This window comes from Perca flavescens, chromosome 16, assembly GCF_004354835.1.
Source record: "Perca flavescens isolate YP-PL-M2 chromosome 16, PFLA_1.0, whole genome shotgun sequence".
NCBI classification, from domain to species: domain Eukaryota; kingdom Metazoa; phylum Chordata; class Actinopteri; order Perciformes; family Percidae; genus Perca; species Perca flavescens.
In genome coordinates, this window is record NC_041346.1 from 26,741,349 (window position 1) to 26,854,916 (window position 113,568).

At 40.7% G+C, this 113,568-nt stretch overlaps 2 protein-coding genes across 5 annotated transcripts; one reads left to right on the forward strand and one right to left on the reverse strand.

The window, feature by feature from the left end:
• Nucleotides 1–7,291: 7,291 nt before the first annotated feature.
• Nucleotides 7,292–89,892, reverse strand: LOC114571424 (synaptic vesicle glycoprotein 2C). The gene is made up of 14 exons (XM_028602353.1): nucleotides 89,788–89,892; nucleotides 47,104–47,293; nucleotides 38,152–39,078; nucleotides 28,062–28,242; nucleotides 24,648–24,799; nucleotides 17,473–17,606; nucleotides 16,048–16,137; nucleotides 15,845–15,955; nucleotides 15,645–15,733; nucleotides 14,748–14,912; nucleotides 12,446–12,579; nucleotides 10,056–10,259; nucleotides 9,761–9,920; nucleotides 7,292–8,177 (listed from the first exon to the last, which is right to left on the reverse strand). Exons 3-14 carry the CDS (start codon nucleotides 38,756–38,758, stop codon nucleotides 7,994–7,996), a joined length of 2,211 nt encoding a protein of 736 aa, XP_028458154.1. The 5' UTR covers nucleotides 38,759–39,078; nucleotides 47,104–47,293; nucleotides 89,788–89,892; the 3' UTR covers nucleotides 7,292–7,993.
• On the forward strand, nucleotides 83,499–110,696 carry LOC114571425 (collagen type IV alpha-3-binding protein). 4 transcript variants are annotated; one of them, XM_028602354.1, is made up of 19 exons: nucleotides 83,500–84,230; nucleotides 86,088–86,222; nucleotides 95,650–95,766; nucleotides 95,922–95,987; nucleotides 100,224–100,331; nucleotides 100,539–100,677; nucleotides 101,958–102,044; nucleotides 102,796–102,953; nucleotides 103,167–103,259; nucleotides 103,353–103,439; nucleotides 104,180–104,272; nucleotides 104,472–104,543; nucleotides 106,010–106,105; nucleotides 107,026–107,158; nucleotides 107,264–107,334; nucleotides 108,553–108,681; nucleotides 108,768–108,897; nucleotides 109,540–109,668; nucleotides 110,608–110,696. In XM_028602354.1, the coding sequence occupies exons 1-18, from the start codon at nucleotides 84,120–84,122 to the stop codon at nucleotides 109,665–109,667; spliced, it is 1,953 nt and encodes a 650-aa protein (XP_028458155.1). In that variant the 5' UTR covers nucleotides 83,500–84,119; the 3' UTR covers nucleotide 109,668; nucleotides 110,608–110,696. The 4 variants fall into 4 exon arrangements, with proteins under 4 accessions (XP_028458156.1, XP_028458155.1, XP_028458158.1 ...); XM_028602355.1 differs by lacking the exon at nucleotides 95,922–95,987 and having other exon boundaries at nucleotides 83,499–84,230; XM_028602356.1 differs by lacking the exon at nucleotides 104,472–104,543 and having other exon boundaries at nucleotides 83,501–84,230.
• Nucleotides 110,697–113,568: the final 2,872 nt, after the last annotated feature.

Genomic DNA, 113,568 nt, shown 5'->3' on the forward strand with positions numbered 1-113,568 from the left:
TTTTCCTTCTGTGACTGCTTACTGTAGTAAACCTAAATCTGGCAGATAATCCATTAAAAACCTTTATGGCAAAGATAAGACTGGTTCAAATCAAAAGGCAGAAAAAACAAGTTTTGAGGGTTTCATAAAAACCTTAAAGGAAAACCAATAAAAACCCTTTAATACACCAGTCCTGAAACCTGCTATGAACTGGACCTTACGTAAAAGATTACCTATCAGGGTCTTGGCAGGTCAGTTGGTAGAGGAACTGTTTCACTGTCAGAAGGTTGCAAGTTCAAATATCTTTATTTTGGCAGTTCATTTTCGTTTTCCTTCTGTCAAGCCTCAGATCCAGAAAGGTGATGAGCCTGTCTTGAATGACCCGAAGGAGTTTCAGCCCATTTGTGAAGACTTGTGAAGTGACTCATATCCCAGCTGAAATGTATCAGAGCTGCAGAGGAGTTAGGCCACATGTGTCAAACTCAAGGCCCGCGGGCCAAATCTGGCCCCTTGCAGATTCAGATACAGCCCGTATATCAATTTGGGTTCACAATACATTTTGGCCCGCCTAGTTGTGCGCCAAACCAAAAACACAGGAAAGTGTTTTTTAAACTGCAATTACTTGTCGTTCAAAGCAGAATATGGCAGATTTGCAGACTCTGAGACAAAAAAAAATAGTTTTTCTTGATTTGCTAAATTCTATGATGGCTAAGGAACTATTTGGATGACTTTTTTAGGGCTTCATGTCAACAAAAATGCGACAAAAGACGTGCAAAAATGTCGGAAAAAGCAAAAAAATAAACAAAAAGGTGACAAATTTCTGAGAAAGCCACAAAAACGTTGGAACAAAAACAACAAAAAATTATGGAAAAAAGCACCAAAATGTTTAAAAAAAAAGTGACATGCAGTAACAAAAGCACGTCTGGCCCTTGGTGTGATTCTCTTTTTCCAGTGTGGCCCCTAGTGAAAAGGAGTCTGACACCCCTGAGTTAGGCTAATCCATGAGAGGCTTTTCACAATAAGAGACATCTCTGTGGGCTGACAAATAAAAACACAAACAGCAACAGATTAGAACTCACAACCCTCAGATTGTGGATCTGTTTCTCTTCCTGCTGGGCTTTCTACCGTGTTGGGATATCTTCCTTTTTCGATTAAGGTGCAAATTTAAGGGGGTGATCCACATTTTATGAGGTTCACAACAGTTCTAGGGTTAATTAATGGATAGATAAATAAATGCAGTATGATATATATGAAAGGGTTTTAATTGGTGATCTCCTCCATTTAAATTTTCTTTATTTTTAAACCTAAAAAACTTCTAAATAGCTTACTTTTTTGTAGCTTTTTGAATTTGAGCCTATCCTACCTTTCCTATTCAAAATGCGGATTATCTGCATGGTTAAAGGGTTTTTAAGGGGTAACAGAAGGAATACACAAACTGTAAAAGGAGGATTTGAACCCTCAACCTTCAGACTTTGGAGGAATTTCTCTACTAGCTTAGCTCTCAGGACTGTGAAGTGAGCTAAGTCTCGCAGAAAAGAATTAAGACTGTCAGTGTTTCTCTGCATGTAGAGGGTTGACAAAAAGAAAACATAAAATGCACAAGAGGGATTGGAACTAACAACCTTCAGACAGTGAAAACATTTTTCTACCAGCTAAGCTCTTGGGATTCTGAGAAGTATTCAATGTGAACATGAGTCAATGTGAACATGAGTCAATGTGAACATGATTCAGCGTGAACATGATTCAGTGTGTGAACGTTTCTCTTCAGGTTGATGAAGGTGACGTTTCTGCAGCTTCAGTCTGATCTTCTTACTCTCTCTGGTTCTATGTGTTGATTGACGTCAAAGATGGTCCAGTGGAAAAGGACACCACGCCCCTCACGCTGAAACGTGGGTTCAAACCCCGCCTACGGTATGCCACACAGGAGTGTTTGTGATGAATGTATGTTTGTGGTTTCATTTGTGGGGTCCAACAACAAAAACTAATAACTTCAAACGCTGTGTCCACAAAAGCCGTTCGTCAAGATCTCGTGTTGCATCGATTTCAACTTGCGAATTTACATCATCAACACCGAGGAGGAAACAGAAAACACATAAGTCCAAGTGAGCCCAGTTGGTCGAGCTAGCTAACTAGCTTGACGGGCCTTTTAAAAATATTAAGGTATGTTGCAGTTTGGCAGTTGAGTTCAAATATCAACCATCTTTGTGCAGCATCATTTACTGCACCTTTATGTTGCTCCTTAAATGGCCTTCATTTTTCAAATAAGATGCAAATTAAATTATTATTATTGTATTATTTACCTTCCTAAACTCAGGTCAAAGGAGTTGCCGCTGGACGATTGTGTTGACGTATTTTTATCTTCATTATAATGATTTATACTTTTATGTAGGGGGATGGAAGGATAGCCGAATTGATGATTATGCTTGTTCATTGATGCAGTGCTGCTGCGTCGTTATTTCATGGTTGTTTAATGGTGCACTCCGTGCTGCAAAAGCCATTGCCCTTCAGGGACAAACAAAGCGGCAATTTAATGTTGAAAGTTGATGTTTATAAGAGGGATTTAAATTTAAATTATAATAAAAAGCTAAAAGTGAGACTTTTGAAAGTCAAAATAACCCAATCTTCCTCTCACTCATTAGATGTTGGATTCATGTGCAATAAAACTGTAGCTCTCCACTTGTAGCCACTGTTCAGTGAAAGTAAATTATTCTCAATTTAATTTAACTGGGCCCTCAGAAATACCAGCTGGCCCTAGTTTGGCCCCTGTGGTTTAAATGGTCCAAAACCACCATTGATGTCTAATAAATCTTAAATATTGGTGACATTTCCTCTCAAATGTTCAAATAAGGTAAAGTCTGCACGACAGTGAAATGCTGTGAAGAAATAATTAATGGTGCAGATTCAGGCACACAAAGTTTCGGCCCAAATTTTGGGCCGAAACGTTTTTTTGAACCAATATCTTCTCAGATGGCCTCAAAACAAACATGAACATTTAGGTGGGAGCAATCAGAAAGTTAATGTAAACTACAAAACAAGGCTCCATAACAGTCCCTGTGTAACTCAAAGGAGCCTCTCTTGGTTAATTTAGAATAAATGCTTCCCTCTGCTGGTGTAATTGAATTCAGCCATATTTGAACACAATGAAGAAAAGCCCCGCAGCTGTTCAAATCAAACTCTTTATTCAGTACGGAGACACCAGAGGAATCCACCTTCACACTGCATTCACTTGAGCCTTTTCTTATCAAAATAAACGATATCCATGACAGGTCATAGTTTTTACACATCCCTCCACGTATTGTTTGACAGCAGAAGTTTTCAAATCTGAAAAGTCACATCTCTGGCAACTCGTGCTACCCTGACTTCAAGATGATGAACTAACTGGAAACCTTGCTTCCCAAATGCAGATTTGACCACCCCTGCTGCATAACGTTGTGTAGTACATACCGTCATCTCAGCACTAGCATGCCCTTTCACAACGACCGAGAACTCAGTATAATGGACACCTGTTCACAACAAATATCTGACAACGCACGAGAATGATACATTCACCTTTGACCCGGGAATCTGTGTCCCCCTATGCAGAGGAACAGCGGAGACACCGAAATTGGAAAAGCACACACAACAGAAGGACTTCAACAAGCATGCAGGATTTCTTTTTTGGAAACAGTGAGTTTGTTCAGGGTGGAGGAGTGGGATGGTGGGGGGGGGCGGATGAGCAGATGGACGGAGATAAAGCATCAAACATCAGGAAACCAGATGCTGAAATGGTTGCATTTCGGTCAAAATATGTTATCTTAAAAAGGAAATAACAAAAAAAAAAATAGCTGCATGTAAGAGGTTGTTTACTGCACAAAGTTACTTTCCAGAGTAAGAAATATGACAACAGAACATCACGTTGACACTAAATATCATCATAAAACTGATTAAAAAAATAATGAAACCGTATACTGTATTTTTGTGTTATCTGATTTTTTTGTATGATTAAACAACCCACAAGTATGACATGTTACATGTTTACATTTTTCAAATTGCTTAATGCATTTTTACACCATAGCAGCAAGAGTTCCTTTGATTAAAGGTTTTAAAGGGTCTGTTCACCCAAATCACAGAAAACATATTTTCTTATTTAGCTCGAGTAGTATTCAGCCATGCAGGTAGTTTTATTTAACCCAGATAGCCGTCTCTAAGATGTCTGCCTCCACCTTATTTTAATAAAAGGTGAATGGAGTTTTGTTAACAACATGAATTCAATTCCAGCACCAAAGCGTCCTACCAGAAACAACTTCCCAGACCTCATTCTTAACTGTTTTAACTGGATCTACTTTCTACTGATGCGGTGGCGTAAGGTGATTACGACAACAGTGCACGCTACTATGCAGGGCCCGAGTGCAGTTTGGGATTTTAAAGTCAAATGAGTTACTATTGTTCAAAAGAGAAAAAAGGACCAAGGCACTCTCCTTGCAAATATATTTAAAACGGCCTTCTACACCCTGAATAAAGGCTTTAAAATGTTTGCTAGAAGAGTGCCTCGGACCTTTTTTCCCTTTTGAACATTTGTGTTCCCCTCCCAAAGAGCACCTTCATCACTTCTGAGCACTCCAGACTTATTTTCTTAATGAGTTACTATTTTACTGGGGAAAGCAGAGATGTCAAAGAGAAAGCTATCAGAACCATGGATAGCGCTCTAACCGTCAAAGGATTTTGGCATTTTTTTCTGTGCAATAACCTCACAAATGCACTTATTAAAAGGCAAAAGGAAGGCATATACTGTATAGCAAATGGCATAGTTTCTAATTTTACACAAGTTCTTTTTTAAACAATAAATCACTTGCAAGGGCCCATTCTGCACCCAACACATTGTTGGAGGGCCCGCCTTCTACAGGCCCCTGTGCAACCGCACTGCCTGCACTGTCTATATTTACGCCCCTGTGTACTGCAACACAATGGTTGTTTTTGTTTGTTTGTATATTGTGTATTTTAATCCTCAACCATTTTAAATATTTTATATGGTAAGCCATTTTGTTCAGACTGTCATGTAGGTTTAATATCTATCTATCTATCTATCTATCTATCTATCTATCTATCTATCTATCTATCTATCTATCTATAGGAAGTTGTGTTACAAAAATGACTCTCTGACACATCCATTCCTGAACAAATGAAAAGTGATCACAGTGTGTTCTGTGGATTATCCAGAGTGAACAGGAAACTGTTTCTAGAAAGACACGCCTTGTTCAATGTCGATTGGTCGGCCAACAACTATTGGATAAAATGCCAAGAATTTTTGTACAGACATTCATGTTCCCCAGAGGATGAATCCTAATGACTTTGATGATCCCCTGACTTTTCCTCTAGCGCCTTCATGAGGTTGACATTTCTGGTTTTGAGTGAAATATATCAAGAAATACTGGATGGATTGCCTGAAATGTTCTACAGGCATTGATGTTTTTTTTCCCAGAGGATGAGTCCTACTGACTGTGGTGTCCCCATGAGGTCCACATGTACAGTACAGTACAGTCTGCATGGCTAGTAATTATGTTTTTTTGGATTTTGGGTGAACTGATTCTTTAAGCATGGCTTTTAATTTCACTTTATCATGTGGTTCAAATCCTCCAAAAACACCAAACAATAAAAAAGAAAAAAGGTCATTTTCTACGTATGATATGGCCACTGCATCTTAAAAAAGGTTTGTCTGGACATACACACACTCATACACAGACATACACACAGCAGTATCAAGAGATGGGAGACCATAAAAAGCAGGACAGAGCAGCAAAGGCTTCCAAAGTTTGGAAGGAGCGACAGACTCAATGGAGAGAGAGAGGCACGACATTTGAGAAAGGCCTTTGAGTTTTGGAGGGAGCAGCAGCAAGGCAGGAGGAGATAACAGCAAAGGGGACAAGACCGGATGGGAGACACTATGAGGAAACCAAGACGGTGAGACAAAAAACCAAACAAGGAGAGGTGCAGATTATAACAGCAGAATATAAATTCTTCTTGACAAAATGGGCGTGCAACGGAGAGCAAAGCCCTTCGTGGTGAGCTCGGCGCCACGAGACGAACACGACACAGACACAAGAGAGGAAGAGAGGAAGCATTCAGACAAAAAAAGTTTCCAGTCTCAAAAGTCTCTTACTGTAAAAAGCAGAAAATGTAAACTTCTTTTCACGTTAGAAATGTAGCTGCTGAAGTTGCCGGTTTTGACTAAAACTACTATATCGTTATTGATTTTCTTTTTTACTTATGGCCTTGTCATTCTTGCAAATTGCAGCAAAAGGCTTGAACATCGCCAACCATTTGTGAACTACTGATCACAGGTTTAAGAAACAGAGCAGGTCAAGAAGCACCTTCGATTTCTGGCCCTCAAATGTAAAAAGCACACTTGTGGAGCAATAAATGACATACATAAATACTTATGACATAAATACATCTAGCATAGTCACATAAATGTACTTCAAGGAATAGTTCGACATTTTGTTAAACTTTACACACTTATTAGCTTTCTTGCTGAGAGTTGGATGAGAAGAGTTATACCACTCTCATGTATGTACTGTATGTACCAGTTAGCATAGCATAGCATACAGACTGGAAGCAGAGGTAAAAGAAGCAAGCCTGGCTCTGCACCAGACCAGGAAATAGTTGGGCTCCAAGCCCCCTTTAAAACCACATCTTGTTTTTACTTATTTCTTTTATCTTTGTAAAGGCTTAAACTAACAATATGAGCTTTAGAGGTGCTGGTAGGCAGTTTTGGACAGAGCCAGGCTAGCTGTTTGCTCCTGCGTTCAGTCTTTAAAGTTACAATCTCAAAGATCTCGGTGTTGTTCTCTTTGGTGGCAAAGAGTAAACAGTACACCGCTTCACACACAAGTGAGTTGAAGAGCGAGTCTGTTGAGTTAGCTCCGCCTACCTTCTCTGGTAGACCAACCACCGCTAGGTGATGAAAATCAGTTACTAACTGTGCGCCGCTTGTGATTTTTCTCGGGAATGTTGCCACAGACATTGTGTTAGCTCATTCGGCAAGAGATAGTGACTTAACATACTTTTATGTTGTCTTCCCGTCGACCATGCACCTGCTGGGTCAAAATTTAAAATGAAAACTTTTTGGTTGTCTTTTTCCACACTGTTGTCGCTTTCTTATTGAAGCTTTTGCCAATGTTTTTGTCACTTTTTGCCTACATTTTTTAAGCTTTTTTTCAACGGTCCTTTATCTTTTTTTTCTTTAAATGCTATAAAATTAAATAAAATACCCAAATTCAATAAAAGTAGTGAACTGATCATTTATTTTATTTGTGAAGAGCGTTGTGTATGGAACCATCCACGTTATTTTTTGCCAGTTTTGGAAAAAAACAACAACTTTTTGATATAGAAACTTTTTGAAAATGTGTCAGATTTAACCCGAGAACAACAGGAGGGTAAAATGAAAACCGTTGAGGTTATTTCTTTTAGCTAAGCAGCTGCTGGTGTTAGCTTTGAGTAAGCGTTGTTCCCAAAATGTCAAACTATTCCTTTAATCTGAACCAGATTGAGCAGGATACATAAGGGGAAGGTTGTCGGGAGTCCAGGCCTTTTGCGGCTTTGACACGAGCATTTGTGGATTGCATGTGTGAAACAGCCAATGAGCTGCTGATATACAGAGTTTCATCTCCACTCGTTTCTGAACAGTAGCCTTTGAATTTCTGAAAGAATGCCCAGGGCTTTGGCAACCAGCCACTGACACTTGGTAAAAGTCTAACCTTTGCCTCTTTATATCTACAGCTCATTGTTAAGTCCAACTGCATTTCATTAGGCTTTGTTATTTACCAGGTATTCTACTCAGACATTACAGAATAACAATCACGTGTCTTTTACATGTTTGAGAACACAGTCAACATTATTCGTCTAATAATAAATACAAGAAGGATGACAGCAATGCTCGTTTCAGTGTTAATCAAATAAATCCTGGTCCGTAAATGAATGGGTTATTCAGTAAACTGAGTGAAGACCTGGTAAACAGCACATTGTTCCGTGTCGAGGTTTACATGAGGACATTGGCCCGCGTGTCTGGCAGTCGGAGCCCCACCAGCCCGCCGCCAACCAACACAGTCGATGCCATCAGGATGGGGATGGCCTTGGTGATTCCCACCAGCGAGCCAAAGATCAGGTTGCCCAGCACCGCTGCCAGCTTACACATGGCGTTACAGAAGCCAAAGCCGGTGCCTCTGAAAACAAGGAGACAAGGAAGACACAGAGAGTCAGGGAGAGTCAGGACCTGAACAAGTTACTATGCTGCAGTGTTGTGGTTGGGACCACCTAAACCGAGACCAAGTCATCCCCAAGACTAGAGTGTATCGACACCGAGACTTTCAGGGTTTGAGACCAAGTCAAGACCAAGACCAGATTTGTGTTAGACAGCCAGTAGTCTATATCCACCACGTTCCACTTCCGGGATTGCTCCGGTGGCGCAAGAAAATTCGGCAGGATGCATGTCTTTTCACCGATGTCCGTTGCCTTTCACTTTTGTTGTGTTGAAATTTTAAATGATTAACTGCTCCAAGGACCTCTGCAGGGTAAATCCAGACAGCTAGCTAGACTATCTGTCCAATCTCAATTTTGTCTTGCATGACAGAAAGGACTTTTGAACATACACGTTCCACCAAAACAAGTTCCTTCCCGAGACTGTTTTGCAGTGGCTCTGTGCGGAACTTAGCGTCAACCAAGACGATTGCGATCGGTTTAAAGAAAGAAAAGGTTTATGGTAACACATTTAATTCCCTGCTTAGTTGTATTAATGATATTAAGTTGTGGCTTTCACAAAACTTTCTTAACTTGAACGAAGCTAAAACTGAGGGTATCATCTTCAGTACTTCATGCACGCCAAACGGTCTAGCTTTGAGTTTGGGATCTCTGGCTTCATACCTTAAGCCAGCTGTCAAAAATGTGGGGGTTACCTTTGATTGCAACATTAAATTTGACAGGCAGATCAGCAATGTTGTTAAAATGACGTTACATACATACATACATACATACATATATATATATATATATATATATATATATATATATATATATATATATATATATATATATATATATATATATATATATATATATATATATATATATATATATATATATATATATATATATATATATATATATATATATATATATATATATATATATATATACATATATATATATATATATATATATATATATATATATATATATATATATATACATATATATATATATATATATATATACATACATATATATATATATATATATATATATATATATATATATATATATATATATATATATATATATATATATATATATATATATATATATATATATATATATATATATATATATATATATATATATATATATATATATATATATATATATATATATATATATATATATATATATGATTTTTTATTTTTTTTTCATAATCAAGAACTGCAGCCCTAACATAACCAGACGTGTTTAGAAGCTGTAACTGTAGCACAATAGAGTCTTGGTTTCCTCCAGACAATCAGAGATCAAAGCACAAGTGCGTGGCATCAGAAAAGAGTTCAAATTTCTGCGCGGGAAAGTCGCCGGACGACACAATCTCATGAACATAGCCACGATGAGAAATACAGAGAGAGTTGTGTGGAGCTTAATTAGCTTTGTAGCAACTCATTTGGCAATGGCGTGAATTAAACAGACGTTCATCAATGTAAAAACGTTACGCACTGAAGCTTTAAGAGAAGTGTAAGTGTAATAATTCTATATATCTACGTCTCACCTCCTGTCTGTTGGGTACAGCTCAGCGGTGACCACATCCAGCGAGTTCCAGGCAGAGATACTGAGGCCGTTGTAGAGACAGAGCATGAAGATCATCATCGACTCGCTGGTGCCAAACCAGAGGAAGAAACAGCTGATGCCTGACAGCACCATGGAGCCTCCTGCGGGACAAAACCAGACACATCTTTTACATCTCAGGTACAAAATAACCTAAGTGACTTCAGATACACTGGCCAACATGAGAAGCCATTTTACAGGAGAAAAGGCTGTTATTTGTAGAGAATCTTATGTCATACCTAACATGCTAAGACGTCCTATTTTGTCCATGAGGAGGGCAGAGACGATGTTTCCGGGCAGCACAGCCAGCGTTCCCAGGAAGTTGACAAAATAGACCCAGTAGGCGCTGTAATCATCGTCAAATGTCATCTGACAGCCTGTCTTGTTGTGGTGGAAGGAGCTGTTGATCACTCTGGAATTTGTTAGTTTGGCGTCGTCAATATCTGTAAATGTGAGAGACAAGCGTCCAGTTTTCACACTGTGTTTAAATAATGCATTAGGGTTTTTATCTGCCTGCCACCTCCTGCAGTCAGCGATTTAAAATGAGAAAACCAAAACTGGTCTCTCTCTGTGTCGAAATCATTGCTGGAGAAACTAAACTGCTCTGTCTTCTGCGGCTATTTTAAAATCAGGATGTGTTTATCTCATTTATAATTTTCTGTTGGTGTTTAGTTTGGTTTCATTCATTCATTCATTCATTCAATCATTCATTCATTCGTTCTATTGATGGTATTAGACTGCTGTTAGGTTATCTTTAGTCTCACTTTGCCAGACCATCCACAGAGCTGCGGAGGAGGGTCTGGCTAGTCCACACAGCATTCCGGGATGGGAGAAAAAATGTGCTCTGGTTTATTGGCATTTCTTTAAACCAATCACAATCATCATGGGCGGCGCTAAGCGCCGGACGGAGCCATGGTGCCTCTGCAAAATAGCCTCGGGAAAGAACTAGTTTTGGTGGAACATGTGTACGTTCAAAAGTTGTTTTAGTCGTGCGACAGAAAACTCAGATTGGGCCGATAGTCTAGCTAGCTGTCTGGATTTACCCTGCAGAGATCTGAGGAGCAGTTAACCATAGTCCTCAGAAATCCACCGGAGGTTAGAACGCCAACACAAAGAAAGCAGAAGGTAACAGACATCCTGCGAAAAAGAGTGAAATCAGACGTAATTTCCGGCCTCAACGCAGCAATCCCGGAAGGGGAACGTCGTGGATATAGACTAGGTTCTCTTTGATGTGCAAAGCTGGATAACCAACTGCCCCGGGGCCACGGAGTCCCAGAGGGCCCAAATGTCCCAGGTTCACTGCATGTCAAATGATCTTGTAAACACTAAAGCCCAATATCAACTAAGCTAATTTCTGAATTATTAGCTGATCTTTTTGCCACGTTTTCCAGGGAGGCTCGGTGTCTAATATTTTAGCATATGTTGTGCTCACAAGGTGCACCACAAATTGACACGCAGAAAACCTGCTGCCTAGTCACAATTCCAGTATTCCAGAAACACTACCATCTAGGTGTCTATATCGTCCCAGGCGTATTTTCACAAAATGTCAAACTGTTCCTTTAATCTCAATTAGGCATTCTAGGTATTTATAGCTTAAATAAAACCTTGCACTAGTATATTTGCATTTTTAATTTAATTAATAAACCTAACCCTTCCCAACTGTATACATAGGATATAATGTCTGTGGGCTTCTATCTCTAAATATAAAAGGTGTATTAATAAACTTCAGCAGCTGCAGCGAAGAGAAAACATTTCCTGCTCTGCCCTCTGCTCTCATGATGCACTCCTCCCTCCCTTCCGCATTCTGTCTCTCCTCATTTCTCTTTATCCGCTGCTCTCTAGAGACACATTGCTGGGGGCAAAGAGACTTCATTTCCCATGGGGCATTACCAGCAACCTGACGCGCCCTCACTGTTTCCATATTCAGCACTTTTCCTGAGTGCTTGAGGGAACTATTTTTCCACCCTGTGCTCCCACAAGGTCTGATTCAGCTCCATGTTCTCTCATAACATTTGAAATGTCTACCTTGCCTTTTTCCTTTTCTTCCTGCTTATGTTTTTAGCCCGCCCGAAAATGATTGGATAACACTTTCAGAACACAGCCTGAATTTATTTAAGGTACAATTTGATGTTTTAAATGCCTTTTCTATTCTATTTTTTTTTCTAAAAAGCTCACATTTGGATTTTAAAATTCAGCTGCAGAGAGAATAATGTTGTGAGCTCCTTACTGTTTGAATTTTTGCAAGCATCTAAAGGATAAAATAGAAAGTATCCCTCCAGGAGTGTTTGTGTGGTTAGAAATTGCCATTTTCAGCGCTCTGCAGCCGAGCCCGGCTCAGTGTCTTTGTTAGCTACAGTCGCCTGAGTTCAGAAAGGCAATCTGTGCAGGGGCCGAGGGGTTAAGCAGTCATTTAGTGGCATAAAGCAAAGCCATTCATGCTCAAACCTATTCTTTCTTCCCCAGAAGCTTGGAAGTTAGACCCAAAATGAACTGTCAGAAAGACACAGAGAGACTGAGTGAGACTTATGTGTGAGCCACCTACAGTATAATAGGATTTTTCTGGGCTGGAAGGAAATACCTCAGTACAGAGAACTCTGAATGGGAGAAAGTTCTGCAGGTGCAGACTCACCCGTGTTGTAAAAGAAGGAGTCTACAAAGGTACAGTTTTTGAAGAAGGATCCTACGGAGGAGACATCCTCAAAATAGCAGTTGATGAAAGATGAGTCGATGAATGTGACCGCCTTGAACTTCATACTGATGAACCTGGGAGGAGAAGGAGTGAAGAGATGGAAATTAATATACGTAAAAAGGTTCAAAAGTGTTGATACTGAATTGTTTCCCTCATTATTAAATGCTAAATGGACAGTTTAACACAAAAAAAGCTAAAGATCGATACAGCCGCAACACTGTGGTTTTTAAAGATTATTTTTTGCGTCTTTTCCCTTTATTACATAGAGACATTGGATAGGCATGAAAGGGAGAGAGAGAAATGGGGAATGACACGCAGCAAAGGGCAGCAGGTCGGATTCAAACCCGCACCGCTGTAGGACTCCTCCTCCAACATGGGGCGAACGCCCTTACTGGGTGAGCTAGTGGCCGCCCCAACACTGTGTTTTTTTATCCATGCCTTCTTCATCCTCGTCAAAAGCTGGCGACAAATTTTCCCACAAAGCAACTCAACAGCCAACAGTAAGATCAAAGATTCGGTGTGTAATGCAAGCAGCGGCTAATGTAGCCTCCAGCTGCTAGCCTGCAGCAGAGATGAGCAGCAGGCTACTAAGGTCTGGTAAGCTCACTTCCGTCTACCTCCACAGACAAGTTTATTTAATTTTCAACCTTCTTGAGCCATAACATCGTTGCCTCAAGTGACATCACTTGAGGTAATGTACAACAATGTAAAAACCATGCCATAGTCTAGAATGGTATTTCATGTTTTTCTCACCAACCATCTGGCGACCCACAGAAATGATCTTGCGACCCCCTTGGGGGTCCCGACCCCCAGGTTGAGATCCACTGCTTCAGCATGTCCATCCTTTAGCATGTCGATAGCAATAGGGCTTACCAGTGTGTAATTGATCTATGTGATCAGCTGCATGCTGCTGTACACAGTATGGAGGTATCGGTCTTGATTTAATCTCTTAATAAACCACTTCCAGTGAGAATGGAAAAGGACAAAAACAGCGTATCGATGTGTCTTCTCTTTGGCTTAACCAGGAGGAAAGATGGGAGTGTGTGTGTGTGTGGTAGAGAGAGAGAGAGAGAGAGAGAGAGAGAGAGAGAGAGAGAGAGAGAGAGAGAGAGAGAGAGAGATAAGGCTTTTTATTTCCTGGTGTCGGAGGAGATAAAGGAGGCAGGATTAATATTACTGGCAGCGGTGTTTTGTTCGCGGAATGACTAATAGCACTGCTATCCCAGGACGGGACGAGAGGCTTTTAACCACAACACTGTGGTCAGGGAGGCTCACAGGTTTCGGATCACAATTTGTTACATTGCAGCTGGTTTTAAACATGTCTTAATCCTTAATACACGTGTCTGAGGGAGCTGGGGGTCACTGGAAAACATTGACCCTTGTGTTGTCTTACTGTCAACCAGGGGTGATTCTAGGATCAGACATTTAGGGGGGCTCAGCCCCTAATGAGAATGTAACGGAGCCTTGCAAAAGTGTTAACCCTCCCCCTCCTGCCAAATCAGTTATTTCACTGGATAACAATGAATATATGTATGTATTACTATAACTGAGGGTAATGCAAGATATTGAACATGTGAAAAAAACTAGGAAAGTCCCTTTATGGACTACCAGAATCAAAAGAAATTATAATGAGGTCTAAACAATAAATACATTTAAAAAAAAATTCCTTGACCGGGTTACAGGTGCATAGCCATAATTTGTTTTTACGTTTTACGTTTTTGTCGCTTTTTTCTATGGCATTATAACTAATTTTTTTTAATCACAGACTTACAAAGTTTAGTCCGGACAGTGTTTTAAAACCATTTAAACAAATCCTATGAAATTGAATAAAACAACCAAAATGCAATGGAAGTAAACATTCATTTGTACATGGCGAAGAATGTTGTATGGGTTAATACAACGTCCATCCATGCATTAAAGTTATTTTGGGGCAATTTGGTTGAAAGAAACAGACATAAGAAAACTTTAAAAACGGGTCAGATTTGCCCTGAGGACAACACAAGGGTTAGAATCCTAACAGAAGTGCCCACAAAAGGGTGCCCGGATTGCTCAGTTGGTAGAACAGGGTTCCCATATATAGAGGATTACTCCTCAGCGCAGCAGGCCCCGGTTTGATTCCACCCTGAAGCCCTTTGCTGCATGTCATTCCCCCTTTTATTTCTTCAACTGTCCTATAAATAATAGGCCTAAAAATGGCCAAAAAATAATCTTACAAATAAAAAAACATTTTTAGTTTGTTTACCTGTCATTTAGAAAGACTCCGTTTCTGTGGATCTGGTTCTCCAGGGTGAAGTTGAAGGTGAAGTCTTCAATGTGTTCGCTGTTGTGGAGCTTGACTCTGGAGGCGTACTCGTCGGCCTGAAGGTGCTTGATGACATCCGGGAACCACACAGAGAGCCCGTAGTACCTGGACACAGACAGACACAGCTTCTGTAGTAGTAGTAGTGTAGAGTGTGAGCACTGACATACAGTAAAGGCCACTCTAGATCAGCTGATCCTGGTATTATTCACCAGTGGTGGAAGAAGTATTCTCTTCAAAGTTCTTTTCAACTTTCCCTTAAGGTACTTGTCGACGCAGCTAAATGTACGTGCGTGCGTGCGTGCGTGCGTGCGTGCGTGCGTGGCTAGACAAGTGGGTGTCACAGGTGCAAATAGTTTATTGGTAGTTTTGAGCTGGGAGGTCAAATTAAAAAAAGAAAAGTAAAGAACTGACACAAAATTAAACCAGAATAGAACATAAAACATTATTTTGCTTTTAGTATAACAGCTTACTTGTCTCTTTTTAGTTTTAAAAGCCTGTCCTTAGGGCTAAAACCTTCCGACATGTACGTACTGTATAGTTCATTACTGCAGCCGGCAGAAAAAAAAAACCGAGTGACACCATCTCTCAAATGGCTTCTCTCTTTCCAGTCTAACCTGTCAACATTCATCAAGAGGAGATACGTGAGCGAACATCTGCCTCAGTGCTAAGTACTTCACTGAAACTCACTTGGCTGGAAAGCGCTTTAAGTATCACTGAGGGCAACGTATAGCTCATTAAACATGACGGAAGCTGCAATCATAAGAAGTGTAGAAGAAGTTGTGCTGGAGGTGTTGTAAAAAAATAAATAAAAATAACTGTGCGCATGAAATCTCTTACCCAAATGACAGGGTAAACCAGACGACAGCCAGCTTTATAGTGTTGTCTCTCACTGGGTAGTTGAAGCATTTCATAAACGTCAACCAGATCTGTTAGAAAGGGGAACATATTGGTATTTAACTTGAATCCAAACAACCATAAAAGATCCGAATGAAAAAACAAACCGGGACAAAACAAAGAAGAAGAGAAAAGGATCCTACTCCTCTGAGCTCAGTCTTGATCTTGAAGAGGACCTTGAGTACGGGGTTGGCTGACTCATTCTGCATCTCCACCAGCTCGTCCAGCTGTTTGGGGATTTTGATCCTGTTCACCTGCAGGGGGAGACACTGGTCTGTCACCTGCTGACACGGCACTGCTGCAGCAGGGAGCAGGATGTAAAGTGTGGAGGCCGGTGTGTACTCACAGTGAAGACTCTCTCGGGCTCTCCGCGGGCACGCATGTTGGTGTCGTGGATGTGTTTGAGCACCATCCAGGCCTCGTCGTGTTTACCTACCTAAGGGAAGATTGAGTAATGTTACGTCATGTACGCATACGCATCAGGAGCTCCCCTTTTCATCCTGAAGTTGCTGGAGCCAGTTAACCATACTGGCTTTTATCCCGGGGGAGTCTCTTGGACTTTAACTTCTGTTGCTACCATATTTCTAAGCAAATTAATACTCATTTATGTGCGATGTTCATGCACAACAAAACGAAACATTCACAAATTAAATCTTCTTCTTATTCTTTAGATTTATTGGTGGGCTACAAACCAACATTTAAGGTGCATGCCGCCACCTGTTACATTACATGTCATTTAGCTGACGCTTTTATCCAAAGCGACTTATAATTGCTATATATGTCAGAGGTTGCACGCCTCTGGAACAACTAGGGGTTAAATGTCTTGCTCAGGGACACATTGGTTGATGTATCGCAGTGGGAATCGAACCCGGATCTCTCACACCAAAGGTACGTGTCATATCCACTGCGGCATCACCACCCCCTATTGTACCAGAGTGTGTAAAATCATGACTTTAAACAGACATCAATAATACCCTTTTCATGAATTAAATCCCCCTTCCAATGCAATGGATCTAGTGCCACTCGGCCGGCCATGCCAAAACACTTATGCGCTTCAATATCCAATGGAAAATAATCTCAAAACTAAATAGCACAACGTGGTGTCATCAACATAAAACACAGCGCTGTCAAGCCGGAGAGCGGAGATCACTTCGTGGCAAAAACAAACAAAACGCTTGTTCATTCCTCGCGAGGGTTTTAATCCAAACTACCATATTTTTACTAAACTTAACTACATGTTTTGTTGCCTAAACTTAACTTTCATTGCAGCATGACGCTCCCTTTTTCTGGCTAAACTCAACCACCATGGTCCCTGAAAGGAGCGGCATCTGGCGGTGCCTGCAGCCGGCTCACAGTCACCTATTGGCGGCTAATCAACTGCCGCAGGTGCCTCAATAGCCACTGTAGCTTTAACAGCTGAGTGTGTTGGTGGGTGGGTCTAATCAGCAGCCAAATTACAATCACTAACTTTTCTCCACAGGCACCTTACCTCCCCTTAAACTCTCCCCCCCCCCGTTCCTCACAGTTACAAAAATAAACACTCTGCATTGACGCAGAGATGTGACGTGTGATACAGAAACATTCATTTATTTTACTACATTTATTTTCTTACTTAAAGAAATAAAAAAAAAAATCCTCTGGCGTCAAAATGCTACTCCACAAAAGGTTTCTGATATTCACTGATATCCATTTGAATGATTATCATTGTCATTAAGAGTAATAACTGGTGCTGGCAGCATCAAAACACATAGCGAGTCTCCCTCTCTCTTACCTCCAGGAAGAAGCGGGGGCTCTCAGGCATAAAGGTGAGAGCCACTACTGCAGAGACACACGGCAGCGCACACACCACCACAAACACTCTCCAGCTGTGGAACTGGTAGGCTGAACCCATGCTGAAACTCCAGCCTGCACAAGGAAGCATTCGCACAGAAACAATAACACATAGCTCAATTCGAATTCATTTAAAAAAAGGAGAATAGCACAAAATATGGAATTTCAGAAACATTTAAACATAAATGCATAAATATGTAAAGCTCTTTCCTTCGAGGTTGGATGTACTAGATTTGATGTGTCACTCATGTACAAACAGATGTGGTGTTTCTCTTCCACAAGCTAATGAAATGAATTAACCTGCAGGTCAACTACTTCCCCAGTGCCATGCACACTCTTTGGCATCTGCTGATGCATAGTCTTTTATCTCTCTCCTATTGTCTCTTTTAATTCGGCCCTGTCCCGTTCTCACCGGAAAAACCTTTTATTAATTTTATCAGAGATTAGAAAATGCCACATTTCTTCCAGCAAGTCAAATAAGCTTGGACCAGGTTATTACTGAGGTGTTGTTATATATTTGGGACAGCATATTACAGTTGCCAAGGTTTTGTTACTGTAAGTGAACACTAAAAAGGCTCCTAGGCTGTTGATAGATACTTTTGTTGTTTGGTGTTTGCTAGGTGGTTGTTCTGTTATTTCTGGTTCCTGAGGGGATCAGTGAAGTTTGAATGTTTCACCACCATTAACCCTTGTGTTGTCCTTGGGTCAAATTTGACCCGTTCTCAAAACTTCCATATCAGAAATATGTGTTTCTTTTTTAACCAAATTACCCATAACGTTAAGTACAATTGCAAGTACTTGATCACTACTTTCATGGAATATTCAATTTTATAGCATTTGAAAAAATTGAAATGGATTTAAAAGCTGACTAAACTTTGAGATACACATCTGTGATTATCCATCAACATAGGTTCCTCTAATGTTAGTCAAAATAATTCATAATTTCAAAGTTAGGTATAATTTCCTATAAAGGAAATGTATTGACCATGTATTCCACAAATAAGTGTAAAACTAGTGGTAATAAGTTGGTGTTAGTGAAAAATAGCATTGAAAACGTCGAAAAAAAAGTGACAAAAACATTGAAAAAAGTGCTTTAAAAAAGGGACAAAAACGTCAGAAAATGTGTTAAAAATATATCTAAAAAATTTTTTTTTAATTTTGACCCAGAAAGACAACAAGTGCATGGTCAACCGGAAGACAATACAAGAGTTAAGAGAGATAATACCCAAAAGATATTGGGTTGGAACTTTTCAGCACCATGGAGAGAGACACATAGAGCAGGGCCACGTTCAGCCCACGACAAAACGTAGAAACACGTGTTTTAAACTGAAACGATAGGGTTGCGTTGAACACACCATTGTGTGCACAAGCACAGTGGCTTTTTGTTGCCCGTTGCACACCGTTTCACGCCGTTCCGAGGAAACGTGTCGCTCAACCAGGAAACCGTAGCAAAACGGTACACAATGTTTGGAGATTGAACCTGTCCCAGGTGTTGTTTTCAGGGTTTAGAGCCGGAGAAGTCGGCATAACAAAATGTTTCTAATGTAATAGAGCTGACATTGTTGTGAGCTCTTGGGACGCAAAAATCCCAATTACAGTTTTGTAAAGACGCAAGCAGCGAGTAACAACATGTGACGAAGCGCTTCAAGCGTGTTCGGAGGACAGCCGGTCTAAATTTCAGACTGTATCTGAAAATCAGCATCAGGAAAGTATAGTAGTAGGGACCCTGAAACTGTGTGTATGTGTGTTTGTGTGTGTGTGTGTGTGTGTGTGTGTGTGTGTGTGTGTACCAGTACAAACCTCATTAGGGGGGGGATTATAGCTTTAATGTACTGGAGGGGATGGCTGACTGATTCAGCTGCTCAGCAAGATTTATGTTCCTATTCTACAGTAAGTGAGCGCGGCTAAGACACACATAGAGACACGTACACACTGTCCTTGGCCATCATTTAATGCTGTGACACACATTTTGAAGCAAACTGTACATGTGTCAATGAAAAGAAAGGTCCACGGACAAATCCACCTTATATCTCACACTGACACACACACACACACACACACACACACACACACACACACACACACACACACACACATAAAACACAGGCTGCAAGATTATCTTTTTACCAGTGCTTTTAGTGTATCACATTCTTAACACCTTAAAAAAAAAAAAAGTGACACACACACATACACACACAGGCCTTTGTCCACCAATCAATTCAAAGAGCACTGCGGCGGAACCTATTGCCCACACACTGCTGCATCTTGGAGAAAAAAAGTGTGTTGAAAACACTGGCATCTAATCAATTGGCCTCAATTATAAGCCTCACACTCACTCACATAAAAAAAAAAATACAGTTTGTGACAACAGACAGAGAGCCCTTACAAATTACAAATGCTTCATGTGTACAAACCCCATGTATTTCCTCAGCAATACCCTTTCAGTGTATTTCCATTCTATGGTTACCTCTCTATTAGATCATTTTAAATGTTAGTGGAGTCAACCATTCCTGTGCTGACTTCAAAGTGCCTTCAATGAATGGAGGCGGCATGGGATGCAGTGTTTCTGTTTGCAATTGTATGTCATTGATATCAGCCTCACCGTTTACTGCTTACTCTCCTGAACCACTCTATTAGAGCTGTGTTAGGTTACTGTTGATGCAAACTGTTTCCTATTGTTGCTAGTTTACATGCAGTAAAAATGTTCAACCGTCGAAACATTGCATGGCTTTTTATTGTGAAGTAATCAAAGTAAATGCTGCTTTTTGCCCTAGCTATTTAATGTTTTAATGTCTTTGTTCATCATCTGTGATGTGTATAGGGCTGGTTGAATTAATTGATTCTTCAATTAAAATCGATTTTTGTTTGAGTGATCCAATATTGATTAAAAAAATCCATAAATCGATGTTTTAATACATATATGCTACCCTTCTGGGCCGTTATGAGAGCTAATCAGCAGCTCTCTGCGTTAATCAACCACCAGAACCGGACCGTGTGTGTGTGTGTGTGTGTGTGTGTGTGTGTGCACACGCACAGAGAGAGAGAGAGAGAGAGAGAGAGAGACGTTGTCTCATGTCGTATGATCGTTAACTAATTTAACATTTCAGCAGAGGTGTTCATTTCCATACAGGTTTAGTGGCTTGATGGTTAACGGTGAAGTAGGGGATTTGTTTTGCGGGGGTATTTTGGCAACAGATAGTAATTAGTGTTGGAAGTAAGCAGTACACTTAATTAACCCAATCCAGGGTGAGTCTGATGAAAACTGATGTGTCTGCCCGGTTCAACTCTCACATTTTCTCGCATTGCACAGTGCTGTGAAGGAATAACCTCAGAGTTATGTTCTGCCAGCTCACAGCACACACAGAAAGACGTTCCTGCAATTTATAGATAGATAAGTTTTCTGAGAATCGCTTTTAATACAAGCTAAATTGGTATTGTAACAACAATTTCGCTAACCTCAACAACCCTAACAATCGGAACCTTGTGAATCGGAATCAAATCGATTCGGGAAATCATTGCCCATACCCATGCCCTAAATGTGAAGACAACACTTTTCAACCCAGTCAAGGAAATCAGTGTAGTTCAGTTATAAAATCCTAGCTCACCGCAGGCTGCTTACAGCGCTGTCAGCTGGAGAGTCATCACTCACACCGGACAGCAGCGTCGGTTTCAAAATGAGTTTTGATGACTTTGCTCACACTCGCCTCTGTAGCAGACAGCGTCAGGGCAGCGAACACAAACAAATCACGGTGTCGTCCGTTTCCATCACGTTTGTGTAAAAGTCTACAGCCTACCATGCTCTTATTCTGCAATGCTCTGTGTGCAATGACACAGCAAAAAAAATTATATTTGCGAGTCGATTTGGGGCTTCAAGATTCAAATTTTTGAAGTTGAAATCCTAGTTACAGTTACTGCTTATGGCAACATGATGGAAATGGACTCATTATTTACCGACATCTTTATGAAAAAAACACAAGTTTGTTTGGCTGCACTGTATGAATGTAAGTAGCTGTTCAACAAGTGTTTGCTGCCAACAGAATTCTGGGACGTGTAGTATTTATCCACATGTTTCTGTCAACATGGGTGTCACCAACACAAGCAGGCCACACCCCCACCCTCCACCTTGCCCCCCCCTCTCTCCTCCTCAATAGCTACAGACACAGAAATGGCACATCCTAAGGAAAGCTCATTGTGGGACTGGCTCTAGTGGCTGTAATTCAGCACCAAGCCTGAATTTCAGGAGAGACTTCAGATACAGTATTAGGGGACCACTAAGGTCTATATAAAAGAGACTTCAGATACAGTATTAGGGGACCACTAAGGTCTATATAAAAGAGACTTCAGATACAGTATTAGGGGACCACTAAGGTCTATATAAAAGCATCCAAAGAGCACCATGTCATGGAACCTTTAAGGATTATATTTTTAAAAAGATGGAGTTGGACTCAGACTTGTCTCGGACTCGGCCATTGGACTTGTCAAATAGATTCCCGTTGGTCTTGACTGAGTCCAGCACTGCATGCTTTTTTTTTACTAAAGTAACTTCCTCCCTCAAAACTGAATCATTGATGAAGCACAGTTGTTCAGTTTTTTTTCGGTCTTAACCCCTTAACTTTCTCTCATTTGGACTTGGCCTTGAATTGGACTCAAACCTATTTGGACTCGGTCTTGACTCAGTCTCAACTAGTCCTGGTCTTGGACTTGACAAAGGTGGACTTGACTACAGCCCTGATTGTCTGATGGCCAGGGTCTAAGAGCAAACTTCATCATCTTTGATCAACACGGCCCTGAAAATGGCCAACGGAGAAACGCTTCCTCCTCCGTCATCCTTTCCTTTGATACTTTTTCACTCAGTCCGCTTTGTTTTCTCTCGCCGCCTCCCTCTAGCCCTCTGCTGTATCCCTTCACCTTTCGATTATCTCTGACACAGGCCGCATAAATCAAGCACGCTCTCCACCTCTCCTTCGCGCTTGTCCTAATCTCTTTCTCTGCTCCTCTTTCGTCGCCCGTGCCCCTCCCTACACACCAGATTGATTTAATTTTGCTCGTTTTGTTCTTATCCTCTGACACACACCTCGTCCCTTCTTTGTTATCCTCCAGCTCTCCCGCGCTGTTTGTTATGAGATTTGTTACATCAGCTAACCTTTCTATTCTTTCCTCCTCGTACATTTAGTTTTAACTCCAACACTGTCACATAAAATTCCATGAAATGAACACCAAAAAAAAACCACAACATAGTTGTGGCTGAACCTTCCTTTGCGGTGTTAGCTGACAGCTTGCCTGCCACACCCCTGTTTGTCTTAGTACACCGGTACTGTGAGGAGATTTTAAAAGCCTTCATGCGGATATTTACTTTGTAGGCGGAAATATGCTGTGTCACTTTTTCTGCTGCTGCGATTGTCAGAGCCTCCACCTACACTGCCACCTGCTTTGTGTTTGTGCATACACCCCGGGGGGCCTTTCTAAATTAAGCCCCATGATTTGGGAAGTATTTGCAATGCAACCTGCATGTTATCCATTGTGTTGCGATGTACTGTATGCGTCACTCCGGCAGGGAGCATCATCAACAGAGGAAACATACCGTCGACTCAAACTTTATTGCCGTCTCTGTATTTGCAGTAATGTTTAAACTAGTGATGCGAGTGATGGCTGACAGTGGGAAACCTCTGCAGTGTGGAGCCTGGGTCGTGCGAGCTCAAAGTAGATGTACATCGAGTCATTTTGCCTGGTCACAAAGGCTGTATTCAGACGGACAACATTCTCAACCGTTTTCCGCAGCGAGGCACTGCCGTGGCCAACCAAATACATGCAGGAGCATGTAGTGTATTTGGTAGCGAATGGTCAGATAAAATAGGATGACAATACACCTCAAGCACTTTCCTGGAAGATGAGCTTGTAACGTTAACACCGCATTCCGTCTGTTTTGTGTGTATTATACATTGTGGTGCAGAGTTTTGGCATTTGTTAAAGCAACAAGGATAATTTGTTTGATTTTGAGGGTGCCTATGGACAAAAGCATTAAGTGTTTGTTTTTTTATTATTATTATTTTCTTTTTCTCTTTGCTGACCATGCCCCAGTATCCACCTTTTTTGCCTGTTTTTTCTATGATGGCTATGGAACTTTTTTGCCAACTTTTTTGGGTTTTATGAGGCCCAAACTATATAACTATATAAATATTTGAGAACATATTTGAGTTTTTCTCTTAAAAAAAAAGCATGTCAATTATCTATATATGTCCCTTGATGTGATTCTCATTTTCCAGTCTGGCTCTTTGTTTGACACCCCTGCTTTAAACGCATTCATGTGGGGGTTTGGGTTTGGTGCCTTATTCAAGAGAACCTGGGCAGTGCCCAGGAGATAAACTGGAACCTCTCCAGCTACCAGTCCACCACCATACTTTGGTCCATATGGGGACTTGAACCAGTGGCTTTCTGGTTCCCAACCCAACTACCTAGGCTGAGCTACTACCAACCCAATGGATTCAAATCTTCAACCGATTGTAACTGCTTCAACTTTCTCATTTTAGCTGTTACAATTTGAATTTCCTGTGATTATAGTGGTTTTCCTGAGGACTGACCGAGTTGAGTTACTGTAAAGACAGTTTTTTTTTTTTAAAGTGATACATAAATAAAGACATTATTATTGACAGCATTATCTCCAAGCCTCCAAACGTTAGGAGCATCTGATTAGATAAGAGGAATATCACAGTAATAAAAAAAGGTGCTGTTTGGCACTCACATCAGCGTGGTGTTATGCTGTGTGTTGATGCTTGCATGGCTTGTTATACTGAATGGGGGATACTGTTGATGTGTAACTGTGCTAATGTCTTGCTGCTTCCTGTAGCTCTGCATGGCTTATTGAGAAAGCTTATTTGTTGCTCTAGCTGTCTGTGTGGTGTCTTGTTGACGTCTGTCTGTATAGTTTAACCTGTACTAATGTCTTGCTGTTTCCTATTGCTCTGGTCTAAAATCATCTGGCCAAAGGACTACAATTGAACATTTGCCAGCTGACTAACACTGGCACATTTACAGAAATGTTAATTAATGTGTGTTGTCTTTAATAAAATAAAGAATAAGATATTATGACCGTTGCATGAGGTCGGAGGTGTCACTCACCATAGTGTGGGATGATGGCCCAGGCCATGGCTGAGGCGTAAATTCCTCCGATCATCCAGAACATGCACAGCCAGCTCAGATGCTCGCCTCTCTTCTCCCGAGCCAACACCTCCGCAAAGTACGAGAATACGATGGGTACTGCTCCACCAATCCTGCAAATACGGTGCGCCGTAATTTCAACATCTTAGATTTCAACTCTTTTTGATAATCAAGGGTGCCAGCGTGTCTCTGCATTGAACTTTATTTTATATTTGTTAGAATGTTGAAAATGAGAATGGCACAGACAGCAGCCGGCCGTGCGTAAACTCATATCAACAGAAGTCAAATCATGTCACAAGAATGATTCCTAAATGAAATACATTATTTTGGTTTATTTTGAAATCATTTCATCAGGCAGCAGCTACACTTCAGCTACTTGTATGTAGGCCTGTAACAGTAATTACATAATTGTCTAATCACAATTTTCTTCCACTGGAGCGATTGGGGGCATTACATTATCTGGGTCGCATTACAGTGATATAACAAAAAGATATTCATAGGATTCATTCAAAACTTGAATTTGTTTGCAAAAGTAATACATAAATAAAATATCTTTAAATTTGACTGAAAGAAATAATTATATTGTTAATCGCAATTATTTCTGAGACAATTAATTGTAAGGTAAAATTTGGGATTGTTACAGCTCTAGTTGTATGAGCTACTTCTCCATAGTCAGTGTCTTAGCTACAGAAGATGGCGGTCGGCACGCCTCCAATGCCGGATCATATTTTTCCCAGACTGAGGTTGTAAAAAAAGACAATATGCCCCTGCATACAGATTGAGAATTAAGTGATGACATAAAAGCTAAAGCTGCTAATTAAAAACTCAACGCAAAGCCATTTAGATAGAAGCTGGGTTTTTTTTAGACTCTGATAGATAGCCGGCGTAATGGTAAATAAACAACACGAGTGAGCCGAGTGCAAATCAGGTACCTCTGAACAAACTGTGTGTGCTGGCAACAGGCTGGGCCTGTGGGTTGTGATGGAAGAGATGGAGATATTTATATAATACACACTGAAATAGATGTTAGGATTCTCTGGAAGGCAGCCTGAAAATAATATGTTCATATTACATCTTGTTTTTGAAACAATCATAAGCATGGACGTATTATTATAACGATGGGCACAGACATGTAAAAGAGCCCCCACCCTGTCTCCATAGGAACAAGACACAGAAACTCTAAGAGTCTAGTTGTGGTCACTTTGCATCTTTTCGTGCTGAGAAGTTTTCGATGTTCAAATTGTTTGGCTAAGTCCTGGATCTTCACAATCCTACCTACAGCCCCTTTAAAGTGCCCATATTATGAAAAAAACACTTTTTCTGGGATTTGGGGTGTTCTTTTGTGTCTCTGGTGCTTCCACACACAAACTTTGAAATAAATCCATCCATGCTGTTTTGAGTGAGATAAGGTTTCTGAATGCGTCCTGCCTTCAGTCTCCTAGTGAGCTGTTCAAAATCTGTGACGTCACAGTCCGAAATGAGCTGGCTAACCACAACCGTTAGCTCGTAGCGTTACGCTAGCATGCTAGGTCGTTCTCAATAGCAAAGCACTGCTACAACACACACCAGTTCACCATAATCTACAAAAGAACTACTTACATGTGCGTCCTCATTTAGAAGTCTCCCAGCTAATCCTGCCTTGTAACTGACCAAAGTTGGAGAAACAGCCTTTCTTTTACTGTCTATGGAGCTAGCTAGCTGACATGATCTACATCTGAGCTACTGAGCATGTGCGAGTGCAATCAAAGATAGTACAGAAGAAGAAGAAGAAGAAAAGAGGTCTCACTCTGTAGCTAAAACAGAAACCAGGTGAAAAGAGGATCTGCAGCAGTGAGAGAGAGCTGTGCAGTACAACAAAAATATGGTGTTTTTTGAAAATTAAACTATGTAAACCTATTCTGGTACAACCTTAAAATACAGTTATGAACCTGAAAATGAGCATAATATGGGCGCTTTAAATTACATTTTGGTCTTATTAATTAAAGACCTCATATCATGCTTATTTTAAGGTTAATATTGTATTTACAGGGTGTAACAGAATAGGTTTACATGGTTTCATTTAAAAAAAAGAATTCGATATTTTAGTTGTACTGCACATTGCTGCAGCTCCTCTTTTCACCCTGTTTGTTGAGCTCTCTGTTTTAGCTACAGAGTGAGGCATCGCACTTCTGTTCCATCTTTGTTGGGAGTCGCACATGCGCAGTAGCTAGGTAAGGACTACTAGCCAGTCAGAAGCAGAGTATGAGGGCGTGCCCTGACAGTACCTAGGTAAGAACTACTAGCCAGTCAGAAGCAGAGTATGAGGGCGTGCCCTGACAGTACCTAGGTAAGGACTACTAGCCAGTCAGAAGCAGAGTAGGGCGGGTCCTGACAAGCAAGCTAGCGTGATCCAAAACAAACCCGCTTCAGCCAGGAACCATGGCTTCAGGCTCAGCCGTACATGTTCTAACCTGAGTCTGATCCCGAAACACAGACGGAACAACCCGAACCAGCTTCGCAATATAGACTGGAGAAAGCCGTTTCAGAGTGGTAAATTATTTAAATGTTAACAAATTAATCTTTCATATGTCTCCTGGACATGGTGATGCAGCTATCTGAACTCTTCAGGCCTCCGCCACGCCCTCAAACCAAGCTGGTTAAGCTTGGTTTGAGACTACAATAGAGCTGTTTGGAGCAGTTTGTTAACAGTGTTTTCTGTTGGAGATGGTAAGTCCCTCTGGGGTGGACTTTGTGCTTTTTCACTTTGTAAACCTAGAACGTGCACAAAAAAGATACATAACACAATAACAAAAAGGGAAAAAGCCAAAAAGCAATATTTGAGCACTTTAATGTAATCTGAGGCTCATTATAGACCTACATGATCATCACCATTGGTCCAACTAAAATGTAATGGCACATACTGTGTCCCATAACTATGCTTCTTTCATATTATTTGGCTTGCTCAGTAGCTTGACATTTGATATGGAGGTGACCTTTATAAGTCATATATGACTGGCGATGTCAGATCACTGTGATGGGAAGGTGTGTCGTTTATCAGAGCAGACCACACCAACACTGAAACGCACAGATGTTCATTTACGGTGCTCGGCTCATTTCTGCAAACGTTTTAGTTTTGCTTTGTTCCACACACACACACACACACACACACACACACACACACACACACACACACACACACAGGGGATGAAGATGGGCCGGTGCCAGGCTGCTAGAACAACCTTTTGTCGTGTGCTTTGACTTTGGAGGAACAGAGAGATCAGGCAGGAGAGGGAGAAGCCCTCAGAGAGGCTTCACTCTCTCGCGCACACATTGAGGACGACTGGTCATAAAAGTGGGAAAAATATTCAAAAGAAGAGAAGAGTGAACTCAACTCACCCAAAGCCAGACACCATGCGGCAGACGAGGAACATGCTGTAGCCCTGGACAAAGGAGGAGAGGAAGGCAAAGAAGCCATTGACAGACATGGATATCAGCAGACACTGTTTACGGCCCAGCTTGTCTGACAGGCCGCCCCAGAAGAAGGCCCCAAACATCATCCCCAGATACACAATGCTACCTGGAAACAGGGAGAGACAGAGTGGAACTGTTAATTGAATAGAACACATATTGCACGTTAGAAAATGGGAGAACGTTTGCACACATGCATTCCCCTGACACACATCGTGTAGCATTCAAATTAAAACAAATGTCAGACAAACAAACCTTTTTTTTACAGCAAGTACATATAGCAATATTTTAGATTAGCGGGACATTTGACAGTTTGCAGTGCTTTCTGGTGGAAAAATTATCTAATCGTGACACTGTTTCTAAGAATGTCATGACCAATATGATTTATCTTTGATTAGCTACAATCGATGTGCTAGACCGATATATTGGTCTGGATCTACCGTATTTACTGTATGTAGTTACTGTAAGTAAAACAAGTAGTTGAAAGAAAAGATGCTAAAACGCTGCGAAGAGATGAAGGGAACTGCAGAGTTTGGTGATACTAATCCGTGGGTTCGTCACCACAAGCTACGGTAAGTTTTAGCTTTACCTTTCATCTCATCATCATTCTATTGTTTCAATGCTGATGCTGAGGATCGTTTTCAAAGTACCAGTTTCCGCCAAACGTCTACATTTCTATAGCCTGGCTCCGCTCTCCTACGTACTTCCGCTAAATTTTCATTTCCCTTCAGTACACCGTCTGGGTTTGCGGTATATTCTTGGGTTTTCGCCGGCCAAATCAGCGAACAGAGAGAGTGGCTGAGAACGATGACGTTGAGGTCGTGCACTAGAAAAATGCAAGCGAAGCCATTCGGTCCGTTGTGGCAACTCTGCTGAATATCCAGAAGTTAAAGCCAGAGCTAGAACAATCTTTGCTGAGTTCTGTTGGCGGCCATGATGTTGTGGCCCTCCTCCCCACAGGGTTTGGAAAAAGTTTGATTTTCCAGCTCGCTCCGTTAGTGGTGAAGAAGTCGAACGCTAGTGATGCTAAACCGACATCACGACCAAACGTTAGCGATTGGTTACGGCAGATCCAGAGTGGATCTGGGCAGATCCAGTAGTTTTAAACTTCAACAGAGTACCCGTCAGTGGAGAATGGCCAGACTCTCTGTACAAATGAAATGGACCAGAGTCTGGTAGGACCAGGCTAACATTTCTACACAATAAAGCTTATGTAGCATAGCTGTAGCAATTTAATGTCCATTACACCTTAATGCAAGGCATGTTAGATTGGTCTGACACTTGGTGACATTAGTGGTCTAGGATTGCATAAGTCTTGGACACACACACACATAGAGTGGCACACAAATACACACACAGCTGCTAAACATCAGCTGAAGCATTAGGGGCATCAGTACCAGAGATCACACGGAAATTGGTTCTGTTATTTCCCAGCCATCGACAATACACAGAGGTCACACGAAATGTATAAATAGCAGAGCTGGGATCGATTTGTTGAGCTCAACAAACACTGTAGATCAACTCTATACTCTGTGTTTTGACAGGCCTGAAGGTAAAGTTTTCCATTTTCTAACAGCAAGCATTGCGAAACCACATTTTATGATCAAACCACAGTGTAAAAGGATTAAGTTATAACAGCTGCTCAATGTGCACGGGCAATAACATGCTTAATTTTGCATGGGAGGTGTGTTTGCATTTCATTTGTCTATTGACTAGTATCTCATATGGAAATTCAATATGTTTTTAGTAACCGCTGTCTGTAAAACAAGCGCTGCTCGCATTATAATGAAGATTTGACTCCCTGAAAGTGACTGGGGGGGAAACAGAGCAGTAGTTGACCTCAAAGCCGCTGCTTTTTTCCCGCAGAAAGCCGGGGTTGTTTCTCTTCCTGTTCCCGGCAAAATGCTGCATAAAGGACGGGGCTGGTGGAGAAGGGTAGGGGTTGTCAGGCCAGTAAATAATCCACTTTACTCTCTACGTGCTAATAAAAATGCTAATGCGTTTGGAGGAGGAGATGGGATTGTTTGACGAGGCAGCACCAGAAAGAACGCAGACAGAGGAAAGGAAGCCTTTCCTTTCTTTTTTTCCTTTACTTTTGCGTGTTTGTGGTGATGGGACAGATACGCTGAAAGTAGGTCTTATCAAGCTGCGCAGACATGATGCTGAGAGCTAGTGATTCATTACAGGTGACATCCACTGGGTCTATCTATGCACAGCTGCTGCAGAAAAGGCTCTCCTATAGGCGGCGGGGATATAAAGAGCAAGCTATACTAGCGCTAGCTCAGAAATATCAAAGTGAATATCAAGACGGCTGCATTCTGCACAAGCTGGTGACATCTTTTGACTGGTGTAGAGACACGCAAACAATGCATCTGAACGCATGTACTGGAGAAGATGTTATCTGCTAAAACCTGCTCATTTGTTTTATGGCTCCCCTAACCCTAGGTTTGTATGTGTAATAAAAGGGGAGGTTGATGGGGCATCTGAGACGCATCGTGAATCTTTCTGTGATTGGATTTTGATTTGCCACAGGGTTCAAACTCAGGTCAGACCTTAAAGCCTCCACAGGCCTCTAGATTGCTGGTCTTTTATGTAAATGAGAGAGGGTCCGTTAAAAGCAGTGGAGCACAGGGACAATAGCTGTGTTTAACTGTCTGACCCTGACAACTGAATATCTTATGTCCCATCACTAGAACTAAAAACACAGGGTTTGATCCTGAAAGAAGACACTTGCATCTTTATTTAATAAGCTCCAACAGAGGGACGTCCCTCACACCGGGTCTCCATCAGTGTCTACACAGGATGTGTTCAGCCACAGTACTTTGTTGTCACCCACATTCTAAAAGCTCTCAGAGTCCAACACACAATCACTGCATTTATGTGTGTAAGACAAAATAAATTATTATTAAGGTTAAAAAGATGCTCTGAGTCTTGGCAATGCACGTACAATAAAGTGCAAGTGGAAAGTGAGTCAGGAAAAGTCAGGAAACCAACAAAGTTACAAGGCTATATCCTCTGGGAGCCATGAATATCATGCATAATAATGTTGTGCCAACCCATCTGGTATTTGTTGAGATATTTCACAGGATAAGAGAAAACTTTGACCTGCTCGGGGCATTAGAATAGAGTCAGTAGGATACATCTTCTGGAGACCATGAATGTCTGCACAAAATGTCTGCATTGTACTTGTTGATTTATTTCAATCTGGATTGGAGACACGGTCATCCCTGATTAAAAAAAACACATTCCCACTTAGCCCTGGTGGTATCTGGGATGCTGAATGTTAAATTTGGTTAGGTTTTAGGATCTTTGCTGCAAAATATTTTTTTCAGTAAAAAGTAGTTCAAAAGAAAGTGGTTATATGTCCAGAGTGACGAGGACACTGTTTCTGCAAAGACACACCATAAGGGACTGTACTCCACATAACAAACATTTATATAGCGACAAACTACGACAATATTTTCTATGTAAAGAGTGGAGTAATGGCGTCCTGAGCTGAGAATGAAGTCACACTCCTTCTGTGTGTGTTGAACTCAAGCTTCTCTGTTCTTTGTTTAGATAGCCCGCGTACATGTTGGTGCATGTGGCTGTGAAAAAACATGGTATTTCACGTATTGGGGAATGGTTGGGAGAGCCATGTGCAGACCGCGGTATTTTTCTGTACTACAAGTACAGTCCCATTTAAATGATTGTGAGCATTACAAATTAAATTCCATTCACAGCCATTGTATTGCAATTGCTGCAGAAATCTCTGGGCAAATAATACCACAATAATCTCTTTATACTGTACATCTCGAGGTTAGTATGAAAATAAGAAAGTTTTTAGCAAAAACACTGTGGTTTGATGCCAGGACATCCGTAAGAACTCCCAGTAAAGTTGAAGTAAACCGCAGTGCTAATCTTTTTTCTTTTGAAGCAAGAGCTTGCAGCAGACGGTGCCTATGCTCTTTTTAACGGTACACTGTGCAGCTTCTCACTGCATCCACAAGGATTACTTCAGCTAACTCTCAAGTTGTCTCCAGCACTCTCCACGCATGCAACTGTAGTAATTAGCTCTTATGTGCAAGGGTAATTCTCTCTTGACACCTCTCGGCTCTGGTTTTTTTTTCCTTCTTTTTCTCCACACCGCCGTGCAGTGTCCAGGCATGGATGAGAGGAGACAGACAGTAGTCGGGAGAATCAAGCGCTCATTTCCTCAGTGGGGTACGTTTAGGACATTATGTAAAGAGCTTCGAGATTTCAACAGACGAGGGGATTCCCAGAGGGCCGAGTGTGAGTGACAGGTTGGTTACAGCGGGGAATGAGAGCAGAAAAGGGGGAGGCAGTGGGGGAGGGAGAGTAGACCCTCGGGGGCACAGCACATTCCTTGGGTTTTAATTACATCCAACACCTGCTGATTTGTTTTTGTAAAGGTGGACTTCACTCAAAATACTGCTGTCTCATTTAAGTTCATCTACTACAGTATGCATATAACATCTGCACCTGATCCACAGTCACACACATTTGGACCACACAGAGCTCTAGCCAGGCTAAATGCACTATCCACTATCATAGAGGCAAAATGGTTTATTGTTCATGCCAATCAGTGGCTCAGGATTGGTTCAGGATCAGTCAGGAATTGTGTGTTCAGCCGCAGAATGAAGACTGGAAACAATCCCTCCTTTTTTGAGACCTTTAGAGACAAATCACACATTTTTGAGGAATTCATTGAAGAGAATGGAAATCATCTTGTCTCACAGTAGATTGTAAACTGGAGGAATTTTAGTAGAAATTATTTTTTATGTTTTATTTTTGTTGTAAATGTTATCAAATCAATAGTAGCTGACAAAGCCTAAATTATTTAAACTCTGAATTGGGAGGGATTTTTAAAGGTCCTCTGACATGCTGCTTTTTGGATGCTTTTATATAGGCCTTAGTGGTCCTATAATACTGTATCTGAAGTCTCTTTTATATAGGCCTTAGCGGTCCCCTAATACTGTATCTGAAGTCTCTTTTATATAGACCTTAGTGGTCCCCTAATACTGTATCTGAAGTCTCTTTTATATAGACCTTAGTGGTCCCCTAATACTGTATCTGAAGTCTCTTTTATATAGACCTTAGTGGTCCTATAATACTGTATCTGAAGTCTCTTTTATATAGACCTTAGTGGTCCCCTAATACTGTATCTGAAGTCTCTTTTATATAGGCCTTAGTGGTCCCCTAATACTGTATCTGAAGTCTCTTTTATATAGACCTTAGTGGTCCCCTAATACTGTATCTGAAGTCTCTTTTATATAGGCCTTAGTGGTCTCCTAATACTGTATCTGAAGTCTCTTTTATATAGACCTTAGTGGTCCCCTAATACTGTATCTGAAGTCTCTTTTATATAGACCTTAGTGGTCCCCTAATACTGTATCTGAAGTCTCTTTTATATAGACCTTAGTGGTCCCCTAATACTGTATCTGAAGTCTCTTTCCCAAAATTCAGTTCTGGTGCAGGATTACAGCCACTAGAGCCAGTCCCACACTGAGTTTTACTTAGGATGTGCCATTTCTGTGTCCGTAGCTTTAAATGTGTATGATGTAATGCACACGTGTCAAACTCAAGGGCCACGGGCCAAATTCGGCCCCTCGCAGATTTTGATCCGGCCCGCATATCAATTTTGGTTTACAATACGTTTTGGCCCACCTAGTTTTTCTCGCTTTTTCTTCATTTTTGTCACTTTTTCGGGCACTTTCTTCTTTGATGGCTAAGAACACTTGTGCTAACTTTTTTTAGGACTTCTTGTCGACCAAACTGTGAGTGAGAAGACGATACGAGACATGCAATAATACAGTCAAAAATATTTAACTTTTTGGATTAAATAAAAGCATGTCAATAAACCCTACATGTCTGGCCCTTAATGTGATTCTCATTTTCCAGTGTGGCCCTTAGTGAAATTGACCCCTGATGTAATGTATTAGAATGGTTCTCTTGTTTCAATTAAGCAACCCGAGTCTGCCATGTCCTGTTTAAAACATTTGTTAGAAAAAAGTAATCAAAAAGTAATCATTATCAAAATGTACAGTGATAAGTTCCATTACTTTGATGAAGTAATTCAAATAGTTACATTACTTATAGCCTTTTCAACGGGGTAGCTAATCTATAACATATTAGATTTTAAAAGTAACCTTTCAAACACTGTCAGCATACTGACAGAGCCGTTGCAGGATTCATTCTGCTCCTTCGTTAAAGTCGCATGCAGACACTATTCGCTACTCCACCCTACAAGAAACGCACAACAACTCAATCACGTTGTACGGTAACTCCATAGTGAATTGTTCCTTTGCCCGGACACTGAATGAATAGATCCTCTGGTGCTGCTTTGTTGTGAAGAGAGAAAGAGGTCAGGGACTGAAAATGAGTTGACCTCAGACTCCAGCAGAGTCTATTTATTACAACTTCCCCTGTTGATGGTGTTTTGTGATTGCACATGTAAAGTGACTGAAACACACACAGCAAAAAAAAAGATTGCTATCAATTACACAAAGCTCCTAAAAAGTAGCCCGTTATGCAGATTTACTCCTCGAAGTTTTCACTCTGTGCTACACCTGCAGCACGGCTTCATCCTTTCAAACGCTAACTGTGGTGCAGGAAAACACCAGCAGACAAATGAAAAGCTATGTGTGGTGGAAGGTAGAAGAGATGGGAGGGCATTGATAGGAAGTGTACGAAAGCAGCGCTCTCCCTCTCTTTCTCTGGGGAGGTACGTGAGCCAGTCTACCATGGCTAAACTGCAGCGAAGCACAATGCTGCAGAGATTAACTCCAGCCCATATCTTCAGATCGCCGGCACGGCTATGAGACGGAGAACGTGTAAGAGAGGGATTACAGCAGGAGTGTGACAGAGAGGACAGACAAGAGCAGGGAGAGAGAAAAACCTGGAACATCCCACATCTGGATAGCATCTCACCTTTTGTATTATATCAAAAGGAACGCCATTTTCAGCAAAAGGCACCGTATTTGGAGTAGATTATAGGAAGAAATGCTACTGATGCATGCTAATGAAGGAATGAATGAGTCATTTAGGGGAGGGGGCGGGGGGACATGGAGAATAATGATGTACAGTAAAAAATATAAATGTAAAGGTATCATATTGCAGCATTTTAGTTCCTTGTTTAAAAGGTTGAGTAGGGAACTCTGGAGGATATTTGTCCTTTTTATTTTGTTTCATTTGTGACACGTTATGTTAAAGCAATCCTAAATTAACCAGTGAATCATGTGTGGTAGTAATAGGTATAGTGAATATGCTGCTTAGAAAATATATTGAAATAGTTCAAGCTTTGTAATATGGTCATTAAAAACAAAAACAAGTATAAAGTCTAATACTGGGGATTATGAGAGATGTTCAAGATGGCATTTGGAATATTAGATGAATCTAGACAAAACTGTTTGCTGTGCTTTTTATTATTTATATTTCCCGTTTGGATTTATTTTTGGAAATGATGTTAGTTGTTGATGCATTATAAAATATTCTCTTATGTTTGTCAAAAATAATTTCAGATTTAAGAGGTCAGTATGTGTCAAACAACTCCCCGGCCGTCGTCCTGACGTAACACTGGTTCACCGGCACACTGCTGGAAAAACAACTTTCTGCCAAATCAATATCTATTTTTGTGTAAGTTGTTGATGCAACACACAGAACATGATCCAAGCAAAATAAACCTCATCAACCATCAGTGTGCTACTGCAGCTGGTTGGGTTCCTATGCACATATACTGCACTTCATATACTGCACTTCAATTATTTGCAATAAGGAACCATTTAATGTGAATGAATTATAAATGTAATGGAAGCTTAATGCTCAAGCATTAGATCATGCCGTGTAATTTGAGCTAAAGATTGTGCTGTAACCAGATTTGCCTGTGCTGGATGATATGTGTATCATTTTCTCTATTTTATTATTTCTCCCATGATTCTTTTACCAGCCAGAGAGAAACTACCGGTATGCTAAAAACACCAATCAATTCTGTGTTGTAAGGTTTATTCCTCACAAGTGAGCATATACACACATCTTTTATTTATACGGTGTGTGTGTGTGTGTGTGTGTGTGTGTGTGTGTGTGTGTGTGTGTGTGTGTGTGTGTGTGTGTGTGTGTGTGTGTGTGAGTAAGTTGGTAAAATGACTCATTCTTTCTCTCCTCTCCACCCTGTCTCCCACTGAGAGATGAGTCACAATAGGGGTGAAATCTGGGTGAATAATAAACCATTCTTCTCCAAAAACAACAACAAGGTAGGCATTCTCTTTTGGGTTACAAAACCATACAATCATACTGTGAAAATACAAAAACAAATATATTTTCTTTTTATCTTTATATAGGAAAGATAAGTGACTAATGTTTTGATTTAACACGAAGCCTGGACACAAAAATATATAAAGAAAGCTGGCCGGTGCTGTGCAGACACATTTCTGATATTAGTGAAACAAATAATTTAGCCAAATCGCATACAGATACATTAGTGGCACACAAACACAACTTTTCCCGAGTGTGGGAGCTCTACAGTAGCATTACACACCTCCTACTCATACCCCAAATACCTGGTGCCATGACAACCTGCTGGCAAGCTCCTAAAGCAACGAGATTAGAGTTGCAAGTGTCACCCACCGCTATACTCTACATGCACAGCCCTGCAGGTCATAAACAGCACACATCATTAGCAGGTTGCTTGCAGGAAAACTGATTTCATCAACGCCCAAATATTCCTACCGATCTGGAACTTCATGTCATTTACTTTCATCCGACTGTATCACAATCCATCGCCATGCCCGCAAAGTTGACTTTCAGCTGGCTTCTGGCAGTGCCAGATGAACTTCAGATGGCTCACTATACATCAAATTCAGGATTTCCTTCTGTCACTCACCAATAACATCAACAGTCAGGATGTTGACTGTTTCTGACAGTCACACTGTTGTTGGCACCGAATCTAAATCTCACATTTACAGATTTAGCTTTAAGCTTTCACTCAGTAAATATCATACTGACCAGCTTCCTTTTTCCATCAATGTTTCCATTCATTCAATCACTGATTTCGATCACGTTGTGTTTTGGTTGTCACTTTAAAGCAACACTAAAGCACTTTTCCCACTTCAGTCCCCCTACAGATTAGAAGTGGAATTGTCCATTATATTACATTATGCAAGTTTGCCAGATCGGGTAGCTGATCTGTAGTTCAAATGAGACATAATGAGACATTACGACAGCGGTAATGTACAATTCCGCTTCCAACCTGTAGGGGGACCGAAGCGGGAAAAGTACTTTAGTGTTGCTTTAAGTATCCTGTTATCCATTTAAGAGGCATCTTTCACTGTAAATTTGAGGCTTTCAGGTCAGATGCCCCTGAAAACTTGATTAAAAGGTATTTCTCAACAACATTAAATATGTATGACTAAAGATTCTTAAGAGTTTAACTTTTTTTTTTATTCCGCTAATCTTCTTCATCAGACTGGAAAGGTGTGGTTTTATCACAAGTGGTGTAGTATATATCCTCAACGTTTTGGATTGCTCCGTTGCTGCCGGAAATTCCACCCGATGTCCCTCATTCGGCCAGATGTCCGTCACCTTCCACTTTCTTTGTGTTTGGAATTCTAAACTCCGGTGGATTTGTGAGGACTAAGGTTAACTGCTCCTCAGATCTCTGCAGGGTAAATCCAGACAGCTAGCTAGACTATCTGTCCAATCTGAGTTTTCTGTTGCGCGACTAAAACAACTTTTAAACTAACAGATGTTCCACCAAAACAAGTTCCTTCCCGAGGCTATTTTGCAGAGGCACCACTTTCACATAGACTTCTACAGAAACCGACCTCCTTTTCCAACCGCACGTGTCGCCCTCTGCTGGAATTCAGATAGAACGCAGGTTTAAGGCACTTCCGCATTTGCAGCCGAATCAGATGCATTGTCCATTAATATTTACAGTCAATGGTCACTACCAACAGGTGAGACATGTAATGTATCTGTGTACGAATGTAAACAACTCAGAAAAGTGTGGAATGCAAATGCTTACCAAGCCACCCGGCACCAGAGTTGGGGACACACATGTCTGTCTCGGCACTGGGCAGGACGAAGCCCACTACGAACACCTCCACGCCGTCTGACATGAGCGCCAGCCCGAGTACGAAGAACAGCTGCCACTGGAATCTCCCGTGGCCACACTCCTGCATGATCAGCTCGTACTGCTGGGCGAGCTCCTCCTCGTCGGCCTGTCTCTCGTTTTCCAGCTCCTTGCGGCTCTTTAGGCTGTCAGAAACCGGCCGGCCCAGAGCCACCTGCCCGTCCCGCTGCTTCCCATCGCTGTGGGCAGGCACGCCTTGGTACTCCCCCTCGTAGATCTCGTCTTCGTCGTCGTGGCCCTCCGTTGCGTCACTGGAGGCCTCCTCCTCATCGTTGCCTGCGTTGTCGCCGTAGAGACCGTCTCGCTGATCGTAAGTATTGTAGTTGTTGTCTTCTTCGTCCTCATTCTGGAAGCGGTTATAGCTGCGACGAGTGGAGTATTCATCTGAGGCACGATCAACAGCTTTGCTTAAATTTTTGGCAGTTTGCCTCTTGGCTTCTTTAGCGATGTCCTTGGCACCTTTAGCCAAGGAAGTCCTGCTGTTTTGCGTTTCATCCATATTGGCACAAAGAAATTTGGCACTAAAAGTATTTTAGTTCAAATCTAGTTAGCCTGAGATTTATTCCACCAGATGCTACGAATGTAAGGTGACTATTCTTTCTTTTCTTTCTTTCCTTCCTTCTATTCCCAGATAGAGCAGGACTTAAGGCAGTTTATTAGTGCTGAAAAAGCCAGTCAGCTGCCAGGACACTAATGATTAAGTAATGATGTCTAATTCCTTTGGATGGGAGAAGCCAGACACTGCTGAAATGGAGAAAGTTGATCTCAAATTGGAAAGATCCTCGGCCCTGTCAGAGCTCAGCAGAAGAGACCACCAGCCTGTGGGGACAGAAAGAGAAAAGCTAGTTTAGCATGATTAAAAGCTGTCTGTCACAAATACTTCACTGCAGTATTTCTTGGCGCACTGAAAAGAACTTCAAAAGAGCATTTTACACTGAGACAGCCAAACTGAAGCCGATGCATAGTGCAATCTACTAACGAAGTGGAAATGCATTCGTAAGAGGAGAATAGGGAGATAGAATGATTCGTTGGTATATAATTCAAATTCAATTGTATTGTGAAAAGAAAATTCTGTTTCCTATGAGAACCACAACTGTTTGCATCATATCCAATGAAAGGTAACTTCCCTATTTCTGCTCAGCAAACCCATCAACAGAAACAAGTGCAGATAAAATATTACAGACAGCTGAATGAATTGCCAACAAAAACAGTGTGTCTGTGGCTCCACTCTCACCCATACAGTACATTCACTGTCAAACAAGTTGTGACAGCAGGAAGCTCGCCACATCATCAGCGACTCTCACTGTTCCTGGTCATAATTCAGGAACGATTTTTACAATCAGACCACACACACACTTTCTGTTATACAAAAGTCCACCACAGTATTTTATGAATGTTTTCCTTTTAATTAGCGATAAAAACATTCTAAAAGCCATAGTGTGGGAAATATGCTCATTGGCTTTCTTGCAAAGAGTCAGATGAGAGAATTGCTACTCTCATGTGTGTTAAAGCTGCATTAATCAATATTTGTATATAACCAATGGTTTGCAAAACTCTTTATATGTGAAAGGGGTCGCTCGTAATGACAGAGCCACAGATATGGCCCGACTCTGCAGTTTCCGTCAGCTGCGATGCAGCTTTTGAGCGACACAGAGAGGCCAGGATTTTCTTTTTTTATTCAGTGCACATTTGGGTTGAGTCCAAGAACTGAATTAAGTAGAATTAGATCAAAATCATTCATACCCATTATCTTTTATTCATTTGTTTTAAGCATTCAGAAATGTTACATTCATGGAAATGTGGCTTTTGAGACCATGTTTTCTGTCAGAGCTTATTAATGTCTGTGTTTCTAAGCTGGGACTACATGTCAGCCTGTGTGACTGACTCCCCTTAGGGCTCTCTCCACTGTGGCATGGCCTCTCAGAAGACCTGTCAACACATCAGGACGGAAACCTCTGTCTGCCACACTGGAGCCCGCGGCCACCAGGCCAATCGGCTGCTGCAGGAGAAACACCAGCAAGCTTTGGACGCACACATTACACTCCAAAGCCCTCCAGCAACACTGTTGTTGACAGGGCAATTACAGAGTACAGAGAGATACACTGCACATGCAACAGGCATGTGAAGTAGCATTTTCATGGCCATTTGACTGCTCTAATACACTCTGCATATTCTGTTATTTAAGGGATAGTTTGGATATTTGCTGAAAAGACGACCACATTTATCCCGCGAGGGGAAATTTACTGTTGCGTTCTCTGTTGGTACAGTTGCAGTTACACACATGGCTCGAAATACACACACATGCACAAACAGGACCTATACATGCACTAATGGAGAGATGTCAGAGAGAGGGGGTTACACATGGATGAGCACCCCGAGTAGTTGGGGGTTCGGTGTCTTGCTCAAGGGCACCTTGGCAGCGCATCTCTCCAGCTACCAGTCCACGCTCCGTACTTGAACCCGGCCGTACTTGAACCGGGGATCCCAACCCAAAACCCTGCGGACTGAGCTACTACCACCCCCAAGTGACGTTGTATGAGGTCCTTCTCAATAGTCAGTGTGACAATAAAAATGGAAACCACACTTCAGCTTTTATCAACTTTCATGTCATTTCAAATCTCTCAGCCGTCTGCTGAACACAATTTGGGGAATATTTAAATGTACTTTTTATGTAACTTCTACTGTGAAATTTGAAAGCATAGCTTTAAAACCACGTTCATATTTGAGGCATTGTACTGTATGAATGATGCATAAAAGAGCAAGTCAACGTGTACACACCTGTATATTGTACTATTGTATGTTTATTGTGTGTTTGTGTGCGATGTGTCGCCATTTTTTGTTATCTCAGCTGCCCAAGACAAATTTCTCCTATAGGAGACAAGGTGTATCTTATCTTATCTAAAACAGAAATGATATCATCTGTGAAATGATTCATTTATGAATGGTTGACGTGTTCAGCCAGTTGTTCTGGTTTCAGTTATCCACGGAGGAAATATCTCTACATCGGTATTCTAGTAGCATTCAATAGCAGAGTGTCTCAATGTCAACAGTGGTAAGATGATACAATGCAGCCATAAATGATTGTGTCCATCATCAAATAGAAAGGAAAAGATCTTTTAGCCTTAACATGCTGCTCTCTTTGTACCTGCAGTCCCTGGAGTGGAAAGCATACACTGAGGTGTTGCGACTGGGTTACTGTAAGTGCCCAAACAGACCGTGGCAGGTTGATGTATGGTGTTTCTGCTCACCTTTGCTCTGCGGGATTAGATAAAACATCAGTGGGGATCTGTCATTTGAACAAAAGCGGCGGGGCTCCACAGCGACGCAAAGCAGCCCGAGAGAGTTTGGTGCAATGCAGCAATGAAATAAAGTAGGAAATGGGTTACTAACTAACTTTGTGCACGGCCAGATGATGAGACACTGATTCCCCCTGGCCACGGATGCAGCTAAACTCAAGGCCAACGAGAAAAATCTTCCCATCCTATGGCTTCAGGACAATGAAGAAAAAGATTCTTCACTGTCGGAACTTAGACTGCATCAACTCCCACAGCAGTTTAGTTTAAGCATGGAGGCAAAAGGGGGGAGTTATACCAGTCGGTATTTCAGTAAAAGGAGTGTGTTATGCTGTTTATATCGAACTTGGTTTCATCACCTCTCAGCTTTCATGTTCTAATATTCAAATACAGTAAGTGTACTGAAAGGGCAGTCAATGCTCAACATATGACACTGTCTCAAAAAAAGCACATTACAGGATTAGATGTCTTTTTCTGCCTACATTAAGCTTGGCCCTTTTTGCAAACTTCCCCAAACTCATTCCCAGCTACGCGGCTCCTCCAGCTGAGTGCTTAACATTTGAGACCTAAAGGTCCAACTCTGTGATAAACCTCATGATATGCTCGCTGCACTGCAACACTGAGAGCACTTTTTTATAATGGAGGGGTAATGAATAATGGTGCAACACAGGCAGCCAGGACTGTGTACAATCCCTGGTCTCATTCCCATCTCTCTTCACTCTCTCTTTCTTTCTTTCTTCCTGTTCTCAGTCTCTCCATCCTTCCGTCTCTCTAATCCGAGTGCGCCAAGAATTCCAAAGTCATCTTCTTGATGGCAATGCAGAATATGAAAGATGCTCCTCTTCCGATGACATTTCATTATTCATGATAAGCTAGGCGTTCTCCTCTTTATGCAAATGGTCATTAATGCTGACATTTAGAAGTCTTTTCATGCACTTTGAGCTACAGAGATAATTCTAATAATTCTTTAAAGTCCAAATGTCCAGTCCTCTTTTGAAGCAACCTACAGCCTACGGTGTTTTTATATAACGCATACTGCTGATGTAGGAGATACATTATGTTCACACAAGAAGCTACCACTTTTTAACCAAACAATCTTGGCCTTTAACCCCCACGAACAGGCAAGCTAACATCATCTATGACCACTTTCATTACATTTTTGATGGCCACTCTCCTCGCCATCTGCTGTGGTGCTGTGATTGGGGTTATTATAACAGCACCCTTATGATGTGATTTTAGCAATCAGCTAAAAATTCCTGCGAGCTCTGAATCAGCAGTCCACGGAGAGAGGAGAAATGATTTCCTCGCAGTCGTGCTGTCATGGCCCGCTGACGCCATCCAGCTACGTTCATTAATCACTCACACAAACGCAGATGCACACACACACACACACACACACACACACACACACATACACACTGCAGGTACATTCTCTGGGACACTGGGAGACATACTCACATTGTGCAGGAGGAAATGGAGAATTTTGTTTTCTGCAGGACATTGTTGTATTCCCAAAAGAAATTGTGTTTTTTGAAGCGGGGAATATTAACATGCAAGTTACACAGAGAAGATCCTGTATCTGCATGCAACACACTGATCGACGGTATGTAAATGCAAGCAGTGTGTGCAGAGCCCTACAGGCGTTCTGCGGTGCCCACAGATGGCTGCATTGGGCAGTTGCTAATGCACATTGTGTAAATAAAACTACACGCCAAGCTCAGCAGATGTTGCACAAGTCAGGTTTTGACAGAAAAAATAAACGCAGGACTTCAAAAACCATCATACATTACACGTTATATGCAATATCCTAAATTCCTGAGAATTGTGATCAGCTTTTGGGCTGCTAAACTTGTATTAATCATCTTTTTCTTTTTTTAAACTAGGAATAAGAATTTATTTCTTCAATGCTGACCGGAGTTTTTATTTGATTGATAGAAATTTGCTTGGAAATAGGGTCAAATACCAAAAAAAAAAAAAAAAACACAAAAGAGAATCAAGTTTGCAACAGCTGCAGCAGATCAACTTCTCCCTGTATTTCATTGATGTTTACTTACTTCCCTTGTTTTACAACTTCCCTGGTCTTTGAGAGCTTTAAAAAGTACACACTTTTTTGTTATGCAGATAAGATATGTCTACTGTAGCCCGGCAAATACCCATATTCATAATTCATGTATTACATCCTCTCACCAGTACCTGACAGCCCCTTGTATTTTTTTTAATGCAGAGCATTTTTCTGTCTAAATGCCTACTTAGACACACACACACACACACACACACACACCCACACACACACACACACACACACACACACACACACACACACACACACACACACACACACAATTGCTTGTATATAATGATGGATGCTGTGGGGGTCCCTGTGTGGATGCGAATTGATGGAAAGTGTGTCTGTCTGTCAAGTCTTTTCTTTGATATTCACTTTACTAAAACAAATACATTTGCATTTTTTTTTTTTTTTTTTTTGGGCAGAATTAAAAGAATAGTTAAATATTTGGGGAAATACACTTATTTGCTTTCTTGCCAATTAGTCAAGAGAGAAGATCATTCTCTATGTACAGTAAATATGAAACTGTAGTCAGCAGCCGTTAGCTTAGCATAAAGACTGTAAACAGGGAGAAACAGCTATAGCAAAAATCTGTCTGAGTCTAACAACCTACCAGCTCCTCTAAGGGTGTGTTCAGAACGAAAGCATAGCAAACTGTCATCCTAAATCAGGGGTCCTCAATGTTTTTTAAACCAAGGACCCCTTAACTGAAAGAGAGACGGAGCAGGGACCCCACTACATGCATTGTATCAAATTAAGTTGCATATTAAACTGGCCTAAAATAACGTATAGGGCGGCCTAAAGCCTTTATGCATACCTTTGTAGTGCATAAAATACTAAGCTATTAAAATAATAATTGTTAAACATCAAATCCTTAGGATTGACTGTGTTAGGCCAGTAAGCTTATCATTAATGGCGATTTATATTTTCTAATAATATGTTGGAATCATGTTAAGACATTTTTAATTTTGAAGAAAACTTTAAAAAATGAACAATAATTTGGAGGCCTAGGGGCCCCAGAGACCGTGTTGAAATCTCTATCTTAAATCATTCATGAAACTTGGCAGACTGATCTCATGTAGTGGCGTAGAGATAACACGCCACTTGGCGCTTGGAAAGTGGCGTGTATGTTTATGCAAAGTCATGATATGACGTTGAAATTGGACTGCTGGACTGTTTGTGTTTATTCGCCCAAAAACAGCCTATGTACAAACTGTATGATTTTGTATTTAGATTAAATTTAGGACTCATTTTTGTACTGAACATCTTTACCTTTGCTGGCATGTATAAACTGGATCCTAGTCGGCAGCTTGGGATTCATAAAGTGCAACATACAGACTATATCATCTACAACAGTGAGATTTTTGAGGGACACTCAACTGTGTTTCCATTAAGAATCCATATGTGCTTTTCGGGCGTCTTCTGTAACCATCTTTTTCAGTGTGGTTACACATTTAAATTGCTTGACAATGTTTTTCTCTCTCCTCTTTCCAGGCTACTGATTGGCTGACAGATTGCATCCTGGGTTTCTGCCTTGGCCCTCATCATGACATGTGGTGCAGACCCATGGAAGCCAAACCTCCTTTGTGTTTAGATGAAGCTGAGATAACAACCAATAATAACTGTTGAATAGATGCCTGCATTGTCATCTGCTGAGCTAAAGCAAATACTGAGGCATACAGGAGGCAAACATTCATTTACTGACTCGGGTGTTTGACAAATATCCATTCAAACTGAACCTTTATCCAGTCGGAGAACTGCCCTGCAGAAAACACCTGTTCGATTTCTACATGTTTGTTCTAATCGAACTTCCCATTCAGCCTGTTGTGGGCAGGGGCTAGAAGGGGGGTACGAGGGGGACCCCCCCCCCAAAAAAATATGATTGTCCCCCCATTGCTAGAATGCAGTGAATCTGACAATTGTGATTTCCATTGGATCAGAGTACTGTCACTTGGCTGCCCGTTCTGCCAATTTTCCCAGCCCTTGTCACATGACCAATTAATGTTTCCATGACGACTATCCAAAATTCTGATAGCGTCGTTTTTTTAAAGTGGCTGACTGAGCCTATAGAAAATTGTGTATTGTATTAGGAGTTACATATTGTTTAAAATGAAAACAAGGGTAACTAATAATGATGATGTTTTATTTAGCAGAATTGCATTGTGTTGTTCTATCCTATCCAGGGCCGGCCCTTGACTTTTGGGGGCCCTAAGCAGGATTTGGTTTGGGGACTCTCCACATTGTAACATGTTGCCACTGCACTTGGCACTAAACCAACTTGTGTATAGTAAATATTAGTTTAAGCACTCATAATGTACAAAATACGCATGTAAAGACTAATGTGAGACCTATTAGCAGAAACTATCTTTAAATAGACCGGCTCTGTTATGAGCTCTTTTGTGGGACATTTCAAGCGCTCTTGGGGGGCCCTCTGGTAGCCACGGGGCCCCAAGCAGCAGCCGGCTCTGATCCTATCCAATATTTCTTATATTTCTAAGAAGATTCGCTATGCTGTATTCTGATAAAATGGCCCCCACCCGGGACACCCCTGACCGATTATTGGTCCCCCCACACCCCTCTCTGTGCTGCCCAACTTTAAAAAAAAATCCTGGAATCGCCCCTGTCGGCTGGAACAGCTTTATGCAAAACTCATCTGTCACTTTCCTCCTCTTTGTTCCACTTGCACCGTGTAGCTCTAACTGCAGCCGACACAGCGGCTGAGCACGGCCCACAGACCACTGTACCGGAAGGGGCATCAATCACCGCGGAGGCTTTTGACGCAAGTCGCGTCCCATAATTAGATTTCGGGCTGTCCTGCTGCCTGGAAATCAATCCTCCCTCCCTGCGAGGCGGTGGTACAGTGCGCTGTACAGCGCATGCATGTGCGCGCTCCGCGGACGGGAAAGCTCGGGGGTTGCCTCCGCCGTGTCGTGCGTGTGTACCAATCTTTCCACGATCATTGACGCGTCAGGATGGTAACACCCCCGGCACCATCACTACTACGACCACCACACACACACACACATACACACACACACACACACACGTAACAAATGGAAAGTCGCTAAACTGCTGGTTAAATTGTGCGCAACATCCCTTTTTTGCTGCGTTTCATAAAACAAACTGAATAAGAACATATCAGGTGCGTGTTTTAGACTACCCTCTGAATAAAAACGCACAGGCTATTCTAATTTAATGTGATGCGATTTGTTTAAATAATGCTTTAGCTGGACTAAGTCTTAGAAAGTTCCCTAACTTTCCCCGTCAATAATGCGCACGGGGGCTTTATTCAATAAATGTATTGCCATTATTCAACGAGAGCATTTTAATCACCAAATGCAACATCTCCTCTTTCCATTTTGCATATTAAATGATCCCAAAAAAAAGGCGGATAAAGATGCCGTCTATGCTCCACTATATACAACGGAGGGCAGAGGGAGATGAAGTTATACTTTGGCACGTTTTTAAAAGAAAAGAAATTCTCACCGCCTGCAGAGGACCAGGTGCATCGTACCGAGCTCGATAAGTCGCCCGTTCCCTGGTTCCCCCGTCCCTACACAGTCACAGAGACAGAGATGGAGATAGAAAACATCGCGCCGAGATTTCTTGGTTCTTGTCTTCTCCGATGCAGCAGCGGTTTCTCTGCTGCAGTCCAAGGAAGACGAGAGGAGAGAGGCTGAGGGGGAGGTGGGAAGCGTGAGTGAGATGGGGGGGAGGAGGAGAGGATGGGAGGTAAATCAGAAAAGGTTTTATTGCCACAATATAGCCGATGTGGAATTTGCCTTGGTGAAAGGTGCATAAATGAACAAACATTAAACATTAAAACATTAATATGAAATAAATTATAATAATTATATATATATATATATATATATATATATATATATATATATATATATAGTATGTGCAATGGGCGATGTAAAGTCCAGGATGAAGGTTAGCGCAAAGTGCGTTGACTAGGGACTAGGGGGATGGGGGTGGGGGGGGTGTTGAGATAGTGTCAGTGGGGGTCTCCGGGGCCTCGTAAATGAGGCTGACTGCAGGAGGGGAAGAAACTGTTTTTTTATGGCGGGACGTTTTGGTCCTGATGGACCGCAGCCATCAAACCGTTCGTATCCGTGGTGAGAGGCAGACTGAAATCAATAGGAGGCAATCCTACGGATAATAATGAGTATTTTCCGTATAATAGTCTACAGTGGGCTTTATGTAGAGAAGGCTCAGTGATGCTGGATAGCTGGCACCATCGCAGAGTTCTAACGGAGGAGGAGAACAGAGGAGAGAAAGAGTCAGGGCTTATATGTGGCTCCTGGGAAGAAGTTTACTGAGGGATGACTGACTGTTGCTGCATCTGCAACGTCAACTTAAAACCAATGGAGTACTAGGCCTACACTGCCAAAAGTCCAATTTAATGAAATTAAATAATCTGCTATCAATTTAATTAGCTAATATATGTGTATGTGTGTGCTTTTTTTTTTTTTTTTTTTTTTTTTGCAAATCTGCACCCAGCGTCTTTGTATGTGCACCTTCTGAAGGATGCCAGTCGGCGCCAAAAGTTTGAGGCTTAAAAGAGTTCAATGAGGACGTCTGGGCACAGAGAGTAGCCTGAGCAATCCCCAAAAAGCCATCCTATTCTGCACGGCTAGAGAAGGGTCATTATGACCGCCAGTGAATGAGCACTCCTCTCCTCCGCTCTGCAGAAATAACCATTACAGGAGGAGAAATCTCAAGGAGCGAGGAAGGAAGCCGGGGAGGACGTCCCTCATACTCACTCAAATCAAAACGCAGATACATTTGCATTTCTATCCAGCAGCTGTTGTTTAATTTGAGGGTTGAAATGAATAAATCCAAACACACACGCTTATTTTATTCATATGAAGACATGCACGCGCGCGCACACACACAGGTTTGTGGCACTATCTTTGTGGGGACCCGTCATTGACATAATGCATTGCCTAGCCCCTTACCCTAACCATCACAACTAAATGCCTAACCTTAACCCTTACCCTAACCTTAACCATCACAACTAAATGCCTAACCTTAACCCTTACCCTAACCTTAACCATCACAACTAAATGCCTAACCCTAACCCTAACCATAACCTAATTCTAGCCCTAATCCTAAAAGTCTTAACCCCTTAAACAGCCCTTTAAACTTGTGGGGTCCAGCATTTTGGCCTCACAAAGCTGTCAGGACCCCACAAATATAGTTAAACACGCCAACACACACACACACACACACACACACACACACACACACACACACACTGGCACTAATCTGCTCCTGCATTAACATGAGCTTGTGTTCTTGATGACTGAAAGTATCATCTGGGTATGGAAACTGATACATTTTCACATAAAAGACTCATCTCTGTCTTTTATCTTCTCTTTTTCTTCTTTTCATGGACCTTCATTCAATTACTTTGATCAAACAAAGTATATGCTCCTATGATTTAACAGGCTGTGAAACCCACAATTAACAAGATCCCAACAACGTGGGCGTTTAACGAGTACGGACTGCCTGAAAGACAATTTAAGTTTTTGTCGAAATTTTTTTTCCTTTCCAAAACATCTGCACATGGCTTCTACAGTACACAGCAAAATCACCAGTGTTAAATTAACTCTGAGAGTATTAAATATGCGTCTATATGCGAAGTTGGACGTCTATATGGGTTTCATTTGTACTTTAATTCTCTCACAAATGCTGAAAGAGTTTATCTCATTTCCCACATGTAGATTTTGATTCTAACTTTGTGAGACATTCAGTCTGGAACATGATGTGAGCTCTGTTTGTCTGAACAGATAGATACAAGGTCACCCTAAAACTATCTCTAGTTTTCCCATGCCAGTTAAGATGTAACTGGGGGGGTGAAAGTCGTACGGGGAGGAGGAGGTGAGATGGCTCCAAGATGTCTCTTGTGTTTTTTGATTGTCTTCATGTGTATCAGATTGCATGTAAAAACTTTAGCGTCATACTAAGCCAAGTGCGTGTGTGCTGTCACTCTGAAGATATAATCATATAAGCCTAGTGTTCTTGTTCACTCATTTGCGAGACTGACTCCACACAGGGCTGCGGCCTTTTGTGAAATTATGTTGCTCCTATTTGCAAATATTTATGTTTTTAATAAAATACAAAAACCTAAACTTGGTTTAGTTCTGACTGTCTTATTTGTTTCACTTTACTAAACTCTAAAAACTCTATCCCTGCTGCAAAGGAAACTTCCACTACATTACTCTACACTAGTGTCAGTGTTACAAATTCTACCAGACTACACTGGACTGCAATTTAGTGCCACTCATGTCAAATGTTGTGAAAGGTCCAATATGTAATATTTGTACTGTAATAAATCCAAAAATGACACCAATGCCTCATCAGATATTAAGGAAACATGTTAAACTGAGATACTATCTTTTCTGACAACAATGCTAATGTCAGTATTTTTTCTTTTTGAAATTTACATTCCGTGACGGAAATTATGTTTATGTTTTGATCTGTGTGTTGTTATCAACGGCCCAGTTTGACAGGCAGGCCGGGTTGCCAGATATACCTGTAAAAACGTAAACCCAGCACGCTACAGCTGTAACGGTAGTACAGCCATGAAAGCAGCAAACAAACGAACAGGATCAACGGAGATAGATTCTACATGACATAAAAAAAAGAAAACTGCATGTTTCTAACAGTTGCGTGACCAGAGACGTAACAACCCCCTGGTAAATATTGGAGATGTATTTGAAAGATGGAGACAGCTTAGAGCCCAAAAGGACGCAGAGTTGGCTTATTTTCTCCTGAACCGGTAAGCATTAGCTTCAGGCTAATTTATCACAGCTACTAGGGACGGGCATTTTTTGTCATTTCAACATTTGTGTACTCACATTGAATTATATAGCTAGAGTACCCAAGTTGGTTACTCGCAAAAACAATTGAGACATAGCCAGTAAAGTGATCCCGACTGGTCCTGGCTAATGATGCCATGCTAATCCTGCTAACTGCTAACGTTACCGGGAGGACCAGGCATGCAACCCATGGCTGTTTACAACGTGTAGTTCAGCAGCTGGAGTGGACAACGGTGAGTTATTTTAAGCCACGAGAGGGGGGCTGTAAATCGGAAAGAGAGGACTGTGAGTTTGCAGTGTGTTTAGCGATTGTTGCCGTAATTCTAAGCCAATGAAGTGTGTTCCGTCGGCAAGGTGGTGGTATTTTTAGCGTTTCGTATTGTAATTCTAAGCCGAGGAAGTGTGCCTGACTGGCGTGTGGAGAGGACAGTGAGGTTGTTGTGTTTTTAGCGGTTCATACTGTAATTTTAAGCCGAAAAAGTGTGTCTGTCAGTTGGTTACAGAGCTCCGCGTGAGCACGGGCTTTTATGACTGCCAATATAGCCAGCATCTACCGTTAGCTACTCAGCTGTGCTGTGGAGTAATGTCTGGCTATGTGAGACTAGCATTTACCGTTAGCTACTCCGCTGTGCTGTGGAGTAATGTCTGGCTATGTGAGACTAGCATCTACCGTTAGCTACTCCGCTGTGCTGTGGAGTAATGTCTTGCTATGTGAGACTAGCATCTACCGTTAGCTACTCGGCTGTGCTGTGGAGTAATGTCTGGCTATGTGAGACTAGCATCTACCGTTAGCTACTCCGCTGTGCTGTGGAGTAATGTCTGGCTATGTGAGACTAGCATCTACCGTTAGCTACTCCGCTGTGCTATGGAGTAATGTCTGGCTATGTGAGACTAGCATCTACCGTTAGCTACTCCGCTGTGCTGTGGAGTAATGTCTGGCTATGTGAGACTAGCATCTACCATTAGCTACTCTGCTGTGCTGTGGAGTAATGTCTGGCTATGTGAGACTAGCATCTACCGTTAGCTACTCCGCTGTGCTGTGGAGTAATGTCTGGCTATGTGAGAAAAGCATCTAGCGACATTGTTGTGAATGCTGCGGTCTCAGCCTGGCAACCCCCGTGAACTTCGAGTCTGAGCAGGAGGGGGCGTGGGAAACGACTCTCCAGTATTTTGAATTGGTAGTGCAGTAACTATTTTAACCGCTAGCTGCCAGTATTACATACAATATTACATATTGCACCTTTAAAATCATCGAAGTAGGGCTGTATCTGCAGAGCATTTTCTTGTTGGGAGAATAAACTGTGGTTCCTAAAGAAGGAGCCATCATTTACATATCTGTAAAAACCTTCCTGGTGTGGTTTCGCCTTTTGGAAACCATTACAAAGTTCCCGGTTCCTAAACATAGATGAAAGAGACCCCATGATGGGTACATACATGAACTTATCATTGACAGGAACTTGTATGTTCCTGTTGTTTTATCTCTGCGCATATCAAAACGCACACCAAGAATATGCTCTACAGGTTCCACTATTTTCCATTTTCCCCCAAAATGCCTCATCCGTTTAGATTCTGTGGTAAGAAATGAAAATGGATATCCAAGCAGATGAAAACAATCCTCAACTTATTCCAAGGTTTGTCTAGATGCATCAGATGACAAACATTCAAGAACAGCTTCTTTTGCTTGAGCATGTATGTCATTAACCAGTTCCTCGTTCCTAGCTAAACATTGCACAGTACTTTCAGGTACTCCTGAGGCCTGCACTTGAGTAATAACAGAGCTTTCCCTTTTTTCCATTGGAATGTGTGTAGCGAGAGTCTCGGGAGAATCCACATTAACTGGTTGTGAAACAAAAGCTCCAACATTAGCTGCAGGCTCAAACTCAACATTGCTGAGGAAACCTGAATCAACACAGTCATCGTATGTGCTCCAGATAAGTGCCGCTTGTAACCGGAGTCCGTGCGAAAAACAAATGAACATCCAGCCTCTCCACAGTGCAAACGCAAAGGCCTTCCTGGGTACAATCCATGCTGAAACTTCAAATGTCTAAACAGTGAACAATTTATGTGGTGCACCTTGCAAATGTAACAAGTAAACATTTGAAGTCAGAAATTAGTTCCTCTTCAAACTGAACTGCGAAGAAGTCTTGATCTAATTTCCTTCACCCGAGGACTCTCCTTCACACTGCCAACATCAATGCCGTACACGGTCGTCTGAATGAATGTGTCGAAGTTGCACAGCGCGTCATCATAGGACACAGCAAAAGGGCGGTTAGCCCCCTCGTTTTGGCTAGTGACGTAGAAAGCCCTGCAGATTTTGAACAGCTCACCCGGAGACTGAAGGCAGGATACATTCAGAAACCTGTATCTCACTCATAACAGCATGGATGTTGTTGTTTTTCAAGTTTGTATGTGTGTGGAAGCACCAGAGACACAAAATAACACCCCCAATCCCAGAAAAAAGTGTTTTTTTTTTTCATAATATGGGCAATTTAAGATTGCTGAATATAAAATGTATTGGCAATTTTTAGGCAGCCTTTGTTTTCTATTCATTTTAATATGGTATGGAAATCACATAAGGAAGAAGGCTGAGGTGGTGGATTGGTCCCTCAAACACAGGACTTTCACCCAGGAGACTGGAGTTTGTGTGCCCTTTTATTAAACTTAGCACAAAAAGTAAGGAAATTTGTGTTTGGTAGATTATTTCTCTGTGGTAACAATGCTTTTTGGCAATAAATCTTATACCGTTGGAAAGCCTGTTGAGGTCCTGACCTTAACTCCATTGAACACTTGTGGAATCAGCTTGGGCGTGCTGTTCGTGCCAGAGTGACCAACACAACCACGTTGGCTGACTTGCGACAAACGCTGGTTGAAGAATGGGATGCCATCCCACAGCAGTGTGTGACCAGGCTGGTGACCAGCATGAGGAGGAGGTGCCAGGCTGTCGTGGCTGTGTCTGGTTCTTCCACACGCTACTGAGGCTCCTGTGTGAAATGAATAAATTGTTCAATTGCCAATAGGTCTTGTTTCTTCAAACTTCAATCATCCAATCCAAAGAGTCAATAAGCTGTTTGGTATTGGCAGAGAAGATTTGGCAAATTTTTCATGGGCGCAACCCACATACTCAGCGCTGCTGCTCATCCCACAAATGCATGTTCCTTACAAATGGGGCGCCATTTGAAAGGGAACTAAACAGGCTTTCCAATAGTATAAGAGTTATTGCCAAATAGCATTGTTACCACAGAGAAATAATCTACCAAACACACATTTCCTTACTTTTTGTGCTAAGTTTAAATAAAAATAAAAGTTAAAATTTTAGTTTAGAATTGATACTATAAATAAATTTTTTTATTGAAAATAAAAAGTTTTACTTTACGGAACTAACAGAACTACATCACGATCTGTATCACATGTGTGAAGTAACGTAACAGATGTACTAATATAAACCAAAACCACAATCTTTTTATAAACTTAACTAAGTAGTTTTGGTGCCTAAACCTGCGACCGTACATATTTAGGGTTGTATTTCCTGCCTTTAATTTTTAATTTTTTTTGGCCGCGCCGGCCCATAAAGAACGGACAGCGGCCCATTGGTTAATTGTCTTTATTGGCACTGGCTAGTGATTGCATTTTTTTTTTTTTTTTTTTTTTTTTTTTAAATGGTAATTCAAAATAATATTGACTCTCTGCCATCTGCCAACCAGTGGTGGAATATAGCTAAGTAGATTTACTCAAGAACTGTACTTAAGTACAAATTTAAGGGAACTTGTACTTTATTTGAGTCTTTTCTTTTCTTGACACTTTCTACTTCTACTCCATTACATTTTGCAGGGAAATATTGTGCTTTTTACTCATTGTACATTTTTGCACACAGAGCGCATGTAGTTTATAAAATACCATGTTTTATTATAAATTAAACTACCCAACAAGATACAGTCCTACAAGTACAGTCCTCACATCCTTTCCAATACAGTTTCGTTGGATGTGTGATATGGAGTTTAATTGATTTCTAATTATACGTCCTAGTGGGCGCATAATTTCATGCGGGGGAAAAAACAAAGTGGCTTGTTGGCAAGGTCTGCTTTAGGATGCATCAGGATGCACAGCTTTGTTTCCCCCTGTAATTACACACTCTGCTCATCTCCCTGCTCATAATTCTAAAACACACACACCTTTGGAAAAATGTATTTTGAGATGTGGGTAATTACTAGTTGTTGCTGTTACTTACAAACCACTGAGTAAGTACTTTGAAACAAGACGTTTGTATGTGATTCATACAAACTAATGGACAATCTATATTCTAGGGATTAACATTGTGGTGGAATTTCCAGAAACATGTTGTGGTATGATGACTAAGGGAAAGCTTAGACAACATCAGGTCATAGGTCAGGGGAAGAGAATATTTGGCCAGTCTCTAATAACCAATCCTGTTCATGTATAATTATGTTTGTCTCTGTTGCAACACATTCTCACTCCCATCGCGTAAAACACGGACGCTTGGTCAGGTGCCTTTGGCGTTGTTATTGACGATAAAAGTCTCCTTTAGCGTCTTATCTAAAACGCGCTTGGTCGGAACTATTGGCGTAGACTTTTGAGGCAGTTAGGTTAAGGAAAAGATCGTGGGTGGGCTTATTAAAGGTACGTTTCCCAAGAACCGGACACCATTGTCGCTCAATACTATGTCATCTTCAAGTGCCGCGTAGCTGCTGCCCTGCCCGGTGCGTTCTACACACACGCTGAAGGGAGCTTTTTCTATCTGAAGTATTTGACGCTGACAACCATTGCCTAAGCGTCCGTATTTTACAAGAACGGAGTGAGGACGGGTTGTCTCTCTACAGATTAGGGAAGGGAATAAGGGACAAGGGAATGGTTTGTCTCAGGACCGTCTCCTTTTAAAGGTCGCAGGGCCAACCACTCTTTAGCATACTTCCCAGAGAGAGAGAGATAGGCTGAACTAGGCTTTAGCATCTGTGTTTAGGCGCCTGCAATAGCTTTGTTTTACTTAAAGGTTCAGCTAAACGTAACGCCTTCACCATGATTTTAAATACTCCTTCAGGAGGACAGGAACTTCAGATAGTTGGGACGCCACTGCACAATAGCACATCGTGGTTAAACTTTACTGCCTACTTAATTGTCTCCTCAATTCTGTGTAAGTCGTCAAAATCTCCAGAACATTCCTCACATATGTGAAATGAGTTGTGCTGCCCCTGAGTTTTTCCTTAACAACATTACCGAAATCATTCCCAACACTCACAAAACACTAGGGGTGGGGAAAAAATTGTTTTGCATTCTTTTTAGGCAACAACTATAGTTTTTAGAAATGTCTCATGATATATATTGTCTCTAAAGGTGTATTATTGAACTTTTTTTTGGTTAAGGAAGGGGAAAAAAAATTGCAATACTCAATACTATCAAATCGCAATGCTTCTAGAATCACGATAAATGAAAATTGCATTACAAAGCAAAATCGGCGCCCGTGTGTCGTGAAGGAATCGAAACAGGACGAAAGGATATGGTCCCAGCCCCTAGAAAACACTCACTCATTTTAACCCCTCACACACATTAAAAAAAGATGCAGAATGTAAGTGCTCACTCAGCCTGACACACTACAGTGGACTCATCTCTGGCCTCTGTGTCCACCCTCTCACGAAGCTACATAAAGGAGCTGGTGAGGGTTGAGATGCTGTTGAGTGGTGTAGAGTAACGAGAGAAAAGGCCTCCGGAAGAGCCCATCTATAAAGGTTAATTACATTTCCTAACACACCGGGGTGAAGGGTTGCAGAAGAGGAGGACATTGCAGGAGGATGAGAGGAAGGGGATCAGTGCTGGCAATATTTAAAGACAGAAAGAAGGAGGCAAAATTCTAATTATTTTTTCATATTGTTGGAAACCACCAGGATTTATTTAGTGTGTGAAAAGTAATTTTCAGCCTTGTGCTAATAAAAGCAGTCCTCCGTGGCTATACTTGTCTTGATGCATCAGTCGTGTCACTGTGATCTTTATAATAGCAGCCTCAATGTGGTTCTGTATAACACCCTGTAAACCAGGGGCACACGTAGGGGCGCCCCGTAATATTAAGCATCGACCCCACTACGGCCCCCCTAACTGTGGCAAATATTTTCATACATTTTAAACCCCACCTTTATCCCCAAAAAGGGAACATTATTCCTATGCAGTGATAAATAAACTGTAGGTTACCACTTACTGAGTATTCTTGTGTTTATTGTAATATTGTTAGTCTGTTGTAGAACCAAATCTATGGAGGGTTGGTGGATTGTAACACTTGTGCTCTATGGTGTAATATATACTGGGGAACCTGACCCCCACACACACTAACACACACACACACACACACACACACACTTCAAATTGCGTTTGTGTCCACCCCACAACATTTTTGACTATTTAAAATGATTCTCTTAAGTCTTGGCTATCGGCCAATAATAAAGAAAGTAAGACATCTTTTTCTCATACATAGTTTAGTACTATACTTTCTGGCAGATTTTATCATTATGATGATTATGATATAATTACTTAATTATTTCCTGGATTTTGTATCATCATAGGACCCAAATATGCAGAAATGCATAAAATGGGATTCAAATAGAAAACATTTTTAATTCTCAAACCACAGTTACACCCTGGCCTTGCTTGTGCTTAATATATTTGGTACCCCTAAAATCGCATGTGCCACTGCTTAAAATTACAGTTTCTGTGTGCGAACGAAACGCCATAATGTATGCTTTCAATCAGCGCTCACACCTGAGCTGCACCGATCATAATGGGGAATAAAAAAAAAATACAGTCAATGTGCCAGTGGAAATGCTATTTTTGACGTCTATTCATTGTTTCTAGCTTGGAAAGTTCCATGACAATAGCCTGATGTGCCGTCGCCCTGTGATCTTTTACGCGCCACGTCTCCAAACCCCATGGAGAGCAGATACTTTTGTCTACAAACCCGCAAATGCCAAAGTGTCAAGTCATTCAACGGTTATTTAAAGGTGCCAGGGTTTTGACTACTTTGGATCTGTTTAATACCTGAAGCTTTTGTGCAAAACCTTTTAAGCTACATCACAATATTTATGGATTATGACTCAGGGCTGTTTAACTATTTGGGTTTGATTGCATAGATAACAAAGCAATCAGACAAACATTGTGTGAGTATAAGATAATCTTTTTATTGCACTGCTCAACATAATCATACTATATGTCTTCTTATTAGCATTCTTCTCAGAAATCGTCTCTGTTCAGGTCCAAATACAGAAAGAAACTGTCTATTTTCTGAGCATTAAACTACCCGGTATGAAACTCATGATGCTGGGAAATGCTTGAGGGCTATAACCTTCCTGTGTTCTTTCACTTTCTTTTCCATTCACAGGAACAAATGGAATTAACAAAGAGGGAAATTACCATTTTTGAAGCTTTCTCTTACATAACACACTGCCAATGACATACGTGGGACATCTGTGTGTTGCTCTGAAAAGTCTGTAAAACAGACAAAAATCTGAAGTATGCATAAGTCCAGGCAATAACATGGCCCACCATCCTCTCTTCAGTTCATTGGCCTTGAAAAAGTACGTCTCATTAGAGGAGGTGGTTCTTATCCAAAGACAGATGTTTTGGATTTCCCAACAGGCCTTAAAGGGATAGCACAGCTTTTGTTTTGTGTGGGGGTTGTGTAAAGTACTTCTCCATCAAACCCTGAACTTTGGTGATTTTAAGGGTTAGTTCAGATTTACTTAAATCACACAATAACGCAAACACACTAGTCTATGTCCACGACGTTCCACTTCCTCCTCAGATCTCTGCAGGGTAAATCCAGACAGCTAGCTGGACTATCTGTCCAATCTGAGTTTTCTGTTGCACGACTAAAACAACTTTTGAACGTACACACGTTCCACCAAAACAAGTTCCTTCCCGAGGCTATTTTGCGGAGGCACCGTGGCTCCGCTCGGCGCTTAGCACCGCCCAAGACGATTGTGATTGGTTTAAAGATATGCCAATAAACCAGAGCACGTTCTTCTCCCATCCCAGAATGCTCTGTGGACTAGCCAGACCCTCCTCGGCAGCTCTGTGGAGGAAGGTCTGGCAATGCAAGACTACTACAAACAAACTAACCGATCAAGGCAGCAGTAGACCATCAACTCCTGTGTTCTGCGAGGTAAAATGACAGTTTTTGTCAAAGGAGTCTGGAGGCTTTGAAGAGAGCGGAGATGGATAAAACGTAAAGGGCTGCCTAAAAGCAAGGTAAAGCAGTGAAAATATTCTAAATATAGCGTATATTTTTTTTTAAGTGTATTAAATCTGTTTATCTGCTGACCCCGTCCACAGCAGTACATGGCTTAGCTTCCGTGCCGGTACTCCTGTCTGCCTCTCCAAATTGGGGGCGTGCCGACCGCCATCTACTGTTTGTCAGCATCAGGAAAGTATGGTAGCATGGACGCAGAACTGTGTGTGTGTGTGGGTGTATAGATGCTGTCAAGGCCGTGTGTAAGTAAGGGTTGTCATGTGATGTAATGCAATGAGGCAAGTGTGGGCGGCAGTGTAGCCAGGGCACATTCGTCAGAGCAACATGTAATCACGCTCAGGTTATTGAGTTGACCTATGGACTAGTATGTGTGAGAACAAACAAGAGCTAAATTGACATACAAACGGTCATATAGGCATAGATTTCAGGGGGGGGCAGCAGGGATTTGTCCCCCCCGATATTTAGAAGAGGTAGATTTGTCCCCCTGTGTCTACTTTGCAACATTGGAGGGTTAAAGAATACATCGACAGCAATGAAAACTAAAGATAGATATTAGTAGATTTAAACTTTGGAGCCTATGGCTTTAACAAGGTCTCATTCTCTAACAGATTCATTGTTGAGATGTTCATGATTCCAAAAAAATTGTTTTCAACAATGCAGGAGAATAATTATTTCCTTTACATAAAAAAAAAAAACATTTGCACCATAAATTGTAAGTAAAATTCACCAGAATTCAGGAAATTAAGTGTTTACATTTTATTTTAACCACCCGCCGTTATTATGGGTCCCATCCCAATGTTGAAACAAGACCTACGCCAACTTGCAAAAGGTAATCAATATAAGTTGGGGGAAAGGAGTGCTTGTGCAACATCAGCTGGAATAAAAAGTCCACACTCCATGTGGAACCAAAGACATTCTGTGTATATTAAAGAAGGAGAAAGAGGCGGAGAGAGTAGAGCAGTCAGGGGGGAGAAGGGGGTGGAGGCCTGGAGGTTGATGGTCCCTAAGATGAGAAAAAACATGTGTGGTCTGCACCAAGAACCACAGTGTGCCTAAGGTAAAGTAGACCTTTTCTATTAGAAGAGAAATGAAAAAATAAACATTGACTCAGTTTATCCCTAAGGTACTAAACCATCCACTCGTATATCAGTATATGAGGAGATAAATAACCCAACGGTGGTGACCAGAAACTGCTACTTGGTGGGGGTTCAGCAGAACTTTATGTTCCGTTGGAAGTGACTGAGTGAGTGAGATTTTAAAAAAGAATGGTAGGCTTTCTTTTTTTAAATACGCTTATTTGCTTTCTTGCAGAGTGCCATGAGAAGATCGACACTTTAATGTGTTGTGCATGGAAGCTAGAGCCAGGAGTCTATTCTCTTAGCATAGCTCAGCTTGACATAGAGACTGGAAGCTATAGGGGTGGGGGAAAAAGTCGATACAGCATAGTATCGCGATATTTTCTGTGGCAATACTGTATCTAAACAGACGCCAAGTATCAATCTATTATATATATATATATATATATATATATATATATATATATATATATATATATATATATATATATATATATACATACACACACATATATATATATACATATACATACACACATACACATATATATATATACATACATATATATATATATATATATATATATATATATATATACACACACACATATATATATATATATATATATATATATATATATATATACACACATATATATATATACATATATATATATATATATATATATATATATATATTTTTTTTTTTTTTTTTTTTTTTTTTTTTTTTTTGGTGGTGAAACAGAAACCTCAGATTGGACAGATAGTCTAGCTAGCTGTCTGGATTTACCCTGCAGAGATCTGAGGAGCAGTTAACCTTAGTCCTCAGAAATCCACCAGAGTTTAAAATTAAGAAAGCAGAAGGTAACGGACATCAAGCTGAAAAGAGTGTGATCCGGCAGAATTTGCGGCGGCACCGGCGCAATCTTGGAAGTGGAACGTCGTGGATATAGACTAGTTTTTTGTGTTATTGTGTGATTTAAGTAAATCTGAACCAACCCTTTAAAAACACCAAAGTTCAGGGGTTCGATGGAGAAGTACCCACAAAGAAAGCGGAAGGTAACGGGACATCCGAAAACGGACATCCGAACAGAGTGACGTCCGGCGAAATTTCTGGCAGAACGAGAGCAATCCCAGCAGTGGAACGCCGTGGCTATAGACTATGTTAGGACTGTTATTGTGAGCACATTAGCATGCTAACATTAAAGCCACTAGTGTTGCTGTAGACTCCTTGTTCTGTTAGATTAATCTGTCCCTGAGATTTCACAGAGGTGAATGGTGTTTTGTTTGTGGTACTCACAGCTTTTGAAACCTCAAACTCTCTTTCCAGAAACAATATCTCTGTAGTTTAGGATCATCTTCTGGGTAAACCAAACCTTTAAATAGGGTGTATTATCAGTGCTTATGGCTCAAATGGTTGAACATATAATAGCAGCAAAGGATGTACTGAAGCTCTCGTGAAGACCTCACAGTATACATCACTCCAGCTGTCATTTATGACATTTATTCCCCGTCAAGCTCATGTCCAAGGTAATTGTAAAGGATTCTGATGACATTTTATGTCACGTGAACACTGAAGTGAAAGCTGATGTTCTCTATTCCTTAGGATTCATTTTCGTAACAACAGCGACAAAAAGTGTACAAGCCTAGTTTGAGTAATAGAATCACTTTCAGGGTGAATGAAGGAAACTACTTTACCCAAATCTTTCCATCTCTCTCTCTCTCTCTCTGTGTCCAACACCTCACACACACACACACACACACACACATGAGGGTGTAGGAAGTGGGCCACAGCATCCCATCTTGCACTCCATAATTTGTCATCTTCCATTAGGATGGAGGATAATAGATGGATAGTGACAGTGATGTTAATTGCTTTCCCCCGCTTTGTCAGCCAGAGGTTGGGCAAAGAGACAGCAGAAGAGGTAGAAGGAAGGAAAAAAGAAAGAAAGAAAGAACTTCCATACTCTCACAGTCTTACAGTACTTAACATTTTCCACGTATTTTGTCCCAGATTACGTTTGTTTGGACGTATCGCAAATGCAATTCTAATCAAAGTCTGCATTCCAAGTCTGGTAGATGGATGGGTCAAAGAGAGCGCTGTCAGTATCCCGTGTAACCAAAAATCAACGTTGACTTATTTTAACTTACATATATGTAAGGTACTTACGTAACATACTTAATTTACATCATGTAGCCTACGTAACATAGGGGAGACCGGGATAGTACATTTTTGAGATTTCTGTCTTTATCTTGAAGCTCTTTTAAGCCAGTGCGTTCAAAATGTGATACAAATGTGGAAAATGTGGAACAAACTAATTCCATGTGTCTGCACTTAAAGCTTCAGTGCGTAACTTTTTGATATTAATAAACGTCCGTTACATTCAAGCCGTCGCCAAATGAGTTGCTACAAAGCTAATTAAGACTATCAGCTCCACACAACTCTCTCTGGATTTCTCAGTATGACTATTACTATTTCGCACACAGAAACTCGAGTAAAGATAATTACCTCTTATAAAGAGTCCATGTCCTCCTTGGCTACTAGCAACTGTGTGGGGGAGGGCTGGGGGCTGCGCGCGATCACGGAAGGCTTGTATCATGTGGACATGCTGACAGTGTTATTGTCATTACTTAGAATTCCTCATGGGGGCGACAGAGTCTACGCACTATAGCTTTAAATGATGTACCTTGCCCTGTAACATTATAATATACACTGGGGTGAAATGTAACATTATGAAATTAGGATTATTATTTTAAAAAATACTTTCCTACCTAAAAATGAGTTTTTTACAGTCTGTTACAGGGTGCTGCTTCTTAACATGTGTAATAATGACTAAACAGAGCATGTTTAGAGTGAATCATGTGATTTGAAACTTGTTCCTGATTGGAGAATATGGATGTGTTACACCTGACCCGTTTAACAACTATCCCCGGTCTCCCCTAGTTAACTTACATACGTAAAGTACTTATTCGAACCCAAACCATGATGTTTTTCTAAACCTAACCAAGTAGTTTTGTTTCAATTCACAACGTTAACCGTGTGTTTTAAACACAACGCGCACCTGCACAAGGACGTGATGAAAAAAATAGCCTAACCCATGGAAAAAAAAAAAACATTTCCCTCGAAACATATCTGAGAATTACAAATGTTTGTATGGGAACATAATTCTCTTTCTGTTTCAGCCTCTCAGCCTGTTGAGTTGTGTCTGGACGGCCAAACCCATCTACACCAGTGCTGTTCCTTTGTTTTTAATCACATTGTGTCATTTCTGATCATGTGCATGATTGTCTGTATTTCTACAGAGCATATTGTCTGTGCACATCCGATGGACACTAACTGCATAGAGAGCAGAAGTCCTGACGTCATGTCCGGGCTAGCCTCGGTTCAACCAGCTCCTGTAACTCAATCTCTCATTCAGCAAATTGGAATCCATCTAGAGGCTTGAAGTGTAGATACTGTTCCCACAAGTCTGTCTAAAAATAGCTGCAGTATAATTAAAATGTCTATTTTCTTACAAAAAAACACAAAGAGAATTTAAATTTAAGTTTGACATTAAAATACCGTTCCCTCACATTCATTACACTTTAATCTGTGAACTGATCATTCTCACGTCACAAACACACGTGCATCAGTTGACAGGGTTACTGAATATCAATGATAAATGAATAGACTAAATTTTACGGCCAGATATTATTCAGGAACGTCAGGAAAGGAAAGGCCGCACACCTCAGGGTGAATAATGGAGCGCGGAGTGACAGCAGCACTATTGACCACTCCTCGCAGGGATTCACATTAAGATTTATTGTCCAAGGGTGACAAAAGGTGATAGAAGAGAACCTAAGGTAAGGGTTAAAGAAGGGACTACAGATATTGATCAATGGTAGGGTGGTAAACAAAGTGGGGACAGAAGAAAGAGCAATATATAACATCAGGCGTGGAAGCCAGTGGGGAGGGAAGGCACAAAAGAGCTTGTTATGCATATTCAACTGTATACTGTATGTATATGTATGATTCAACTATATACTGTATGTATATAGTTGAATCAATGCACTAAAGCTGGAACGATATGCTGATTTGTATTCAGATTTTCATTTATTGCGATTCTAGAAGTATTGCGTTTCGGTAGTACTGAGTATTGAGATTTTCTATTCCTTCTTTAACAAAATCAAAAGTTGATTGACACACTTCAAGGGTTTTTCCTGCATAGAGGAATTTTTGGCGCCAGAGGAAAATCACCAGCACCAAATTGAGAAGAATTGAGACAATTGAAATCCTCTCTAAATGTGTTTAAGAGCAATTTACCAAACAACCGTTGAACCTAAACTTGTATATGAGAGCTAATCTCACTTTTATCTCCAGAGACGGGCTGTACCGGACTCTGCCGGTGATTTCTTTAAATATAATTTTTTTTAACCAGTTTTGATAATTAATTGGGATTTCATTTACTCAAGCAAAATATACATTTTTGTTTATTAAATTGCCAGAAATAACAGGAAAATGCACTGGGTTTCTGTCAAATAAGGAAACACAGACTCATTACTCATTGACTTTACGCGGACCGGTCATGCTTACTGCCATGCACAGTACCCATCCCCCCCCCCCTCTAAGGCCCATTCTAAGCCTTTAAAAGCCCTGCACTTCTAGAATCAATATATCATGAATAATTTCTAAAAACTAATTGTTTTCTAAGAAGAATGCACATCACATGTCAGTCAGGAAAATATTAAACGTCAATCATTGGTAAAATAAATAAATAATATCAATTCTAGGGAAAAGAAGTCATTACATATGTTTTTTGATTTTTTTCTCCCCGCCCCTACAATGCACAAGAGCCAGTATTACAGTGCAGAGCTCCTCCAGAAATAACTGTATATGACAGGGCTAATCCTATTACGGTGGCATTCAGCCCCTCTTGTACAACCTCACGGTCTGACGGTGTCGTGTAACACCGGCTTAGAGGAACAAGAGGTGAAAAGCAATCTGCAGTCCCATTTTGCTGGGTGAACAATTTCCTGGTGAGTGTTGAAGACATTTTACTTCATCTTCTGTCACTGTGACTCAGCAAGGTGTAAAAAAACAAACAGGCAGAGTCATCTTTGAAGAAGACAGTGCAGCTATACAGATAATATGATCACTAGAGTCATTATCACTCAGCAATCCACGTCGCCACTGCAGAGATGAAGCATGGTGAAGGTGATCGGAGAGACACCTCGTGAAGGGAAATTGCCCGCCTGTCAAGCTTTCCATTCTCACACAATTTTAACAGTGGCATTCACTGAATTCATTTTTAAATAAATAGTTCCTTGGGTTCAGACAGAGCTAGACTAAAGCACTGACTCCCAACCAGGGGTAATTGTACCCCAGGAGGGAACATGCAAAGATTGTGGAGAAAATGGGAAAGAGTAGAAATTATGATTTGATTTATCTAAGTTCACAGTGACATAAATAAGGTAAGATTTCAGGACATTTTAGATTAGATTACAAGACTTTTCAAGGAGGGAAGTAAAAGTTTTTGGTCAGTGTAACACTTATCAGTTCAATTTTCTAAGCACAAACGGACATTTGGAAAAACAGAAAAATGGGTTCCAATAGCCAACTTTTCATTGTTTTTCTGCCTTGACAAATCAAAGAATTGGATCTTTAAACTGTTTTTCCAATTTTCTATGTTTATTCAGAGGATCAGAAATTTAGAAAATCACAAAATTGCGTCTGGGCTCCAATTATTCAATACTGCAATGGTTCTCCCTCGTTCCGCCTAGCTACGCCCCGCCCCCCACTCGAAACCATCTGACCCCAAAGTCAAATCAGTTTTTGTTTTTTTTTGTTCCATATGCAGTTAATGACCTGCATATTCCGCAAAGTAGAGGAAGAGAATACCATTGCAGTATTGAATAATTGGAGCTCAGACGCAATTTTGTAATTTTCTCAATTTCTGATCCTCTGAATAAAAAAACAGAAAATTGGAAAAAGAGGTTAAAGATCAAATGTTTTAATTTGTCAAGGTGGAAAAAAATGAAAAATTGGATATTTGAACCTTTTTTCCAAATGTCCGTTTGTGCTTAGAAAATTGAACTGATAAGCGTTACACTGACTGTTTTTTCCCTTTATCTTCATAAGCCCAACATGTTGCTCACACTCATTTAGTGAACCTCATCCCAAACAGCTGATTTTTAAACCGATATTTCATCGGAACAAAGCATTTATCAGTTTACTAGTCTACGGCCATGTTGAGCTTGGACAAAAACACATTTCTCTATGTCGTTTGTACTCCTGCCAACGTCTATTTTTTCACCAAATGCAGACTATAGTATGATCTCTTAAACATTCCTGCAGATCAGGAACACTCTTTTCATTTATTACAGACCATATGGCAGCAACAATGTTGGCAGTGAAGACAGGAAGTGGGCCAAATCTCTGCAGTGATTCTCAAATCATGGAAAGAATTGCTCAGCTTATAAAAACACATTCATTGTGCAGTGTTCTCTGCTCCTTTTTGTATTTCATCCTGTTCTCAAGATGCCAGGCCATTATTTCGACTAAAATACAGTGTTAGCAGAGGTCACTGGGGTAGTTAGAAAGTTCCCCAAAGGCAACAAGCAGAGGGTGTCCTGAAGGGTGTGTTCAGGCCAGAAATTGAATGGATACGTGATCTATGTGCACAAGTAGCAGCTGGGCTATTCAGACCAGAAGTGCATTTCCTACATGGTCCACTAGTCAATGCACATTACCCCCAAGAAGGCTGCATTTACAATGTCCTCCAGCAGCTGAGGCAACATCATCCTGTCTCTCGTCTTTTCTAAGATTGTCTTTAATTTGAAAATACTATTCATGAATATTAAAACTATGTCAGGCGGTGTGAGGGTGCGCCTCATTCCGTTCCAAGATTAAGCATCGCTTCTATTGGACTCTATCTAGATTGTTTAGAATTGGTCTGAAAGACACACCAAATTGTTGGAAATGTAAGACAGAGGGCGGCCAATTACTTCATGTCCTATGGTCCAACACATTCTCACTCCTATCGCGTAAAATACGGACTCTTGGTCAGGTGCCTGTGGCGTTGTTATTTGACGCTAGAAGTCTCCTGTAGGATTTGTGAATGTAGTGAGTTGTTTTGTATTTGTTAAAAAATGAAAAATAAAAGAACTGTTAATCACAACAAAAAAATACTATTCATATTATTAAAAAACTAGTCATATTAATAATTGGATGCATCAATTTGACATTTGCACGATTATAGACGTACACCATAACCTTTAATGTAAATTTACAGCTAAAATCTCACACTGTTTTAATGTTATACAGGATCAAACTGTAAATGGCAATGCATTCTGGGAGAAATTATTACAACACCATCTGCAAATGTTACAGACTACAGGTATTTACTGTTACGCATTTTGAGAAAATAACGAAAAAAAATTAGGGAATTACACTGCGGCCAGTATATTACACTAAATTCATATAATACAGTAAGAAACTGTCGGTCTATTTACAGTAAAATACCTTAAACTTTAAAAACAGTTTGCGTACTGTAAATAAACAGTAGTATACTGGCGAAGCTGCTGCCAGTATATTATAATATAAATTTATGGTGAAAAGTTTTACAGTGCTCTTTTTTAAATCTAACCTAAACACATATTCTTTTAGGCTTTTACTGTAATACATAGTAGCCTAGCGCTGCAACATTTTCCTTTCTTCCTCCTGCTTTCATGTATCCCTTTCTGATTTTATTGTATGTTTATTCTTGTCCTTGATATAAAGCGCTTTGGATACCTGCTAGTTGCTGTATAGGGCTTTATAAATAAATGTGGATTGATTGTTGAATTCTTTGAGCGAAGATTTAAGAAAGGAGGCACTATTTACTGCACTTGTAGATGCAAATGCAGTCCTCAAGTTACAATTTCAATTCAATTTCGCATATATTATTTCTTTACAACTGCATTTATTAAGATGACTTAGGTTTTGACACCTGTTAGGTTATGATTATTGTCTGATAAATGTAAAATAGAACATTAGGAAATGTTGGCCGTTCAGTCCTTTAGTACCAACGTTAGCATGAACCTTTCAGAGATTTTTAAGTGCTGCGGAGAATTGCAGAGGGAGCCAGTTGTGCCTACACTTGCAAACAAGAAAAGAGCAAAGGCACAAAACAAAATCAGAGCATATGGTTGGGAAAATGTGTGGAAGACGGGAGAGAGATGAATGAAACAAATATTGTGAGCAGTCTTTCATGTCTTCACTGACATTGATCAGAGCTGATTTGCGTTACACTGAGGATTCGTCCTTCAAAAAAGGAAAAAAAATGAGGCGGATGATCAGTGAAGGGCATCAAACATTTCTGGGTGGCGGCTTTCCCTCCCACACCCGCACGTCTCACACATCAATAAACCATCCGATGACTCACAGCTGGGAATTCCTCGGCTGGTGAATCCGACTGCTAGAGTATATCCTCGGCTCAGCACTTTCATCTGGATTGAGCTGACAGGTTAAAGCCATAAAAGAATCCCTCTCTTAATCACCTCCTTAACAAGCAGCCATTAGCTTGTGCTATAGGAGAGGGACACTGCTTTGTCCTATTAGTTTACACACTGTGTCATATCAATCAGGGCTCCTTTTGCTGTAGCCGGTGTACAGATAATGTGCATCCAGACCCACTGCAGCCATTACTGGCCCAGCACAATCAACCAGATCCCCACTTACTGCCAACCTGTTCTCACTCCGAACTCGTAAAATACGTACGCTTGGGCAGGGGCCGTCAGCGTCAGATACGACACAAAAAGCACCCTTCAGCAGCTTGTGTGTAGAACACACCGGGCAGAGCAGCAGCTACGCGGCACTTGAAGATGACGTAGTCTGAAAAGGACAATTCCGGCGCAAAATGAACCTAGGGGTTAACGCATAGGTACCGATTCCACAGTTCTCTGGGATATGTTTTCATGCTAATCGAGTGTGACCAGTTTTAGCGCAAACTGCTAATTAGCTTATAAAGCTAATCGTCGTCGGGGCCACGCGAAAGTAAAAAGAAAACGTTATTTCTACATGACTAACAAGGCTCGAAATAGCACCACACTTCCAAAGTAGCATAATGAGGGTCCCGCAGTGTAACCAGTAACCAGTAACATAGCTCTAGCACGGCGTTCGTGGTTTCGACTGGTTGTGACTGTTTTCACAAGATGGCGCCTGCCTGTATACCCAACGGTACGGCATTTATGAACTATCTTTTTAATAAACTGTCTGTACATTTACAAAGTTCTCAATGCTTCGGTTTACATGTAGGGACCCTCATTATGCTACCGTGGAAGTGTGGTGCTATTTTGAGCCTTGTTAGTGGTGTAGAAATAGTGGATTTCTTTTTACTTTTGCGTGCCCCAACGACTAGCTTTATAAGCTAATTAGCGGGTTGCGATAAAACTGGTCACATTCGATTACCATGGAAACATATCCCGGAGAACGGTCGACTCGGTACAGGTGTTATTAACCCCTAGGTTCATTTTGTGCCGGAATTGTCCTTTAAGAACGACAACGGTAGTGAGAAGTATGAAAGCCCAAAATTCCTCGTAGGGAGATTGGTTGGGTCACTCTGTTCAGCCCGTAAATTGGCCTATTTGTGAAGAAAAAAAACATTAATGATCCATTTACTGGCCTATAGGTAACGTAGTCACTGAGGTAGTCACCCCCAGATACAGTTAATCCTGAGGATTCGCTGTGCCACATGTATGTTTAACATTAAAACATGATTTATAAAATCATGACAACAATTATTATTTGAATAGCTTCGTATTCTATGCAGTAAAAAGGTACGTGTCAAGGCTTTAGGCCGTCCACACGTTATTGTAGGCCCAGTTTAATACGCAATTTAATTTTATACAATATATAGTAGGGGGTCCCTGATCTGCCTCTCTCAGTTAAGGGGTCTTTGGCTTAAAAAAACCTGAGTTATAGTATTTCCTATAGGCTGTACTGAGTGAACCGGCACACATGTATGTGAGAAATGTATGCTTTGGCTCTTATTTCCTTTTTCTTGTACGACTGCATATGACCTGTGGGTCTGTAAATGCAGACATCTTTTCCAGAAGCTCCTCCTCTCCTCTTATAAACTGTCAGGGGTCCTCTGAAGGTTAAGAGGCTTCTCCAGCACGCACTCCTGTTTCTGATTCGGAGAGAATGACGATGGCAGAGAATCAGGAGGCAAGTCATTTTGGGGATTGATGAGAGGAGTCAAAACTAAGATCATTGCTACAATAAATGTCAGACAGAGTTCTTTTCTCAGTTAGTCAGCATTTAGCCACGTTTCCTCAAGACCAGTGTGCGTGTCGAGGATTTGTACAGACATGCAAAAAGGCTTATTTTGTGACTGTTATGTTCGCAGCCTGTATCATCCACAAAGACAGCGAGAGAGGAGGTAAGAACAAAAGGTTTTTCTGAGAAAATCTATAGTTAGTCTTCTACCAGAATATACAACGAGCAGCACTCGTCCTGTGAATTTCAGAAAGTTTACATCCGACAGAGCCGACGAACAACTTATTCTTGGAATAGTTTGACATTTTTGAAACACGCTTGGGCTATTCACTTTCTTGCTGAGAGTTGGATGAGCAGATCGATACAACTCTTACTGATAAAAAAGAAAGCTATAAATCTTTTTATCTGAGATCTTCACACACTGTGTGATACATGATCTGATGATCTGATCTCAACAGACTAAACAAACTCATTAAAAAGGCTGAGTAGGAACAACACTAGACGTTCTAAAGAGCACCTTCAGCAACAGACTCATTCCACCCCTCTGTTTAAAAGGACCGCTACAGGAAATCATTCCTGCCTGCTGCCAGCAAACTTTATAACTCATCTGCCCCTATTAGATGACCACTATTAGTCTCCATCTACTCATCACTCACTTATTTATGTACTATTGATAATATTTATTTGCAATCATATCAATATATTTGCCTTATGTCCTCTCTGCACCTTATCTATTCACACATCACATGTGCAATGCATTCCCACTGTTGTTGTATTTGTATCCCTCCTTTTAAAGTGCATTTGTATTATACTACAGTACAGGCCAAAAGTTTGGACACACCTTCTCATTCAATGTGTTTCTTTATTTTCATGACTATTTACATTGTAGATTCTCACTGAAGGCATCACAACTATGAATGAACACATATGGAATTATGTACTTAACAAAAAAGTGTGAAATAACTGAAAACATGTCTTATATTTTAGATTCCTCAAAGTAGCCACCCTTTGCTTTTTTGATAACTCTGCAAACCCTTGGTGTTCTCTCAATGAGCTTCATGAGGTAGTCACCTGAAATGGTTTTCACTTCACAGGTGTGCTTTGTCAGGGTTAATTAGTGGAATTATTTCCCTTATTAATAAAAAAGCAAAGGGTGGCTGCTTTGAAGAATCTAAAATATAAGACATGTGTTCATTCATAGTTTTGATGCCTTCAGTGAGAATCTACAATGTAAATAGTCATGAAAATTAAAAAAGGAAACGCATTGAATGAGAAGGTGTGTCCAAACTTTTGGCCTGTACTGTATATTAAATAGTAGTGTTTTATGCTGTACTTGTATTTAAGGTACCTGGCTGCGAAGACACCTTAATTTCCCCCTAGGGATTAATAAAGTCATCTATCTATCTATATATTCATCTAACTCTCTGCAAGAAGGTGAATGAGCATATTTCAAAGTGTCTTGACTCTTCCTTTGATATTCATGCCACAGTATAGATTGCCACATATTGTTACAGAGCGTTGTTCTTCTGGCTGACTGCGCTAGTTTTCGTCGATAGTTCTTTCTCAGACTAGATATTGTGACATGATATAGCAGAAAAAAGAACCAGTGTAATGAATTGATTTTGGCCCAGCAGGGTCTGTTATTGTCATGCATGGCTTCTCAAAATACTTCAAATGGAACAGAGCAGCTGTTGTTGTTTACTAACCTAGCTGTGCTTGGCTACAATAATCTTAACAATCTATTCAAAATATGAGGCAGGGTAGGACTGGAATTCTTTAATTAGAAGAATATTTTTTGAAAGAGTTCAGCAGCATGGAGAGAGACAGAGAGAGGCTAAGGGGTCTGTCCCGATATACCTCTCTCAGGAAAGACATTTTGACCTGTCAAAAACAGGTGTAATCATTAACCTTTAAAAGGTGATCACGCCGCCTCACTGGGACATTTTTGTGGAGCAGAACCATCATGAATGTTGTAAGTAATGTGCTTTTATTGCAATGACAAGGGAAATTATTTATAGTATAAAGATCCACTGTAGACCTTTGGTAGTGTTTAAATACATTAAAATGCTTAAATGTTGTCTCTGTGTATTTCTTTTTTGGTTTGTGCATTTCTTGCACAGTTAAGTTTCTTGTTTGTTTTGTTTTTTCTCAGTATTCACTAAAAAGTGTGTAGCATGCATAATAGCAATAATAAAGTCAAATAGATGTTTAGTGCATTTGCATCAGCAAGCACTTGGCTCTATAGTGTTGTTAGCAGGGGAACTAAACAAACCATGGAAAGTAACAGAGACACAAAAACAGGAACAGCATATCTGAGGACAGTGCAGCAGTGTAGCCTACTGGCTGTTTACTCGTAGTTCTGTATAATCTTTTTTTTTTTTTTTAATAGAGATTAACAGTTAACTGTTATTTATGCAACCCTGGCTCTCAGTAAGCAAACTACTCTAAATAAGTAAAACTATTTATATAGGACGTTTTTAACTCAAAGTTAAAAAGTGCAAGGTTACAAAGTGTGCAACCAGCTATAGTTTGCACATGTGTGCCAGTACTGTTACTACAACACAAACAGCATGTCAAAACACAGTGTGTGATATATATATAAAACTACCAAGTACCGACAAAAGTGACAGTATGTCATATCAAGTCGTAAACCCCTAAAATCCCATTTTCTTCTTGGAGAGCTGAACAATCTGTCCTTGGACTCTCGACTCAGATAAGAATTTCACACAAAAAAGCTTTGACGGGAAACCATCTGAAACATGTTCGTGATGCATTTCAAAATGACAAGTTATCCATCCCAATGTCTTCAAAGGCAGCAAAGTGATAAACACCATTAAGCTATTATTGGTATGTTCAGGAGCAGGGTTCAAAATTAGCACCATCCACCAGCTAAATGTAAAATATGCAAGTGGATTTGCTTCATTCACCAGCCAAAAACCAATGGTAAACCACTGAGTGGCTGGTAAAATTTGAACATTCACTAGCCATTTTGGATGGTGGACGAAACACTGTTCTGGAGGCTCGATAGAAAAACAAGCTTCCAGAAGGTGTTCCTGCTCTTTATTTAAGGCATCCTGAACACCCTCTATACAGGATTTCGCCTGTAAAACTGCCCTGTTTTTGGGGGGAGTGTACAGTAAGTGAACAGCGATATCCATAGAATTACTCTTCCCAGACCTCCTGCTTTGCCTCAGCTTATGTTTGTTAAACTGCTTGTTGTGTATGAGAGAAGCCATTCTCACTCATGCGGATGACGACTGTAATTCGGCTAGAAAGAGAAACCGCTGAGTCGGCAAAGCCTGCCTGTCTTGGGAAGGTCAAAGCAATCCCGTGTCACTGACAAATGAGCTGTATTTCAGGCGGCGTTCTGCTCTGTTGTCTTTAACACACACACACACACACACACAAACACACACACACACAATCCTGAGTAAACGGCATTCAGAGGCCTAAATTGTCTTTAAAGTTAAGTTTTAGTATGTAGAAACTGCTTTTGCTGAGTTATGTTTGCATGGAAAAGGCTTCTTTTCCATAAATAAAAAAATTAGTTAAGTTTTAGTATGTAGAAACTGCTTTTGCTGAGTTATGTTTGCATGGAAAAGGCTTCTTTTCCATAAATAAAAAAATTAATAAAAATAAAAACTCTTGAACCTGCACTTTCATGTCTCTTTGTAGCTTTGCTTATTTAAAGCTAATGCATTTGCACTTACTACTTGTTGTCTCGAGTTTGTACCTTCAAAGTTGAAAGCACTTGATTGTAAGTCGCTTTGGATAAAAGCGTCAGCTAAATGACATGTAAGGTAATGTAATGTAATGTCTTTTGATTGGAATAATCTTCCTGTGTCTCTATCATCACTTACTGCTGATTCAGGAAATCTTTATTGTCTCATCTTAGAAACAGCTGGGGGTGTGGGTGAGGGAAAAAAAGTAAATATGAACTTCTACCATCTTTAGTTACACTGTATCCTAGATTGAATTAGAAGAAAGCTTTACTTATTGATGTTGTTTCCTGCTGGTGCACTAGCTCAACATGTCTAACATGGGGAAGAAAACCTGAGAAAGGATCCTTCGGTCTACTTATCCATAACACCACACTGCCCCCCACTGGTCCTACTGGATACAGAGGAGTTCTGGAGTTTTCCTCCCTGTGATATGAGCTTAGCCTGGTTGAAACCAGACCCATGTCGTCATGTTGAACGTAAACAAAAAGCTGCTTGCCGTCGCTGCGCTATCGTCATCGTGTAAAGCCCGCCTCAACGCTTGTGATTGGTGCCTCGATTTGGAAAAATTGGCAAAGAGCTTGAATGGGCTCTTGTCTGACTTGCAGAGAAAATCTCAAATTTGCCAGAAGTTTGTCAGGGTTTACCCAGGCTATGAGCTTAGGCCTCTAGAGCAGAGATCTTCAACAGGGGGTCCAGGACCCCTAGGGGGTCCTCAAAGTCACTGCAGGGGGGCCTCCAAGTTATTGTCAAATAAAAAAGAAATTCACAACTTAAATGTTTTAACTTAATTCTAACATATCATTAGCAAATATAAATCCCCACTGATGATAGGCTTACTAGCCTATAGGTAACGTAGTCCCTAAAATAGCCACCCACAGACACAGTTAATCCTAAGGATTCGCTGTGCGTAACATATGTGTAACATTAAAATCATGCCAACAATTATTTTAATAGCTTAGTTTTCTATGCAAAAGAAGGCATGTATAAAGGCTTTAGGCCACCCTATACGTTATTGTAGGCCCAGTTTAATATGCAACTTAATTTTATACAGTACATGTAGTGGGGGTCCCTGATCTGTCTCTTTCAGTTAAGAGGTCCTTGGTTTAAAAAATGTTGAAGACCCCTGCTCTAGAGTATGAAGTTGCCCACTATGTCTGGTTTACATCATCAATAGCACACTGACAGTATGGCACGCGGATCCAACAGACAACTCTTTCTAGTTTTCTATAAACAAGTTTTTATTTTTATAGACACAAAACCACTATTTTCACTGAGGTTGCCGGTTCATAAACATAATTTGCAAAAAAAATTACCATGCCTTACTGGAGGTGAAAGTCCATGTAATTAACATCTAACACTATTAAAGATAGTGGCAAAGATGTAGAATTTATTGTTTTTCAGTTTGCAGCACTGCAGTCAACAAGAAAAAAAAAGTCTGCATTTGTGTGACAAATATAACCTCCGAGTACTTCATGTGGGGGGAAAGAAAGCCAGGAAGACCCAGGAACAGCTTGAAAAGGTCTGTGGAGGCAGAACTCAAGGAAACCTCATCCTGAAAGGAAGCAGAGCTCAAGGAGATCATCCTGAGAGGAAGCAGAGGAGACTGCCTAACACCGAACCAGCCGGAGAAAGTTCATGCTCCCCAAAGAGCAAAATACAGTAGGTTCAATGATTAAATGACTTCATGTGGGCTGAATTATTCTCCAAAGGGAATCTTATATCGGTTATCGATCTGTATATGTTCAGTGAGGCCACTTGATTTGTAAGTCGTTTCATAGACTTCTTTATACACTTGAAGTAATGTTGATGTTCATGAACAATGATAATAGGATTATAATAGGATGATAATAGGATAATAGGATGAAAATGATAAAGTGCAAAAATTTAAATCTTAGTGTAGTTTAAAGGTACTCCAAGCGATGTCACGCGTTTTTTAGGCTACAACATTTTTTGTCACATACAGAAAACATCTCATCACTATCCGTGAGCTGTCGGTCCCCTGAACACACTGTAAAAAGAAAGTAGTCTCTGTAGACAGCCTAGGGTCCACACACGCCAACAAAAACAAAGTGGTCCAACTTGGACCATGCAAACATACACAAACCGTGTTTCAGTGTTCAGCCAATAACAGACAAGAAGGATTTGGGGGAGGCGGGGGGGTTAGTGCCCACAGAAGGGAGGGAACGGGATGAGGAGGAGGGAGGAGCGAGCTAGTCTTCGTTTTCTTTGAAAATACTTTGAACGTCAACAACAAGAAACGTCACCTAACATCGTTTAGAGCACCTACATGCAGGCCTACTCAAATCTTTAAAGTTCATGCCATCACATATCATATATTATATAAGATAAATGTGATAAATATAAATGAGATACAAATATGTGGTAAATGAAGAAATAATAATAATAATTATTATTATTATTATTATTATTATTTACTGCGTTATGGAAAAGGGGTAGGATTAAATAGGTGTATACTTCTTCCTGCTCCTTTTCAGACATGTCTAAGTTGGCCAATGTTACTTGTTTATTGAATGTTTTGCTTATTTGACTTATTAGCATATTTCTTTGATACTTTGGTTTATTTTTTATATGTCGGAAATAAATTTCTTCATTCATTTCAACAACATTTAGAGACTGGATCACTGTAATGACGTACTGTATTGTGTGTGTGTGTGTGTGTGTGTGTGTGTGTGTGTGCCTGCGCGCGAATTGAGAAGGTTGGACAATTTAAAATTAAATTCAACAGTGTTTTCTTTCTGTTGCAGAGGAGGAAGTTGGAGCCACCCAAGGCAAATATTTGTCATCCGCCTGGACAGCAGAGCAGCGAGGACAGAAACTGGTTAGACAGCATCCATAAATGCATGAGTCCACACTAATCTGTGTGGCTGGACACACATTGAAATGTCTAAGTGTGAAACTGCTCCTTTCTTTATACACTTTCTCTCTCCATTCTCACCTCACAGTGCTTCATGGACAGTCAAAGATAAACTATAAATATGCCTTTGGGGCTTACGTACACAGTACAATATGTAATATGTTTGCTTTAAAATGTCTAAAATGGACTATACCTATGTCATATATTTGGTTGTGTTGTTTCTTACATTATCCCAAATGTTTCCAACTATGTTCAAACCCCCCCAAAAAAAATCAGATTTTACTTCAATGACACCGGAAGTCGCCTGTCAGTGGCATCATATAACCTTTGACCCCTCTAGTTACTCTAACTTCCGGCAAAACATGGGAACCAAGATGATTTGTTCGAGAGTAATAGTAGATCATACAATGTCACAGAATTGTATACAATAACCGTAATCGTTTTTTGTCTGCCACTCAGCATAATTCTTTCATTGATTTTCAACACAGGAATACAGCGAAGACCTGATTTATTGATGGGTGGTTTCAAAATCGATCGATCCAGCTTTACTGTTACTACAAGGTGCTACACTGTGAGACTTTCAAATGTTGGGATTTTTATTTTTTTATTGCAGCAGCATAAAGGTTCAAACTGTACAGCATGTGCTGGGCTCGGCCAACAGATGGCGGTGCTTCCTCATTCTTCTGTCTGTTTTGTTTTTACTGTAAAAGATTTCTAAATTTGTTGTTCAAAAAGGTGCTATATACATAAAGTTATTATAAAGGAATATACTGCAGACAAAATACACTCTAAATTTAGGTTACAGCAAGAGTAAAAATCTTTGTCCTACTTCAGGGATCTTCAACATAATTTTTTGAAAATTGAAGTCTTAACGTGATTCCAACATATTATTAGCAAATATAAATCCCCACTGATGATAGGCTTACTGGCCAATAGGTAACGTAGTCACTAAGGTAGTCATCCACAGATACAGTTCATCCCAAAGGAGTGACTGTTCCACATGTATGTTTAACATTAAAACATGATTTATAAAATCATTTCAATAAGTATTAGGCTATTTGAGTAGCTTAGTATTCTATGCAAAATCATGTATCTATAAATGCTTTAGGCTTCCCTAAAAGTGATCAGATTAATATGCAACTTTATTTTATACACTATATGTAGTAGGGGGTCCCTGGTCTGTCTCTCATTCAGTTAAGGGGTCCTTGGTTCAAAAAATGTTGAAGACCCCTGCTCTAGAGTATGAAGTTGCCCACTATGTCTGGTTTACATCATCAATAGCATAAACCACACTGCTGCACATAATGCAGACGCAGCCTGTAAACATTTTAATAACTTCCTCCTGGTTTCCGAGTTGTCTAGTAAAGGATGTTATGGTGTCAGGATTAGTGTCACCATGGTGACACACACACACACACACACACACACACACACACACACACACACAATTACTGTCTGCAGTATGTTTATGACAGCACGGGCCACCGGCAGAGGGCACAGCAAGCCTATGAGGCAGGTCACATGCACTCTGGTCCAACCTTTCCCAAGGTTTCTTATGCAAGACATTCCCTGGGACTGTCCTCCCTCACACTACTGCTCTGCAGTCACGTCCACATGCAGCTGGTGTAAAATAGCCTCATAAATGTCTTCGGAAAACCTCACCACTCTGTGAACTGGAAAAACTACAATCAGTGCAGTCAAACGACTTGAAGGAGTGGCTGAGAGCATATGACTTAAGTTGACAAAAAAATACACTTTCCCTGATGTTTTATTCCTGTCCATTAGGAAGTGTTTGACACCAATATGAAGTTAAAAATAATCCATCCTGGTGAGCCAGCTGCTTCCTTCCCTCTTGGAGCTGCTGAGCCGTGTGGAATATGCAGCTCGAAAGAGGATGTGATTTAATCACATTACTGCTTGATCAGCCCTGCCTGAGTCATGGTCCTTAACTCCTGGCCTCTAAATGAATCACAGAGCCACTAAGTCAGGGACAATTTGTATGTCACCATGTTCAAATCAGCTGCCTTAATGCAATCCAGTCAAACAGTCAAACAACAGGTTGTGTCCGCACCCTACCCCAGGCAGCACCGCATGCTGCAGGGTGACTGTCAGGATTTTCAGAGATTTAATGGGAAATTAAGGGATTGGCCGCGAGCAGAGGTGGAATGTGACTATGTACATTTACTCAAGAACTGTACTTAACTGCACCTCAGAAGTGTACTTAAGTCTTTTCATGCCACTTTATACTTCTATTTGAGAGAGAAATATTGTACTTTTTACTGCACTACATTTATCTGACTTAGTGTTACTTTACAAATTAAGATTTTTGCACAAAAAAATGTTTTCATCAGAGTTTATCATTTTTCATTGAAAAAAAAACATTTCATGGTTCAAACTTCTTTGTACACTCTTCTCAAACACTTCAATGTTGAGGTTTTTCTATTCCATTGAAATCAGCAGATTAATCCAAGATGAAAACAATTAGTTGCAAAAATTGTCCCTTGGGACATTTTCCTGATTATACTTACATAAACTTTAACTTTTTTTCAGTGCAGGACCTTTACTTGTATTTTTACTAAAGCAACAGATCTGAATACTCGTTGAATGATTTCCCCCGTAAAGTGTGAGATAAGGGCCTCGTCTTGTTTTCCACTTTTACTACACAGTACTTCCCTCTTGTAGTGAGTTTATCCCATCTGATTACTGTCAAGAGTCTAAAAAAAATAAAAGCTCTGATGAAGAAAACAATCAACTAATATTTCCAGAAACCATTAATACAACATTTTCTATCTAGATTAGTATAGTGAGTTCATACCACAGTGGCTACAGCTTTCAAAAACCTGTTAACTGAAATCTGGCAAGCTTCCTGCCACTCACACGTTTCCTTGTAATGGAAGAGAAGCATTGGATTGTGCAGCTAATAGAAGTCTTGTGGTTTCTCCAGGTCCAGGTCTCATGATTTCATGGAAAGGCATCAGACTCACTAAACCCATGACATGGCTAAAAGGGCACCCCTCTCCTGTAACTCACTGAAAGAAAATCAGGAGACTGTGTGTGTGTGTGTGTGTGTGTGTGTGTGTATCACGCAAGGATTATCACATGAGTCATGGTTCACATAAGTAAACAGGCTTGGCACAGGCTTATGTCAAGGGAGGAAAGGAGACAAAGAGAGGGAACATTCTTTCATATTAAGTGACATAAACTAAACTAGAGTATTATTAGTCAGTGCTTTCACCCCCCCCCTATCAAGAAGCCACTTTACTTATTTTATCATGTATGTATATTTATGGGCTGTTTATTTTACGAAATCATGGAAACCTCTAACTGTAGTGTATTATTATGTTAAACCCTGACTGAAATGATGAGAGAAAAAGGAAGGATGCTGGACTTAATTTCTAGACATTACTCAGGTGGATCCATTGAAATTGAAACATAAAAACAAAACAAAAAATGTCGAACAAAAATATATTTAGGACATAAGACACACTTTATTGTCATTGAAGGCATACAACACAATTACATTTGTTAACTTTTTAGTGACCCGCAGCAATACAGAACAAGATATCAAAAGGTAATTAAAAAAGGTTAAAAAATAAATAAATAAAGTATTGCAAAACGCCAGGTGTGTATAATTAAGTGTTGGGAGTAGATTTATCAGCAGTTGGGCATGGGTGGTAATATTTACAGTCAGTCCTCAACAGCTATGGAAGGGTGGGTGAGGGTGGGTGGGTGGGTGGGGGGGTGATAGAGGTTACAGCTCTGGGGGGAAAAGCTGTTCTTCAATCTGTTTGTTCAGGCTTTGATGGCTCTGTAACTCTTCCCTGATGGCATGGGACAAACAAGACCGTGGCCTGGGTGTCCCAAGTTTGGGAGCGTAGTTCCCACAATCCTCTGTGCCGTTTCTTTAATAAGTCTTTCTGGCTCTCGCCGGTGCAACTGGCATACCACCGTGGCTCAGTCGCTGCTAAATTCTCTCTACGTTGCTTCTGTGGAAGTTGATCGGGAGCCGTTTGTTCCGGGTTTTAGCATTAAAGCAAAGTGGTCATGCATTGTGATTTATGAGCAGATAAAAGCTTGAGATTGTAGCCATCAACAAATGCATGAACGTATAAATAGATTTTTCAGTGGATAATATCTCTAGCTTTGCCCTGCCAATGAACCCTTGGGCCTCTCATATATCTGCTAATGGTCCTGAGGCCAGGCATCGTAAATATCTACAAGTACTGATCATGACTGCAGTATTTTGCTGGTTGGTAAAGTGACTCTGGAGACTCTCTCAGGAGGTGATGCTGGGGCTCTGGTGGCCATGGGCTATTTTATACCCTTTTTAGGGGGGGGGGCTCAAGACCCCCTACATTTCATCTCATCTCAGCCCCCCCTTTTTAAATCAATTTTGGTACTTCAAGTTAGACTCTGTGAACTTTGTTAGTGACACAGGACAAACAATTACAGGTTCAAAGCGTTTGGAACAGGTTTAATATCCTGTGTCACTGTTACAGATACTACACACCTGTAACCCATGTCAAGTACAGGGTTAACAGAAACTTACTGTTGGCCAATCAGAGGTGGTTGTGCCAGACTCCCGCCTTTGGCGGAGTCAATAGGCTCGTTCGAGATGAGCCAGATCTGCGCAGAATCGATCACCGGCGATCGCCGCCCAATGCATGCCGGTTAGATTTGTGTCCGACTTGCTCGGACGTCATGCATACGTGGGCAACGATAACCTCAGCCGCAGTTCAGTTGCTCTCCAGCGACTGCAAGACCCAGGCGGACCTAGGGCATGCTGGGAAACGCCGGCCTCTCAGCTGATCCAACAGTTGATTGGTTCAGAATCAACTCAAGATGACATTTTATGTACACTTTTTATTGATTTTGATTTAGAGGGATTTTAACTGCCATTTGTCTGATTTAAAGGCTTATTCTGTACAAATCACATGTTGTGTGGCTGATAGTTAGGCTATGTTTAGAAGTCAGAGAGACTAAATCTGTTCAGATTATGGATCATCTACAGTGTGTTAATTAAAATCAGCAACAGATCGCATGTCATAATAAAAAGTGGAGACTGTGTAGGAGCTGATATATGGGTCTGATAACATTTTATTAAATCAGACCACAGTGTTTCTGTCACTTCCTGTTCAGCCTGAAGGCTGCTGGAAACTGTCCGACTTGAGAGCGGATTTTTGAAGAAGTTGGTCATTTCATGGTGCAGATTAGAACCCAAATTGAAACGTAACCAACTACAATTGCTGACTGTGAGAACATTGGGTTACTGTGACTTATAAAGTGTCAGGTTTAGTTGAAAACGTTAGCTGACGTTGTTGTTCAGTAGCTAACTCAGAGATGATCTGCTAATGATATTAATAATTTAGCAGGGGGGTGGGGGGGGGGGGTAAACACTTTTGCAAGGCACTGTATCTGTGTCACATTCACATTAGGGGCTGAGCCCCCCTAAAGGTCTGATCCTAGAATCACCCCTGCTGGAGGCCCTCATTATAAAGTTGATGTGCTTAATTTCACCATCATTAAATTATTGTCTATTTATTTTGAATTAAAACACTTTCCCTCCCCCCGGATGAAAACGGGTAATATTGGGACAAATTATCAAACTAAGGCGCAAACTACTGAAAAGTCTCTCCTAGAACAAATATGCAGCTTATAAAAAAGGCCTTAAAAATTTTTTCTCATTAAGTTATTAGTAGAAATAGGGTACTACCTAAAGACAAAACATTCTGCCAAATTTGAAGAGTTTTTGTGGTTTTGAGGAATATTTCACATAAGAGATTAGGCTATTGTTTCTTACCGATATCCAGTGAGCTGGACTTAGCTGGTCAAAGTGATGTCATACACTTCCACGTGTTCAGTTTAACAACATTTGAATCAATCACAAATCAATGTGTGATGACACTGACAGGTCAGTAAAATGTACTTAAACCAGACAGACACTATCTTGACGAAGCAAATTAGCTGACGTTATGAGTGTTAAACTCTTGATAGTGATAATGTAGAGGTTCAGAGGGTTTAAGGCCAACAAGAATCATTACTGTATGTAATGAGGAAATGTGTATCACAATAGGATCTAATTTACAAAAACAAGCCAGTTTTATTTATTTTTTTGTTAATTTGATTAATTGCCAATTTGTTTGAATACACAATAACCGCTCCAATAATGCTTAGGACAGGGCCTTGACCATCTGCCACTTTTCTCGTTTGAAAGCCATGACGTCTCTCTCTCATGGGTGGGCCAAATTCCCCGGGGCGGGCAAAGCAGAGAAAGGGGAGGTAACCTTGCTCCTTATGACCTCATAAGGAGAAGATTCCAGATCGGCCCATCTGAGCTTTCATTTTCTCAAAGGCAGAGCAGGATACCCAGGGCTCGGTTTACACCTATCACCATTTCTAGCCACTGGGGGACCAAAGGCTGGCTGGAGGAATGCATATTAATGTTAAAAAAAAAAACTCATAAAGTGACATTTTCATGCCATGGGACCTTTAAAGCGCAATTAGATCAATAGTTGCATCTTACTTAATCAGAATCAGCTTTATTGGCCAAGTTTGCGTAAACAAACAAGGAATTTGACTCCAGTTAATCTTTGCTCTCAATGTAGGCCTACAACACTCACTTAACATAAAGAATAAAAACAGAAAGGACAGTAAGAAATATTTAAAAATAAATAAATACTGTTAAGTATACAGTATAACAATACAATTTACAAATTTACAAGAAATATACAACAATTAAAGAGAGGGAAGGAATAGTGAATTTGGAGCATCACACTGTTGTACTCCTCAGTCTATTTCCTCGTACTCCCCAGTCTATTTTCAGAGCTATAAACAGGGGGCGGAGCCTGCTTTCAGAAGGAGTGGATTTGGTGACGTCACCCGAGCCAGCGCCCCTGCGCACCACACAAGTTGGAACACGCGCTCACGGCTCAGGGGCTCACCCACCGAGAAGAAGCTCCAGACGTCAGTTGAAAACATGGCGTTGAGCAGGAGAGCTGTCACCAGTGTACAGAGGGGAACAGAAACCGCCGCCACGGCCACTGAGTTTCTCTAAAAAGAGTCAGCGACGGATTACATTCTGACTGCTGAAGCTAGCCGGAACACGTTTATCTGCAATTCATCCTTTTTTGTTGTTGCTACTTCTGGGGACTGAACGTAACGTTAAAGCCAGTAACGTTACAGGATTAGAACGTTTACCTGGACAATTTGACCACAGAATGTCTGCCGATTTATTTAGCTAGCTAGCTAGCTAACCAACGTTTATTTTCGCGGTAGGAGCTATAACGCTTAGTAGCTAACGTTATCGATCCTGTCAAGCCTTCAGCTATTTGGGTTATAACTCCTTGTGCACTCAGAGCTTAACGTTACTAGTCAGTAATAACAACATGATTCGGTGAACTGTTGCTGCTTAAATTGCTTATCACTCAAGTCCCGTGAGCGTAAATGTAATTCACCTGAGCGTCATATACCAAGTTGATATCATTTTTATACTTTAAAAGCCAAATAGCGTTGAGGAAATGTCAGACAATCAGAGCTGGAACTCGTCCGGTTCCGAGGAAGATGTAGAGCCCAGAGATGAGTCTGGACATCTTGTTGGCGTCGTCGATCTGAGCGGAGTCCTTAGTAAGGTAAGTCATGTTTTTGGCCAAACTTGATTTCCTCCGAGTTAGCTCGGTTAATGTCAGTCCTAATTCAGGAAAAAAAAGAGCCAAACAGCCAGGTGTTGTGGCGTTAATGCATTTGGGTTGCAGACACATAAACCCAGTGGGTATATTTCCACCACAACAAATAATGCGCAGCATTGCTTATGAATGGAATAGAAGTGACTGAGGGATGAGCCGTACTAAAAAGGGATAAATTAGCTGTAATGTGGAGGGGCTGATTCGTGTAATCAGACTCAATTATTTTGCTATTCAGGAGTTGACAGCTTTATTTTAACAGCAATTTGGGGAAATAAGACCAAATCTACTTAAGAATAACTAACTGATCATCAGCTGATGAACTCACAGGTTAATCTTTAATGATTGCCAGTGCCAAAACAAACTCTTATATCTGCCTATTTTTGTAGACACCGATGCTTGGGCAGTTTTTGTTGTTGGTAATGAGGGGATCAAAAGGGAGACGAAGGCTGGAAAAACAAGAAAAAGAAGAACTGTGCAATCAACTTGTGTTTGTTTTGGACCGAAAGATTAGCTCTGTCTTGCACGGCAAATACACCACTGTATAAAATTCACCGCTCAGGAATATGAGACCGGTAATCCCCACTGAAGCAAAAGGAAAGCTCCCCCCATTGAAAATGGGCAGCGGGGTATGTAATGCACCAGCCAGCTACATTAGCTCATAGATCCCTCTATTCATTTGCTGTGGTAATGAGTGGAGCTAAAAGTGCATAGCTCATTCCAGGTTTATACATGTGATATTACCTGTATATTAATGTTAAACCTGTAGTATTAGGTGTTCAGTTGCATAGACATGTTTGCACAATTCTGTTACCAGTATAATTAATTAGTGCAGCTATTATTTGGCCTAGTGTAACGATACATGTGCAGACATTACCGTTTCCCTATCAAAAAGATTAAAAGTCTCTTTGCTGATTTTGTAATCAAACGGCTCATTTCAAAAGGTTGAAGCAGGCCCTCTGCATAGTCCGTTGCCATGTCTACTATGATAATGCAGATACAGCAAAGGGTGTTAGTGTTATGGAAAAAATGATCAGTGATCCTGTAAATATTGCTTTAACAGTATGCAAGGTGCATGACTGGGATGTTGCTGGGATGCTGGTACAAGTGAACTGTTTGCACTGTGTGCACTGTGTAAAAAATAAATAAATAAATAAAAAAAGCTATTGTTGATCTGTTCTGTTTTCTTCAGTAAACAGACAGTTAAGTCTCCGGCTAGACGAAGTCTTGGTAACCTCTTTGGCCAAATGCTTCTGCTCACTTTGTTTTGGCCCAATTGAACACAGTTTTAATTAGTTAAGCTGTCACAAGCTAATGTGGCATTAATGCCACTGTCTCTAAACAGATGGCATGCTGACCCGCTAGCCTAGCATATTGTGAGATTAAGCCGATCTGCATTCAGAAAAGCTCACCTCTTCAATCATACTAAGCCCTTTACACGTCATAAAACTTATGAGGATTAATGAGGACATAAAATCCCACATGTGAGCCAGCTCACATCAGTGCAAACATACACATACTGTAGTTTTTAAGTTTGTAATGTACACTGAGTTGCCAGTGAAATGGAAACTACTCTCAAATAAACTGGAGACTGGAAACCTTTTCAATACAACATCCCCACAAAGTGCAGCCTCTAAACCATTTGAATAAACGTCCAAAGAACCAAAGTAGTAGTCTCATCAACAACAACTGGAAAGTGGTATTTATTACAATGACAAAATATTCCATTACATTGTAGAAATGTTTTTATTTCTCTTGATCCTCAGCATGCAAAAGATATTAAATAAAAAGTGCTTTATTTTTCAGTGGACAAATTACATCCATGGATGGCAGGACCGTTGGGTGGTCCTGAAAAACAACACGCTGAGCTACTACAAGTCTCAGGATGAGACGGAGTATGGCTGTCGCGGTTCCCTCTGGCTTAGCAAAGCCGTCATTACTGTGAGTACTAATGACTCTTTACTACAAAGCAGCGCTCCTCCTTTCTGTTGACTGTGCTTCAATATGACACAATCCTTTTACTGCAAGCAATGGAGCATATTTGACGAAAGCTCTGTGCTCTTGATTGCAGTTTTCGTTTTGCAATATTGGCCCTTTGAAATGTCTTACAAGAATGTACGCCGTTTGTGCAAGAGGGCTACATTTTCCAAGAAATAGGAACCATCACTCTCGCTATTAAGCCACCAAACAGCCACATTTACTGTGACACACATCCGCTGCTAATCGAGACCTTTGAGGATACTCTGTTATTTAAATTGCAAAGGTAGCCACAAACCATCCTTCATCACTTCACCCTCAGCTTCAGCTGATATTCTGAAGACTGTTCTAGTCAGACCTTCCATTCAGTAAAAAAGACAAACAACCAGGTGTTTGTGGAGTCTTGACCTTCTCCTTCTATTGGCTGACTGGCTGTAATATGGAGGGGCACATTTTTGTAATCTGACTCAGTTATTTTGCTATTCAAAGTTGACATAGCTTTGTAAACCTTTAAATAATCAGGTCAGCAATTTGGGGAACTAAGATTCATTACATATAAACTAAAGAGTATATTTTGCCATCGGCTGATGAACTCACTGGTTATTCTCTTTATTGGCAGTGCCTACGCAGACTATTTTACCTGCCTAAATGCTTGGACAGTTTTTGTTGTTGGTAATGATGTAAAGAACTGCAACTGTATAAAATTCATGAAATTTTACCTTTGGCCACACTTTTTTCCCCACATTGCATGCTTTGTTTAAATGTCAAGCAATGGCAACGGTGTGTCGCAATGTGATACAACAAAAATCATTTGCTGCTAATAAAAAAAATAAGTGTAAGTTGTGTGATGCTCATTGCGTTTGGTTTGGCTTGCTTGTGGAAACAACTCAGAAGAACTTTTAGCTGGAGCAAGAAATAGAAAATGCTGCTTCACTTTTATCCAACTAAAATATGTTTTTCAGTTTCCATTTTATGAACACAAAGTCAGGGTATTCTAACGCCGTAATATACCATCCAAATCAACATGAATGGGATAAGCTGATCACATGAGGCGCACACACCGATTCTGCTTCTTTGGGTGTTCTACCCGCCTCCCTCTCCTTCTCCCTTAGCCTCTCATATAGTTTAGAGAAGTTTGGTACATATTATACAAGATGTGATTCAGATGTTAGGCATCCACCATATGTTTCTATTAAATCCATGAAGGGATCCATGTGCAGGCCTAAGGCTTGACTTATTGTCGGCAATTCTAAATCAGATTAAGAACTTTACCCTGGATGTCTCAAAAACTTGTTCTTCAACTCAATGTGAAATTATTGTATTAAATAACTCCTGATTATGTCCAAAGTTATGTTTGAGCAAAACTGGCCTGTCAGGGGACAGTTCTAGTTTCACAACAACATGCTATGGTAACCCTTTACTGTAAACTCCATCAGGATTAGTAATGCTGTGTCACTCACTGCGTAGGATAGGCCAAGAAATTGGAGCAGCGGTAACCGTATCTTACAGTATATTGAAGCAGAGACTTCCAAAACTATCAAGACTTCTAATAATATACTGTCTCAGAGATCCAAAAGGGGCTACCACCATGCTAAACGCCGAGAAAATGAATCCCAATGCGTCAACAGTGATTGTGTTCACACTGTTGAACCTTGCATTATGTTTGAGTGGGAACTCAGGGTCACTCATTGACTGTAGCTCTGTATGAGTCTCTCTCTAAACAGTAACAAGGGAAATGAATAAGTTGCTGTTCCCAGGCAGCATAAAGCAGGCGTTGCTGCTATTTGTTCAGCTTCATCCATTCCCAGCTTACGTAAATAATAACCTCCATGTGGCACTCTACTGTAGTCATTTCTCATTCCAGTGGAAAATGCCTAAAAACTCTGGGGTGCCAGTATTTATCGGGTTTTTTTCCCCCCTTTATTTCTTTATTTCATATTAACTCTCAGACACAGATGCACCATGGTACAGAATGTTATCAGACATAGTTAAGAGTAAGGAATATCTACCTTCACATCTATCGTGGCCATAGACAATCTTTTCATTGACACCATCCTTCATTTTCACAGTTTTGAGGCTTCATACTTTGTGGTTTCAATTTGGCCCAGAGTCAGGAGCTTGGATCAGAGGCTGCTGATGCCGTGGGAAAAAAAAAGAAAAAAAGAATTCTGAATAAAGAATAAAAGCTTCCACAGAAGACTTATCATACTGTATGCATTAGGGCTAAAATTAATTCTTATTTCCATTATAGAGTAAATCTTCTGATATTTTTTTCCATAAAATGTCAGAAAATAGTGAATACTTATTTTCGGACATGCTGTCCTCCTACTTCAATGCCAAACGAATCTCTCTCTCTCTCCCTGACCCTGTCTTTCACTGGTTGAAGCCTGAAAATATTGTAATCAAATTAATAACATAACTAATTACACTGGTGGGACTGTTGAGCTCTGTTTCAGACCAGTACCTCCGGTTCAGGCTGGTCCTCATCCTCAACACGAGCCTTTTTCACGGAAAATACTTTTCAATACTCATCTGGATTGAAACAGCAAACATTCAGTGTAAGAGTAAAAAAATGACATAACATTATTTAAAATACGTTTATTTGATTCACAGCTGCTACATATACAAAATGCATGCATGCAAAATGTCGAGGACCTCGACAACCCAACTGCATTTTACCACAAACTTGCTTAACTTACTAGTGATCTTTCTGAAGCAGGCGCAATTGTTTTTTTGCTAAGAGTCGGGGCGGTGATTGTGTAAAAGGGGTTGAGATATATATACCAACCTTTTTGTTAACTTGTGAATTTTGCCAGCAGTCTTCTCTCCTTTATGAAGACAGACGCTGTGTGCACGGTGGGCTCGATGGCATTTTAAGCCTCCAACGTCGCCTTACAGGTAGCTTACCCTCACCTTAACCCTAACTATAACCATTGCCACGCTGCCTGGAAGAAGACTTTGGGGGCTAAAAACACCAAACACCGCACGGTGGGAGGAGCTGTGTGTGTGTGTGTGTGTCTGTGTGAGCGAGACACAAGTGACAGAGAGGCAGAGGAGAGCAGGGAAAGGAAATGCAGAAAAACGGGTTTTAAATAGCGTTTAAATAGCGATAGTGAGGCGCACTGCTACACATTAGGTGCGGGGAAACACTGAAAGAGAAGTCTGTCCTTGAAGTTGCATTGAGTCATTCACAGATTTCAGTTAGGGAACTAAATGTTGAGAAACCTGGGCAGACCTGAATGCGTGATATGTTCATTGCAGAACAACCACAGAAAATGTCCGGAGGCATTTCTCAAATGAACAAATTGACAGTATTAAAAACCCAAGATTGGTGCTATGGTTGCTAAACCAACCTAGGCTCGTACGACCAAGGACACACATACTAAAGGCTAGCTTAGCAGATAACATGAATCAACTCTCCTATCCCTGCATGCTGCATTTAACCTTGAGCATGAGACCTAAGCTTGCCTGAGTGTGAGTGTGTCTCTTCCCTACGTCTAATAGGGGTTGTACCGTGTTTGGGACTCACCCAGCCGCTTTTCGTCTGCCCTCCCGAACCGGCCTGCTCGCTCCAGTGTAGTTGTTCAGTTTTAAAAAATGAACATAGTTGTGGCGCGTGGGGAAACAAGAGCACCTTCTGTCTTCATCAGGTTTCTTAGTGTGTCAGCCTGCAGCTTGCTGGGTTTAATTGATTCCAAGCCAACAAGCTGCAGGTGCAGCTTGTTGGCTGTTTAATTGAGTCAAAGACCATACCCCGCATATTTGCATATGTCAATCTGATCCTGTCAATCAGGTTAAAACCACACCTACTCCCTACCATCCCCGGTTCCTCCACTTCGTTCCTTCCACGCGTCTTAGTACGTCCCACCTAGGAAGCATGGGAGAGACGGAGGAAATCATAGGAGGAGAGAGGAAACCAGGAAATGTGTTTATAGTGGGACGAGACGTCCTTTCCTCTGAAGCGTCATGTGAATTTGTCAGCTGTATGGACGGAGTTAGCAACAGCTTTCCGCTGCACGGCTTCCGGAAAGGCTACTCTCTTGTATCCTCGCTCACGGCTCCTCAGAGATCCCTCCTCAATCCTTGATCCTCTGTCCTCGGGGCCGGAATAAGAGCTTTGAGATGGCCTTCACGGAGGAGTGCCAGAACAACTTCCGGTTCAACCAACAAGAAGCAAGGAGCTATTAAATGAGGGATGTGAGATGCACTATAGACTGAACACAATAAATTAGCCATAAAAACAGCTTACAATAAAATGCAATCAAATATACTTTAAACTACTGCCTCAAGTTTCATCAGACCTGAAATAACATCTGTTTGACACAGGCTTGACTAAAAGGAAGGATATATTAAAGCGCTGCATTAATAGGTAGGTCACAACAAGCACTGTCTGTTTGTGTTCACACCCACCTTTGTTACTCGGAAACTTAAGGACACTGAATTAGATACCATTCAGTGTAACTTACAACCAGCATATCTGTTATCCAGTTAGTCTATGTTATCCTGGACTGGATTAAATAGAAATTTTAACTAGCTCACTTTAAAATACTGTTGCATCGACTGTTGCTAATAGTTCATCACCCTATGTTCCGTACATTCAATGACAAACATGAAAACCATTCAACTCTTGTGTTGACATGGACTATCTCGTCATGCTCTTCCAAGTTGCAGGTACATGTGAATGTAAGGTTGTTTGTTGGCGCCAATGTGTCTCTTCACACCACTTCCTTCAAAGGCTGCTAACCACCATTTCCATTTTTAGATTCATGGTCAGTTATTAAGAGCACACTGGCCTACTTGTAGTTCCCTCTCTCACTGGAATAGTGAGTAGTGCAGACTGATTGTATAGTAGCTTAGTGCTGGATTGTTTTTAGTTCTTCAAGGCAGGGGCTCTGGATGCAACAGTTGGGCTTTTTTTTCCCTCTCCATATCTGTCACAAAGGGATATGGAAAGCAGATGACTTAAGGTCAGTTGGAGATTGAATAGATCGTTGGGAATGACGTCAGGCGTGGTGGAAATTGCAAAGTTTCTTCAACTAGGAAATGAGACTTCCTCATGACTTGTGACTTCCTCTACATAAAGGGTCATGATGAGGGTCAAGAACCACGTGTGTGTGTGTGTGTGTGTGTGTGTGTGTGTGTGTGTGTGTGTGTGTGTGTGTGTGTGTGTGTGCGCGCGTGTGTGCGCACGTGTCGTTATCAACCTTGTTTTTTTAGCCTTGCCTTTCACTCTGACCACTTGGTGAGTCAGTGTTTCCTGCACAAGGGGGGCCATTGGGATCCCGTTTTGATGTCCTAAGTCCACAGAACGATGTTCCTGGCAACAGGCCTCAGTAATAATGATGAAAGAACAACATACTATATTAGTCTGAATCTCCTCTGAAGACAGCATAATTATGATTTAAATTTGCACAAATGAGTAAAGAAATCCAGTTAGGTCTGGTGTAGCCACGGTTTCTCAGTGTTTGCATTGGTTTCAATCCCACCTATGTTTTTTTTTTTAGGTATTGAAAATCACAAGCTTTTTTTTTTTTGTTGTTGTATGAAAGGAGCTCCCATCCTTCAGTTCTGGAGACTGTGACTGCAAACACGTACACACCAGCCCAAAATGGTTTGAAAGGGAGAGGACAGAAGGGCAGTCTTTTTGAAGCTGAGTTGGAAGTTTGCGTTTGAAGAAAATAGAGACAGAATGTCTCATGTCTCATCATTCGGTTTTGGCATGTCTAGTACTTGTTACACTGCGGTACAGGCGGAAAAAACAACTTGATATCTTTAGCTGTAAATTATTTCATAGTATTAGTTTCTCCCCTTCTTTTACGGTTTTCCCTTCATCATGCTCTCCCTTATAAAACCATAAAATTGAAAACTATCCAAAACAAATAAGACACAGAAAGATGAGTCCCTAGTATCAAAGACGTTGACACTGACTATCTGAATGTGTGATATATTTAGGGTTGCGCTACTGCTGGGCCCCACAAAAAGGGAGATATTTGGCCGCTCTTAGAAATAGTTGCTGGCAGGGGCTCCTCGCCATCAACAATAAACAAGGATGATCACACAATCCTCTGAATTAACAAAAACGGCTCAGTTGTGTGTCTGCTTTGGTATCTTAGCGGGCAAGACTTTCACTTTTGTGTTGTGGTTATTTTGTTACACACACACACTGGGCTTCTTCACGGTCTACCTGTTGTCCTGGATAGTTTTAAAAATGTATTAAGTAACATTATACAAAAGCTTTCAAGGTATGGCAAAGATGTATTTCCTTTTTGATTTATTTCTCATTTGACTTTGTCCTTTTTAACCGGGCAAGATAATTGAAATATGGATTTGTCCTGGGCTCCAAAGTGCTTTGCTGCAAAACGCTGCAATACTCATCCATCCATTTCTTTATACCTGCTTGTCTGGCTTGTTGGAAGGCATTCCAGCATGCACCGACTAGGCAACCGAAATTCTCCAGCTCTTCACATTGTTGTCACGTTGTTCTTCTACACCATCACCCTGTGGTTTCTCGAGTTGTTCATTCATCAATCACACGCATGCACAAGCAGACAGACTCACAAACCAAACACTGCAGGGTTTTTTTTTGTCCACTTTCCTTTGACATAGGGCCCAGGCTGAGATCAACGTCAGCATTTCGTGTCATCTGGTAATGTGCAATGCTGCTAAAATAACCTTCCAGTGATGGATTGTTATTTACTGTAGCCTTGGATCCCAGTAACCTTCTCTGACCCAGTGCAGGATTTCATTCCCCAACCCTGGCTTCCAGTCGGTATACCCATGACCCCGTAGTCCAGAGGGGATCGAGAGGAATCCATTTTCTCATTTTCCTAGCAACCAAATGACACTAAAATCCCATCCACTAACCAACCAAACACTTGCAAATTGTGTGGAACACTCCAGCGCTCTCTGTAATTCCACATGGGTTTAGTGTAGTATAGTCATAGGAGTTACTTATTTTGTGGTCAGTTCTTTTATTTTCCTTTCTGCTTGTAATATTTTTGTTCTTTTTGGGGGGGTTTTTTCAGCAGAAAAAAATCTTTGTGTTTTAGAAGAGAAGGAGGCCGTTGAAGTTGTCTGTTGATCTTTTTGACTTGCTAATAACAAATGGAAGGGTTAAGGAGGCAACACATTTGTTTCCTTCCTCCCTTGGTGCTTCCTCTTTTTGTCGGTTTATGCCACTGATGTTGATCGTGTGTGCCCATGCTGCTGGTAACTTTTGAAATGAGCATCTGCTCTGGCAAGCTTCCAGCGTTCAGCCTCATGGTGTGCATTATTGACATGGAGCATCTGGTCTTGGCCTCAGTTGCCGTCCAGGTGTCGGGCAACACAGCCAAGTCGCACTCCTCCAATGAAATCTCTTTAAAGACACCATAGTGGGCCATTTAATACTCTGCCAACTCACTGAAGTAATACAATCTTCGGTAATGGTTTTTGGGCTCAGGCTGTCTCTGGGAACTTGCATTCTCTGGTTCTTTTTTTGAAGATAATTTTTTGGGGGCTTTTCCCTTTTATTATATAGTGACAGTGGATAGACATGAAAGGGTGAGAGAGATGGGGGATGACACACAGCCAAGGGCAGCAGGTCGGATTCCAACCCACCCGCTGCAGGACTCAGCCAACGTGGGGCGAACACTCTTACTGGGTGAGCTATAGGCCGTCCCAGTTTAGTTTTATTATAGCTTGTCTACGTGAAAATAAATGTTTTAAGCTGCGTTAATTTTGTATAGGTTAAATAGAGTTGGTAGACAGGATTAATCCATAAAGTATAATTATATAAAATAAACTTATAATAACCTATTGATTCGCTAACCCAAATAATCGATAAATGCATTAATTTAACAAACACTACAGTTGTTAATTTCAATCACTAATTGTTTCTCTCTGAAAGTGCTTATTGGTGCAATCAGCGGCTGTAGTTGTCCTTGCAACGTTGCAGACTCGTGGCCCTCCACAGATTAATCATTGCATTTATTGCGCATTTCAGATTCACTAAAACATCCCAGATGTGTTTATTGACTTGTGGTCAACAGAGGAATGCAGAAGTCTCTTCTCCGATGCGGTTTCTTTCTTTTGCTTACAGTCTAAATTGCAGTCTCTGGCATTCCTGCTCATTCAGTGTTTTCCAGTTCTTTGTTTTTCTCAAGCGGTGTCACCAGCCAGGCTCGAACAAGCCGGAATCTCAATCATATATCAGCCTCTTCTTTTATTGGGATTAGACCTTGAGAGTGATTTAGCATCGGGACTCACTGTAGAGGAGGTGTCCTTTCAGAAGGCCCGATGCATTTCGTAAATACTACACAGGTACCATTGCTGTCACCATCATTCTGTCCACCGCCACCCTCCCCCAACACACACACACACATACAGTCCTTGGTTGCTCGCCGTGCCGGCGCAGCAGATTCACAGCGCTGACAGCACATTGAAGAATATGCTCCATCCTGCAAGTTGCCTTAAAAGGCCAGTTGTCTGCCTCTTCTCCTACAGGACGGTGTCTGAAAATGGAGGCTGCTGTGCCTCTAGTACACCCCTCATCTTCTATCTCTGTGAGATATATAGATATTTACTCCCATCCCTGTGACTGGTGGATTGCCAATGTTTCTAGTTGTTAAAGCCATCTCAGGAACAGATTGTCGCCCACCATACATGTAGCGCACAGGAGAGGGTTAAACTGTTTGCTATTTCAGTGTCAATTTAATAGCAATTTACATGGATGGCCATCTCTCACATATGCCTCTCTCTCTGCTCTTGCTGAGCAGGAAAGAGATTTATGTTTCCTTTTGCTATGAAAAGAACGTGACAGCATTATCACAGATATCAAGCCAGCTGGGTTCCTATAACTGGCCTCATTTCACAGAGTCCTTCAGTATCTGATCCTCTCTCTGCTTCTATCAGATGTCGGAGAGAGGATTTGATAATGATATTAAAATGGATCAGCAGCGGTATACTTTCAGTGTATACTGACTAGGGACGTAACGATGCATCGTGAATCGGTTGAAAATCAATGTCTAAATGTGTAAAGATTACAACCAGTTGAGATTTTAAAAAATGAATTGCGACGCAATCTTTAAACAGCCTGTTTTTTTTTCTTCTATTTATTTATTTATTTTGAAGTGGGATTTGTTTTAAAACTCTCTTTTTTAAGATTAAACCCAATTTCAGTTGCACTTTTGATAAGAGAACACATCTGTTGTTTAGCACAGTTTATATAAATAAAGGAATATGTTTCAATCATTTTTGTGCAGCTGACATTCTTCAAAAAGAACAGTGTGAGAAAATCGTGTTGTGAACTCAAAAATCGTGAATCGTATTGAATTAGGAGTCGAGTGTATCGTTACATCCCTAAACGCTGTCTAATCTGACTTTTTGTTCTGTGTCCTTCTTCCTTTTTTAGCCTCACGAGTTCGACGAGTGCCGGCTGGACATAAGCGTAAACGACAGCGTGTGGTACTTAAGAGCACAAGACCCAGAGCACAGACACCAGTGGATCGACTCCATTGAGCTGCACAGGGTAAGTCACGCAACACGCTAACACAGCAGACAACAGACTGCTGGCATCAAAAGAAACCAAAATCCTTGTCACATTTGCAACAAATAAGAGTCATTTAATACAAGGTTGGATTTGTGAATGTGTGCTTATTGGATGCGTGTGTGTGTTTCTATCAGAGTATCAGAGAGGGAAGGAGAGAGAAGGGAGGAATCCAGGGAGCAATATTCATCCCCTCACCACTGGTGCGTTTGTTGGCAAGTCTGTAGGACTGAGTGCTTCATTTGTCTTTAGCACCGTACTCTGTAGTGTTTGTGTTAACTTGTGTTTATTTAGCCCATCAAATTCTTACTGTGTGAAATAGTTTTATCCTAGATGCTTAACGATTGGTGCGTGACTCATGTAAAGGCGTATAACAAAAGGCCCGCTTAGCTAAAAGTTATCTTCACCTTAGACAAACATTTGGCTCAGAGTTAAGATAATCCCTTTATATACACAGACATTTAACATATGGGTAACCCTGAAAAGGGTTAAAAGACTTACTGAGAAAGCTGTGTGAAACACACATGCAACAGATAACCTGTTTTTAAAGATTTTCTGGGGACAACGCTGAAAAGTTTAGGTTAAAGTGCCCTGGAGGAGAGTCCATTAGCCCCGGACTCATAGTCGCGGCTTTCTGGCTTTTTTGTTTGCCTAAAATATCATTTGTTCATTCATTCATTCATTCATTCAATCATAATTTATACTCAAAAGATCATTGAGGGGCAGCCCTCATTTGCAATGACATTGAGTCAGAAAACAAAGACAACAACACCATCATAAGAACAGAGAAAGACACTGACATTTTGGAACTATTGACTATTGTGATAAACAGATCAGGACAACCAGGATGCAAAAGAAATACAACTACGTAAAGCAATTACACGTAGAAGTTTAGAGTTCCAAAATCAGTTTCCTAAAAGGTCCAAAAAGGCACAAGTGAGTTGATTTAAAGAACGTGTTGTATTTTGTTCCACGAGTCAGGTGCACTAAATCTAAAAGCAGTTTTTCCAAGTTCAGAGCGAGCTCGTGGAACATGAAGTAAAAGCCAAAAAAAAAAAAAAGTATAGACACGATACCAGTGAGTATCGTGTCTTTCTTGGAGAGAAGACCATCCAACCCTGTCATATAAAATACAATGTGTATAGACATAGACATTACTGGTTATAAATCTCAAGTCGGAGCAATAGACTGAGTCTAGGGATTTAAGAGTTGATGTCAGTACAATGTGAATTTACACAGGGCTGAAATGCAAGTTCAGCCTTTTAAGTGCTTTGTGAAAAGCCTTGTATTGCAAGCAGAGCAAAAGTACCAGTGCCCATTTAATTCAGTCAATGTGAAGGACAAAAAAGCAGATTGCAATCCCCTACTGTTGACTGAAGACGACAGGAGCACCTACAATCTGTTTATGGTCGTATAGACACAGCAACCAACCATCAAATATGTAAATTATGTTTTGCATTGTTGATGTAAAGTATCCCATGAGTGTTTATGGTAATTTTATTTTTCATCCTAGCCATAGAGGAAAGAGAAAAAAGACAGCACAACGTCAACAAAAAAGTTTTGTTATACCAATGTGTATGTTTGAAAGTCTTAATCTAAGGCAGACATAATCCAGAGTGGAGCAATAGTTGCAAATCTGTCTGACATAGATGAGTAGTAGGCACTCACCACACCTTCAGCCCGTCTGCCAAAACACATGCATGCTCAGTCATAGTCCTTAGTTTGGGAAATCCCCCCACCCCCCCACCCCCCAAACCCCCCTGTTCCCTCATCACTCACTCATCCCAGTACCGTAGAACCACTGTGACTCATGCACACACACACACACACACACACACACACACACACACACACACACACACACACCATCCCACCCATTATGAGTCACCGCTGAAAACTCTTCTTCTAGAAGCCCCCGCTTCATTATTCAACCCAGCACTCAGCAGCCCAGCGTCTCCAAGGAGACGCAACACATAAACAGCAAACAGCTCAGGCTTCTTAGTTAGAGAGTGAAATCTAAAAGCAACACTTGTTTCTAGGATACTTTCTGTTAAAGTAAACTGTGCTTGTTTATTTTCAGTGTGCACTGACAGCCATATGGCATAAATTCCCAGTAATGTAAGGTCTTCTTCTACGCTAATTTTATTGTTTTTATTTTTATCACTGAAACCGCTTTGGGACTTGGATAAGTCTGTTTCTGCTCAGGGCAGCTTTTCATAAGCACCAGGCTTTATGTCACTAGTTAGGAGTGGGAACGCACTCGAGCTATAATCACCCGACACATAAACACTCATACACCTACTCAGTGTTTGCCATGCTGCGTGCATCTTAAGAACGTGCGTGCGCGTGTGTGAGAATTACCATACGTACAGCTGAGATTGTTGACAGGAGACCCAGCTGCTGATAAATGTTACTTTTTACTCCATTTTTTATTTCTGATTTTCTGATTTTATCGAATGATGTAGCTGTAACAAAAAACTTCTGCTTGCTTGTCTTTTTTTTCTTTTGCGTTGTATTCATTTATTCATTTTTCATTCATGTAACATTCGATATAAAAAAAGACAACAGCAGCTGTTGAAAACCCATCGAACAAAACAGAAAAAAGGGTTAAAAAAAAGAGAAAGGGATAACATAATTAATTTCATTAGCCCATTTCCTTAATTTACATGCACGAAAAGAAATACGTTGAAGTTCAAACCTATTTCATCCTACCCCTTAGTAATTAAATAATTTACAAAGACTCAATACAATCATAAAGCTTGGCATACATGTCACATATCACGCCCAAAGTTACATAATAACAGTTAAATACTGTACATATTTTAAACAAAGAATCTTAATCTTAATGTTCTTATCAAACTAATGGTTAAACAGCCCTAATGCAAACAGTTAAGATGTGCTGATGAAGTCAGCAGGGCGGCAGTATATCGGCTAAAGGGCAAACAGGACTGACTGAAATCTTATGTGAATACAGACGGAGTTACTTCTGGCCAATGGCCGACAGTAACCCCAGCCTCTTACAACTGCCAGTCACGTGCGTTGACATTTCCTGCCCCCTGGTGGTTGTAATTGGAAGTGTCTCTTAAAGGGAAACCCATCTCCGTTCCTCCTTTCCGCCAGTATCTCTCTGTGCCGTTGAACTCTCTCTCTCCCGCCTCTCTGCTGTCACCGGCCATCTTTTCTTAGGGCCAGGATGTTATGTAAGAGGTGAGGGGGGGGAACCAGTCAGGCTTCCAGGAAGTCAGTTGATGTTTCAGTTGTGTTGCCATGGTCACTGAATCTGTGTCATGCTGTGCTTCTGTTAAGGTCCCTTACCATATCCTGTTTACCGGTTCATTACAACATTAAGGATATTAGTAAGGCTTTCTGGAAAGCTATTTTTGTAGTTTCTAATAGGATTTCAACCTTGTGTACATCTTTGGATGTAACACAAAAGTAACTTAAAATAGAAACATAAGTCATTACCTATTACCATTACCATAGGTTACTTGAAGGTATCTACATAAGAGTGACATGACACTGTCATGAACACATGAACCCTAACCCTAACTTGTCATGACAAAAACCGAATGATACTTAATAAAAGAAGCGTTATGTCATGAACGTTTATGACTTGTTTATAATATTTATGACACGTTCATGACAGTGTCATGTCACTCTTATGTAGATACATTCAAGTAAAGTGTAACCGACTGTTGTACTTTAAGGGAAGAGAACAGCATTGTTAATGTTTTAATTAAACATTGGTGTGATGTTTAACTGACCAGAACAAATGGGACACGATGAGAATAGATGGAACACTTCAGATCAGACGGACAGCTAGAACAGAGATTACTTAGCTCAGTTTCAGTGAAGGATTAGTGGTGGTTAGAGCTTTGGTTTTGGGTCACTGGGTTTCCTCTAGAAGTCCCTGCTGGCTTGCGGCAGCTAAATGAATAACTATGATGTAAGTTAAATGGGCGTGAATCACACATTTTATCACGGTATGATATTATATTAATTCTTTGGACAACGATACGATATTTACTGATATCACAAAGTCTGACATATACATATACAATTTTGATTCAATTCAGGGGCCTGAGCCTGATACGAGACAATACATAAGCCCATTAACACAAGCATTTATATTCTATGTTTACAATAAGCAACTAAAATATAATTTGACAATTTACTTACTAAGCTCTTCCAGACATTTAAATTAAAAACAAACTACGCTTTTTAAGAAAAAGAATAAATATAAAGTGGGAATTTCAAAATCAAGGCGCAGCTTAAAGATGACGATATCAATCAATATTTTCACTTTGTATCATTTGATATTGGACCGTTGAGGTTTGAATCGATATATCGATATATTGTTACACCCCTAGTATGTTATTGAGTTAGGTTGCTTTGTGACAAGATTACTAACTTGTCTCTGTGTCTGTCCCCCCATCTAGGCTGACTCTGGATATGGCTCTGAGTCCAGTCTGCGGAGACATGGCTCCATGCTGTCTCTCACATCAGCCACCAGCGGCTTCTCTGCCACCTCCACATCCTCCTTCAAGGTCAGTTTTCTGGGTAATGTTTACTCTGGCTGAGGAAGTCATTGGCTTCCATTTTGTATCTGCAAACACAAGGAATTGTCTGTTATTTGTAGGCAAACACACATGCTGTTCATTTTTTCCAAATGTACTGGAATGGTTGATTTGTGGTTCGTAGAAATATAAACCAAGGCCTGACAACTCTGATGCTTTATTGTTGTTTTTTTTTAGAAGGGTCACAGCCTGAAAGAGAAGCTGGCAGAGATGGAGACCTTCAGAGATATCTTGTGCAGGCAGGTGGACACGCTTCAGAAATACTTTGACAGCTGTTCAGACGCCGTGTCTAAGGATGAGCTCCAGAGGGATAAAAGTAAGACCCACAGGCACCTACACTTCTTTTAACCACTATTTGTTTTATATTTTTGAACATACAGAACAGATAAACACAATTGAACAAGAACAACAACCCTCTCCCACCCCCCACCCTCTGCGGTCTCGAGGAAAGAAAAGCAAATAAACCAAAAATTAACCAATTATTTTGTTACACTGTAGGGGATCTGATTTTTGTGCTTTTAGATGAGAAGTGAAGATTATTTTATTGTGAAAATACCACTTTCCTGCACCTTTCCAATATCATTCCAGTTTTATTTGGGAGCTGAAACCATTAGTCGACTAATTGATTAGTCGATTGATTGAAAATGAATAAGCGACCTTTGATCATTTTGGATAAGTGCTCAGGTCTTCAGTTTTTTAAGCTAAAATGACAAACAGTGAAGATTTAATGCTTTTTTGTCATATATGAGAGTAAACTAAATGGTTTTCTTTCAATAAAACTATTTGAAGATGGCACATGCAAGAAATTATAATCATTTTTTTCAATACTTTTAAGCATTTTACAGACAAAACAATTATTATAATTATTATTATTAACCAATAGATAAATAGATTTAAGAAAATAATTAGTTTGTTGAAGCCTAGTTTATTTAATCACGTAGCTGTTGCATTAGGTGTAGCAATGTGCGGACATATTGAAATGGTACAATGTGACACAAAGCTATGTTAAAAGTAAAAAAGGTGAATTCTGGGAACCAAAAAAGAGAATTGATTACAAAAGATAAGGCTAACTTGTTTGTTGCAAGACACTGATATGGCAAAGAAAATCTTTGGCTTGCATATTACATGTATAGATTGTGAAGAAAAAAAATATTTGGAGTGCAGAAGGAACTTGCAGTGAATCATGTATACACTGGTCTTTGTGTTGTGACTCAGGCAGCAGTTATTCTACAAGCCCCCTCACCCTAACCCCATCTCGGCTGGCTGAACATTTGCTCATGGCAGCCTGCACTGGGCGCCTGTGGATGACCACATTGAATGAAGCCCTGCTTTTGTTCTCCTCACCTCTCTCTCTCCGCTCTCTCTCTGTCTCTCTCTCTCCATTCTAAAGATGAAACCAGACCATTGTCGTATTCTCCAGCACAGCAGATTTCTGTCAGTCTGATGGTGCGCTGTGCTGTAGCTTCAGTTGTGAATGGGCCACAGGGCGCCACCCTGCCCTGGAACACTGGTTGGCTCTCAGTAGGTTTCCAGCGAGAAAGGGCAGCTACCTGTCTCTGCCTCTCCTCTCTGAAACTTAAATTTCTCTTTTTCCAGTCGTGGAGGATGATGAAGATGACTTCCCTAACACCCGGACAGATGGAGACTTTCTGCACAATAACAACAACGGCAGCAAAGAAAAATGTGCGTGATGCAGACTTCAAGTATTTTTCTATTTCAACCCTAAATATGCATCGACTATCAAACTTAAAGTTTGGAAAAACAGCATTAGATATTGTTTATTAAGACGGCACTAGGGCTTCAACCGACGATTACTTTCATTGTCGATTAATCTGTCGATCATTTTCTCGAATAACCGATTCGTTGTTCCGTCTCTAAAATGTCAGAAAATGGGGATCAGTGTTCCCCAGAAGCCCAAGACGACATCCTCAAATGTCTATTTTTGTCCACAACTCAAAAGATATTTAGTTTGCTGTCACAGAGGAGAGAACTAGAAAATATTCACATTTAACCATCTGGAAGTAGAGAATTTCTACTTTGTGTGACAAGAGAATCACTCGAACAGATTAATCAATCATCGAAATAGTCCACAATAAATGTAATAGTTGACAACTAATCAATCTTTGCAGCTCTAGACAGCACAGATAAAAACACAAAATGTCTCAATTGCAATAACAGTTACTTGTTCTAACTTTGGCCTAACAAGAAATGTTTTGTCATAGAATGGAGATTGAGAAAATGTATGGTTTTTTTTTTTTAAAACTGATGTGTTCCTCCATATTAAATATATTTTCTTAAGTTTGTAAGGAATGGTCTTAACTGAAATGACAATAAAAAGACAATATTAGGTTAGGTACTTACCCAACACTGCGTACAGATATGGTGTTTGTTAGAACTAGCATTTGTTTAAGTCCCATGCTCCTCTTTTGTGCAGTGTTCCAGTCCTTGAGCCCCAAGGGAATCAATGGCATAGACTTTAAGGGTGAGGCCATCACATTCAAGGCTACCACGGCGGGGATCCTGGCCACTCTGTCCCACTGCATCGACCTCATGGTGAAGAGAGAAGACAGCTGGCAAAAGAGGGTCGATAAGGTTTGTAACATTTGGATCTAATTAGCCATGTTTCATCTACTTACCTGGAAGAAAGCCTGTGTTACTTTTAGTTTTTGTCAGACAGTGGTGATTGTTTTTCTTCGTTTATCTCCAGTAGAGAAGCATTCATCTACAACAACAACAACAACAAAGATGCAGGAGAGAAAGTTATTGTAGGATCTGTTTAATGATTCTGTATTTTTGTTCGTGTAGGAGATGGAGAAGCGGCGAAGAATAGAGGATGGCTATAAATCAGCCCTCAACGAGTTGAAGAAAAAGTCTCACTTTGGAGGGCCAGATTACGAGGTGAAGTATAAAAGTCATCCGTAATGCAGCATTAAGTTTGTGTTGTGATAGAACTTCTGAAGTAACGTTCCCTCTCCCCTTTTTTATTGGCAGGAGGGTCCAAACAGCCTCATCAATGAGGATGAGTTTTTCGATGCCGTTGAAGCCGCTCTCGATAGACACGACAAAATAGAAGAACAGGTAAGCAAAAGATCAGATGCAGTGTTTTTACCACTAAGGTGATGTTAGATAAAAGCAATGAGATACTTTGAAGGTAGTAGTATATTTAAAAAAATAGTAGGGCCGTCAATCCATTCAAATATTTATTCCAATTAATAGCATAATTGGTGAACTCGCAATTGATCACAAATTAATCTTTTTTTTCTTTTTTTCATCTGTCCTGAATGTACTTTAAAGGGGATATCTTTAACGTTTATAATGCTTTTATCAACATGAATGCTCTTGATGGGAAATATAAGAAGCTTCGGCTTCATCCCGCTCCTTTTCAGACAGTTTGAAAATATTATTGGTAACACTCTATAAGATATTGTTTTTTCTCTTTGGTGTTTTTTTTATATTTTATTTTATTGTTATTTTTTATTCGAAATCAATTAAAGAAAGAGAGGTGAAGGTCCTGAGGGAGTTTTTTGTAAATAAAGGGTAATGCTTTAGCAAGAGCAGAGTGTGGGATTTTTTTCCTTTGCTCCAAGTTTATAACGCACCTGCACAGAAGAATTTTTGGATGTGCCAGTCGTTTCTTTAAACAACGTGCGTGCGTTAATCGCAGGTCAAAGAAATTTGTGGCGTTGAAAGGAGTTTGCCTTCACTCATTGTTATCGCGTTCATTTTGACAGCCCTAAAATAAAAATAAAAAAACAGAGAATTAATTATTTCTGGACACATTTTTTAATTTCAAAATGTTGTGATTTGTTTGTGCCCAGTCTCACACTGACAAAACGAGGATACAGAGATCCAGCCCAGTCCCTCCCGGAGACGTCTATTCCAGCACCGGCACGCACAGATTCGCTGACAAGGTAGTCCAGCCCTTTACTCCCTAAAACTGTACACAACCTACAAGATACTTTCATCAGTCCACCTGTCCCTCCTCCGCTTCTTCACGGTCCTTATTTTTCTCATTTTCTTTGAATTTTACATCTCATCCTTTTGTGTAACTTTGTCTCTTCCTCTCCCCCATTTTTGTCTCTCCATCATCCCCTCTATTCGTCCCTGTAGCCTCATAGTCAGTCCTCCCCTGTTGTGATAGTCAGGGCCCCTCCTCGGGACGTCCACAGATTCAGCGCAGAGGTAACTCACTGTCCAGGCTCAGCCAGTCCCCCTTCCTCTGTGTTTCCCCCGTCTACACTAAACACCATGTTTGTATGACTGTTGAATCCCCAGTAACTGTTATAACCATCAGACTCATGAACACACAGGAACTCACTGTAACAGCATGAAGCATGAACTCCCCTTTATATCTGTGTGAAATAACTGTTTAGCCTACTGTTTAGAGGCATTGTGCTACCAGGTAGGGCTGGGCGATATGGAGAAAATCAGATATCACCGTATTCTTGACCAAATACATCGATATTGCGACGATATTGTAGAGTTGACAATCGGTGCTTTCACTAAATATTTTACAAAGAGATTTTAGATAATCATCAATAATGTGTTAAACAGTTTCAAGTGAAAATATAGAGAAGAAAAGAGAGATTTTTTTCCAGCTATATACTGACTGTTTGCATGCACAAAAGCAGTGCAATGTTAAAACATCTGTAATTCGTAAAATACATCATTGTATATCTCGATATGATTGATGATGATGATTTCATCATGATATGATTCCATTCAAAGGGGATAAATTATCACATTGAATTATTGCCCAGCCCTCCTACCAGGTCTGTTGTGTAACATAAGAGTTTGAATATAAACCTGCTTTGTACATGGAGTCTTTATGTCCTCCAGTGTTCATTTTGCCCCCCGATTTGTGTCCGTTTAAGTCCCAAAAAAAACTAGACCCTGTAAAATGTATCATTCTGTGCTGCTTCTCACGCTTTGGCTAGTTTGAACGCGTAACGTATGCCGACCGCTCGCGGATCGTTGTGCGGATCGAATGTATCTTTTAACCGGCTACACCTGCTGCGCACACACATGGCGTAGGATTGAGCTTTTGCTTCCGGGATTGATTCTTCAGTTTTTTTGGAAGCCGGCACAGCGCTGTGAAAACGACAATTTACTGTCAGCTGTTATCAGAGGACACACGTGAGGGAAACGAGAAATAGAAACCTGAAACTCTTAAAACGAAACTGCCAGTACACTCAGTGACAGTCATTAAGTCGTTTTCTGTATATCGGTAGTTTTAATTTAAAATAAATATAGACACTTTATGGTCCATTTCTGTGTAAAAGGGCCGCACACACCTTCGCTTAAAAAAATCGAAATAGAAGACTGTCCTATTTTTACACTTGTAGAGCGGCTCTCCGCCATGCATACATACACACCACTACGCGCTGCTCTCGTGTACGGTGTCGCCAGTTTTGTTGATTATAGTGGAAGCGTAGCGTTGGCCTTGACCAACTGCCAATTTGCTCGTTTGAAAGCTGGGGGAATGCATATTAATGTTAAAAAACCTCATAAAGTGACATTTTCTCCATTGCGTATTATGGAGCTGATTTCAAGTGGCAGTGTGAAGGCGGTGTTTATGCCATGCTGATACCTGGGGGCCTTTTCAAGTTGTCATTAACCGACCTCGCATCGTGTTTCTTGTGTTACAGGTGGAGGAGATGGTGCAGAATCACATGACCTACTCCCTGCAGGATGTCGGCGGAGACGCCAACTGGCAGCTGGTTGTAGAGGAGGGAGAAATGAAGGTACGAGGAGGTTTTTATTCAGGTTTCTCTACATGGAAAAGTTCCGCTGAGTCATACACTAAATTAGGAAGAACAAAAAAAAATTGAAGTTTCAGGTAACTTGAATTAGTCCTTAAAGTAACCACGGTGTTTTATTAAACCCAAATCAAAGCCTACGACATGTACACACATTAAACCTGATTATAAAATGATTTCACTAGAGCTGCAACAGATTAATCGATTTGTTGTCAACTATTAAATTAATCGGCAGCTATTTTGATAATCGATTAATCAATTTGAGAAATTATCTGATTCCAGCATCTTAAAATGTGAATATTTTCTAGTTTCTTCACTCCTATGTGACAGTAAACTGAATATCTTTGAGTTGTGGACAAAACAAGACATCTGAGGACGTTTTCTTGGGCTTTAGGAAACACTGATCAACGTTTTTCACCATTTGACATTTTACGGACCGTAGAAAATAATCAACGGATTTCCACAATTAAAATAACCGTTAGTTGCTGCTAGGACTGGGCGATATGGAGAAAATCAAATATCACGATATTTGTGGCCAACTACCTCGATATCGATACCGCAACGATATTGTAGTGTTGACTATTGGTGCTTTCACAAAATATTCACACAATGAGATTTTTGATAAATAATCATCAGTAATGTGGATATAATGACTAAGTGGGTAAAGGGCAAATAATAGACCAGTTACAACAGTCTGGTAAGTTCAGAGCATTACATCACTTTACTGTAATGCATCCTTTAAAACCAGGAAAAGAGTAGAATACTTATGCCATATTACAATATCCAAAATCTAAGACGATATCTAGTCTCATCTTACGATATCGATATAATATCGATATATTGCCCAGCTCTAGTTGCAGCCCTAGATTTCACTTCACCTTCAATTTTGCCGTGTGTGTGTGCAGGTGTACAGGAGAGAGGTGGAAGAAAATGGGATTGTTTTGGACCCGCTGAAGGCCACCCATTCGGTAAAGGGCGTGACCGGTCACGAGATCTGCCACTACTTCTGGGACACGACCTACCGCAACGACTGGGAGAGTAGGTCTTCCAACGCTGAAACATCGCTAGTGTAAATCTAGTTCTTACCATTGATGATATGACTATGAAACGTTTTAATGCTCCCATGTTCTCTGCCTCTTTTAGCCACTATTGAAAGCTTCAACGTTGTTGAGACGCTGTCGGACAACGCAGCCATCGTTTATCAAACGCACAAGGTAAGAGCTAGAAGATCCCAAACTAAATAACCACGACAGTGGAACGGATCCGTTTGTTGTCGTATATCAGGGTTTCCGCTGGGTCTTAAAAAGTCCAACATTTCAAAAGTGTAGGCCTTAAAAAGTCTTAAATTATCTCAAGTATTGGTATTGTCTAGGTCTTAAATGGATCACATCACTCCAGTACTGAAGTCTCTACACTGGCTTCCAGTGCCTCAAAGAATTGATTTCAAAAGGCTTTTGCTGGTTTATAAATCACTAAACGGTTTAGGGCCAAAATACATTTCTGATCTGCTGCTACACTATGACCCACCCAGACCTCTCAGGTGGTCTGGGACAGGTCTACTACACTATGACCCACCCAGACCTCTCAGGTGGTCTGGGACAGGTCTACTACACTATGACCCACCCAGACCTCTCAGGTGGTCTGGGACAGGTCTACTACACTATGACCCACCCAGACCTCTCAGGTGGTCTGGGACAGGTCTACTTGTTGTCCCCAGAGTCAGAACTAAACAGAGGGAAGCAGCGTTCAGTTTTTATGCTCCACATAGCTGGAACAAACTCCCAGAAACCTGTAGGTCCGCTGCAACTCTCAGTTCTTTTAAATCAAGGCTGAAGACCTATCTTTTTGATTTTGCCTTTCTTTAAATAATTGTTAATTTCTTATACTGCACTGTAACTTTTATTCTCGTATTTTATTTTATCATTTTCTAACTGCTCTTTAATGTTTTATGTAAAGCTCTTTGAATTGCCCTGTTGCTGAAAAGTGCTATACAATATAAAGCTGCCTTGTCTTAAATAATTTCACAATTCTTAATTTTCCTACGTCCATTTTATTATCCCGTGGTGTTCTAGTTTCTTTTTCCGCTAGTCCAAATATAATTTTGCTGTTTTACGACGACAAATTATACCAGCATGCAACTTATATTGCAGCCAATCAGCTTGCAGTGATTTGCGCAAGTCTCTTTCAGATTGTACCGCAGACATAAAACAGATTTTATTCTTGAGCTATGGTGAAGTGCAATTTCAGCGATACTTGGCTTAAAATTTTTTATTTAGGGCTCAGTTGATGTTTTGATAAAGGTCTTAAATTTCATTCATAATGGTCTTAAAAAGTCTTAAATGTGACTAAACGAAACGTGCAGAAACTCAAAATATGATCTGTTGAACGTAAAATGATAACCTATGCTAAATGATAAATAATGTGTGCTGCAGCGGGTGTGGCCTGCATCTCAGAGAGACGTGCTGTACCTGTCTGCCATGAGAAAGATCGTGGCCAACAACGAGAACGACCCGGACACCTGGCTGGTCTGCAACTTCTCCGTGGATCACGACGACGCACAGGTGAGCCATCGAGTCCTTTCAGATCCAGAATGAGAATCCTGCTGCAGCTGCTTTTTTCCTTAATTCCCCGTCCTGTCGTCCCACAGCCATCCAACAAGTGTGTCCGTGCCAAAATCAACATCGGCATGATCTGTCAGACCCTGGTCAGCCCACCAGAGGGAGATAAAGAGATCAGCAGAGACAACATCCTGTGTAAAATCACCTACGTCGCCAATGGTGTGTCAGTCTGTTCTTCTGGCTTCAGTTGATAAACTCAGGGTATCTGAAAAAGTGCATTTGAGAGTCTTAGAGTTACAAAAAGTCTTACATATGTTTTTTATTGATAGTATTTGATATTGACATTGTAAGGACAAACTATGGATAGATAGATAGATAGATATATATATATATATATATATATATATATAGATACCGATTTGCTTTGCTCCAAATGACAGACAGTATTAAATAACAATGCAAAATGACAAACATTTAAAACATCTTACGGATACATTTCTAAATACCTAAACAAGCTAGCATTAGCTTAATTCAGTATCAGGACAGTCACTTCACTTTATGTTACTTAACAGAAGGATTGACTTCTTTTGAGATTAAATATATGTCCATGTTGCTTAGTTTGGCATTTCTTTTGCATGAGCATCCAACAGCGGCACAAAGGTCTGTCTTTATGATCAGAACGGGTCCAATGTCCTTTCAAAGATGGCCGCGGCAGAGACGCATCTCACGAGCTATGTCTATACTGTATATCTATGAGGGAAAAAACTATAGGAAACCATTTTGACTGATTGGGATGTGCTTGTCAGTTCACACCTTGTTGCTGAGTAAAGTTGTGTGTCTCCTGTGTGTGTGTGTGTGCAGTGAATCCCGGGGGCTGGGCTCCGGCCTCCGTGCTCAGGGCCGTGGCGAAGAGGGAGTACCCAAAGTTCCTCAAGCGCTTCACCTCCTACGTCCAGGACAAAACTGCTGGCAAACCCATCTTATTCTAAGGTGACGCAGGAGCCCAAAGTTTGATGTATTCACCTTTCCCTTCTGAACAGGGTTCAAAATCTACTTTTTGTGCAAATGTTACCAGCCACTCAATAGATAATAGGGAATTTTATAATTTTTTTTTGCTGGCAAGTGAAGCAAAGCTACCAGCCACTTGCATATCAGTGTCCCCCCTCCCCCACCTGAAAGAATTACAAAATTATAGAATTATGCTATATATTCCACACACACACTAGCCACGTGAGAGCATGCTGATCTCGCGAGCTCCAGTTTTCCACTCGAAGATCAATCAGCGTTGGTTTATAGGCAGGTTTAGGTGTGACACAACGAGAAGCGACAGTTCAGTCTAAACAACGCGTTCGTCTTCCACGGATGAGATGAGCGTAGCTATCGCAGCAAGTTTTATCTGAATTAGAAAGTATTCCTTCATTGAAAGAAGAGCAAAAAAAAACAGCACTAGAGGCTTTTCTCGGAGGAAAAGATGTTTTTGCTCTTCTCCCGACTGGAGAAGAGTTTGATCTGATTGGTTGATTTGGCCCGTCTATCACCAACATAGGTGGTGATAGACAGATGGTTTATCCAATCAGCTAACCAGTATTTTCGCTCCTTCCCAAAAGTTCCCAGATGGATATGCCCGAGCAAATGCGAAGCAATCCATCTGGTGGAGTCAGGTTACACACACACACACACACACACACACACACACACACACACACACACACACACAAAAAAAAACAAGATGCGCAAGATCAATCTGTTTTCACACATTCAGGCAATTAAACTTCTCGTTCCTCGCCTTGAAAGTTCAATTCACACCCCCAGGGGAAACACTGCATATTTTGCCTGGTGGCTAGTTCTAATTTTGAACCCTGCTTCTGAATCTTTACTCCGTGCATACCTTGCAAAAAATGATAACCTGAAGCGTCTCCATCTCTCCAGTGCGGAGACACGAGGCTTCAAGGACCCAGCGTCTTCAGACTGACTGCTGCTCTGCTGCCGCGACCAGACAAGTTCCTCCACGTGGTTTCTCCCCCAGTTCTCAGCCAGAAGTTAGTTCTAGTAGGGGAGGAAGCATCACAACGGCGCCCTCCGGTGGCTGCATTCAAACATCTGTCAGACAACCCTTTAACCCCTGAAAGACATTCATGTGAAAGATATTCTCGAGTAATTGAAAACACGGCGGTGACATCACGACTTATCATAATCATTTCTAGTGAAATTACTACTTGTTTCCCCTTCATTGTGATTTTATTGATGAAATGCTAAATTGTTGATATTCAAAAGAATAGAATAGAATAGAATAGAAAGATGGTAACAAAGCAGCGTTTTTTTATTCTTCTTTAATGCAAGGTGTGATCAGAACAGCGGCAAAACCAAGGCACTCTTGTCTGAGAAAAAGTTAAAAAGCCTAATTCATTGCAGAAAGATTTTTTTTATTTTTTAAATACGCACCAACGTGTTTGCGCTACACAGGCCTTCCTCAGGGGGACTAACCACAACGTGAGCTACAAACAGGAACTATATAGGACAAAGACAGGAAGTGACATCATACCCAAAACCATAGTAAAATAGAGAATGAATGACAACACAACATTCAGTTACGATATATGAAATAGAATCAAGTCCCAAAAGTACTAAATCTATATAATATAAGAGATTATTTGGAGTTTCCTGAGATGAATGCACCCAGCAGTCGGCCCAGTCGCCCCCATGAAAGCTCCGAACGCAGCCGACGCCATCTTTCATGCTCGTGTAGACGACTTGTCACGTCTCTTTTCCTACAGATATCTTAATATATAAATGTATGTATGTTCTATAAGAGCTTTGTAAAAAAAAAAAGAAACAGATATTTGCTAATAGACTGAAATATTTTTTTTTTTTTTTTTATAGTTCCTATTTTGTGTGTTTGTTTAGTAATTTCCCAGCTTTCTTTTTTTAAGCTGCTAACTTTCTGCCAGTGAAATCTCACTGATTGATTAAGTCCCGAGGGCTGTCATCGACTCGTGACCCCTATGATGTAAGACTTGACCTCTTTGACTCCGCCCCCTCCCATGAAAACACCTCTCGTTGGTGCTGACGGAGCGGCGAGCCAAGAGGACTTTTACCTATATTTAATGTACAAAACAGAGTTCACGCACAATGTTTGCTTGGCTTTCTAATTGTCATTGTAAAAAAAAAAAAGCCGTGGTGTTCATAGTACATATTTTGAATGTTTAATGGATTTTAAATAGTGTCGCTTACATTTCTCTGAATGTCAGAGAACGCCTGAAGCCGCCTACATACATTATGATGCGCGATTTGCTCTCTGCGCACCGCTGGGTATGGCGTCATCGAGGGTGGCAAGAAAGCGGTTTTCCCGTTGCTAGGTCGACGTGCTGTTACCTTATCGGTTGCGCTTTCGAAAGCGGTTTTTCTATCGGGTGTAGGCGGCTTTAGTGTAAGAGGAAGATCTAGTTTCCGTTGGCATAAAGGGTGCTGTTAGTGCACCTATGAAATCATTAGTGAAGTGCCTCATGGCTGAGTTCCCCTTATTATCTCCTCTAGGAGTCAGTTTGAAACATGTCCCACAATACTGAATGAACCAGGCCACACTTAATTTGGGATTTCCCACAGAGGGCTATCAGGATCTTTTTACAGGTTCTAGTATTATTAAGACTTAAGATACATTTCAATTTCATTTCAGTACAAGCATCGCCAACATTTCTGTTACTGTTACTGGTTTTTGTAAAATGTGACATGTGACGTGTGATATGTAGCCTACTGGCAGTTAAGAGTATGGAAACCATTCTGTTAATACAGTCAAGTTTGGTCTTTGTATCATGTATCTTCAGTCTAAAAATGTCAGCGCAGAGCTGCAAAGTCCTGAGTATAGTAAGCATCTATTCTGAAGTACTTTTCTTAATTAGATGTTTTATTTGCTCATCCTGTTACATGTAAAGTTAGTTGCTACAGCTGTAACTCTGGACTTTGCGGTTTTACAGTTGACAGGCTGAAATAGAACCATCACAAAACATTTTTTAAGAGGACATAATACAATTTGGTTTTCATTACCCTAATAATACTGTTGAAAGTACCTGAATGCATTTCTAGTACTAGTTCCACCTGTGGACAGCACAAATGTGGACATGTGATAAACGTGTAGTTGTTTTCCTCCACTCCTGAATCTTTGATTTTGGAGCTCCGAGCAGAACGACGTGGGTGAGAATGAAGCCAGATGATACACGGCCTCTCAGCCGAGTGGAAAACAAACCAGGCTGACGCTCCTTCACCTAAAGCAGACGTTTGCTAATTCAAGTAGCTGAATGTAATTAGAAAACCTTTTTTTTGTAAATAGTTTGTTCATACTAATGCTGTGGGATCAACTTACAAAATGTACTGTGACGGCGTCACACTTCTGCTGCCGTTTTAAAAAGTGAAATAAAGTTTATCCGCTTTAGGAGACAGAAGTGTGTACCGTTTCATATCATTCAACATCCTTTGTATAGAGGACCTGTGGTCAGAAGCAGAGTATGAGGGCGTGGCCCTGACAATACCTAGGTAAGGACTACTAGCCAGTCAGAAGCAGAGTATGAGGGCGTGGCCCTGACAATACCTAGGTAAGGACTACTAGCCAGTCAGAAGCAGAGTATGAGGGTGTGCCCTGACAGTACCTAGGTAAGGACTACTAGCCAGTCAGAAGCAGAGTATGAGGGCGTGGCCCTGACAGTACCTAGGTAAGGACTACTAGCCAGTCAGAAGCAGAATATGAGGGCGTGGCCTGACAGTACCTAGGTAAGGACTACTAGCCAGTCAGAAGCAGAGTATGAGGGCGTGGCCTGACAGTACCTAGGTAAGGACTACTAGCCAGTCAGAAGCAGAGTATGAGGGCGTGGCCTGACAGTACCTAGGTAAGGACTACTA

Excerpts from the sequence above, each read along its gene's own strand:
- LOC114571424 (XM_028602353.1), bottom strand. The coding sequence starts at position 38,758 with ATGGATGAAACGCAAAACAGCAGGACTTCCTTGGCTAAAGGTGCCAAG. Across the intron at positions 24,800-28,061 it reads CGCATGGTGTCTGGCTTTGG|GATTGGTGGAGCAGTACCCA; the intron begins GTGAGTTGAGTT and ends CCGTATTTGCAG. Across the intron at positions 17,607-24,647 it reads GGCCATCATCCCACACTATG|GCTGGAGTTTCAGCATGGGT; the intron begins GTGAGTGACACC and ends TTCCTTGTGCAG.
- LOC114571425 (XM_028602354.1), top strand. The coding sequence starts at position 84,120 with ATGTCAGACAATCAGAGCTGGAACTCGTCCGGTTCCGAGGAAGATGTA. Across the intron at positions 95,988-100,223 it reads TATTCATCCCCTCACCACTG|GCTGACTCTGGATATGGCTC; the intron begins GTGCGTTTGTTG and ends CCCCCCATCTAG. Across the intron at positions 108,898-109,539 it reads AATCACCTACGTCGCCAATG|TGAATCCCGGGGGCTGGGCT; the intron begins GTGTGTCAGTCT and ends GTGTGTGTGCAG.